This window comes from Mustela putorius, unplaced genomic scaffold, assembly GCF_011764305.1.
Source record: "Mustela putorius furo isolate JIRA1106 unplaced genomic scaffold, ASM1176430v1.1 tig00000731_pilon_pilon_pilon, whole genome shotgun sequence".
Taxonomy (NCBI): domain Eukaryota; kingdom Metazoa; phylum Chordata; class Mammalia; order Carnivora; family Mustelidae; genus Mustela; species Mustela putorius.
Window position 1 is genome coordinate 648,006 of NW_025421461.1, and position 142,843 is coordinate 790,848.

Below are 142,843 nucleotides of genomic sequence, written 5' to 3' on the forward strand. Positions count from 1 at the left end.
CATTTCAAGTTTTAAGAAATGATTCAAGAGGCTCACTTAGGTAGAACAGAGGTTTAATACAAGTTGCAGTAGGAAAAAGCTTGAGAGAGAAGCCTTGATTTATTTTATGACAAGAGTATTGAATTACGAATATTATCTTTACAGGTGTGAAAGTAATGAATTTATTATACAAACATGCAAACAAGAAAGTAAAAGCACACTCTTGTTCCGATTTCCCTTCTGAAAAATAAGACTTTATAATCATTATGACTATTTAATAAATTTACCTTAGTTTATTTAATCATAAATATGAAGGAGAAATCATATTGAAGAGAATCCTATCAGAGGCAAAATGGACATATCATTGACAAATATCAAAATCTCAAATTCTCTAAAGTAAACAAGCCTGATTATTACTTTAAAAAAATTTTATTTATTTGACAGAGAGAGATACACTGAAAGAGAACAGAAGCAGGGGGAGTGGGAGAGAGAGAAGCAGGTTTCCCACCAATGCAGGGCTCGATCCCAGGGCCCTGGTATCATGACCCTAGCTGAAGGCAGAGGCCTAATGATTGAGCTACCCAGGTTCCCAAGAAACCTGATTATTATGATATAGATATAGAAATATATGAAGACATAGGCTTTGAAGACATGAAAATAACTATTCAATACAAAGGCTGGTTTGGAGGAATGAAAATTAAACTAAAAGAAAAATTTATGCATGCATCTTTGGGACTTTCCTTAATAGGAAATGTATGGCATAATAGTACTGTTTTCAACAAAAATGGATTTTCAGAAAGAATGAAGCTCATGCCTTGTGGTTTACCACACCCAGAATGAAGGAGTATAAAAGTCCAAGCACAGGTGGTGATACTCATTCTCAAGAAACTCATTTCAACACCAAACCAAATCCTGAAGCCCTGACACCATGAGCTACTACTACAGCAACTACTATGGTGGCCTTGGCTACAGCCTTGGTGGCTTTAGTGGTCTGAGCTGGGGTTATGGTTCCATCTGTGGCCTTGGAGGCTATGGTGGTTATGGCTGCAGTTACTTTTGTCCCACTTTCTATAGGACATACTGGTCTTCTGGATTTTTCTAGTAGTTTTTTATTACCCACTTATCTTTTTTTAATAATTTTTAATGAATTAGTTATTTTGTTTCCTTGAAAATCAGCAGTGAAATTGTTGAGTAAACAATGAAGAAGATACTGCAATGAAGACTGATATCTTGAGTGGGTGGAGACATATGTTCCTGAACGGGATCTTCATCAGTCAAGCTGGGCATTCTCAATCCTATGACATTATTGACATGTAACCTCTTTCTGTAACTATTCTGTGGTAATTTGGCAGCCTAGTGTCTAATAAACATTTTCCAAAAACATAAAAATGGGATCACTTATTTTCATTCATTCCAACACAATTGATTTCCAAATTTTTCAGTATCTTAATGTTCATATGCAAATCATCCTGATATCGGAAAATTATTTCTAAATTAAAGTCATATCTTTTGTGGCAGTACTCTGGGTGAAGCCACAGAATTTCTATAAATGACAGGAAATGTGTAAATGTCTTCATTAATCTGGAAATACCATACTTCTCAATCTTCAATCTTTTTTGCAGAAGTTTTCTGTCCTGTCTACATTCACACCTTGCTTAGTATTTCCCCTAAGTATTTGTTAAAACCAGTGCATTTAATAGAGTCTCCTCTCTTCTCTGTTAAAGTTTTACAAATTTCTTCTTCTCTGTTAAAGTTTTACAAATTGTGATACAGCCTAATCTAAGCCTTCCCTAGAACGGACTTTGCAGGACACCTCAGCCTACTCTAGCTTTGCTTTCTCAAAACAAACAAAAAACTTCTCAAGGAATTTTAACTTCCTCTAATTTTGTACTTCCATATATTTAGCTTTGCATCTGCACATGCAACACATATACATGTAGAAATACACACACACACACACACACACACACACACACATCCCTCTTGTGACTATAATGAAAAATGAAAGCATCACTTTAACGGACTGTGAAGTGGTCGTTTTTTTCTTTCTCATCACCGTGTATGAAAGTTTGGCAAATTAGCTTTCATATAATAAGGATTCAGTTAGTAGTGTGGAAAGAGTTAGAGTAGTTCGGTAGATGACTATGGCCTGAAATCTTTGAAAGAAACAAAGGAGAATACATTTCACAGGTGTAGGAAATATAAGAACACTCAGTAGAAAGGTGTGAGAATAATCTTAGAATGTAGATACAAATTTTAAAGAAATTGGATGATCTTTCTGATTAGAGTAGACGTTTCATGGAAGCTAGTAATGGGAAGTAAGTTGGGTGTGTTGGAACAGGGTTTGAATATAAGCTAACAGAATTGGGCAATACAATTTGCAGGAGGTTAAAATGTTTCACAGAATAGGTGAATGAATGAAGGTCAAATATTTGTTGTTTTCTCTAAATAAATTCTGTCTTGTGCTTCAGAATTATATGATCATTCATGACAATTTTATAATTTGTATGCTAGTTCACTGAATTTTAAAAAGAAAGAAAACATGATATCTGGCACAAATTGAACCTTATAGCAGCCAAAGTAAGGAACCATCATTTGACAAACCCAAATTTTCAACCAGTGCCAGGAAGCAGCTGCCTGATGCAAGGGATTGGGATTGTAACATTTAAATATAGAAATATGTATAGTCACATTAGCTTTAAACATAAAGCTTATTTTTCCATATAAAGACTGATTCTCTAATTCTTAAACATGGCAAATTCAGATGAAAACTTGGCTTCAGGGATGTTTGGAACTACCCTTAAATAATAAAGATATGGTCTAATGGTATTTTTTTTTAACCACAGATTTATTTTCAAAAAGAATGAAGTTCATGGGTTATGGTTTGCCTCATCTTTCACTGCGAATATAAAAATGTACTAGTTTCTTTGCAATCTTCTTTCCTGGAGCATTCATTTTACTATCAAATTGAATCTTCAATACATGACAGATGAATTATTATGGCAACTACTACAGCGTCCTTAGATTTAATCTTAGTGTCCTGTGTATGTCTCTGGTTCCAGCTATGCCTTTGGAGGCTGTGGCTTCTACCTTCTCTCCCTCAATGGAAGATTCTGTGCCTTGAGGCTCTACTTTTTTTTTTTTTTTTTTTTTTTTTTTTTTTTTTTTTTTTGTAGGACTTGCTGAACTCCTAGGACCTCATGGCCATGGTTTGACTCAATGGGTATGTTCTTCTGCATGACAAGTGTCATATTGTATTTATCTTCTTTGGCTTGTAGCTAGTTATTTGGGATCCAGGGTCAAAGAAAAATAGAGATGGACAGTGGTTAGAGACTTTACTCAGTATACTTCAGTAGGGGAATGAGACTTCACAAAACTGAGCTCAATCTCATTCTGTGCAGAGGTGACGGGGTGGTGCAGAGGGAGAATGAGAGAGGGAGTAGGGACGGTGAGTGAGCAGGGGCTTAAATAGTGCCAGAGCTGCGGAAAATTACCAAAAGGCAGGAAGGGGTGGTTAGGTAATGGGATTAGGCCATCTGGGTTTGCTCATTAGAGCTTTTCCAGAGAATAAACAAACTTTTCATATTTCAGGACAGAAGGTAATTTTGCAGATTGGAGCAAGACACCCAGTGAAGGTAGGCCCTTACCCTCCCACAGGGACTGGAGGCAACACAGAACTTTGGGAGTCTGTATTTAGAAGAAATGGCTCCCAGATCCTTAAGGTTGTAGAAGGTACATCTCAAAGGGGCAGAGGAGGGATTTACAGTTGCAATTTCTTTAAGTAAATGCTTCTAAGAAAAGTGAGGTTAGAGCCCCAGAGTCAGGTTTGGGATGGAACAAGCAATAAATTTTCCTGGCATTTCGAGCCTCCTCAGGCAGTCATTTAAGCGGCAGGGCTGAGAGCTGTGGTTTTTGCAGCCAAGGCTGAGGTCTGTTTGCAAGAGAGCTCAGAGAAGCCTCAATAAAGTTTGGTCAAGGAAGAAATCTGTCACAAGCAAGTCTAATGATGAAGAATGTGTGTTCTCGAATGAGTGCCAGTGCAGAGACTGTCTTAGCAGGAACTTAACCTCAGCCATCTTCATTGATTGCACTGTCAGGAAAATGCTCTGCTATGCCCACATTGCCAAAAGGCTCTTAAACACAGGTATCCAATGTGTAGCTTCTGCTCAGTAATAAATAAAAGTCTTTAGTTCATAAAGAAAAAAAAAGTTTTATTTTTATTCCTTCTTCTAGGTGAAGTTCTTACTGATACTGGGTTTTGAATACAATACCATTTTAAAAACATTTTTATAAGTTTTATTTTCCTGCATTATATCATTTTTTATCACTCTTCTATGGATGTGCTAAGTCTAAAGATTAAGGTTAAAATACAGTGGGAAAAAATACATTCTTATCTCACATGCCTATTCCTTGAATGCCTCAGTACTTTTTCCTTACTTCATTTTTTCCCCTTAAATAAATTTTCTTTTTTCCAGTGTCTACTGATCTCTTATACATCTCAAAACATAGGTCAATTTCTGATTCCTCAATTACCTCTATTTTCTTTGTTATAAGTGGCACCTTCCTCTAGACGTGGGTATATTTTTATTTATACTTTTATCAATAAACATACACATGCTGCCATCTATTAAAATAAATTTTATACTCTACTTTTAATCTCCTCATTCAGAATGAAATGTGTTGAGACTGGATCATCTGTCAGTCATTTTTGTACTCTGTTCAATTTAGTAAACATATTACTTTTTTCTACAACATTCTAGAGACAATTATAACCACTGGAACTATGAAGACAAACAACCTAAAATCCATTTTTTTTTCTTAACATATAATGTATTATTTGCCCCAGGGGTACAGGTCTGTGAATCATCAGGCTTACACCCTAAAATCCATTTCTTTAAGGAGGATTAAATATTATGTCATTTTTGAGAGAAAATACATAGCAGAACTATCAGTTTCAGCATACTAATTTTTAAACTCAACATTGGCTAAAAACTTTTCAGAGAAGATGTGAGGCCTCAGTTAAGTATTGAATGACGTACTTTATCCTTGGCAAATAAGAAGTTTGAAAAAAAAAAAAGATATGCTTATAGGCATGAGAAATGATGTCCAGGCATGAATAATGCAAATTACAGTATAAAGTTGTATTCTTCTAAGGAGTCAGATGACCCTCAAGAAAGCTTATTAGAAAATGTCTTTAGCACAAATTAAGGGTGATATATAGGACTTCTTGTTTCAGCTCTGGCATGTAAAAAGCTTGGAAATCTTCACTATGGTCCTTACAGCAAGAGAAGTCTGGCTGGGCAAAACAAAAATCAATACATTCTTTTGGATATGTGAGAGAACTAATGTCACTAGCAGACTCCCATCCCCAAACTAGAAAGACCCATGCATTGAAAATGCAGAGCTTCAAAAATTTGCTTATATGAAGCAGAAGCTGCTTGAATCATAAACTGGTAGGGATATTCAATGCTCATTTTTCCCCCTAAGTTTTTAAAGGCTAAATATAGGTGAGCATAGGAATGAGAAACTGCCAGGGAAACACTGTGAGGCTGTTCCCATACTTCAGTGGGCTGATTTTCCCTGTGAATAACCAAAAAATATGTCCACTTGATTCTGGAAGTAAGAGGGGAAGAGTAACTGCTGTGAGATATGCCCACAGTCTTTTGGATAAAAGACCTAATCTCTAGGAGAAAACACAATGCTCTCCCTCATCCCCCCCAAAAAAAAACCCCAAAACAAACAAAAAAACCCCAAAACCCCCGAAAAGCCACATTCCCAGAGTGTAATTCTGAAACCATACCCGAGCTGAGGAAAGAGAAATTCTCACCATCCAGCCCCTTCCAGTCTTCTTGTCTCACCTAATATGGGAGAGGTGTACTGACCACAGAAGACAGGGATCCGAGGAAATCCATGAATATTGCTGCAGCCAAGAGATAGAGAAAAGGTGGAAAAAGTTTGTGAAGAATTAATATAAGCGACCATCACTAACATGGTCTTAGGAAGCTAGAGAGAGAGTCTGATAAGGAAAACTTACCATTCTATGTAAAATATAGCAATATTTAGAGTTAGAGATCCCTAACCAAAGAATCTCAACAGGAAAGTATCATCAGGTACATGTCCCAAAGGGACAGATATACATTGAATTTTCTACAAGATATCAGCCACCCCCACTTCAACTCTGTGAATGAAAAACCCTCATCACCTGAGGGGAACTCTTGTTTTTCTCAATGGAAAGTTGTTCAAATCAACCCCTCCCAACTGCCCCCTTCTTCTCCATAAAATAATGTTCTTCTCCTTTGTGTGCTGTACTTGCCGATGGTTTTGTCATAGCTTATTTGACCCAGATATCAATTCTCCATTATGCCCAAATAAACCCATTTTTGCTGGTAAAATAACTGGCAGTTTTATTTTAAGGTTAATGAACTGTATAACTGGAGAAAAACTTATGAAGTTCACAGTACTAACATGCTCCCCCCAAAATAAAACCTGACATTATATATATATATATATATATATATATATATATATATCCAATATTTAATAAGAAGATTATAGAATAGTCCCTTTCCTCAGATCTTGTCTTCAAACCAATAGAGCTTCAATATAATAAATTCAAGTGAATTCAAACAAGAGGGACTATAAGACACAGACTGACTCTGAGGGGGTGATACAGAGAAACCAAAGTTCAGAGAAAACAACAAAAACAAAGGGGACACTAGAGGAATTTGAAGACTTTGGCATTTCTTGTACAGTAAATATTTTAAAAAGCCAAAGCCCTAACCAGTTTAACACAAATCCTTACACTGAAATCCTCTTTCCTTCAATTCAGTTTTTATTAACCAATACATCATGTCCAACTTTCAACAAAAAATTGCAAGGCATGCTCAAGGCAAGAAAAATCAGATTCTGAAAGAAGCAATGATCTAAACCAGACCCAAAGATGGCATAGCTGGAATTAATAGACAGGAAATTTAAAATAACAGTGGTTAATATGTGAAGAGCTCTACTGGTGAAATAAGTGCCTTACAAAAATTGTTACATTGAGGGAAGCAGAGAGATGGATACTTTAAGACAGTATCTAAAAAAAAAAAAAAATGCTAGAAATAGGAAAGGTAGCCTCAGAAATGAGGGGTTCATCAGTGGACTCACCACAACTCAGGAAGGAATCAATGAGCTTCAAGATAGATCAAAATAAACTGACAAAAATGAAGAGTAAACATGGAAAAAGAAAAACAGTAACACACCCAAGAAACTGTGGGGCAATATTAAAATGTGTATTATACATGTAACTGTAATGTCAAATGAGAAGAGAGAATAAAGTGGAGAAAAAAAGAAATATTTGAAGCAATAATGGCTGAAACATGCAACATTATTAATATGGTAAATCATAGCTCTAGATTGTTCTAAGAATATCCACCTGAATAAAACAAAATAAATAAAACAAAATAAAGAAAATAAAGAAATCTGTCAAACACCCATACCTAGACATATTACATTCAAACTAGAGAAAATCTAAGACAGGCAGAAATTTCATAGGAGGAAAAGAACCTAAATTCTCAAGGAACAATGGTAAGTATTATGTGGATTTCTTATATAAAATTATGCATGCAAGAAGAGGGTAAGATGGAATACTAGTGTATTGTCAGAAAAGCCCACAAACCTAGATTTCTACACCAAAAATCTACCTTTGAAGAAGGATAATCAATTTCTTTCTTTCTTTCCTTCTTTTTAAAATTTTATTTAGGTACTTGATGGGGAGAGAGAGAGAGATCACAAGCTGGCACAGTAGTAGGGAGAGGGAGAGGGAGAAGCAAGCTTCCTGTTGAGCAAGGAGTCTGACATGGGGCTTGATCCTAGGACCCTGGAATCATGACCTGAGCTGAAGGCAGTTGCTTAACCAACTGAGTCACTAATTAAGGGAATCCATCACCAGCAACCTGCTCTGTAAAGAAATATAAAATGAATTTTTTAAATTAATTAATTAATTAATTAATTAATTTTATTCTCAGCATAACAGTATTGATTATTTTTGCACCCCACCCAGTGCTCCATGCAATCTGTGCCCTCTATAATACCCATCAGGTGATGGGTACTATAAAAGAAATTTTTTAAGCATGAAGATGATAAAGAAATTTGGATCTACATAAAGAAAATGTGAGACATTTCCAAAAATAAAGTAAGCATTGCTAAGAGTCACTCAGAACCATCACAAAGTTATTGAGGAAATAGGGTTTACGTGGGTCTCCTGCTTCAATTAACAAAACCCCAAGAACTTCCAATTTTTGTCAATTTCAGCTTCACCTAAAACACATCTTCCTATTTGGGACTGAAATAGGTAATGAAACACCCATTAGCTAAATACCCAATCACATAGAGTCAGCTTAAAATCTGCCAGCAACAATCATAATTCTTACAATACAAACTTATGTAGCCTTGTGGGATTCTTTTGCCTTTATAAGCCTGCACTTTCTGCTTGCAACTTGGAGCACACTTTTGATTTCAGATGACTGTCTCCTGGTGTGCAATCCCTATAGGCCCAAATAAACACTTTCAGTTGTTTTATAGCCTCATTGTCTTCTTGGAGACAGAATGGAATGGAGAAAGAATCAAACAGGGTGAGGTAGAATCTTTTTTTATCCTTAACTGATCTAAGATGTAACTGTTTACTTAAGGTAATAACAGTAACAATGTATTTGGTAAAATAGCATAGGGATATGCACTAATGGGTATTTACCCCAAAGATACAGATGTAGTGAAAAGAAGGACCATCTGTACCCCAATGTTTATAGCTGCAATGGCCACAGTCACCAAACTGTGGAAAGAAACAAGATGCCCTTCAACAGACGAATGGATAAGGAAGATGTGGTCCATATAGAATATGGAGTATTATGCCTCCATCAGAAAGGACGAATACCCAACTTTTGTAGCAACATGGACGGGACTGGAAGAGAATATGCTGAGTGAAATAAGTCAAGCAGAGAGAGTCAATTATCATATGGTTTCACTTATTTGTGGAGCATAACAAATATCATGGAGGACAAGGGGTGTTAGAGAGGAGAAGGGAGTTGGGGGAAATTGGAAGGGGAGGTGAATCATGAAAGACTATGGACTCTGAAAAACAATCTGAGGGGTTTGAAGTGGCAGGGGGGTGGGAGGATGGGGTACCAGGTGGTGGGTATTATAAAGGGCACGGATTGCATGGAGCACTGGTGAAAAAATAATGAATACTGTTTTTCTGAAAATAAATTAATTTAAAAAAAGAAATCAATAATGAAAACATAATTAGAAAATTACAAATGTTTCAAAAAATAAATAGCATACTCCTAAATGACATATGAATTAAAAATATGTCTCAAGAGAAATTGAAAGGATACTTTAAACTACATGAAAAAAAAATAAAACAGTGAAATACGTAGGATTCTGCAAAAACAGTACCGAGAGGGAAATTTATAGCATTAAATGTCTACATCAGAAAAGAAACAAAGTGCTCTAAAATTTATAAACTTTCTTCTACCTTAGGAAACTAGGGGGGAAAATGTTAAGCCCAAAGGAAGAAAGGAAGCAAAAGCCAAATATAGAATAACACTAGAGAAGAGACCAATCAGCTTAAAAACAGAAAAATAGGGGAAATCAACAAACCCAAAAGCTAATACTTTGAAAAGATGCAATAACTGATAGATTTCTATCATGTCTAGCCCTGGAAAAAAAGAAGAGAGGCACATTACTCAGATTAGAAATTAAATAGAGGTCAAGACCACTGATTTCATGGGCCTGAAAAGATAATAAGAAATGTACAAAAGGTTCCACACCCATAATTTGATGGTGAACAAATGAACAAATACTTTTAAGATATAACCAAAACTCATGTGTGGATAAGTAGATCATCTAAAAAGGCCTATTTCTATTAAATTAATTTTAAAACCAAAATAAAAACCTTCCAAAAGAGAAATCACCTGAACCAGAACATTTCCAATTTCACTTGGGACTTTTACCAAACATTTAAGGAAAACATATGACTTCTCCATGATCACTTTTAGAAATAGAGGCTGAGGGAACACTTACTAACTCGTTCTAGTAGGTCATTATACTAATATCAAAATCAGATAAGAGCATTGGTAGAAAAGAAAATTAAAGAATAATGTCTCGGGGCGCCTGGGTGGCTCAGTGGGTTAAAGCCTCTGCCTTCAGCTCGGATCATGGTCCCAAGGTCCTGGGATCGAGCCCCAGAGCAGAGAGCCTGCTTCCTCCTCTCTCTCTGCCTGCCTCTCTGCCTACTTGTGATCTTAGTCTGTCAAATAAATAAATAAAATCTTTTAAAAATTAAAAAAAAGAATAATGTCTCTCATGAAATTTTTTGCAAAAATCTTCAACCAATTATTAGTAAATCTCATCTAACAATCTATAAAAAGAATTATATGATGAGGTAAGATTCATTCTAAATATAGAAAGCTGGGTTAACATTTACAAATCAAGTAATGTAATATACCTAAAAAAATCACATGATCATATCACTAGATGCAGGAAAAATCTTAAACACCCAACTCCCTATTATGTTAAAAACTCTCCTCCAACTAAAAGAGAACTTCCTAGCTTGGTAAAAAAACAACAACAAAAAACAAACAAACAAACAAATAACAACAACAACAACAAAATGAGCAAAGCAACAAACCAGGCACCAAACAGGTAAGAAAAATCTATTGTTATTCATGAGAAACTAGATTTTTTACCCTGTGATTGGGTTGTTTTATACGGGTTAACTCAGCTGTTTTCTCTTTGGGGATAAAATGTTTCCCCACACTGGGTTTGTATATACACATGTCTTTTTTCCAGAGAAGTTAACTTAGAAAAAACTTTTGATTGTCTTTTTTCAAATTAACTTCCTTCATTCTTGATTCTAAGTGATAGACTTGTGTTACATTATTAAAGTACTTCTTTTTCCCGTAGGCTTAAACAAGGAAACATTGTTAGACTTCTTCTAATATCTCAAACAGACTTATTTCTCCGATTCTCCACCAACTCTCATCTCACTTTTGCACATTTCAAAGGAGTATGGAATAAGTTTAAAAATGGGATGGTGGTTTAGATGGGATAAGTTACTGCTAGGATGGCTCTCAGTCAAAAGATAAGACAACTAACTAATCCATGTGCTGCTTAAATATCTTGTTAGGTCAATAACCTCCTGAAGTATGAGCACCATCTTTGCTAAAATAAAAGGACTGAATAAGATCATTCACATCCCTCCGCTTGCTGGATACCTCTGTGGGCTTTCCCACACCTACAGTAAGAGTCAATGGCAAATAATAAACATTTAAGGTTTTCTGACCAATTCTTCTCTAGTGCAACTACTCAATTCTGTTGTAGTAGTAGGGAAACAGTCACAGACAATACATAAATAAAGAGTGTGCTTGTTCAATAAAACTTTATTTACAATCACAAGTACTGGCAGGATTTGACCCCAGGGGCTGCAGTTTGCTGACCTCAGAACTGGAAGATAAACTAAAAACACTTTAATGGGCATATAAGGTTTTTAGAACCTTTTTAGAAGTGTGGACTTCTTTTTGCCTCATTTTACACTACTCCCCTCCTTGCTTTTTTTTTTTTTTAAGGGTTATTTAACTCTATTCTATGTATATGCTACATACAATGCCACTTAAAATTCCTTCAGAATAAGAGGTTATTTCCCCCTTTCTCCCAACCTATTAGGTTTTTATTCACATTTCTGAAAGATTCATGTCTATAGAAAGTTTTCCAGTTTGACCCTCTTAGATAGGAATTGGATAGGTGACCAACCATCATAGCTTACTCATGACTGAGAGTTTTCCTAGTACCTGCACATTAATACCCAAACTGACACAGTCCAGGAAAACCAGGCCAGTTGGCCACTCTGCCATTGTACCTTTGGATCTCTTAAATATTTAAATTTAATATTCCAGGTTTTACAATTTTAGGTTTTACCACAACTATGATAATATCAAATTATAACACATATGCTATTTTCTATATATTTTCTATAATAAATTCTATAAAAGTAAGTTATTATGTTTTATTATCCTTAAAGACTATATAGTTTCTAAATGTTGAGGGAAAATATGTATATACATATATGACTATATATATATAGATAATACATATATATAGCATTAGGATGCAGTTAAGAGCAAGAGTGGAACGCATAAAGGAAGGAGGGAGAAAGAAAGGAAGGGATATCTCATACAATTTCCATTTTAATAAGTAAGATTTATAGTAAAAAAATATAAAATTGTTTGACCTTGTAAAATGTAAAGACAGACTCTGGTAGAAATACTAATTATTTCTTATTACTTTTTGCTATAAGGAATTAAAGTAATATTGACAGAACAATATGAAGATATGTTATTTCTTGCTATTATTGGAACACAAATTATAAATATTAAATAGTGGTCTCATCGACTGCCTACTAAAATGCCAAGCTCAGAATCTTCACCTCTCAAATACTCTTCTGTTACCCAAAGATTAAAACATGATCAAGAAATAAATGCTAAAATGTAACACGAGAGTGTTTACAAAACTTAAACGGGAAAAAGTTTTAAAAATACTTATTTGTTGCTAAGCGGTTGTCCTCTTGTCATATTCAATTAATTCCAATTTTATATAGTAGTATAACTTCACTCAGCAATAGATCTAACAGGTGTCTTAACAGAGAATAGATAGAAATAATGTATACAATTAAATCTGGTGAGAAATAAGTAGCCAAGGAAATGGACTGAATAAGGAGACACTATTCCAGGTGACATCATCAGAGGGCTGCCTGAGGCCTCCAAGCCTGGCTTGTAGTTGTCTTCTTGGAGGATTAAGTCATGGTTGGCTTTGTAAGGCCCATGGACTCTTTTAATTATGGGCAATAGGGTTTTTAGAAAGCAAATTAGGCAGGAAAATCTAATTCAAAATTTAAGCTTCCTTAATTGGGTTTTCTTTTTTCTTTTCTTTTCTTTTTTCTTTTCTTTTTCACTCCACAGACGCTCAGGGGGTTCCCACCTGACCCCCACACAGATCGAGGAAGGCGGGGCACACGCATGGCCCAACGGGGCCGCCGGGCAGCCCCTCCCAACGGCCTGGCAAAGACCGTGGCGTGGCGCAGCAACCACGGCCCCGGGGGTGCGGGGGGCGGTGGAGTCTGGGGGAGAAGGGAACCCTCCTCCCCACGGGCCCGACCGCCCCGACCCTAGGCGGACGGGCGACCCCAAAGGGTCTTTAAACCTCGGCGCCCGGACGCGCTAGGTACCGGGACAGGGGTTGGGGGAACAGGGGAAGCAGAAGGGGGGACACGAGGCCACAGGCCACCGCCTCCTCAAAGCCGATTGCGTCCTTGGCTAACCCGCGGGGAGCGGAAAGCCCGATGCTGCCGGCCCCTGACGAGGGAAGCTGCCCCAGTCCCGCCAGGTGCCGCCACTTGCCCCCGAGGCCAACAACCGACACCGCCCTCTCCCCATTCCTTCCCCCCCGCCAGAGCCACCGGGGGAGGACCGGACCCCTCTCCCTTCCCAAGCACCCCAAAGCTCGCTTTTACCCACAAACGCATCCCTCCCCGCACCCGCGAACCCAGGCCCCTCTCGCCACAGAAGGCGAGGGGCTGCAGTGGGAAGCGGGGCGCGGGCAGGCAGGGCGCGCGAAGCGGGGGGCGAGAGCAGGGGCGGGGCGGGCGAGGAGCCCAACCCGGGCCCGAGGCCTGGGCGGGGGGGCCCGGAGGGGAGAGACACGGAGCGGGGAACGGCAGGGTCAGAGCAGACGCCCGACGGGAACCGAGAGAGAACCGTCCAGGGCGGGCGGCGGGAGGTGGCGGCCGGCGGGCGCCCCGCGTGAGCCGAGGCTCTGAGGCCCCCGGGGGTGGGGGGCGAGCCCGAACCACCCCCGGAAGGCGCACGGGGGCCGGCCGCCGCGCCGCGCGTCCCGAGATGCGCCGAGGGCACCGTGCGGGCGCGGCGACCGGGAAGAACCAGGGATGAGGGCGAAGACAGCGGCGCGCGCGTGCACCCTCCGCAAGCCCTCGACCCGCCCTCGGCGAGGAAGGCGGGGCTGGGAAGGCTGATACCAGGGACAAGGCAGGCGCCAGCCCGGTACGGAGAAGACGGGCCGGGGAGCCCAGAGGGGACACGGGGGGCGGGAAAGGCGCTGCGCCATCCGCCCCCCCCTTCATCCGGGCGACCCGTCGCTGTTCTCCACTCGCTTCCGGGCTCCACTGGCATCTGGGCGCCTCCTTTCCCCTGACTTTTGGAGGATTAAGTCATGGTTGCCTTTGTAAGGCCCATGGACTCTTTTAATTATGGGCAATAGGGTTTTTTGAAAGCAAATTAGGCAGGAAAATCAAATTAAAAATTTAAGCTTCCATAATTGGGTTTTCTTTTTTTTTTTTCACTCCACTATGAAAGAGCATATAAGTGAATATTTACATAATTTTGAAGGAGAGGTCTTTCTACATGAAATTAAAGACAGAAATTCTACAAATTTCTAACAAAATTCATACATTTAACCTCATAAATATCAACAGTATCTGTGTAACAAAAAAGCTATGGGGTCAAAAATACAAATATGAAGTTTTGAGAAATATATGAGAATATATTTGCGAATGGGTAGCCAACAAAGTTAATATACTTAAATATATGAACAGTTCTTCCTGGTTAGTAAGAAAAAGACAAGTGTTGCAAGAATATAGTGGGCAGAGAATGTGAATAAACAGCTCATAAAGGAAACTGGCAAATATATAGTTAAAAAATTCATTCTTTGAGTCAAATGCACATTAACACAATGAAAATAATTTTTTATATCAGAGCATATGGGTAATAGTTCTTTTTTTTTCAATATTATAATATCCAGATTGGCAAGGGTGTGTTTCTTCCCTTTTATAAACTGCTGCTGGGAGGGTAAATCAGGAAACATTTCTTAGGGGACATTTAGCAATATCTGCAATACTTTGCATATAGTAAATTTATCAGAAGCCTTAAAATGTATTACCTTTGACTTGACAATTCTGCCACAAGAAATCTGTGCTAAGGAAACAATTGGACAAGCAGGCATATGCATAGAAATGTTGATCACAGGTTTGCTTATGAGGATAGAACTATTGGGGAAAATCTAAATATTCAACACTAGGGCACTGACTAAACAACCATACATCTGCTTAATGGAATAGCCATTAAAATGACGTTGAAGGTATTATGGGTTTGTCAACATGCAAAGACATTCTTGATATATTCATAAATGAATACAATAACCTATAAACCTATAAAGTGTGTGCATGTGTGTGTGTACAAAAATGTGGAAGAATACACAACAAAATGTAAGCAGTTTAACACGGGTTATTTGTCTGGGTATGAGTTTCAATTATGTTATTCAATTTTAATTTTAATTTTCTAATTTTCTAACAGTAATCCTGCTTTTCTTGTATAACAGCTACAATAAAGAGGATGGCATAAAAGGACAGAGGATGTAATTGGAAAAACAATTTTTGGAAATGGAAACAATGAGAGATCTTTTACTCTCCTGGCTGTTCTTAGTGTTTCTGGAAGTGTGGTCTGAGTCTCAGAGCCACCAGGAGGCCTTGTTAGATGCAGATTCTAGAGCCCTCCTTGGACCTATTCAATCTGGATCTCCGGGACAGGGCCCAGAAATCTACGAATGTAACACACTCCGGAAATGTTGTTTTTTTATGTATTATAAGGACTGAAAACCATGACTGTAGAAATCACCTGGATTCTTTAAATCTCAGAGTTACCGAGTAACAGCCAGTCATGGTCAATGATTAAATGTCACATGCCAAGTAGCTTTGAGTAGCTTCCTTATCAGTGTAGTGACTGCTGGGTGTTCATTGAGACAGCTGAAGGAGGCAGTTCAGGGCATCCTAGGTGCAAGGGGAAAGCCCTTGCTCTAGTTGGCTCTCTTCATTTCTCTCCTCAGGCCTTCCCATTCCATGATCTGTAAGCCATAGAACTCACCCTGGCCTCTGTCTCTTCGCATATAGTGAATGTCTGAGGGAACTTTCAACCAGCAACAAAGTAGACATTATTCTTTGGGAATGAGCTCCAAGAGCTGGAGAGAAAGAGCCCACTTAGGGACCTGCCAAAGAGGCGATGTTGGAGTAGAGTGAAAAGAGAGGCGTTCAGAGAACCGAAGCTTTCCCAAGGCTGAGATATGGCTGGAGGGGCTTGAGGGAAAGAGGAGAAAGGGTTCTTTTCAAAATGAGCCAGTTTTCCAGGGGCACGAGATGCCAAAACTAAGTTTTCCGTAAGTTCAAGCACAGGCAATGCTTCTGTCTGTCCTTCAGACTCTGATGATAATATGATATCCAAGGAGTGTGGTTGTTCCCAAATGCCACAGTGAGTGTCAGTCCACGTCTGGCATTTAATTGCTTTCCTAAATTACCAGCAGGTGGTGCAAGAGATTCCAAGTTCATGAACTTCCCTTTCACATGGCTTCTACTCTGGGGAGTCTGTCAATAGCTTACTCCTCCTTGCTGTGAATTCCTCTCACAATCCTTACATGGCTCCTCTGTACTTGAATAATCACAAGGGAACAAGAAGCATCTTTAAAACGCATTTTTTATCTTTTAAAATGTGTTAAATATAAATGTAGAATCAAAGAAACATGCATTAATTATAGAACTGTGTTAAGGAAAAGGGGAAAAAAAAATCCCATTACTAGCAAACCCAGAAGAAACAAAGCTTCCTCCTGTTGGCAAAGAGGAATGGAGAAATTTAGAAGAAACCTTTAGGATTTAATGCCCTTTACCTCCCACTCAGGAGACTGTGAATATGGATTTGGGAAGGGAGCTTGGTGTGGAGGAGGGGATTAAATTAGTCCAACTAGAAAAATCTAAAGGAATGAAATCGATAAAATTGGCGCTGTCTGAATTGTACTGGTAGCTTCACGGTTCTATAAAAAGTGAGGAAGAATCTCAGATTGGGATTCCCAGAAGTGATGTTTTGGAATATTTCAGGCCAAGGAGGAGTTGGGAAAGATTGTTTTAAGAAGGCACCAGGCAGTTAGAGGAAAGTTCAGCCAGGGTCCTGTGCTAAGGAAGAGCTGGAAGCAAAGGGGACTAAAGCTGGGGTGGAAAACCACATTCTGTAACTGAGAGTGCAAGTTCGGCCAGGTCTCAAGTCACTGGTGCTGTGGGGCTCCTGAGTCTCAGGCAACCACAACAGAGGGCAGAATTAGGGAGTGGTAGTGAATTTGGGACTTCGTTCACACATTACATGCAAAAATTCAAATGCGGAGATAGTTTGCATCATCTCTCTATTGCAATTCATGGAATTAAATGGGGAATCAGGTAAATATTGGATTAAGGCATTGGTGAGTATTTGCCTGTCTCTGATGAAAGCTGGAAAATGACACTACAATCTTGGACAAACAGAGCTCCAAAGAAGAATGGTAGAATTTGTCTCCTGAAACAGAAAGTAGTTTAGGCAGAATGAATCTGGTTTGTTTGTTTTTTTCTAAAAATCTCCCCCCTTTTAGGGACCCTTCACAGACCCTTTTCAGGGCTGTCTTATTGTTTCTGAAATTGCCAACTACTCTAGAAAACAAACCTACGAAGACCATGAGTAAGACGTCGATATGTTGGGTGGCTTCAGGTGAGCTATTCAAACTCTAGGTGCCATTATGTTTGAGGCCACAAATGCGGAGTTCCCTACCCATAGCGAAAACCTGGGTATTACTCTGAAAGCAATGGTTGAAAGGAATATACCATCTACAAATATGGAAAGGGGGATTGTGGACATGAAATTAACCCCTATTACACTTAATTATACTCACAGAAACCATATTACATACATAAACTTGTTCTCAAACACAATGGAAACATGGTTTCCTCCTTGAAATAGGGCTTTTTGTGACAATTAAGGCTACATTGATTGTCACTAAAAAATGACATAAAGAAGTAAAATGTGATAGTTGATAGGTAGGTGCAGGTGACGTATGACAGCTAATGAATGTGTATTTGGAAAAGGCACCAATTTGGTTACTGTGAATTAAATCACCATTCATAATAAAGGGGCCAATAGTTAGTCCTCCAATATGTGTTAATTCCTGCATACGTCTAGTAGGGAAGTAGGGGCCCCGCAAAGTCTTGACAAATATATGCTAAGAGAAGTATGAAGCAAAAGCAGAGATAAAAGGCCACTTTCCTGTGCAAAATGACTCAACTGTCCTCAACCACTTCTTTTTAGGAGTGTCCCTCTAGGTTCATCTGACATTTTTACTTTTTTTCTTTTTTTTTTCTTGGAGGGAGAGGCATTTTTCCTCCTCAAAAGGTTGAGCATCACTTGGGAATATTTCTCCTCTGCAGCACACATCAGCATCTAAAAAATTACATATTCCACTTTTTTATTTCCTGGATATTTTCACTAGAATGTAAATCACGAGAAGCAGAGATCTTTGCCTCTTTCTTGAACTGCTGTATCTCTGGCACTGAAAACAATGTCAGACGCATAGTAGGTGCTTGATAAACAGTTGTTATATCGCACCACTACTTCTTTACATCTGTAGACCTCCCTTCCTCCTAATGATAAGCTTTGGAATTTGTGCCACAAAAGTAAGAATTTTCTCTCAAAGTTCATGTTCTAAGTCCTCCTTTTGCCATTTTTCCTACCAGACACCCCAAATAAGTAGTTTGCCTTTGACCAGCCTCCCTATTCTCACCATCTAAAGCTATGTGTTATCCATTGCACTCTACTCAAAGAGCTTTCTCAAACCTGACTTCCAAGTTCAAGAGGACTTTTTATGGCCAATACTCTCTGCAATCTTTACCATGAGTAGTGGATTGATTACATGCCCTGTTGATTACTCTCTTCCTCTTGAAGTTTTCTTTTTATCTTGTCTTCAACAACTCTGCATCATCTTGTTTCTTTTCCTATGTCTTCATAGGATCTATACCCATCTCTCCTTCCCTCCACTATAAGCCAAAATTTTTAAAAAATATTTTATTTATTTATTTATTTGTCAGAGATCACAAGTAGGCAGAGAGGCAGGCAGAGAGAGGAGGAGGGGAAGCAGGCTCCCTGCTGAGCAAAAAGCCCAATGTGGTGCTCCATCCCAGGACCCTGCGATCATGACCTGAGCCGAAGGCAGCCGCTTAACCAACTGACCCACCCAGGTGTCCCTAGACATCATTTTTAAAAAGCAATTAGTTGAGGACTCTGAAAAGTTTTCAATAGCAGACAAATTAGAGAGGGAGCAAAGCTTGAAGAATGACCATAACCAGGATGATTTTCTAAACTTTTTCCCAACTTTGACCTAAACGTGAGATAGTGAAACCTCTGAAGGGAAAATCCTCCCTAAACACTAATATGTGTAGGAAAAATCTTAAAGACAGAGCTGGAAAAGATAAATCCTTCCTCTGTATAGGAACTGACACAAGTCATGGGCTTACCTCCATAAGGAAAGAAGGGATTCTAAAATAATGACACAAACCAGCTCTGCAAAGGTCTTTAGAACTGAACTGTAATATAAATCAACACCAAGTCCCAGACTAACTGCTGCACACATAGAACATATCTAAAGCAACATAGCAAAAGCTGTGACATCTTACTCATGTTGGAACCATCACCCACAGAAGGCAAGAAAGGCTTTATCATCTGAACCTACTAAAATTAAAAAAAAAGAGTCAACATTCACCACCAATTTTAATGACACCTGGAGTCTCAGAACACAAAATCACAAAATTACTGGAAAAACAAAAACCAGAAAAATATGATGAATTCACAGAGAGATAGAAGAAATAGGAGTAAAAGAAGGAGCAACAGTCAAGTCCACAATTATAGTTGGAGACTCCATACTCCACTTCCAATCAATAGAACAAATAGACAAAAAATTAACAGAGATACAGAAGACCCGAACAATAATATTAACTGATTTGATATAGTTGCTAATTTATTAACATTACACCTAAAAACAGCCGAATACACACATTCTTGTTAAATGTACATTAAAAAAAAAAGACACCTAGGCCAACTGTATTATGGACCATATAAAAAACCATAACATATTTAAAAGAAAGAAAAACTGCACAAAATATATTCTTTGATCATAAGGAAATAAAAAACCAAAAAATTCTGAAAAGTGTGGAAATAAAAAATATTTTGAACTTAATGTGAATGTGAGGATGAAGCTAATTTTTTTTAGGATGAAGCTAAAACAGTGCCTAGAGCATAATTTATAGCATTAAATGCTTATGTGAGTATGAAGAAAGGCCTTAAATCAACCATCTAAGCTTCACCTTAGGAAGCCAGAAACAAAAGAACAAATTACAGAGTAAGCAAAAGATAGAAAATTATAAACATAAGGACAGAAATCAACAAAACTGAAAACAGATAAAAACAATAGAGACAAACAAGTCAATAATACCAAAAGCTGGTTTGCTGAAAAGAAACAGAAATGACAAATCTAAGTCAGACAGAAAAGATAAGATACCAATTTTCAATATCAGAAACAAAAGAGAAGATACTAATTTACAATATCAGGAATAAAAATAAATATCACTTACAGACCATCAGATGATAAGGAAAGAAGGGATTCTAAAATAATGAGAGAATGCTAAAAAATATTCTATGTCTAAACATTTGACCATTTAGATAAAATGGGCCAATTACTTGAAAGATGAATACAAAAACTCACTCAAGAAGAAACTATATAGCTAGAATATCCCTGTGTCAATTAACGAAAATTCTTCGTTATTAAGAACTTTCCAGCAAAGAGAAGTCTGGTACCAAATGGCTCTGCTGATAAAGCATACCAAATATTTCAGAAAAAAATAATACAAATTTTGTAGAGTCTTCCACAATTTCACAAAAAATGCATGAGAAGGGAACATTTTCCAACTCATTTTGTGAGGCAGTACCCCCATATAAAAAGCTAGACAAAAATAATACAAGAAATAAAAAAAACTGTCAACCAATGTATTACACAGAGGTATTCAACAAAATATTAGCATAAAAACAAAAAAAGAAAGAAAATTTCAGCAAGCCATAAAAGAATAATAATACATCATGACCTTGTGAGGTTTAATTCATGAGTGTAAGGCTCGTTCAACATTCAAAAGTCAATCCATGTGATTCACAATGAACTAAAAAAGAAAATACGATTATTTCAATCGATTAAGAAAAACAATTTGGCAAAATTCAGAATCCAATTTCCTGATGACAATGATATTGAGGATTATTTCATATATTTATTTGCAATCTGTGTAATTTCTTTGGTGAGATGAGTATTCAGATCTTTTAACTGGGTCATTTTCTTATTATTGATTTGTAAGCGTTCTTTGTATAATTTGGATACAATTCCTTTATTAGGAATATGCATTTTGCAAATATTTTCTCCTGGTCATTGCATTCTCTTGATGTGGTCTTTGGCGGAGCAGACAATTTTAATTCTAACAAGGTAAAATTTATGCTTTCAGTGGCATATCTAAAACCTGATCACACATAAATTGTCTCTAATTTTTTTCCCTAGGAATTGTACAGTATTGCGTTTTATATTTAGTCCTATGGCCCATTTTGAGTTAATTTTTGTAAAAGTGTAAGGTCTGTTTCTAGATTTATTTGCTTGAATTTAGGAAATTCATGAATTCAACTTTTTTGCATATGGACATCCAATTTTTAGATTCCACATATAAGTGAGATCATGTAGTGTTTTATTTTGTTTTCTTTCTTTCTGTGTCTGGCTTATTTCACTGTGTCTGGCATAACACATTCCAGGTTCATCCATGTTGTTGCATATGAATAATAATCTGTTGTGTATATACATATATATCCATCCCATATTTTCTTTATTAGTCAGCAACAGAAGTAATTTCCTTATCTTGGCTATGGTGAATAATGCTTGATGAACATAGGAGTGCAGATATATCTTTGAGATCTTGATTTCAATTCTTTTGGATATATACCTAAAAGTGGAATTGCTGAATCATATTGTAGTTATATTTTTAGTTTTTTGAGGAATTTCCATGCTGTTTTCTATAGTGGCCATACCAATTCACATGCCCACTCACAGTGTCCAAGAGTTATCCTTTCTCCACTTCCTAACACTTGCTATCTTTCAAATAATAGACATCCCAACAGGTATAAAGTGATAACTTATGGTTCTGATTTACATTTCTCTTATGATCAGTGATGGAAAGCAAGCTTTTTTTTTTTTTTAAAGATCTTATTTATTTGACACAGAGGGTTGCAGGAGAGAGCAAGCAAGCAGGGGGAGCAGCAGGCAGGGTTGAGAAGAGGGCTCCCTGCTGAGCAAGGACCCAAAGTGGGGCTCGATCCCAGAACCCTGGGACCATGACCTGAGCTGAAGGTACCTAATTAACACCGACTGAGCCATCCAGGCACCCTGCAAGCTTTTTTTTTTTTTTTCTTAAATATGTATTTATTTATTTGAGAGAGGGCACATGCATTTGGGCAGATGGGCAGAGGGAGAAAATCTTCAAGCAGACCCCTCACTGAGTGAGGAGAGCCTGACACCGGGCTCCACAAGGAGCTCCATCTCATGACCCATGATATCATGACCTGAACCAAAACCAAGAGCAGGATGCGTAACCAACTGAGCCACCCAGGTGTCCCAGGAATGCTTTATACCTCTTGGTCATATGCATGTCTACTTTGGAAGAACGTCTATTCAGATCCTTTCGCCAATTTTTTTTAATCAGGTTGTTTGTTTGGTTTGTTTTTTCCCCCAATTGACTTGTATGAGTTCCTTATATATTTTGGACATTAATTATTAGGTATATAGTTTGCAAATATTTTCTCTCAATTCATAGGTTGCCTTTTTTATTTTGTTGATCTTTTCTTTTTCTGTACAGAAACTTTTTAGTTTAATGTAGTCCTACTTTATTTTTGCTTCTTGTTTTTTGTTGCCTGAGCTTCTGGTATATCTAAGATATCTAAGAAATCACTGGGAGACCAGTGTCAAGGAGCTTTCTTCATATGTTTTCTTCTAGGAGTTTTACAGTTTCAGGTGTTATATTTGTCTTTAACCCATTTTGGGTTGATTAGTGTACTTGGTTTAAGGTATGGATCCAGTTTTATTCTTCTGTATATAGATGTCCAGTTTTCCCAATTCCATTTACTGAAAAGATTATCATTGGCCCATTGTGTATTCTTAATGCCCATATTGAAAATTAGTTGATTGTATATGCTTTGGTTTATTTTGGGGCTCTCTATTTTGTCGTCCTATTGGTCTATGTGTCTATGCCAGTACCATACTGTTTGATTACTATACTTTATAATATAATTTGAATTCAAGAAATGTGACACTTCCACCTCTATTCTTTCTTAAGGTTGGTTTGGCTATTGGGGCTCTTTTGTGGTTCCATAATAATTTCAAAATTGCTTTTTCCACTTCTTCAAAAATGCTATCAGAATTTTAACAGGGATTGTATTGACTCTGCATATCAGTTTGCTAGCATTTTATTAAGTATTTTTGTATCTTTGTTCATCAGAGATGTTGGCCTGTAGTTTTCTTTTCGGTGGTGTCTTTGTTTGGTTTAGGTATCAGGGTGAGGCTAGCTTCATAAAATTAGTTTAAGAGTATTCCCTCTACTTCCGTTCTCCGGAAGCATTTGAGAGAATTAGATCAATTTTTCTTTGAATGTTTGGTAGAATTCATCCATGAAGCCATCTGGTTCTGAGCTTTTCTTTTTTGCGGAGGTTTTTATTACTTCAATCTTATTTATGAGTGGTGTATTTGGGGTTTTCTCATTCTTCTAGATTCAGTGTTGGTTACTTGTATGCTTCTAGAAGTTTGTCCACTTCTTCTAGGTTATCCAATTTGTTTGCAAATCATTACTCTAACAGTCCTTTGTAATCTTTTTTGATTTCTGAGACATCCGTTGTAATGTCTCCTTTTTCATTTCTGATATAATTTATCCTAATCTTCTCTTTTTTTTCTTAGTCTAACTAAACGTTTGCTGATTTTGTTTATTTTAAAAAAAGTTTTGTTGGTTTGTTTTTTTCTATTGTGTTTTCATTCTCTGCTTTATTTTATCTCTGATATTTATTGTTTCCTTCCTTCAGTTGACTTTGGGTTTAGTTTGTTGTTCTTTTTCTAGTTCCTGAGGTATTAAGTTAGGTTGAGATCTTTCTTCCTTTTAATGCAGGCTTTATTGAAAGGTAGCATATCAAAATATGACACAGCAGGAACATAATCTATTGTTCCTTCCCCTTGTAGTAAGAAGGAAAGTATGAAACATGATTTGACAATCCTTTGTTTAGAAGAGTGCAATTAATGGCTTTAAGTATGCAAAACCTAGAAATAGGGATTGGGTGCCCAAAAGGTCTTTTGAAGCTAGACAGTTTATCAGGATAGGCCTTCAAAATGGGGGTCAGAGATAAAAAGAATTTTGATGCAAATCCTCAATATCAAAGCAAGGAGTACCTGAGGTTGATTATTCAATGGCCACAAATACCTCCAATTTCAGTATGTACAACTCTTTGTGGTGTAGCATTGACAAATCTCCCAACCAGTGGCAGAATCTCCTTCTTGACCTCTTTGAATATGAACTGGCCTTGTGGCCTATTTTGCCCAATAAAATGGGGCAGACATGACTTTGTGTAAGTTCTGGAGCTTTGTCCTTAACAAGGCCATATAGTTTCCATGGTCACCTTACTGCCATAGAAGGAAATCCATCTTGCCTACTGGAGGGGAAGAGACCACATGAAGAAGAATCAAGAGGCTCCAGACAAAGTTCTTAGAGTTTTCAACCCAGCCAACACTCCAGCTAAATGCAATTGTGGGAGTGGATCTAGGCTAACCCAGCGGGGAAACCGTCCAGCTAACCCACTGACTATGAGAAACAACTGATGTTCCAAAATACTATGTTTTAAGGTTATTTGTTATACAACAAAAGACAACCAATAGAACACAGTAAAACAGAAATATTTATGTTTTGAGGTTTAACAAACAATGCGTGAGCCCACTATGAGCTCTGAAATCCTGTTTCCTAAGCCCTGAGGGCTTAGAAATTGGATAATTGAATACAATTTGGTTAGGTGAACAGAAGAAAGGAAGGTGTTGCAGGCAGGTAGAACAGCATGTGCACAGGCAAGAGACAGGACAGGGCACATAAAGCTCCTTCTTTTGTGCATTTTTCTTCTCAGAAGTAGTTCTGTGTTCCTCTCCAAATCTTCCAAGATTTTCTTCTATAGGAGATATATTTAGTGTGTTCATTTCAGAAAGTAGAATTAGACTGTAAGTTCTTAGGGGCAGAGAAATAAAAAGGAACCCAACAGTCGGTGAGTGTTTCTATGTATTAGGAATTTGATATTGATTAATCTCATTTAATCATCAAAACATCCCTGTGCCACAGGTTTTTTTCCCCTATCTCACAGTAGAAGAAACTAAAGCTCAAAGAGATTAAGTAACTTACCGAAGTTCACTGCATTAGTAAGTGGAATCATTTTGTTTGTTTCTATTCCAAAAATCATACAATTTCCATAACCATTACCTCCCAGACTCTGTAAGCAATGTTTGTTTATTTCCTAGAGCAATCCAGGCACTCCAAAATGTCTCTAAGATGGAATTCAGAGTAGGGTCTCATATATGACAGGACTTTCATTGATCTTTTACTCTAGTGATATTAATAGTTTCTTGTGCACAGCCCACTTCCGTTATGTGTTCATTAATTCACAACTCGGCCATTCATTAATTCATTTAACAAACAGGTATTGAGCACTTCATAAGTACCAGTTTTCTAGGCACTAGGAACACTGGGGTGAGGGGAAACACATACACACTCATATGCACTCTCACTCACAAAGTCTCTGACTCCTGAATGGTAAATCTTGGTCATTTCTTTGTCTTCACCAGAGATATCATGGGTAGTAGCATACACCCCTTTATCACTAAATTGGCTTCTCACTCAATTGTTTCTATCTTTGCTTGGCCTCCGGACAAAACAATGCGGGTAAATAACATATTTCAGTCTCTTTGTTTCTCCTCAATGAATAATGGAGTACCCCTTCCTAAAAGGGGAAGCAGACTTTACTAAAAATTCCTCATTTATTTTTAGGGATTACAGTGACTAGAACATATATTTGTTACCTGTAAAACACTTACACGGAGGCTGATAATGATTTAAACTCATCTTAAAAATTCAGTTATTCTATAACATATATCAAAGCCCTTGGAACTGAAACTTAACTGAAATGTGCATCTAAGTCAGACCACAGTCTCCTGAAGTTTTCTATGGCAAGTTTGTCAAAAGTTGGAGAGTGTCATTTATTCCCAGCTATTTCTAAGGTTCCCAACTTCCACCCCCCATACGTAGTCTGAGATTCTTGGCTGAGAGAGCTGTTTGTTTCCTTATTTAGCAAAAACTTGCACAGCTCTACTTAGCAGACGGACAAGCTGGAATTTGCAAGTCTCTGAGATATCACCCAGGCAATTGCCAAGTTGTCACAGGTGTACACGACAAGAGCAGTGGGAAGAGTGAGCGGCGGACTGGTGTGGACCTGGATGCTGGGGCCCCATCCAAAACGTTCCACACTTGTTCCCTCATGTGTTAGAGAAAAGCTGCCTTCAGTGACGGGCAGAGATGGGGTTGGGTGGGGGGTGCGGGTCCTACTTGCAGTTTACAAGACATTTTGAGTCAGCAATTATAAGCAGAACTGTTGACAGAGAGTTGCTCGATTATCAAGCCACAAAGAAAAGAATGACAAGAGCAACTCGAAAAAGAAATAAATCCAAACCGGTGAGTTTTCTGAAAAGCAGAGAATAAAACTGCGAGATTAGTTTTATTTTTAAAAGCTGCTGAGTTGGTCTCACTTCTTTGCTAACTTAGTCTCTTGATTTTTTCCCCCTCAAGACTTGAATACCTGATCTGAACCGAAGGGGAAATGCAGAGGCTCATCTTACCTGCAGGTGGACAGGTGGCCGAACAGGTATGGCATTTCTGTTTCAGGTCAGCTTCATATGGGACTTAATTGAATAATATCACCTCTCAATTTTTTTCTCTTCCCCCTCATTGATCAAGCTGCTTTTGAGAAAAGTGATACTTTGCATATCTGGCTAAGTGCTGTTAACAGCCTCTGCCTGCGGTTTGTTAAAATTAAAAAAAAAAAAAAGGGTGATCTTGCCGGAGAAGTAATTTGCTTCTCTCCAACCAATGATGGCTTGTACTTTATGCAAATTGGTATCTAGGGACACAAATCCCATTTCATACATATGCATAGTTCATAAAAGAAAACGACCTGAGAGAAAGAGGAAAAAAGATAAAGCAACGAGTCAGCAAAAGAACAGGTTCCAAGGAAATTTATTGTCCCAAATTGGACATTTGTAACAGATGATGTGAACAAGTGTTAACTTTGTTTTCAGCGCTCTTCACGCACATTCACTAGACATCACACAGATTATGTTTTAAGGATCTGAACTGTAATTAAAAAAAAAGTGTCTATGGGCTTTAGAGTGTTGTGTTCCATATGGTTAGGGAAGTATGGAGTTACTGCGACAAGCATCTTGTGAAGCTCATTAGGCGCGGTGGTGTTAGATGCGAATTGCCTAGCATAGCTATAGGGTACGTACATGACATCCCACAGTCAGCAGATAGCAACTGGAAATGAAAGATATGAAGGCACAGAGTACAGCTTCAGGGAACATGTTAGACAAAACATCTGCTGGTATCAGAACACTGCATTATCAGATCATTGTGGCCATGAATTTTTTATAAAGACACTTTTTTTTTTCTCCCCAAACCGCAACTTTGAAAGTGACATTTTGTGCAAAAAGTTTTTGATTGAAGTGTGATGTCAGGAGGAAGTCCAAGAAAGTCTTCCCGCAAACACGATGGCGGCACACTGGCCTTTAGTACCACTCAGTTTGTGGAGCGGTCCATATTCTAGACCTCCACTTAACACTCTCTTTTCTCCTGTGGACAGTGTCAGTCACCAGCTTCCATTAAGCAAGGAGGCCATATTCCAAAAACTCACCTCTTGTGCTCTGCTTGTTAATGGCAGCCATTAACGAGCCTTTTCGTGTCTCCAGAAATCTTGCCATTTCTGCCCAAGAGGGCTCTTGCAAGGCGTTCCTTCATTGCAGGAAACATGCATGGATGAAAAACCAGTCAAGCTCTGATCTTTGGGAGTGTGTGGTGTGTACATTAGTGCTCCACAGTCCTTAGGAGAGGTTAAGATGCCGGCTTGAAGAGAGGGAAGGAGTGAGGAGATGGTGCTCACCTTGAGAAAGGTCACAGGTCCTGATATTTAGGTCCCATTACAGGATGTCACATAATTCATCTTGGGAGATAATGAAGTGCTTCTAAAAGCATGGTGACTTATGGAAGAACCAGACTATCCACAGCCATGTTTCTATTAATGTGGCTCTGAGACATGGAATGATTTCACTGATTCAGACCAGCCAGGCCAGAGGGTGAAGGGATAAACATATTTCTCTTGAAAGATCTAATGCAAAAGAGCAGTTAGAGAAAAAAGCGTTCAAAGACAAGTAGCAGGGCCCTGAAATGGATTCTAGAGAACTCAGAGGAAGTATTTTCCTCTACTGGTCGATCTTCAGTTTAACCTTCTCTTCAGTAAACCTCGAGATTCCTCCTTCAGCCCATTGGAGTACTTGCATGCGGGATGAGATCAGAACGTGAGGTTGGGAAACCCTTGAGAGTCAGAATACATTCATTTATGGCCATAGATGTGCAGGAACATCTGTACAAGAATTGGCAATAGTTCCAGATATGAAAGAGAAATGTAAAAGATCCTCATGAATGAATGAACCCTAACTAGAGAAGCCTACGATTCACAGTTCCGCCACCAAGCATTCCATGCATTCCCTCCTCTCCTCCATTTTCTCTTCCTTATTCCCTTCTTTCTTTCTGGTTCTCTCTTAGCAAAGGCAAGATGGGAAAGAGGGTTTCTTTTTCCTTCATAATTCTTGTTCTGTGCTGCCCTGTAGAAAAGATATTGATACAGAGAAATATTCTCTAGGAAAGGGATCTGGTTCTCTACCATTCCCTGTGACAGCTTGGAGGAACCATCAATCTAACATAGGAGGACCTGAGAAATCATTCATTCATCTCTTCAATAAGTATTTCTTGAGCACCAGTTACTGTGAGTGACTTTTGCGAAAAGAACTAAATTATTGATGTCTACATTAATTTTGTAAAAATTAGTAAAAACTTAATAATACTCAGAACAAAAGAGGAACAAAGAAAGTAGCCCCAATTCTGTCTTTATCTTGAGAACATGTGCTGTTCTGAGTATATTTGGTGGTTGGTTTTTTTGATGTTTAAGGATATGGGGAAGACAAAGTCCCAGGGGTCACCATAAGTGCAAAATATAATATAAGGCACTTCTGCATACAACTCCAAAGTATACATACCCAGTGTAATATAAAGCCCAAGTAAACTATCCCAATGACCAGGCCATCAACAGTCCACAATCCTTGCCAAAGGAAGACAAATAAAACTGCCTATCTGTAGACTCTGCATGGGATACTGGAGGGTATCTTCTCTTAAAATTAATAACCATGAGCCAGTTATGACATGGTTATGTCAATCAAAACTCATACTACATGGGGTGTCAAACACATATACACACACGTATGCACACATGCACTCATGCATGTGAAGAATTTGGTAAAATTTGGTAAAAATCCCAGGCTGGTGGCAGAAATGGGACAGTATTTTTTCTAGTGAAACCCATATTTAATATAGGCCTTCAGAAATCCCTACAAATAAAGCTTCAAGAAATATGTACGAAATGCACAAGACAAGATAATGTGAGTGAGAATCATTAAGATTGTGGGCAACATAATCAGATAAAGAATTCAGTAAATAATCAGAAATCAAATATAAAACAAAAATGTGTCATCAAATTCTAAGAAAGCAAAGAAAGACTGAAATTATTTTTAAAAATGTAAAGATTATAAAATGTGAAAGTGTATTTATTAATCCTCCAAGAAGTCAGAAGGAAGGAGGCGCCCAGATGCCAGTGGTGCCCCGCCCATAGGCCAGTGGAGCCCGGAAGCGAGTGGAGAACAGGGATGGGTCGCCAGGATGAAAGGGGGGGGGATGGCACAGAGCCTTTCCCGACCCCCCCCCGTTTCCCCTCTGGGCTCCCCTGCCCGACTTCTGGCACCGGGGCTGGCACCGTGCCCTCCCCCCCGCCGCGCCCCTCTGGCTCGCCTGCCTTGTCCCTGCTCTCAGCCCTCCCGCGCCCTGTCTTCCACGCGGAGGGCGGGTCAAGGGCTTGCGGAGGGGTGCGCGCTGGCGCGGCTGCCTTCAGCCTAGGCGCCGGCCTTCGCGGTCACTGCGTCCGCACAATGCCCTCAACGCGCCCGCCCGCCGCCACCTCTTGCCGCCCCTCCTGGATGGTTCTCTCACAGTCCGTCGGGCCTCTGCTCTGACCCTGCTGTTCCCTGCTCCATATCTCTCCACTCTGGCCCCCCGCCCAGGCCTCGTGCCCGGGTTCGGCTCCTCGCCTTCCCTGCCCCTACTCTCGCCCCCCGCTTCGCGTGCCCTGCCTCCCATGCCCCGCTTCCCGCTGCAGCCCCCTGTCTTCTGTGGCGAGAGGGGCCTGGGTTGGCGGGTGCGGGGAGAAACGCGGTTGTGTGTAAAAGCGAGCTCCGGGGTGCTTGGGAATGGAGCGGGGTCCGGTCCGCCCGCGGTGGCTCTGGGGGGGGGGGGATGGGGAGAGGGCGGTGTCGGGTGTCGGCCTCCAGGGCCAGTGGCGGGGCCCGGCAGGCCTGCGGGGGCCTCCGCCGTCACGGGCCGGCAGCGTCGGGGTTTCAGCTCCCCGCGCGTTGTCCAAGGACGCAATCGGCGTCGAGGCGGGGTGGCCTATGGCCTCGTGTCCCCCACCCACTGTCCAGGTACCTAGCGCGACCCGGCGCAGAGGTTTAAAGACCCTTTAGGGGTGGCTCGTCCGCCTAGGGTCGGGGTTCGTCGGGCCTGTGGGGAGGAGGGTTCCCTTCTCCCCCAGACTCCGACGCCCACCGCACCGGCGGGGCCGTGGTTGCTGCGCCACGCCATGGTCTTTACAGGCTGTTGGGAGGGGGCTACCCAGCGGCCGTGTCGGGCCGTTCAGGTGCCCCGTGTTCCTCGATGTGTGTGTTTGGGGGGGGTGAGGCAGGTGGGAAGCCCCTGGGCCCTGTGGAGTGAAAAAAAAATAAAAAGTAAAGAAAACCCAATAAAGGAAGCTTAAAATTTTAATTTGATTTTCCTGCCTAATTTGCTTTCTGAAAACCCTATTGCCCATAATTAAGAGTCCATGGGCCTTACAAAGCCAACCATGACTTAATCCTCCAAGAAGTCAGGGGGAAGGAGGCGCCCAGATGCCAGTGGAGCCCCGCCCATAGGCGAGTGGAGACCGGAAGAGAGTGGAGAACAGCGACTGTCGCCCGGATGAATGTGGGGGTGGATGGCGCAGCGCCTTTCCCCCCCCCCCCCCCCGTGTCCCCTCTGGGCTCCCCTGCCCGTCTTCTCCGTCCGGGGCTGGCGCCGCGTCCCCCCCACCCCCGCCGCGCCACTTTGGCGCGCCTGCCTTGTCCCTGGTCTCAGCCCTCCCGTGCCCCACCTTCCCCGCGGAGGGCGGGTCAAGGGCTTGCGGAGGGGTGCGCGCTCCCGCGGCTGCCTTCGCCCTCGCGCGGGTCTTTCCCGGGACCGCGGCGCGGCGGCCGACCCTCATGGCGCCTTCCGGGTGTGGTTCGGGCCCGCCCCCCAACCCCGGGGGCCTCAGAGCCTTGGCTCTTGAGGGCCACCGGCCCTGCCACCTCCCTCCGCCCGCTCTGGATGGTTCTCTCTCGTTCCGTCGGGCGTGTGCTCTGACCCTGCCATTCCCCGCTCAGTGTCTCTCCCCTCCGGCCCCCCCGCCCAGGCCTCGGGCCCCAGTTCCGCTCCTCGCCTTCCCTGCCCCTGCTCTTGCTCCCCGCTTCGCGTGCCCTGCCTGCCCGGGCCTCGCTTCCTGCTGCAGCCCCCTCGCCGCCTTTGGCGTGAGGGGCCTGGGTTGGCGGGTACGGGGAGGTACACGGTTGTGGGTAACAGCGAGCTTTGGGGTGCTTGAGAAGGGAGGAAGGGTCCGGTCCTCCCCTGGTGGCTCTGGCGGGGATGGGAAGGGATGGGGAGAGGGCGGTGTCGGGTGTAGGCCTCGGGGCCAGTGGCGGCGCCGGGCGGGACTGCGGCGGCCTCCCCAATCACGGGCCCGCAGCGTCCGGGTTTCCGCTCTCTGCGGGTTGGCCGCAGACGCAATCTGCGTCGAGGCGGGGTGGCCTGTGGCCTCGTGTCCCCCCTCCTGCTTCCCCTATTCCCCCACCCCCTGTCCAGGTACTTAGCGCGTCTGGGCGCGGACATTTAAAGACCATTTGGGGATCGCTTGTCCGCCTAGAGTCGGGGCGGTCGGGCCCGTGGGGAGGAGGGTTCCCTTCTCCCCCAGACTCCGCCGCCCACCGCACCCCCGGGGCCATGGTTGCTGCGCCAAGCCAGGGTCTTTGCGCGACCGACGGGAGGGGGCTACCCGGAGGCCCCATGGCGCAGTGCGTGTGCCTCGCGTTCCTTGATGTGTTGGGGGTGGGAGGTGCTAACCCCCTGGGCGCCTGTGGAGTGGAAAAAAAAAAAAAAAAGACAAGACCAAATTAAGGAAGCTTAAATTTTTAATTTGATTTTCCTGCCTAATTTGCCTTCTAAAACCCTATTGCCCATAATTAAAACAGTCCATGTACCTTACAAAGGCAACCATGACTTAATCCTCCAAGAAGTCAGGGGTAAGGAGGAGCCCAGATGCCAGTGGAGCCCCGCCCATAGGCGAATGGAGCCTGGAAGCAAGTAGAGTACAGCGACCTGTCGCCTGGATGAAAGGGGGGGGGGTGATGGCGCAGCGCCTTTCCCGCCCCCCCCCGTGTCCCCTCTGGGCTCCCCTGCCCCTCTTCTCCATCTAGGGCTGGCGCCGCGTCACCCCCTGCCGCGCCCCTTTGGCGCGCCTGCCTTGTCCCTGGTCTCAGCCCTTCCGCGCCCCGCCTTCCCCTCGGAGGGCGGGTCAAGGGCTTGCGGAGGGTGCACGCCCGCGCCGCTGTCTTCGCCCTCGCGCGGGTCCTTCCGGGTCGCTGCGCCAGCACGGTGCCCTCGGCGCGTTTCGGGACGCGCGGTGCGGCGGCCGGCCCCCATGCGCCTTCCGGGGGTGGTTCGGGCCCGCCCCCCACCCCCGGGGGCCTCAGAGCCTCGGCTCACGCGGGGCGCCCGCCGGCCGCCACCTCCCTCCGCCCGCCCTGGATGGTTCTCTCTCGGTCCGTCGGACGTCTGCTCCGACCCTGCCATTCCCAGCTCCGTGTCTCTCCCCTCCGGCCCCCCGCCGAGGCCTCGTGCCGGGTTCGGCTCCTCGCCTTCCCTGCCCGTGCTCTAGGGCCCTGCTTCGCGCGCCCTGCCTGCCTGTGCACCACTTCCAGCTGCAGCCCCCTCGCCTTCTGTGGCGAGAGGGGCCTGGGTTCCCGGGTGCGGGGAGGGATGCGTCTGTGGGTAAAAGCGAGCTTTGGGGTGCTTGGGAAGGGAGAGGGGTCCTGTCCGCCCCCGGTCGCTCTAGCGGGGTGGGGGGGAAATGGGGAGAGGGCGGTGTCGGGTGTCGGCCTCTGGGGGCCAGTGGCGGCTCCCAGCGGGACTGGTGGGACCTCCCCCGTCACAGGCTGTCAGCGTCAGGGTTTCCCCTCTCCGCGGTTTGGCCGGGGACGCAATAGGCGTCGAGGCGGGGTGGCCTGTGGCCTCGTGTCCCCCCTCCTGCTTCGCCTGTTCCCCCACCCCCTGTCCAGGTACCTAGCGCGTCCTGGCGCGGAGGTTTAAAGACCCTTTGGGGGTCGCCCTTCTGCCTAGGGTCGGGGCGGTCTGGCCTTGGGGAGGAGGGGGAACCCCCTGGGCGCCTGTGGAGTGAAAAAAAGAAAAGAAAAGAAAAGAAAGTACCCCATTAAGGAAGCATAAATTAAACCTGTCAGCCTAAGCACTGCCATCAGCTCACAATAAGGAAAAGGATCATCTCTGGCTCCCAGTGATTCAATCATTGTTATCATAAAATTTTTATTATTTAATACTTTGTTAATGTATTACTTTATTATGTTTTAATTTAGTTTATCAATTGTTATATTTATTATAAGTGTGTATAATTACATACATGCCATAAGCGTGATATATAGATTATATAATTTCATACATATTAATATTTATACATGAATGATATGTAGATGATTATAATTATTATTGATCATTATTGTAATTATGTACAGTACTGATCATAGTTGTTATGAAATACAGTTTCTCTATCCATAGAAGGTGTTCAGTTGTCTGAAGAGAGCTTAAGAGAGGGATTCCAGTCTAGGGAACTTTCTAAATCTGACAAGGAACCAGGCAGGACTGGACCCACAAGCTCTGCAGAGGCCCTCCTGGAAAGCCAAGCCACATCTCCGCAGTGATTGGCCCCAGATAGCTTTTCTTGTTCTTGCTCCCAACTTTGCACACACACCCCCGAACTTTAGACCAAGAGGGGAAATAGATATGCTCTTCAGATATGGTCTATGACATAGAACGGCCCTCTTCTGTCAGCTCCTGTCCTGCTCCTCCACCCCAACTTTCCAGCTCCGCTGCCTGCCTTTGACTTGAGTCTCTGCCAAATGCAGGGGGGTGGAGGTGCCCCTCTGACTCACTATCCTGTTGTCAGGAAGTAGTTCCTGTCCTGTCCTGAGTGATTGTTCATTATCTCGGGACTCTCTCTCCCTCCCCCCCCCCCTGCACCTTCCTCTGTTCTTCCCACAAGAGCTAGCACATGCAGTCTCTCTCAAATAAATAAAGCCAGGACCCCTGGGTGGCTCAGTCAGTTAAGCATGTGCCTTCCCCTCAGGTCATGATCCTGGGGTCCTGGGGTCAGATAGAGTCCCACAACAGCTTCCCTGCTCAGCAGAAGAGTCTGCTTTTCCCTCTCCCTCTGCCTGCTGCTCCCACTGCATATGCTCTCTCTCTCTTAAATAAATACATAAAGAAAGTCTTTAAGAAATATAAAAATTCACATAAAAATTCCAAATTGTACTGTGGTTCTAAATCAGGACCCTAGGTCAGAAAGTAGCCAACTGAAAAGAGTTATTGGCACTTATTGTGACTTAGGAGAGAACAGTTCTCCCTATGGAGGCCAACCCAGAGCCATGCATGCCTCCTGGAGTCCCTGCTTCAAACAGCCATGAAAACAGAATATCAGGCCCTGCAAGCGGCCTGTAAGAGAATTAACCGAGTGCTCTCGGGAAGATGCAGCACAGGTATAGACATGACACAACAGGTGGACAACTATTTGCAAAACAGCAATATGTCAAAGCTGCATTAGAATTGTGTTATCTCAAAGTACTGTCTAGAAACCAACGTTATCCAATAATACATCCTGTAAGTGTGCAAATGCAGAGACCATGAATGTGGCTAAGAATCCAGAGTCTGTCATTGGTTCCACATAAAGAAAGACTTGTGGATTCAGAAATCTCTGCCCTCCAGCAAAAACAAGGGGAAAGATTGATTTGTCATGGCATTATGAGGAGGCTGTTTCTGAGAGATCATAACAACAACAACAACAAAAATGCAAGGGTTTGGTAAATGTGGGATGGAGTGCTGTCTTTCCACGAAGGAGAGAGGAAGCAAGGGTGAGAAAAGGTACATGGGTCTCGTCCAGGCATCGTGGCAAAGCTGTCTCTTGAGATGGCATCCACTTCAGTGCTGGGAAATCTGTACTTTTAGGTCACCGCATGGTGTGCAGGTCCCACAGAATCTGGAGATTTCCTCCAATGTGCCACGTGAGTCCAAGAGCCTATTCCCTGGAGTTTGGCAGCACAGGGTTGGTTAGCAAGACCTGATATGGGCCTTTCCAAAGGACTCGAAGAGGGTTTTTTTCTGGAATTCTTTTCCAGTAGACAAGATCTCCAGGTTGCAAGATGTGATGCTTAAGGTCATCTCCTTAAATGCACTGGGAAACCACTCCTCTCCCAAAGCATGGTTATTTTTAACATGAACAATTAAGCCCTGACATATTAATTTCCTTTCATTTTATTTATAAATTACCTTTATTAATTTTCACAGCCTGAAATTCACTGGATGGAAAAATCCAAGTCAAAATGTGAGGTTACTACATCTACTCGCATTGGAGGTACCTAGAGGAATACGTATAAAATTTACTCTACAGGAATGTGCTTTAAAGCCAGGCATTAATATATTCTTATTGAAAAACTTTTGAGGAAATAATCAGAACCCACACAGCAGGAAGAATGTGAATCAAAGAAGAAGGTGGAGGAGGAGGAGGAGGAGGAGGGGACAGGGGCAGGGAGGGGAGGGAAGGGGAGGGGCAGGAGAAGGAGAAGAAAAGCTTGCAAAGACCACATACAGCAAATGACAGACTCTGTATATTTTCAAAAGAACGTATTGACATCAAGATGAAAGATTACCAAAAATATCCAGACATTTGAAAGGAACCCAGGAGAAACTTCTAGAATTGACAAATGAAATAACTAAAATTATAAACTCAGCTAGAGGGCTAAGCAAATACAGAGGAATTAATTAACTAGAAGCCAGATTTGAAGGTACTCTCAACAATGCCACAAGGATTAGAACATGGAAAATGTGGATAAAGCTCTCCATGAAATTTTAAAGCACTTAAAAGGTCTTCAAATGTACTGGCACAGCCTCCTACATGGGAATCTCTCTTTTCTTCCTCCGTGACCTCATTTGGTATCATTTCCCCATGACCCAGAAGCTTCATTCACTCTTGTGGAATATGCTGCGATGGTTCATTTTTTGTGTTGGCTTCGCTGGACCACAGGGTGCCCAATTGGGTGAAACTTTGCTCTGGGCCTATGAGATTGTTTCTGGATGAGACTAACATTGGAATCGGTTACTAAGTAAAACAGATTGCCACCCCAATGCTGCCGGGCCTCATCCTACTGGTTGAGCCAGAACAAAAAGGCTGAGTAAGGGAGAAGCCCCTCTTTCTAACCCTCTGTCTTTGAGCTGGGACATTGGTCTTCTCCTGCCTGGATCATAACCATGTGAGCCAGTTTCTAATAAATCCCTCTAGAGGGAGATGACATGGAGATGTAGGTGTAAATAGTTAGTTGTTTCTCTGGAGAATGCAGACTAATACACATTCAATTCCTCCTCCTGACTTAGTTCCATTGATTTAACCCCTTCCTTTCTTTGGGAAATGAGGATCCCAGTTAGATGCCCTTTCTGACCTAAGCACTTTAGACCACACAGATCCGCAATTCCTGCCCCAGTGAATGGAAACACCACTCTGTGGTCCAGATCATGGATCTGCATTGTCACAGCTCCGTCCTAGGGGGGCTTTGGGTAGTTTGCCATGTTCCCCCAGGGCCACGAGAAGCCCTTATTATTTGCCAAGTGGACTGATAAGAGGCCACATCCTGTGTCAGCTACAGGAGAAACAGAGCAGAACAACAAGTGGATGAACCCAAAGAGCAGACCACTTGCAAATGAAAAATGAAATGAAATGAAAAATTGAATGAGAAATGAAATGAAAAAATGCTTGTTCAATCAATTCTCATTGAAATTAGGAAATATGGGTTGCAATTCAGATAAAAATTAGCAACTTAATAAGGCAGGTGGGTATTTTAAAATTTTTCTTATGAAGACAGGAAACCTGCACTGGGGAGAGTTAAAATCCTTTTTAACTGATGATTAAACAAAAAATTCAAATGATTTATTTGACCAAGAAACAGTGGATCTCAATCTAAAGACATCTCAAGGGAAAAAAAAAATAGGACTGATAGAATGAGAGTGCAGATTTAGACATTAACTAAATTGAGAAGAGAATATATGAAAATGATGGATATAGAAATATCATGGAAACCCACAGACTTGCCACATTCCTTATATCTAAATGTCACAGTAAAGTACTTCTACTTATGCTCAAGTTCCAGGCCATGCTGTACTATGTGATACATCCCAGACCCATATTAGTAGTCATGATGGTGGTAATTTAACTGTGGATATTAAACACCTTCAAGATACTATTCAGGGCATTCCCTGTGATCCTTACAATCAGTTCCAAGTATGAGTTTCACTCAAAGGATTAATAATATTCTATCTGATGTAAACCCCTTTGCTTGGATCAAAACACTGGTGCCGGCATTATAGGTGGAATGATGACACTTTTTATTGCTATAATCATTTTATGCTTAGTCCTCAGATGCTCACGGAAATCTTTCTGACGACTTAATGGTTCGAGAACTTGCAAAATGGATTTTGCTGCTTCTGCATTAACAAAAAGGGGGAAATGTAACCGTCCCTCAGAATGATAGGCTGCTTAAAATATCACTAATGAGAAATGGTAGTGGTCAGGCAAGCATGCTTGACGATGACCTTGAGAAAACCTGAACTAGCAGCAGGCCACTGGTGGAGAGGAGGATACATGTCCTTGAAGCCCAGCTGCTCAGGGTGGAACATGACCTGTTTCCCTTTTCCATTGTCTCCCCTGCCTCATGAAAGCCTGCTGTTAGAATAATCCCTTTATGTGCCCTTGCTCAGCCAAAAATTCCAAGCACAGCCTACTCTGTTTACCTACAAGACTATGGTCGATGTAGGACTCCCATTCCTTCTGGTTGACCTACAAGACTCATGACTAATGTATAACCTCCTCATTTGTTGGTTGTGATCTTATTCTAATAAATACGGGACTGAGGAGTTTTGGGGGGTGACAGTCCTTTCAGCGTGGTCCCTGCTCCCTCCCTCTCCCAGGTGACTTGTTTGTTCCTCATTCTTCTCCCCAGTGCCCTCAGGAAGGGGCCCCCAAATGCCTGGCAGAGGGAAGAGATGCACGGAGGGAGGCCTGGTGCTTGTGGGAAGTGGGATGTCACTCAGCGCTCAGGGAGCTGTCACACCCTCAAGGCAAAGCTGTCCTCCTGTGCCCTGAGCCACAACCTTTGATGCCAGACCTATACTCTAGGCCAAGAGTGTCTTTACATCACCCTAGGGCTGTGAAGCAAAAAGATTCCGTGGGGTCCCCAGTGGGAGAGCAGCAGCGCTTCCAATAGACAAGGGTGAGTCTCCCCACTTTGCCCTCCCCGGGCCAGTGTTCTCCCAGGCCCATGCCCGAAATGGAAAACCTACTCTCACTCTTCAAGGGTCCGTCCTTCTTGCCCTACCCGCTCTGCTGGGCCACAGGAACCTGGAAACGATGGCGTCGGGCTTCCCATGCCAGCACCCATTCGGCCCCCAACTTTTGCCCACTTGACCCACAGAAGAGACTCAGGAGAGTTATGCAGAAAAACTAGAACAGGCTTTAATTAACGAAATTAACACTACCTAAAGGTTCTGCGAAGAACATGGGGAGAGGGGAGGGGAAGCCTGTGGACAGTGGCAGGAGTCCCAGGAGCTGTGGGACTGGAGGCCAAAGGGACACGGATCTCCATGTACTGTCCCAAGGCCCATGCCCCCTGGGATCACAGACGAGGCCTCAAGCCCCCACCTTCCTTCAAACTGCTGGTTCAGGGATTGGGAAGTTTTCCCAACGTTGGCTGGCAGGCTGGGAGCCAGGTTTTGCTCCAGGACCGGGCTTGATTTGTGTCTCCCATTCCACACTAGTCTTGCACCGGTGTCATCTAGAAGGAAGTGCAACACCGGCTACTTTTCCAGGAAGCTATTGGCTCAGCCGAGCCTCTGCCTCTTGGAAGCGGGCTGTGATTTGGAGGAAAACGGCTTGTTGCCCGGTGCAGATCTTTTGCGTCCTCTCCGGTGCTGGGCAGGGAATGAGGGGTTCTTTGTGGCAAGGCTGCTCGTTGGGGCCCTGCTCGTTCCTGCTGTAATGCTCAGAGCCCCAAACCTGGAGCACAGATCTGCAACTACATCTCCTCTCCCCAAACCTGGGGGTGCTGCGGTAAGCCCCATGCTGATGGGGGCCAGCATTGTGTTGCCAGCTTGGGGGCCGGGCTGCTGGCTGTTGGGCCCAGCATGGGACATGGCGCCCGGCACCTGGGGGGCAGTTGCCAAGCCAGAGGCAGAGGCAGTGGGCTGTGATGTGGATGAAAATGCTTTGTTGCAGGGTGCAGCTCTTTTGCACCTAATGAATCGCTGGGCAGGGAAGGAGGGGGTCTTGGTGGCAAGGCTGGTCTGGGCTGTGCTGACCAGAGAGGTGGGGCCACTAGGAGGAGAGGCCAGGATGCCCCCATCCCCGCAGGCAGCCTTGCTGGCAGAGCTAATGCCATCTGACCTGGACCTCTTCCTGCTCTGGTGCCTGGGGATGTGACTGAAGCTAGGGGCACTCGGGGCTCCCGACACAGGCTGGTTCGTCGTGCCGGCTCCAGCGGTCCCGGACAGGGTGCTCTGGCGTGGGTGGCCCCCTGTGTTTGGGCCCAGGCTTGCCCTGGAGCCCTGTGGGCCGCTTGGGGCCCTGCTCGTTCCTGCTGTAATGCTCAGAGCCCCAAACCTGGAGCACAGATCTGGGACATCACCACCTCTCCCAAAACCTGGGGGTGCTGCGGGAAACCCCATGCTGATGAGGACCAGCATTGTGCTGCCCCCTGGGGGGCGGGGCTGCTGGCTAATGCGCCCAGCATGGGACACAGCGCCAGACACCTGGGGGGCTGCTGTCAAGCCAGGGGCTGCGGCTGCGCCAGGGGCGAGTACAGCAGGGGAGGTAGCCGAACCTGGCTGGGCACTGGCACGGGTGCCCCGGGAGGCAGATGCGGGTAAGGGAACCACATAAACTGCCTGAGTGCCACTGCCCAAGGACAGCTGGACTACCGTTGTGCTCAGGGCCTGGAGTGGGACTGGAGCCTGAGCTGCCGGCTGTCCATGGAGGGGAGAGCTGTGAAGGGGGCTGGCTCCGGGCCACTGCCCACCAACAGCCCCGAATGGGGCCTGGGCAGTGGATCCCGGGTAGCCACTCCCCCCAGGCAGCGCAGGCAGCCCTGTGGGGACTGTGACTGAGACCATGTTGTCCCCGGGCTGCATCAAGAGGGCCTGGGTAGATGCAACGTTGCTCCCACTGCAGCCAGGGTGAGACCCCAAGAGGAGAGGCTGGGAAGAACCTGAGGAAGAACCGGAGGTGACCTGGGAGTCAGAGGCCGGCAGGGGAGCAGCCACTGCAGCAGGCAGGGCCAAGGCACTGGGTGGGCTAGTTGGGCCACAGCTGCAGGTGGCCTCTGTGTCCCCTCGAAGAGCATCTTGAATGCGGTGGAGAGCAGCTGTCTTTTCCCGGTCAAGGTCCTCAGCAGTCACTCGAAACCCCGGCTGAGGGGGTGACGGCAGCCTCAGAGGCTCCCCTCGCCTGTGTGGCAGCAGACAAACCTTGCGTTTTCCGGACCTGGAACAGTCAGCTGGGGATGAGCAGTTCCTCTGCGTTGTTTTCTGCCTGGTGGTGGTATCGGCATCCTTTTCCGGCTGGTTCTTCTGGCGAAGTGCAGGCACTCCGGCAGGACACAAGGGGCTCTTTTGGCTGACTTTTTTGGGGGACCTCGGGGGCCACGCGGCCTGACTTGTGGCCAGACCCCTCCTCCTCTGCACCGGGTAGCAGCCCATGGTGGAACTGTAGGAACTGGTAATGGCATTTCGAGTGGGGCAGGAGCTCCTAAGGGAGCTGGGGGACTTCTTACTGTATGGGTCTTCTGAGCTCTCTTCCTGGGGGACGGCTCCCAGCAGAGGCCCAGGCCTGGGCACAAAGGAAGAGAGGCCTCCATGGACCCCCAGGGGACTAAATGCCCTCTGTGGGGTCCCAGTGCCTTGAGGGTCCTTTCTGTGAGGACCCTGGGCCTGGGCCAACCCTTTGCCGCTCCGACTGGGGCCTCTGCCCACCCGCTCCGCTGTGGAGACATCATGGACATTCCTGGGTGCCGAGGGCTGCAGCCCGGTGACGAACCGCTTCTGCAGCACACAGGGGGTGACCGTGTCCATGATGGACTCGCAGTTGCAGCGGCAGGACACCTGCGATCCAGGAGCTGACAGCATCGCCTTCAGCCGGCAGCCCCACCTGCAGAAGGTGGTGAGGAGTCCCAGAAAAAGAAGGCGCAGGGTCTCCAGGATCCCGGAGAAAGCTGCTAGGAGTGAGCATGGTTGCCAACTCGTGGAGGACCGCCTGCGAATGGACCCCGGGGCGTGGACCGCTGGTCGAGCCCTGGGCGCCAAGAGTTGTCTGCGGCCACAGGGCGTCAGGTGGGGGCCCCGCAGAGCCCGGGGATGGGGGGAGGGGCACGGCCTGCTCAAGGAGGTGCCCATAGAGCAGTAAGGTAAGGCTAGACGCTGAGGATAGCGACCTAGGCTCGCAGTGCTCTCCTTCAGCTGCCAAGTCGCAGCCGAAGGCCTAGAGCACAATGCGGGACCTGTTGCCAGGACACAGCTCTAGAACCTGGAGCCTGAGGAGTGAGCGCGCGTGCAGGAACCCCTGTGCACTCACACAGCTTCTGTTGGGTCATCACCCGGGTCATGAGTCAGGCCTGCAGAGGTGCTGTGGAGGGGTCCACTCCCTCGTTCCCCACACTTGGGGGGTTCACAGATCTCTTGGGCTTGAAGGCTGAACTGAGGAAGAGAAATGGGGGCACAGTGGGTGCCAGCCATCTCCCCTGGCTACTTCTGGGTGGGAACAAGGGAGACTTTACTTTTCATTGTACATCCTCTAGACCATATTTTGTTTTTAAGATTTAATTTTAAAATTAAATTTTAATTTTAAATTAAAATTTAAATGTGGGTCTCCATTGTCCCATCAAAGCATTTCTCAAGGCATTGAGCCCAATGTGGGGCTCAGACTTACAACTCTGAGACCCAGTCACAGGTTCCTCTGCCGAGCCAGCCAGGCGCCCCAGAAGATAAACTTTCATGAGGGAAACATTTTTTTGAAAAGACTCTTTCCTCCTATCTTGTCTCCCAGCTACCCTGATCGCAAGAGGCCCCATGGAGCCCAGCAGCACAATAAGAAATGTTGTATCACGTTGTATCAGACCTCAAAGCTAACTATGCAGTCATTCCTTCCATCATTTCCCAAAAGTTCCATTCATTTCTGTGCAAACTTGGAATTCTCCTGAAGATAGGCAAGTATTCTCCTAGAGCAGTAGATGTATGGCTCTTGCGTTTCAGAAATCCCCCAGTGTCCCTGCCTTCCATCTAGGGCTTCAGGTTGCCATGAGCCCACCCACCCAAGGCAGGGGGTGTCCTTTCACGGACTCCTCAGCTGAGGCCGGTCACAGCAGGACGGGGCCCGCCCGCTGCTGAGGTCCACCTGTGGCAGCTGTGCGCTTGGCCTGAGGCCCCTCTGCGGGCCACATACTGTCCATGCCTAGAGCGGTCCTGTGGGAGGACTGGAAACTTGTTCACCATCTGTGGATACTTGGTAAGGTCCTTGCAAAGTGATAGCTCAGCTCCCTTGTGAGAGCAGGGGAATCTACAGTTCCCGGTATTGAAATCTAGGATTTTCCTTACCAATATTTCAGTACTTCTGAAATCTCACAGAAGTGGAAAAGGCAGGATCTAAAGTTTAAACATACACAACATGCCTCCTATGATACAGACCAACACAGATTACTGCTCATGTCCGCTGAAAGTTGTGCAAGTAGTTAAAAGCTAGCAAAGGCAGACACAAAGCAATTTTATATCAGTACTAGAGGACATGTGAATCATTTGATATATTAGACAGCACAGTGCAGAGGAATGAGGAAATGAGCTATTGCTACATTTCACTAGCATGACCTTGAGTGAACAAGCCGGAAATAAAAAAGGACCTAACGTGTTTTTGCATCACTGTTGTAGCTTTGATTCCTCCTGTTTGTTTCCTAACTTTGCATTCATCTACATTCTGGCACAATAGCAAATAACATTCGTGGAAACAGACGTTATTGCCCCTTAGCTAATTTTAAAGGAAACACTTTTTTGTAATTACTCCGTTTAAAGAGACACGGGCTCCTGGGTGGCTCAGTCTTTTAAACACCTGACTTGGGCTCAGGTCAGGATCTCAGTGTCTTGGGCTAGAGCCCCAGTCATAAGGCTCCCTGCCTGACATGGAGTATGCCTCTCTGTCTCCCTGTACACCTCCCCCCTTCTCATGCATGCTCTCTCAGTCTTTCTCTCTCAAATAAATAAAAAAAAAAAAAAAAAAAAAAAAAAAAAAAAAAAAAGTAGAAAAGAAACATGAATGACCTTTTTCCTATGGGTCAGTCTATTCCTTCCTATTCAGGAATCTTAAAATGTTTAAGATGTGTTCATAACTACCTCACATTACATTTGAGAGAACAGCTCTATTTTTGCACATTAAATGCTAATTAGTAAATGTCCAGTTGTTGCCTGCAGTTGGGTGAAGAAGCCATATTCCTGGTGGCAATTGTCAATTGTGATGACTAGTTGAGACACATTTTGATCACTTCCCTTTCAAATATCATTCTGTCTGAACACTACATGTATTTTTGTGAACGCAGAATTTAGTAAATAATGCAATATACATGGAGAAAATAAGCTTAAAATTGGGAATTTCAGTAAGATATTCTTTATTCTTATTTATAGGATTCAATTAATTATATGATTCAATCTTATTTATATGATTCAATTCACTGGATCTTTAGTAAAATTAATTTTGAGTGGGTTTTTGGTTATTTTTTCCACCCTGGTTTGAATAACTTAGCCATGTTCTGATATCTCATTGCTGAGAAATATCGTGGTAAAAACAAAAGGCTTGGTGTGTTCCTTAAAGATGTGTGGACCTGCTGCAGGTCCTGGAGTTACATTAATCCAGCAAATGCACAAGAACCAAAGAGGCAAGAAAGCCTGCAGCTGCTTTCCAGTCCCACATCAAGGGACACAGTCTAGTGCCTAGTGTTTTGCTGCCCTCTTCTGGTTCACGTTGGAAGCCCTTGTTTAGACATATTCCAAGAACGCAGCTTTAGGATACAACTTTTGTCAAAATCTCCCAACCCACAAAATGAGCAAAAATAAAATAAATAAAAATATGAAACGTTTGATGTATATGCACTTCGTCAAATATTCAGAAAGTATTCTGATCCCATAGAAGATTTCAGATCTACACTGTTCTGCTCTTCATGCCATTTGAACTTGATCAAAACTCTGCAACAGTTCATCCAGGATGTAAGATTCCCAATTAATAGCGGAGTTCAGTAGTGACTCCTCTTGGGGGAGCAGCTTCCCCTGGCCATTTGCTGAACAGATTGCCTCAGTGGCAAGCCCTCCTGGTCGCAAAGGCAGAGAGCATGCAACATGGGGTGCGTCCAAACACAATTCAAGCTGACAAAGCCTTCATACTCCAAATGCTTGTTACATGATCTTGTCTGTGTAGGTGCAGAGATTTTCAGCACCGGAACCAGAGAATATCCACCTAGTTCAAGCAAAAGCACACACACAGAGGGGACACACACAAGAACACACAAATAGAAACACAGCCAGGATGACACAGAAGCTGCTAGACCAGGCAGGCCACACTGTCCCAGAACACACGCATGGCCCGAATAGTTACTTGTTTCCACCTGAATGATCAAAAGTGGCATTGACTCTGTGTTGCCTTCTCTATCTCTCTCTATCTCTCTCTCAATCTCAGCAGGATATTCTCCTGCACTGGGCATTTCCCCATTGGTTGAGGGTGACTCTATGTAGATGTGAGGACCCAGAGCGCGCCCTCATTGTCCAGGCACCACCCAAGCAGAGAGTGGAGAGAACAGAGTGGATACAGAGCTGCTGAGAAACGCCCAGGCCTATGACCCATGATCTGTTATTTAAACACACATTCTCCCATGCCCTCTCCTCCCCCCACAGAAAAAAATAAAAAATAAAAAAATAAACGCACATTCTTACTTCCCATCTGTAAGAGTGCGCCCAACTCTTTTCTGGTCCATCTCCCCAAAGCCCACCAGTACAGACATAGAGATTATCACCCTTGAGCCATTTCAGCCAAGAGCCAATCAACAGCTTCTAGAACTTGTTGAGAGGACCAGGAGGGGAGTCATTACTATGACAAGGTCACTTTCTCTAACTCAAGGTTAAAGTTTAAGAAGCAGAAATCAAAATGTCCTTTAAGTCAGAAGTCCTGCCAGTTAAATTTTTCAATAATTGTGCACTTTAATGGAAACACAGTCAATAGAAATCTTAATTCATAATCCATGCACATTTTCTTCCTTCTATGAGGCTTGAAGTGCGTGCTTTTCCTGTCATCACCCGCTCTGCTGACTTGTAGCCCCCCCCCCCCAGCACTCCAGATGGTGATGCCAGATGGGATTTCCAGAGTCCCTCCCGGTTTTTCTTGTCTGTATCCACAGCCACCTCGAAGGCCCCTTCTTCAGCTCAGGGAAAGGGGCTCAAGGTTCTTTGCCCTTGGGTGGTAGGGCCCGGCCCGGGGCACGTGGCCCACCGGCCTACCCTGCCGCCCGGACCCAGTCCAGGAGAGAGTTCAACAGAAAGGCCATCAGAAGCTGCGGGAGCAAGTCCGGGTGAGTTCGGAGCAGGCCGTGAATGGGAGGGATACTCTGCGGCGTCCCCTGGGCCTCTCTAGAGCAGACAAGCCCATCCAAGGAGGGGCCGGGACAGATCCGGGATCCTGAGGAGGCTGGAGAGCAAGTCCCGAGGTGCTTCTGTGCATCCTGCCTGCCTCCATGTCGGCCTGATGACCTGTCTGTCTTGCTCTCTGTTTGTCTGCCTTTCGATCTTTAGGTCTTTCTGTCCATCTGCCATTGCTCAGTTAGTTTCTGTTTGTCTCTCTGTCTGCCTTTTTGTCTGCATATCTGTCAATAGATCATTCTCTCTCTCTCAGAATTTCTCTGTCTGCCTGCCTTTCTGTCCTTCGGATCATTTCTTTGCCGATCTTTCTGTGTTGCTGGTTGTCTCTTTGCCGGTCTTTCTGTCAGCTTGTCGATTTGTCCATCTTTCTGCCTCTCTGTCTGCCTGTACAATATCCATTGTCTGTCTTTCCATTGATCTATCTCCGTTGTATATCCATTTGTCTCTCTACCAGCCTTTCCGTCTTTCTGTCTGTGTTCTTCTGTATCTATATGTACATCTGCCTATCTGTCCTACCTCTCTGTGTGTCCGTCTGTGTAACTACTTATCTTTATAGATATTTTTATGTCTATTTGCATGTCTGTCTTCCTTCCTATCTCTTCATCAGTACATCCATTTAACTGTATGTCTGTGGATCTGTCTGTTCCTCTGTCTGTATGCCTGCCTACTTATTTCTGTAGAGAGGACTGTCCATTTTCTGTCAGTCTATTTCTTTCTGTCTGTGTCTACCCACCCGTCTGTAGATGTGTCTTTCTGTCTGTCTCACTCTATGCCTATCTGCTGATCTTTCTATATGGATTTGTCCGTATGTCCACCATTCAATCTCTCTCTATTTGTCTACATGTTGTCCATCTGTCCCCCTCTCAGCCCATTTCTCTACCTGTCCATTTGTCTATCTGTCCATCTTTCTATCTGTCTCTGTCCATCCATCCATCCATCCATCCATCTGCCTGCTTCTCTATTTTTCACGCTGTCTGTCTTTCCGTCTGTATTTCTGACTTCATCCTCATCTGCCCACCTACCAATCTGTCCTTCTGTGCATCTGTCTCTTCCCATAACTCTATCCACCACTGCCTACCTGCCTAGCTGTTTGACTCCCAGACTGTCTTTCCATCTGTCCATCTGTCTCTTTGTCTGCATGTGTACTTGTCTTTCCATCTGTATATGTATATGTCTGGCCGTCTTCCTCCCTCAGTCCGTAGAGAGATGACAGACAGAGGATGGATAGACAAACATCTATCTCTTCGAATGGCTGGGCCTCTCTTTTCTTTGTCTGTCTGATGCTACGTACATGTCTGTATTGGCATGTCTACCTACCTATTTTGTGTGTCTGTCTCTACAGTTGTCTGTCTACATACACCTCCCTACTCACGTTCCTGTTTATGTACTGTCCATCTGTCTGTCTGTTAACATGTCTGTCTTTCTGATTATATCTACCTGTCCACCTACCAGGCTATGTCGTAGGTCCATCTGTCACTTTATCTTATCTCTTTGTCTGTTTTTCTGTCTGTCTCTCTGTCTATATTTTTTGCTCCATATATCTCTGTGTATACATACGCATAAAATCTGTTTGTTTTTCTGTCTCTGACTGAGTATCTCTCCATCTGTCTTACGTATATGTATGTATCTGTCTCTCTGCTGGTTTCCCTGTGTACCACTTTAATGCCGTGTCTGTGCTGAGCTGTGTTTTGTGATGTGTTTGCCCGAGACATGATGTTTGCTGGAGTCAGTGCGTGTGTGAGGCACAGTGAGGCAGAGCTGAGCCGCTGCTGTGTGGTGAGCTGTGCTCAGGAACACGCCTGGGGCACCATGTTTGGCGGTGCAGTGGGGAGACGGTTCACAGAGAGAGTTTCTGAGATGCCATGTGTGAGTGAGCACCTCACCCGGATGTGTGGCCTGGGGGGGGCGGCACCGGGAGAAAGCCTTCCTGTACAAACCTCAAGCCTGTGGAGGTCTCTGAGCTCTCTGATCCAGTTATTTGTAATCATAGCTCCTTCCCTTTGTAAAAGCGTCTGGACTTGGGCAATAAATTATGGGTCACCCTTGACTTTCAGTAGCTTTCTAAATGTCCTGGGGGACCTTAGGCTGGAGTGGAGCCCCTGATCCTTGGCCTCTCTTCCCAGAAGGCCAGGCATCCTCGAGGGTCCTGGTGCTGGCAGAGGTGACTGGGACACATTTTGCTCTTGAAACCTTACCTCGGAGACCCCGCTGTGCACTGGAGGCCCCGGTCATGCTCAGCGCCTCCCTCCCTTCCAGCCCGTCCTGTGCATCGTCCGTGTCTCTGCCATCTCATGGTCACTCGGTCCCGTCCACACGCCAGCAAGTCCCCAGGCTTGACCTCCTGACCTGATCTCTTATCCAAAATCTGACATGTTGATGTCTCTGTGCACAAGTGGGGTTGGCAACTGCTTTTCCTTCCCCTTTATTTATTTTTTTTAATAAGGTATAGCTGACCTATATTTACTCCTCATTGTGTGGAGTCCCGCAGGTCTTGAGTAATTGCGCACATCTGTGGCCATCGTGACAATCGCGACATACAGCATTTCGTCACCCCTCAAAATTGTCTCCCATCCCACTGGAGCCCTGCCTCCTGGACTTGGTCCCCCACCCCCATGGCCCTGGAAACCACTGATGTTTCTTCTGTGCCTGTAGTTGGGGCTTTTCCAGAACGCCAGACACACAGGATCCTTCTGAGTCTGACTTCCGTCTCTCAGCAGCACGTGCTTGGGAAGCCTCAGGTCACACCAGGGAACAATAGCTGTTCCTTCTCGCTGTTTGGGATGGTTCCACCACGGGGACAGGCCACGGTGTGGTCACTCACGTGCAGGTGAGAGAGGCATCCAGGTGTCTTCCTGGTTTGCGCAATCACGAATAAAGCTCTTATAATCGTCCCCTTACAGGCTTTTGTGTGAAAATGAGTCTTCATGTCTCTCGGGCTGCGTGTATAAGAGGAATGGCTCAATCTTATACTAAATAGAGGTTTAGCTCTATAAGAAAGTGCCAAACTGCCTTCCAAAGTCCCTGTGCCCTTTGTTGGCATTTCAAAATATCCAGAGATGCCATCCCTCCCACCAAGCCTGCCCCTCCCCACCCAGCTTGAGGCTCACACCAAAACCCACAGGGTCAGCCAATGCCTCAATGTTCCCACGGGTCCCCTCAGCCCAACTGCTGTGCAGCCTCCTAAGCCTGGCCCAAGTCCCCTCCTTGCTCCTCCCAGAGGCCACCACCCTGGCCTCTCTGTGCCACTTCCTCCTCAGCAGGTGGAGTGACCTTCTGGAGAAGAAGCCATTTCACGGGCCTTCTTGCTCCCACCATACCTGGACCCCGTCAGCGGACCCCACCCCAGCCCATCCCTCCTCCTGGTCAAACTCTGTCCCTGGGGCTAACGGTTGCAGCCACCCTTGCCTTCCTTCTTCTCCTCTAGCCCAGGAGCACCAGCCCCAGGCCGCTCCCACCGTGGGTGCTCGACACCAGATAAAGGCGATGAGAGAGAGAGAGCGCCTAGACTTATGTGGCCCCTCTGCGTGCTGCTGGTTCTTACTTATTTCATCCTCATACAACTTTGTGATTATCAGCCCCATTTTACAGAGGAGAAAAACTGAGGCACAGAGAAATGAGCTCCTGGGCTGGGGACACCGAGTGAGAGAGGGGTAAAGCCAGGTTCACACCCCGGGAGTTGGACTCCAGAGCTGGTTCACACTCCCTAGCAGCTTTCAGGGCTGGTGTGAGGGTCACCTCTCCTAGGGCCAAGGGTGCTGTCAGCTGCACTTCACCTCTGCCACCCACTTGGTTTCTAGCCTCCTTTTGGCATTTATCACCGCGTAGGCCAGGCGCAGAAGGAGCCCGATCCGCTGAATGAACAAAATCCACACTGACAGTCCCCGCCTCTGAACGGGTCCTGGTTCAAGCCACCTGAACTTTCTCATGCTCCATGGGGCCTCCTGGCTGGGCAGACACGGGGACGGGGTAACAGGAGGTTCAAGAAATGACCCCAGCCCAGTTCAACCTCTATGGTTGGCACTGCATGGGCTGGGGCCTCGTGGCCATTTAGGGCACTTGTCTCAGAACTGGGACCCGGGTCCTCTCCCTGGGAGGAATTGGGCTCACTGACCGCCACCCCCCCCACCCCAAACAAGACTCTTTAGTAAAGTTCACTGAATCACCTTTCATCACCTGTCCATCAGGCCCCAGCAGCTGAGCCCAGCTATTCTTCCATGGGGACAGGGCAAGTGGGCCTGGTTTTGAGGGGTTGGGGTGGGGACGGGGGCACCTGTCTGTGTTAAGTCATTCCTGGGAGGGCCAGAGCCCATGGCAAGCAGTCTGTCCGTGTCTCTGAACAGTGAGGGTCTTGAGTGTCACGTGTCCCTTCTCTCACACCTGCCTCAGTGAGGGGCTCACCACACCAGGTCACTCCAGACTCACCCTTCTGACCACCGGCTCCCCGTCCTCCACCGGCAGCCAGCACAGCCCCAGCCCAGCCACCAGCCTCCCGGCCTCTCTCTGCCTGCCCCTTGCAGCCTCGGCCCACAGGATGACAGCTGCCAGCAGTGGCCAGCAACAAGTGCAGACAATGTGACCTTTGGCAAATCATTCACCCCAAATTTTAACTGTGAAACCCACCCTCAGCTGAACAGGACACATGGACACAGAACCTCCCCTAGTCAGACCCTTTCTCCCGATGCAGGAACTGCCTGTCCTCCAAGTCCAGCTCCAGCCACCTGCTTCAACTGGAAAGTCAGTCGGTGGTCCACCTGCTCCCGCAGGCGACCAGGATCCTAATGTCTAGCACCACAGATTAATGCCTAGTCTAGAATTTCATATGGATGGACTTCAACAACATGTGTCCTTTTGCGTCTGGATCCTTTCATTTGACATTGTAACTGAGCTTGCCTGTGCTGTTCCATGCATCAGGAGGCCATTCTTGTTCGTGGCTGTGTAATATTCCATTTGCAGTTATATGCGTGTGTGTGTGTGTGCCTAGTGTGTGCACACATCTGTGTGCCTGTGTTGGTAGGAGGTTGTACCACCTTTCAAACATGTTCTAGCTCATGAATGAGTTCACAAGATGTTGGCACCTGCAGAATCAGCCTCCATTGGGTCCCCCGTTCCCCCCCATCATTCCCCCCCATCCTATACTGCTTGGTCTACTTGTACTGCGGATCTCACCCCATAGAGTCCGTGGGAAGCTCCCTCCGGAGCCCCAAGGCAGCGAGGAGAGGCCACAGGCCTCAGAGACTGCACGGGTGTCTCGGTTGTGAGCGGCAGCGCTGGGTTTGTGTTGTGTACCACTTGTGCAACTGCATTGTTGCAGAAGCTGTCCTGGGGGCTGGCCCCAGCCCAGAGCTGCCCTCTGGGAGTTCAAGCTCAACCTCAGTATCAAGCCTCAGCTGGGAGTGAGAATGGCCCCAGGCCTTAGCAATGATCTCAGCATTGGTCCAGGAAGGCAAAGAAAGAGCTCTCCAGCCCCTTGGCTGGCCCAAATCTCTGCGGCATAAGAAAGCATCACTGCTTGAAGTCAGATTGCAGACAGGGCCCAAGGAGTGGCTGCAGCTCGCAGCGTCTGGGAGGATGGAACCAGGCGCCAGGTCACTGTCTGCTCCTTTTTGTCCAGCCAAACTCTCCGCCTGCCGGAACCTCCTACGGACATGCCTAAGGGGACGCATGGGGGTCAGGGACTCCGGTGCCCCTGACCCAGAGCCGGGGGACTCGAAAACCTTACCCAGGCGAAGAAGAGCAGGAGGGGCCTGGGGGCCAGAGCGGAGACCAGCAGTCATCCAAGAAGCACCGATGGAGGCCTGGAGCAGGCAGCAGCAGTGGGACGGAGAAACAGATTCGTGCTAAACAAGTTGTAGAGATTAAAAATGTCAGTATGTGATGCTAGAGCAGGGAGTGAGGTGAGAGAAAGGGGCATCAAAAATCTGGCTTGCCCACAAGACAGGCTGCTGGCTCACTCCCCTGCTCCTTGAACTCATTTCCTCATCTGTACCACATTTCCGGGGGGCTGTCTCAGTGTCCTTTTGAGCTCCTCATCCCTGACTTCCCCGTGTGTGTCTGACACACGGGTTAATAAACTCCTGTCTGCTTTGCTCACTGTACTCGTCTCTTGTCCGTCTCATCTGCAGAGCAGCAGGTAGAGAGCATCGGAGGACAGAAGCAAGAAGACGTCTCCTCTCCTGCATCACCAACGGGCATCTCCGTAGGGAAACCCAGGCCTGCAAATCCCCACCTGGAAGGGGGATGACAGCCCAGGGTAGGGGTTTCACTCCCAGATCTCTGGGGCTCCATCTCCCTGGCACTCCAGGTATCTCCCTGGATAAGGAAGAACCATTCTCAGAGTGGGGTCCCCACAGCAACAGAGCCCCATCTGGGAACTTGTTGGAGATGTTGCCAGCCTGTCGCAGGCCTGCCACGGCAGAAGGTGAGGCTTCTGACGCACCGGCCGCTCGGAGCCCATTGCCTGCCTTTGGCGGGCCCTCCAGCTGAGACTCGTTGCTGCATTTCTTAACGACAGGGGAAGGAATCGAAAGAGGAGTTGTATTTCATGTCATGGGAAAATACTATGAAATTCAGATGTCAGTGTCCATAAATGAGGTTTTATTGGAACACACTCCCTAATAGCTAATGGATTTTATTGGAAGCCATTAGTGTATATGCCGTCTCCAGCGGCTTTTGTCCCACAGCCACAGGGCCAGCAGCTTCGACAGAGACCTCACAGTCTGCGCATTTCTGAAATATTTACTCGCACATCCTTTGCAGGCAGAGTTTGCCTTCCCTGCCTCCCCGCAGCAAGCAGGTCCCCAAACGGAAACTACAGGGCCCTGAGCCGGGCCCTCCATGCCCTCAAGGCCCGTGAATTAAATGAAGGCTGCCTGCACTTGGATGTGAAGACTTGACATTTCCACGTCACTTGACCTCCAGGAGAAAGTTAGCCTTCCCTTCCTTTTATGATGGAGGCAACCAAGGGCGGTCCTTGCACCACCCGCGGAATGGGGGGCATCGCCCTGCCCCTCAGTGCTGCTGGGAGCTCAGCCCCCAGGGAAGATGGCAGCAGGGAAACCCCCTGGGCATGGATGGGCATGCTCTCAGTCAGGGGCGGTTGGGGAGGAAACAGCTGCTAGCAGACCATGTATGTATTCACCCCTACGGTGATGATTGTGTGTCAACAAAACAGGTTTCCCATGTAACCTTATGTGTTTTATCTTGTGCATTTCAAAATTTTACTTGAATTTGTTTTTATAGCACAGAAGACTGTAAAAGCCTGTGTGCGGCAGGTCCCTACACCCCAAGGCTGGAGATCTGCTGGTGCAGGGATACGGTTGACAGCAGCCCTGCTGACCACTGACCTTTCACAGCTGCGGGAGACTCGACTGACTGAGCACTTACTGGGTGCCGGGTCTCAACGTTCTGGGCACTAGGCACAGCCGTGAACCAGGGAGAACAACGGTGCTTACTCTCCAGAGGCTGACATTCCAGGAGGCAGATGCAGTGAGGCTGCGACACAGCCTGAGAGCCGCTGAGTGCCAGGAAAGGGGGCTGGGCCCCGCTCTAGTCTTCCCTGCCCCTCCCCACACCCCACCCCCAGCAAGCTATTTCCTTTTCCTTCTTGTGCTCTCTCCCAGCCCAGGGCCTTGGCTTGTGTCAGCCCCTTTCCCTGGGAACTCCTCACATACTTGGAAAAGTCTGACTCACCCCTTAGATCTCAGAAGAAATGTCACTTCCTTGGGGGACCCACCTTGGTTCCCCTAATCAGGCCTCCCCTGCTTTTCCTCCCGTGGCACCCTGCATGTGTCCCTTTACCACTCAGGGATCACTCCATACTGCCATTGCTTGGCACAGTCGGCTCTGCCCAAGCTGGGTCAGTGGGACGAAGTGAGGGCTGTAGGTTGGTGAGACCCACAGACCCCTCTGCGGAGGAGGCCCACTGGACCTGTACTCCATCCTCCCAAGCATCCATGAGGCAAATACACATGAAGCACATAGCACAGCCTGCCCTGGAGATCCAGCAGCGAGTGAAAGAGATGACAATCCCTGCCTTCACGGATTACCTTATCCTGGGACAGGGAAGGCTTAGGCTGGAACAAGGAGGAGGTAGATCTGAAGGGGACGTGCTCTGGGCAGAGGAATAACATGTGCAAAAGTCCTGGGGTGAAGAGGAAAATGTAGTGTTCTCAAAGCACTATAAGGAGGTGAGGTGCCTAGAGCAGAGCGGCAGGGGGAAGAGGATTAGCTGGGTGAGGTCAGGCCAAGATGGAACAGGACTTCAGAGGCTGGAAAGCAGTTGGGTTTACTTTCAGTGGAGCAGAAAGCCAGGGAGGGCTGCAGGCAGTGGCGTTACAGGGCCTGATTCTGACTTTAAGACCACCCTCATGCTGGGTGGATGGTGGGCTGTAGTATGATGGGGTATACCCTTTGAAGACCCCCACTATTCCTGGGCTGCAGACAGCTCTGATCTTGGCGCCTCCACACTGAGGGGAAACCCAGATTCCCTTCCGAGTCATCAAAGCCCTCCACTGCAGGAGATGAACTTTTGAAAGGATAAACTGAGTCCGGGGCAGGCTGTCTGGCAGGGCTATCCTCCCTCCACTGGCTGAGAAGCTAAGCCCAACACTGGCCGCTGGGGGGCAGAAGAGGGCCCAGAGCAGTTCAGTGCCTGTGAGAGTAGTGGCATCTGGGTCAAATGAAGGAGCTCTTGGGGACCCCGGCCTGGATCGGATCCCAGATATGATCACTCACCTCCCTGGAAAGTCCCTTAGTGTCCCTGGACTGATTTCCTCTAAAACAGGAGCACCCGGTCCTTCGGGGACCTCCCACGTGAACTCAGGGAGTGCTCGACAAACGCTCATCACTGAATTCTCCACCCCTACCCCCTTTCCACCTTTTTAAATGTAGTTTCCTAGTTGGACTCATCTCATCCTCAGGGAGGCAGGAAGTGCAGGGTAAGCTATGGGCTCACTGCACCCACACTGGTGTTGCAACCAGGAGCCGCCTTCATGGTCACCCACCCCACCTCTAGGGATCCAGCCCAGTATGTGCTAGGTGGCTGCTGAGTCCCTTCTTGCTCCTTCTCGTTCTTTCCACAAGGGTGCGAGCTAGCATATCTTATGAATACCCCCCCCCCTTTTTTTATAGACAGGGAGACTGAGAGCACAGGGGAAAAGGAACCCAGTACAGGTCACCAAGCAAGAGAGTGACCTGGGGTCTGACTGAGGGTCACAGGCAGGACAACAGGTACCTCAAGACTGCTGAACTCCAGTGCCGCCTGATTGGAGTCATAGACATTTATCCTGTGCTGACTGGGGCCCCACACCTGTCTACAGGAACTAGTGCTCGGGGGACTGGGGAGGCCATAGCTCATTGGCCCCAGCTGGCTTAGACTCCAGTATTGGGGTATCTAGGAGGGCTCTGGGACTAGGAGCCAGGATCCCCACCCCCACCCCTAGATCAAGCCAACCACCTTCAGGGCCTTCCTGTCTCCAGGTTCAGCCCAGACGAACAACCTCCAAGAAGCCTTTGTGACCTGCCCCCCGGCCCCTCCCGACCTCCTGTCCTTCATCCCTGCGTGGCACCTCTGCCTGAGCTGCTTATCCTGAATCATCCCCTGAATCCTACAGAATGAAGCATCCCTGGGGTCCTTCTCTGATGCAGAGAAGTTCTCCAGTGAGGGAATGAGCTGGGGCAAAGGAAAGAATTTTCTCCCTGTGGGCCTCGGCCAGAAGGCCACTGACACCCCAGAGACTGAGCGCTTGGTACAGATAAAATTCTCCTTTCCCCTAGATGTGCCTCGCATGTCTTCCTTCCTGCGTGTCCTCTTGTCCCTATCGGCGGCCCCTGTCTGCCCTGTGGCTTCCTCACCCCGGCCTCGCCAGGGAGAGCACCACTCCGATTCCTCCCTGTCACTGTGCAAGGCTGGAGTAGGGGTCCGCAGGCCCTCTGCCTGCCCGCCGCGGCTTTCTGTCCTGTCACCGTGGTGAGAACCAGGGCTGCTGGCGGGGGTCTCCCGCAATGGCGTCCTCGGAAAGAGCGGCCGCCCTCCCACACACAGCACACAGCCACATGCGGACGCGTGCCCTGAATCTCAGCAGAAGGAAGTAAAAGGGGGACGTGTGGGCCCAGGGAGGACACGGAAGTGGCCAAGGTCACACAGCTGGGAAAGTATCACATCCAGCATGAGGAGGTGGGAGGGCGCACTTCAGGGCCCGTGCGGGAGAGGGTGTGCGGTCACAGGGGCCCGCAGGGGCGTGTCCCAGCTGGAAGAACTTGCTGGGGTCTGCAAGCGGGTGGGGCTCTGTCCTCTGTCCCAGGGCTCCCACCGGACCCACCCCCACCATGGCCCCCCAGGCTCTGGGTCACAGTGGGCTGACCGAGCCCAAGAACGCCAGGCAGGGATTTTCAAACACACATCTCCACACGGTGGCACTCAAAGAGATCAAAATGCATTTAATGTGGTCTAGTCTCATGGCCTATGTCTTTAGATACTGCTATGTATTGAAAATAACATGAAAATTCTCCAGTTTCACCATTTAAAATAGATTTGACATTCTATGACCTCACGCAGGGCAGACACCCCTGTGCAGGGGCCTCCTTCCCATCAGGCCCCCGCGCCCGGCCCCCAGACCCCACCAGGACCCTCAGGCAGGCAGGGACCGGGGGGCACAGCACCAGCAGGTCACAGGGGGCGGCCACCATGTCCCAAGCAGCAAGCGCAGGCGTGCACGCGGACACACCACTTCCACAGACGTTCGTGTGCACACACTCCTGGGACTCGCATGTGCTCCCATGCGCCCATGCATACAGCCCCCAGTAGGCAGGCACCAGCCCTGTGCACCAAATGTACCATGTGCACCTGCGTGTTCACGGGGACACACACACATGCAGACACCGTCTGTATGCAGAACTCAACCACACACGCAGATAGGACCTTGTGTCCACGTGCACAAAAGCCTCATGGCGGCACACACATTCCACACATTCCCGTGTGGACATAATAAGGGCACAGGGCCAGCGGGACTGCTGGGTTCAGCCATGCCCATGGTCACAGCCGGTGTCCGTCCTGCGCCCTGTGTGCCTGGCCCCATAGCCTGGAGAACAGTACACCAAACCCGCATATAAAACACACAATCACACACACGCACCTTTGGACAAATACACAGAGAGCTATGCATGTGTGTACCTATACATACATACATACTGCATATATGTCATCAGCCCAGACTCACACACACACAGGGAGATCCTCATGGGCACACACCTGCACAGCACTCCCACAAACTGTGGGTCCACACGCTCGTGCACTCAGGAAAAGCTATAATTGCACACATACACTTGTACAGAGATGAGATGATGGCACATGTGATGCCACACGCTTGGTGCTCACATACACACACATACACACACACACACACACACACACCGCCAGCACAGCCCCTTTCCCACGTAAGCAGCTCAGGGTGTCAGGGAGGAGGGCACCAGCGGCCATGTTCTTGGCCCACTCCAACCTCCACACCTCCTGGAGCTGGCTGTCGAGAAACTTCTTGGAAATCCCAGTGCCTGGGTGGGCGAGGGAGGGAGTATATGGCTAGACACGCCTGCACAGCACACAGACCAGACATCATGTACACTCACACGCACACCCAACACACACACCCAGGTGCACAAATGCTCCCCACTCACCTGTGCTCAGCACACGCACCACACATAGCATGTGGAATACTCAGAGGGTTGGTGCTCTACACACACACACATGCATGCACACACACACACACACTCACACATACAAAGACACACACACCCCCTCCAGCACACACTCCTCAGAAACAACGGAATCCTTGCTCTGCACACACACGGCTCCTCCCATCCACCCTCCCGTTTCAAGTGCACTAAAGAGGGAGACTATTTTGGTCTTTAGCACAAGCAATAAATAAATAAATAAATACAGGGAAGGGGAAAAAAAAAGAGGGCAGAAGAGTTTGAAAACGCAGCATCTGCCTTTGGCGAGAGATGAAAGGCAGCTCAGGGCTGCTCTCCCGCAGGGTCTGGGGCTGAACCATCCAGTGTGGGCCTGGGAGGGTGACAGGCCTGAGAGGAGGTGCACCAAGCCACTGAGGTGGCAGGGGCCTCGGGAGACCCAGAGGCTCTGGGCTCTGCTCCAGATGGTAGCAGTGGAAGCCTGCCCCACCCTGCCCTGTAAGGCTCTCCTGCGGCCAGGCAGAGCAGAACACAGGCCCCTGTGCCGGCCCCAAGTGACTGGGGCCATCTCATCCCTCCCCAGTTCAGCCTGACAGTCTGAGAGGGGGCGGGCAGGTGAGCCCTCCCATATCAACTCTACCCTTGCCCCCCAGAGCTGAAATGGAGAAAGCCAGCCAGGCTCAGGGCTGGAAGCCAGGCCCTGGGCTGGGAAGGAGCTGAGACCCCTCCAGCAGATCCTGAGAGGAAAGAGCTACCTCCGCGGCCTGAAGCACCCCAGCGGGAAATGAGGCTGGGGCCTAAGGCTAGGGCAGGACGCTGGGAGTCAGGCATCCCTCAGGGCACGGACCCGGGGTGTCTATGGGTGGGAACCAATAGCTCATGCCCAGACCCTCCAAGGCCTCCGACCTCAGGCCAGGTCTCCAGCTGCCCTGGGGATGGGTAGAAGAGGAGGGGAGAGGCAAGAGCCCTCACCCCAGGCCCCTGGCCTCCCCCGGACTCCCAAGACCCACCCACCGACTTCGTGACCTTGCGGTCTGCCTCAGTTTCCCCACTTGGGCCAGGGTCCTGGGTGCCTAGCTGTCTTGGAGGGCACGGCTTGGGGTGGCCGAGGCTGGCAGGCCGGGGAGACACAAACGGGCTTTCTAATTAAGGACTTCCTTACAGGCCTGGTCATTCGAGAGGACAAAATTCTTAGCTGTCCTGGGAAGGGCCTGGCCGGCTTCATCCCCGCCAGCTGTGTCCTCTACCAAGAGCAAGCCCACGCTGGGCAGCCCGTGGCCCAGGGGCCTGCTTCTGGGCCAGCAGAGCCAATAGCTGCAAACTTCTTCCTGATGAGGCTGCCAGGATGCAAGCGCCACTCCCGGTCATCTTGGCTGACAACTGCACACCTCTTCTAAGATCATTCCTCCGCCCTTCAGCGGACAGCCTGGCTGGGACGCCCCCGCACTCACCTAGGCTGCCCCAGGTGCAGAGAGCGGGCCAAGACAGCCCGCCTCTGTAGACACACAGGCTGGTGCGGACTTCGTGGTGGAATCGGGGGCCGCTGGGAGGACCCGCAAGTCTGAGAAAAACAGAAACAACTGGGGCTGGCCCACCTGGGGTCTCTAAGGCACGACTCACACTGGGGTCCCGTGGGAATAGGGCCAATCTGCTTCCTGGGCGTCTGGGAACACGCCCTCCCTTCCCACGGAGCATCTACTCCAACATTTTCCAAGCGTCCCTCACTGCGGAAAGGGTGGAGGCTATCGGGCAGAAAAGGAGAGGAGTAAAACGGGAAAATCCGGTGGGGGTGGGGAGAGCGGACCCTCCATGGAAGGCAGGTCCCATACCCAGCCCTGAGACGCACCTCTAAGGTACAAAAGTCAAACTCAAAAAGCTCAAACTAGTTTTCTTCCCAGCCCCTACCCCCATCTCTGTGACTCTGGAAAGCTTTTATTATGATCATTAACATGGTCTTGATTTTTCCATCACAAACATCATCTAATCCGCCCATGAGCAGAAGGAACTACAGATGAGCCCCGCGCTTGCACGTGCGGACGTCGCCGCCCGGCACACTCGGCCTTCATGGAGGAGAGGCCTGTCCAGCCTTGGGGAACCTCGTGGAGCCCCCATCGAATGCCTGCATCTCGGCAGACCAATGGAATTCTCACTGTCCATTTTTATAATCCCCAGAAATTAATTTTTTTTTGTCAATCACGTGTTAATTTTTTTTTTTTTTTTGTAAACAGTCTTACTCAAGCTACGGTTGAGAAAGCCAAAACCAGTGTTTCTCCCCAAGTTAAAAACCAGCGAGGTGCCCTGCAGCCTGCCAGCCTTCACCCACAGAGGCTGGATGGCCACTGAGCCACCACCAGGCAGGCCGCAGTTCTAGCCTCAGACAGAAGCCCCTGGTTCCTGGCCCGGACCCCAAGAGGCTACCTCCCTGCACCTGCTCCGGCCTCTGAGGCCTGCGGCGGCCCACTTCGGTCGCCCATTCTCCCGCCAACCTTCCCAGGCCACTGCGAAGAAACATAAAACATCTAAAACGCTACTGAGTCTGCAACCGGGGCACCTGGCCCGTTCTGCTCAAACCCAGGGCCCTGGAGGGACACCGGGCCTTTCCCTGGCGGGGCGGATGCTGCACCTTGGCCCATGGTGGCTCAGATCTCTGACTCCCGTCTGTAAGGCCGCTGCTCGAGGCCGCCACCACCGGCCTGAGGTCTGTCAAAGTCATGCCGGGCCTGGGGGCTGCGGCCATCCTGGTCTCCATCTGCTTCGTCTTCCTCATCGCGGCTCAGGAAAGCCAGCTCGTTCTCGTAACAGAAGGAGTTGGCACTGGGCAGCAGGAATTTGTTCTCCACCAGGTCCTTGGCGCTGCAGCGGGGTGTGGAGGGCACCTCGTAGGTCTTATGGAAGTGGGAGTAGTCGATCTTGTACTGGTTCTTCTCCTCGAAGAGGACAGGCTCGAAACGGTGGCCCCACAGGATCTCGTTGGCCAGGTAGGAGCTGCGGGCCTGCGTGGTCATGGCCGTGGCCTCCACCATGCCCTCCAGGATGACCACGATTTCGAAGTCATCCGTCTCCAAGTCCTGCCGGCTGATGCCAAACAGCGGGCTGGCCTCGTCAATCTCATGCAGGATGGTGATGGGAGACACGAGGAAGATGCGATCGAGGCCCTTGTCGAAGCCAACGTCGATGTCGATCTGGTCCAGCGGGATGTACTCGCCCTCCTCGGTGACCCGCGGCTTGATGAGCTGGGCCCGCACATGCGCCTCCACGATGTGGCTCTTGCGCAGGTTGCCCACGCGCCACATGAGGCAGAGCTTGCCGTCGCGCAGGGCCACCACCGCATTGTGGCTGAACAGCAGCGTCTGCGCCCGCTTCTTGGGCCGAGCCATCTTGGCCATGATGGCGCCGATCATGAAGGAGTCGATGATGCAGCCCACGATGGACTGCGCCACCACCATGAACACGGCCACTGGGCACTCCTCCGTCACACAGCGCAGCCCGTAGCCGATGGTGGTCTGCGTCTCGATGGAGAAGAGGAAGGCTGCCATGAAGCCGTGCACCTGCATCACGCAGGGCGTGCGGCCACGGCCCTCGGCCGGCTCCAGGTCGCCGTGCGCCACGGCGATGACCCAAAAGATGACGCCGAACAGGAGCCAGGAGGCGAGGAAGGCCAGCGAGAAGATGAGCAGCATGTAGCGCCAGCGGATGTCCACGCAGGTGGTGAACATGTCAGCGAGGTAGCGCTGCGACTTCTCATCCATGTTGGCGAACTCGATGTTGCACTGGCCGTTCTTCTTGACGAAGCGGTTCCGGCACCGGCGCCTCGTGTGCACCTTGCCGTTGCCGAAGCCGTTGGCCCCTGACATGGTGACCAGGTGCAGCCCGTCCTCCTCTGATGACACGATACTGTAGGGGTTGGCCCTGCCAGCCGAGGTCATCCCGGGGATGGGGGGGCCCTGGCTCGCCCCCGGGCTGGCTCCACGGGGGGCGGCTCCTGCAACAGAGAAGACAGAGGGGCTGGCGGAACAGGCCAGCCCGGCGCAGGCTTATGCCCCTACCCGGGGCCCTTGGCCTTGGTGGGCGGCTGTCTGCGCCCTAACTCACCCCCCACCGAGCTCTCCATCTTCCCTCCTCAGCCAGCCCCTCACCCTCCTTCTCGGCTTGGAAAACAGACCTGGAGCCTCCCAGGAGCTCTGGGCAAAAGCCTTGGCTTCATCCTCAGCCCATGTGAGCGCCCCCCTACCAAAGGCTCCACTTCCAAAGTGTATTTATGATCCTACCTCTTCTCCCACCGCCGTGGCCTGAGTCGCCGTCATCACCCACCCGGACCAGCAGGGCAGCCGCCTCACCAGCCTTTGTGCTCCGGCCCCCACCCCAGTTCAGAGGCAGCGGGGGAGCCTGGCTGTCCTCTGCTCAAAGCCGGTCTCTGCTGGCACCTGCGAGGCCCGCGTGAATGGAGCTCGGGGCCCTCAGCTCTCAGGTCCAGGCTCCTCGCTCACTTGCTGCAGCTCCTAGCCTGTGCGCTGCTCCTCAGGACGGTCCCTCACACTCTCGGCCCGGACACCCTCCCGCTGCCTTAGCTCCCTCAGTCCCTGGCCTCCGTGCCCAGGAGCAGCTTCCTGAACCCATGGGAGACTGTAACCCCTCACCCAGGTCCTCACGGTAACCCCAAAGCACTGACCTCTGACCCTGTAACTGTAGTAACAGTAACCGGAAGGACAGGCCTGGGGTCTTACTCACCGATCCCACCGTGAGACCACTGGCCTCCCGAGCGTCGTGAGTTTGCTGTGGTTCACTGCTGTCTCACTCCCCAGGCCTTGAGTAGAGCCTGGCCCCAAGGATGCCCTCCTGATGCTCAAGTCCTGTGCCCCACGGCACCCACTCTCAGCGCCCATATACCACAGCCTCCATCCATAACTAGGAGGGGGTCCACGGGTCAGTGCCCAGAGGGGTCACTGACTGACCCCATCCCAGTGGCCTTTCCCATCACTGCCTTTCTTAGCTCTAAATGACAGCATGTAGGGAACACTCAGAGAATCACTGTCCTTGGCCCATTCAGGGGAGCACTTGGTGGGCTTGTCGCACGCATACGCACACCAAGCTGTCTCAGGCATGTCCCGCGGCATGACCCCTGCAGCCGGACACACGGCTCTCAGGCCCACAGCCCACGTTCAGCCTCCAGACGGGCCGGCAGTGGCCCCTCCCCCAGGGCCCTGCAGCCTTCGGGCTAGCCTATTGGTGCCAGGCCGAGGCACCTGCAGGCCAGAGACCATGGTGCTGCCTGGCCCTGTGGGCACTGAGGCCATCTAGCCCTTAGTGTCAGGGCTGCAGGTGCTCAGGCCCTCAGCCTGGCTCAGCAGGGCTGAGCTGGAAGGAGGGGGAGAACCCTGGCCGACTGGCCTGGCCAGGATGCTGACTCGGGCATACTCCCCTCCACCACTGGGGACCCCATCCACCCCAAATCCCCACCCGATCACACCAGGAGGCCACCGTTAGACAAGGCTGGGAGCCCTCAAGTGCCCAGAAGACAATGAGGCCCCAGATAAGAAGGTCCCAGGGAAGCCATTCCAGAAGCAGAGGCAGGTGGCTGAGCACCCACCAGAAACCCAGAAACAGGAAGCGACTCAGCCAGGGGGAGGCAACACTGGGATTTAGCCCCTGTCTGTGTGGCCAGGTGCAGCCAGGGCCTCGGAGGGAGCGCAACATCTGACCTCTGCTTCAAACACCTGGGAGACAGGTGAGGGAGAAGTGCACATGAGCAGCCAGGCTGCACATCCCTCCTAGGGTCTGTCTCCGTTGCCAGATGTTTCTGAATCTCCAGAGCGGGCTCGTATGTAACACTCACGGTCCTTACGGCCCACTCCTCACACTGCGGAGAAAGCAGGCCAGACACATTAGCAAATGGTCTTAGATTATCCTTGCAAAACCCCAAGAAGGTGGCTGCCATCATTGCTTCTGCCATGAATGGAGATTCAGAGAGGTTAACTGACTTCCCCAAAGCCACACAGCCAATAAGCAAGAGAGCCGAAATTCGAACCAATCTAGCTTATGTGAGGTCTCCTGCCGGCACGTCAGGCTCTGCGGGGGCCTCTTCTCACACTGCCACCGCCCCCCGCGGCTACTCCGCTGACCACCTCACCATAGGTCTGAGGAGCTGAGGCCTGGGACTGTGATGGTGGATGCTGCTTCTGCCTGGGCCAGGAGGCAGGGAGCCGGGGGTGGTGGGGACCCCGGGTACTGCGCCGAGAAGATGGCTCGACCCCAGATTCCTGGGCCCTCCAGGCTGAGGAGGCCAGGGCCCGGGCACTTAGATGCTGGCGGCAGGCCACTGGACCGCAGGGGGCAGGTTTATGTGGCCTGGATGCCGGGAGGGACGTCCAGCGGGTCATGGCTGCTCCAACAGGGGCTCTGAGCAGCTCGAGTCCTGCAAGGGACAGAATCAGAAGAATCAAAGGCCAGAGAGCCCAGCCTGACGCTCTGCTACCATCAGCTGGGGAGCCCCACACCTGGCCAGCTCCCAGGCCGGGATGCGAACTGCGGTGACTCCTGGTGTTTCTCCCTGGGCTGGGCACCTGGGACCCACCCAGACTGTGTCACGCAGGCTTGGGAAACCCCTCTTCTGTTGATGTTCCTTCTCAAACCACACAGAAAATCAACAGGTTCACGTTCACACTCGCTCCTTTGTTTCTCAGCTAACAACTGAGACTATGAGCAGAGTCACTGTCCAAAGTCACCAGAAACTAAGGTTTAGAGACAGAGTTGGAGCTCCAGGTATTGGTCCAGTCCTCAGCTTCCCATGGCCCCATCCTGCCATGTGTGTATATGTATGTGTGTGCGTGTGCGTGTGTGTGTGCATGTGACGCTAGGGGTGTGGGGAGTCCCTCCCAGGCTCTTGGTGAATGCAGCTCCACAAAGAAAGATCCGGAAGAGGACCCATGAGTAAAAACCCCAGCACCACAAACTTGACAATCGTCCCAAGGACACTCCACATAGACAAACACAGGTGTGGCAAGAAGGTCATGCAGCCTTGACATCTTTAAAGACTCTATTTAAGAAATGTGGGACAACATCCCCAACCAGGAATATGTAGGCTGGTTGCCTACACTCTTGCTCAGTGATGCATACAGTTAGATCAGAAAAGAAATGTTATTAGATTTGTTTTGCTACCAGAGGCCTCAGCAAGTAAGGAGACTGGCTTCCCATTTCATAGATTGAGAACTGAGGCTGAGACCTGTCCCAGTCACAGAGCAGTTTGTGGGCTTGGATGAGACAGTAAAAGCAAGGGTTAGGATCACTGTTGGTAGATGCCCAGGTCACCCAGTGGGGACCCGAGGTGTTCTCTGGAGGGAAGCGGGAGAGAGGCCCCGGGGTGAGCTACCTTAGCTAGACGAGATGACTTCGACACTGAAGGTGGGTAGCGAGGCAAGTCCAGCAGGCAGAGAAGGGGACGGTGCAGTGCGCAGACCCAGACACCTCTGGGAGACGGAGAAGCTGTCCCCAGCCCTGTTGTCTCTTGAGCCCACTTCTCTGCCGGCCACAGATCTGTGGACACAGACAGACTCCCAGCCACCGGGGCGTTTGGAGCACAACAGGGCCAGGGCTGGGAGCTTTTAGAGAGGCACATGACCCAAAGGTGGGGCCCCGAAGTCACTGGGAGGTGCCTCCGGATGGAGTAGGACACCCCATGCCTGTCCCCTGAGGCTCTGGGCACCTCAGGTTTCGGCAACATCCGGCAGAGAAAGAGGGCAAGGCGGGGGCCCCAGTCTCAGATGTCAAGAAAGCACTAGCTACAAGAGCAGGAGGAGCTGAAGCCCCCCCGCCCAAGCCTTTCATCTGGCCGGAGTGCTTCAGAGGCAGGAGTGCACTGACCAGTGCGCACTGACCATCTCCTTGGCCCCTTCCAGGCTCTCTGCGTGCCTGGCCTGGTTCGAGGAGCCCCAGTGACCTCACTTAATCCCTGCAACAACCTTATGACTATTATCCCCATTTTCCAGATGAAGAAACTGACGCTCAGACTGAGTCACTTGCCCAGGGTCACATGGCCCCTAAGAAGCAAGTTCCCAGTCTAGAAGGTGGAAGAGAAACCGACCCCCGTCGCCCCCAGGCCCCAGGGTCAGACCGTAAGCCTGACACTGAGTTCCCGTCTCAGTCCTTCAGGCCCCGAACCGTGTGCCGGTAAGACAGACAGACAGTCCCGAATCTCGGCACTGAAAGCAGAGGTGAGCCCCTGACAGGTGCCCCTGACCCAGGGCGCATGCTTGGAACATCATGGGATGTTCACTACCTTGTGATCAAAGCCTACAAAGAGACTGGGGCTCGACCAGGGCTCTGAGACTCTGTCACACAGGAAGTGAGAGCTGGGGCCAGGCGGGCGCAGGTAATGCACAGCCAGGGCCTAGTGCCTGCTGGTTGGGGTGGGGGGGCGGCACCAGGGAACGAGGGGGCTACCCAGGGGCCCTTGAGGAGGCGGAGGTTGGTGTGGAGCGGAGCCGGAGGGCTGGGAGCACCGTTTCATTCTCACACTGGGGAAGAAGACGACCATCTCCTTGGCCCCTTCCAGGCCAATTTCCCTTCCCCTCTCCAGAGCACAGACCGCCTTTGCCTGCAGTGCACACCACGGCCTACACACATTCAGAGTCTACTCAGTGCAGGTTTTCTGGGCCAAGCCCCACGCTGGGTGCAAGGAGAGAAATAGCCAGACTAGTAGGACAGTGGAGATGGTCACTGGTCCCCCTGCACGCCGGGCCCTCACCACCTCAGGGCCTGCCTGCTCCATTTCCAACCACTGACACTAGGCTTTTAGCCCGAAAGCTCTCTCCGGCCGCTGGCCTGCTCTCGGCTCCCACATCAGAAGGGCTAGGGAACGAGCGCTCCCAGAGCAGGCTTCCTGGAGGGGGCAGCTCCCTGCCCCCGACAAGCGTACTCTGGGTGCCTGGTCTACACTGCCTCCCCAGACCCAAGCCTCCTCTCCCAGAAGTCCCCCAGCACCACTGGCCAGTGGGGCTCCTCCTCCTCTCCCAAACCTCTGCCCTCCTCCTGTTGCCTCCTCCTCCCCCTCATTGTCCCCGTCCTGCCCCTCCCTGTCCTCTCCCCTCCCCCTCCTCCTGCCCCTTCTCATCCTTACGCTCCCCCTTTCTCCGGGTCCTCCCACCTCCTTCTCCCCCTTCTCCTGTCCCTCCTCCTAGGGTCATTTGGCAACCTGACCACTTCCCCGGTCGTCTGAGCCGAAAGCCTGGTCACCCCTCTCCTCCAGCCTCCGTCCCCACTCCCTCAGCAGGTCCTGATTGCTCAGAGCTGTCCGCCATCTAATCACCTACATCCCCCCTCCAGTCCAGGCCACGGCTGTCTGGACACACCAGCAGGCCTCTAATGGGCTAGGCTGTGGTGCCCCTCTGCCCCACGTTCTCCGACCCCCAGATCATCGCTAAAGGGAATCTTCAGACTCCTCCCTTCTGTCAGGGGTCAGAGGAACTGCAGAACCTTTCCAGATCCTCCGGCCCCAGGCTCTTGCTGTCACGGCCGGAAGCCACCTTCTACCTGGTGTGAGAGTTGCCCTGGCCCAGGCCGCGTCGCTGGCCAACCTCGGGGGCCTGGAGAGGCTGGAGCAGGCCTGGCTCAGAGGAAACACTCTCCGACCAGACGAAGGGAGGAGGGAACGCGCGGCGGAGAAGCAGATGGGTGAGGAACGCGATGGACCGTTGTATGAGGTGAAAGACAGGTGCACAGGTGGGCGGTCAGGGAGATGATGAAGACACGGGACTGATGGGTGGACGGGCGGATGGGTGGTAGCCAGGAAGATGGACGGGTTCGGCGGACAGAAAATAATTCAGTGACTTGGGTGGATGGCTTAGTGGCTGGATGAAGAGATGGACGGGTGGGCGGGCAGGCAGATGAGCAGACAGATGGACGGCCAGATGGATGGGTGGTGGATGGAAGGACACAGTGGTATTTGGGTGCACGGATGAGTGGCTGGGATGGTGGGTGACTGGCCGGGAAATGGGTGAATACGTAGAAGGAAAGACGGCTGGATGCGCTGGGTAGGTGAGTGCGCAGGTGGGCGGACGGCAGATGGGTGGGGGGTGTGCGGAGCTAGGCCGACAGCGGGTTACGGAGCGGCTGGAGGGGAGAGGGACAGGTAAGTAGACAGATGAGTGTCTGCTTGCCGGATGGCTAGATGGATCGATGCCCATCGGTGACCTCCATTTACCTCTTGATTCCTATCTTCTAAGTCACGGTGCTGAGCAGGCAAGCGGCTGTCTTCAAGGCTGTGTCAGCAGCAGCTGCCATTTCCCAGGCCCCAGCTGGAGAGGAATCAGTCGCTGCAGGACCCTAAAGTTAACAGAGCAAAGCCGAATTACTATAGATGGTGCTGCTCTCCTCACAATGGCTCCAAAGTCTGAGATTTCCACCTAAACCCACATTTCTGCTGCTTCCCTCGGGGTCCCATGGGAGGTGGGACCCACACCTCTGACACCCAAACCTTCGCAGCTTGCGAGTCTGTCTATGAAACCGTTCCGAACCAGTGGAGGGCAGAACTGGATGGGTCCCCGGGGAAAATTACAGCTGCTAATTACGGAGTGCCCACTGATTGCCAGACACTGTGGTAGGTGTCGCAGGGACTTTAGCTCATGTTATCCTCACAACAACGCCACAGGGCTGGAACCATCCCTGTTCTCATTCCAGAGAGGTGGGCCGTGCAGTAATTTCCCCAAGGTCACCGAGGAACTTCGGTCCCTAACCTATGCTCCTGGGCACCACCTGCAGAGCCTTCCCAGTGCCAACCACAGGGTTCAAGCACGGATGGACAGAAGGACAGATGGATGGATGGATCATGGATAGATGAATGGATGATGGGTAGGTAGGTGGGTGTGTCTATGGCTGGATTATGGACAGATGGGTGGGTGGGTGGATTATGGGTGCGTGTGTGGGTGTGTGGTGGATTACAGATGGACAGATGGGTGGGCGGGCGTGTGGATGGCGGATGCTAGACAGACGGATGAGTAGGTGGGGAGAGGAGCAGGTGAATGCATGCATGGGTGGATGGATGCAGTGGCGTGGTGAGCGGGACAGATGAATTTACAGATGAGTGCATGGGTGCATAAATGTCTCTACGGATCGGTGCATGTTGGTAACCTGTCAGACACTTTGCCTTGGGCATACACACACCCTATGTCGTCCCAGCAACCCAGAAGCCTCACTTTTCCCACTGTCAAAGGGGCCCCTGCTTTTCTCCCCACCGTGCTGTGTGGATGGGAGGGCAGTGTGGTGAGAGGGCCCTCCGTGAGCTTCCAGAGGCAGGCCCACTCACCTTCCCCCACCTCCCAGCCACCGAGGCCACAGAGCCCCACCCCTTCACAGCTGAGCTGGCTGCCGTCCACTGTCACACTGGCTTTTCTGGCTGGGATCAAGGGCACTGTGGTGAGTCACCCCCACATCATAAGCCTCCTGGGGCAGGTGACAGCGATGGGTTTAGAGGCGCACAGACCTGGGTTCAAGTCCTCTGCCGGTCACAAGCTGTGTGACCTTGGGTGGCTTACTTCTCCCTTCTGGGCCTCTGCTCACTCCATAAGGGAATGTCCTTCTGGTTCCTTTTCACCTTCCAGGCTCTTATCTCAAGACCCCCTGTCCTCAGCCCCTGCTGCCCCATCCCTCACCATTCCCTGAGCAGCAGCTGTGGGTCTGCAGGGTTCCTCTCTTAGCCCCGACACCCTGGAAGTGATGGGGAAACTGAGGCCCAGGAAGGCTCTATCATAGACCCACATCACACTGGGAATCTCCATGGCAAAGACTTGTGCCCAAATCCCTGATCTCTGCCCTTCCCCTAGAATGGGCCGACACTGTGCCTGGCCTGAGGGCCCACTCCTGTCTTCAGTTACTCCAACATTCCGTGTCACCTTGAGGGAGGGCTTCTTGTCCCGGCTGCACAGACAGGGAAATTGGGGCTCACAGAGGTTAAATCACTTGCCCTGAGTCCCCTGGAGCTGGAACTCTGAAAGAGGAACTGTCACAGGGCAATCTTTTAGGGGGAAAGATGCGAGACGGTCCATCCTGCCCCACTTTCTGTGGGCCTGTTTGGTCCTCTGGCCAGCCCCAGGCTCTCTCAGTCTTGTTTCTGATGCCCTAGTTCCCAAAAGGGCTTTCCCCAGACCCACAAACCCAATCACATGTTCTCACCTGTGAGGAGGGCAAATTAGTCCCATCCTCCAGGGAAACAGAGGCTCCGAGCAGAGAAGTGACTGGCCCAAGATCACAAAGCCACTGAGTGAGTGGCAGTTTGGAGATAGGAGCTCAGGTCTCTGGACACCCTCTCCAGTGCTCCACCTGCTGCCCTGAGAGGACCACAGCAGCCCATGATGTGAATTCAAATCTCCAAAGTTCATCCAATCTGGCACGGTCCCAGATTGGATCGGTTGGGGGGTGGGGTGCTTGCACATAACATGGGAGCAGCCCGAGCCCAGACTGGCCAGACTGGCCCTCAAACTGCCAGGCAGCGAGGGCAGGGCCTGGATGGACCCTGAAGCTTCCCCACTTCCCCCTGCCAGTGCCAGTCTGTCAGCCAAGACCAGGGCTGAAACTGCCTGGGGACAGGTCAAGGCATTTCCCCTCCCTAAAGCCCAGCTTCCTCCTCCACAAAATGGGCTGATGACACCGGCCCAGCGGATGTGCCCATGCAATTCAGTATGGTGAGGGAGGTGAGCTCTGGGCACAGGGCCTGGAACAGCAGGGCCCTGCAGGAGGCAGCTGTCACCACCCCTGATCTCAGTCCTCCCTGGGAGGGGGGGGAGGCGGAGGGTGTCAGTGAGCCCTGATTCCCTAAGCCAAGGCCTGGATGACCCCAGCTCAAGAAGGGCCCTTCTTGAACCTCAGCCTCCTCCGTTTGCAAAAGAGGTACAGCCCACCTACCTCTGGACAGTCAGGGGAGCAAAGGGAGGCCCTGTCCCGGTGCAGACCTGGGGTAAGGGCCAGCCCCTCCAGGGTTCTCTGGAAGGTTCTCTTGCAGGCTCTGAGAGCAGACATGGAGATTCCCGAGAGGATGGAAAGGTGGCATATGTATCCCTCGCCCTCCCATGCAGTCCCATGTGACCCTCTCGAGATGCACCCCAAGAGTCCGGGAAGCAGGAGAACCAGGAGCTGGCAGAGCCTGGAGCCTGGCCACCTCCCTCCTCTGTGCCCAGCAAACGCTGCTGCCACCACTGCAGGCAACCCTCAGGCCACTCCTGCTCCACGGCCTGGTGACAGGGCTACACACTCTGATCCAGGGACAAGCTGGGCCAAATGGCCAGCAGAAGTGGACATCTGCCTTCTGAGCCCCAAGGTGAAGCCAGGGCAGGAGCTTCTGGCCCCCAGGATGGACGACAGGTCATGCCAGACACTGGGGAATGTTTTGGAGGGTATTTTTATCTTGAGAACATCCTTCTACAGCAGGTGGGGACGGGAGGGAGACAGGGTGTCCTTGGCCCCAGGCCTCTGGGTGTAGCCGAGGACAGAGGCCCCTGGGAGCTCTCTGCTAAAGTGGCCATTAGAGACCTGTCCAGAATCTCCCATCCCAGGAGCATGTGGGACCTAAAGGGTCTCGGGGCCGGTGTCTGTCCCTCTCTGGGCCTCCCTCTTACAGTCAGCCCTTCCTGAGGGCCTGCTCAGGCTGGGCTCAGCTGGGCACCAGTGACTTGGATGGACTAGCAAATGCCTGTCCTCATGGGGTGTCCTGCCAAGCAAGGGAGATAGTGAGTAAACCGGCAGTCACAACAAGGCTGGCTCAGAGCCACAGTCAGAGCCCTCGGCGCCCAGGACAGAAGGCTATCCCAGTCGGGGTGCAGGGGGCTTCCTGGAGGGAGCAACAAGAGAAAGCCCAGCCCGAGACGGACCGCAGTGCTGTCAGTAGCACCTAGAATCCCATGGGCCATGGTGCACATGGGGCTCTGCTCCTCACACACTGGGCCTTGGGCAAGGCTCTCCCCACCTCTGAGCCTCCCTGTTCCTATCTACAACCCCAGGGGCTGGCCCTTCCAAGCCCAACATTCCAGCATCCTAAAGGATTTGGGGCTGAAGAAGGTGTAGAGAGACAGACAGGGGCGTCATCATCCTACTAACAGAGAAGTCCTGTGTGGGTAGGCGCTGGGGCCAAGGAGTGACACTGACAGATGAAGAAACTGAGGGCCTGAGAGGCGCCAGATACCATACTAATGACCTTGGACTTGATCCCAAGGGCAATGAAGTGTCAGAAGGAAACAAAAGTATGAGTTGGTGCAATAGCCTAGGTTCAAATCCTATCTCTGTCCCTTCCTGTGTGACCTTGGGCAAGTTATATACCCTCTCTGAGCCCATCTTCTGACTTGTAAAATGGGATTAATAGTGATATCATCTCATGGGGTTTCATCAAGTTAATGCACGGAGGTTGCCCAACTGGAAATTTCCTGGTTCCCCACTGCCTCCCATCACCACATACCTGAACCCCAACTCACTCTAGAGAGGGGGCATGGGCCGCTTGAGGGCCTGGGCTGGACCTCACTCCAGGCAGGAAGGAAGGAAGGAACAGATAGAAAGAATGGGAAGGAACCCCAGGGGGAGGTACACAGTGAGCAAAGGCACCGTGGCCTCTATTTTTCTTAAAGCTGTAATTTTTCAAGCTTCAACTTAATTGGAGTCTCAGGCATTTCCCAAGCACCCAGCATGTTCACAGGAGAGCAAAGACCTGAGATAAAGTGACAAGAACAGCCTGGCACAAGGAAGACCATGAAAGATAAGGCAGGAAAACTTACCAACATAAAAATATTGACGATGTTGTTTACCATCATCACCCATCATAAGCAAAAAAGGCAAATGAAAACATTTACTATAAAGAAGACTGGTGCACTGAATATACAAAGAAAAGGACATGATAGGAATGAACACAGTGCAAGAGGTAGGCTCTCCACTGAATATCGTATGACCCCCAGCAACTGATGACTCAAGAATGTCCATGCCTCAGAGCCTCAGCATGAGGGGGTCCCCCCCAGTGGAATGCCTTGAGCTGCCTTCCAGAACTCAGTGTAGCCTTTAAGCATGAAGGATACCTCCTCTATAAAGCCTTCCAAGATTTCTCCGGGTCCCCTGTTGCTCTTTGCCAAGACCTCCCATGTCTTGGGCCCTGGAACACAGTGCCCAGCTTTGGCTGAGTACCTGCCATTGCATCAGAGAATGTTCCACAGGCATTTCTGACAGGGGAGTAAATAGGGCACAGAGAGGAGCATGGTCATGTCCAGGGTTACCCATCTGTGAGCTGAGTCTCAGAGCCAGGTGTCTGTCTGCTCCAGCCACCACTTCCCCAATGGACCCTGCAGACCTGCCTTCCCCCATGAGGGAAAAGGCCCCACCTTGGGAGCTGCATTTCTTCATAACAGGCTGGGCACTACGCAGGGCCTGTCTAGATAAGGTTGGGCAGGATCAGAGCCTGAGCACTGGTCCCAGTCCCCCCGTGACTCCGACGCTCTGCTGGGGGACACAGAGACAGCTGTTCCTCTTCCCCTTTATTGCCTCCCCTCTTGGTAAATTCGTCTTATTTGGGGAACAGAAAATGCCCTGGGATGGCCTCACAGACCTCTGAGGGGCCTGGCATAGATGGGAGGCTGAGCTCTATGATCAGGAGTCCAGGAAAGCAGAGGGGGCTTTCTAGAAGGACCATCCCTTCACCCTAGCTCAGGCCTGGGAGCACTGCCAAGGCCCTGGGACTTCACCTCCTCACAAGAATCACACCTAACACTTACTCACTCAGCAGGCATCTACCGAGCCTCCACCGTGTGTGGACAGGGTCCATGGGGCTGAAACTCATGTGGAGCAAGACAGGCAAAAAACATGTTGCAGGGAGCAAGTGATTCCAGAGGCAAAGTGGGCACTATTCTACAGGTCTTCCAGGAAATTGTGACATTTGACTTGTGAGCGGCACGAGGAGAGATTGTAGGAACAGTGTTCCTGGAAGTGAGAACAGCAAGAAAGAAGGCCCTGAGGCTGGACTGTTGCTCCATGTGTTCAAGGAACTGGAGGGAGGTTGGGAGGGCTGGAGCTGAGTGTGTCAGAGAGAAGAGAGGAAGCGAGAGGGGACAGGACCAGCTCAGAAAGAGAGAGGACTTGGCTGGGGACACACAGATGGGGACACCCGGGCCTCTTCTTGCTCATCAGCCAGTGGCAGTAATAGCCCATGTCCCAGTAGTGGTGCTCAAAGGAAATGCTTCCCACCTCCTTGCCTTGCCACATGCCAGACCCCCTGCCCAGTGCCCTCTCTTCCTCATTCTCCCACAAACTCCTATGCATCCTTCAACACCCACTTCCAAGCCCCCACCCTTGTGCTTCCCTCTGTCCTTGATCAGACCATCCTGAGTGGCAGCTACCTGTCCCTCCCAGTCTTCCCCACCAGGCCAGGGGCCCCCTGAGGCCAGAGCCTGGGTCTGAGTGCCCTGAACATGGGGGCCAGGTTCTGGAAGAGACTAAGGAGGGCAATAGGGACAAAGACTCAAAAGGCCCCTCCCGAATAGGCCACTGTGACCCAGGAGGACCCTTAAGGCCCGCACCACAAGACTGCAGGCATGACGGCGGTCCACCCCAAGACCCCTTCAGTCTCAGTTCATCATGGGACCTTGCCCTGTCTGGGCCTCAGTTTCCCCATCGGCCCAATGAGAAGTTCTTCTGGGTCTTGTTCATCCTGTCTCAGGGAGAAGGCTGTGGCCTGAATGGGAGTCTCCCACCTCCTTCCCCTACTGACTGCTCACAGCAGCGCAGCCCCACAGGGAGAAGGGGGCCCGCAGGGAGCAGGGACCAGGCTGCCATCATCACAGCCCACTCTGAACTATGGCAAGCCCGTGGACCCGGAAACATCAGCTTTCTGCCCTGGCAGCAGGGAGGCCCCGGGACAAGCCTCAGGGTGTCGGGGGATCCTCCCACCTGCTGGGACACATCCCCACCCCGCCTCCCCAGAGCAGCCAGGCAGGTGGCACTGGGGGTGCAGCAAAGCCTGCTCCCCCACACCGTGGCCACGAAACAGAAGCAGAGACCACTGCGCAGGACACCGGGCTGGTTCCTAAGCCCTCAGGAGGGCTGCTCAGGGACACCTGAAGCCAAACAAAGGAGCCTGGCAGGGGGTAGCGGGGAGCCGAGGAGTCTGGTGGACACTGCGGTGTGGGAAGGGGGGTGCAGGGTTGTGTGGCTCCTGCCACACCGTAGCACGTTCCGGCAGGTCCTACCCTGGGAACCAAAAATGAAATCCAGGGTTCTCTGAACTTGATGGGGAAAACCCATAAACTTCCCCTTTTCTCTCTGCAAAATGTACGGCTCCCTCGGTGACAAGCGGAGGCAGTGAAGGCCGGCAGCATGGCGCCCATTGGGGTCAGTCCTGAGGCCCCTGCCAGCTCTCGCTGACGAAGGCGTCCCGAAGCCACGGCATGGGGATGACCGGGACACACGTGCTGATAAACAAGTCCCACGTCTGCTTCCCTTTGTGGTCCTCTGTGGGTTCCCTCATGAGTTCAGGAATATTATCCCAAGCAAGTGGACCTCAAAGCCGTCCCCAGCCAGTCGGCTCGGGCCTAGGGCCTCCTGTGTGACATAGTGACGTCACCTAGGCCATCACGCTCCCTCAAACATGCGTCTGTTCCCCAGGCCTGTCTACAGCGAGCACCACCTCCAGAGATGCCCTATACAGGGTGTCCTGTGAATGGGGTGAAAAGCCCCTGCCCCCTCCCGGGGTTCATAACAGACATTTCAGAAAAAAAGGAACAAATGACGATTCAGGCTGCACCAAGGCTGTCCAGCCGCTGGGGAATGTGCGGTCTGGCTGTGGGGAGAAAGCCAGGCCTCCACGGGGAACAGCAAACGCACAGGCCTGAGGCAAGAAGGAGCTACAGTCCGAGGGAGAAGGGTCAGCAAGGGGGAGCCAAGGTGAGACCTGAGACGGCCTGGGCGGGGCCTCAGCCTATGACCCAACTATGATGTCCCCGGTCAAACCCAGAGTTACCGGGGACTCCTTCTGGGGCCAAGCCCAGGAACACGCACCTGAGGAATTCTCTGAAACACAGAAAAGAGTACTGACAGCATCTTCTTCCATGCATTCCCTCGTCTAGTCCTGGGTGAGGTGCAGGCTCTTCTTGGGCCAGTGTCACAATGAGACTGAAGCTAGGGCTAGGAAGGGACCCAGAGCCACCCCCACAGCTGCCTTACCCCAGCTTCATCCTCACACACGCTTTTCCAGCCCCAGCACATAGGAAAGGCACCCCCACCGTGCATCAGGCAAGCCCAACACTGTGACCTAGGCTGCTTCAGTTCACGGTATCATGCCTCTTGATAGAGGCTGGAGATGAACTCAGAGAAGGTAAGCACCGTGCCCAGGGTCACATGGCTGGGGTCCACAGCAGAGGGCAGGAGAACCCAGGCCTTTCAGGGCTACAGGAACACAGACCCTGGACTTGACCACACGAGCCTGGCCCTAACGTCTCTAGGACAAACCTCAGTCTCTCCAGGTGCCTGGGGACCACCTCCTACAGTGAGCCTTCCCTGGCTGTGAGCCGCTGTCTGCCCCTCCCTCAGAGCCGACTGGTGTCTGAACCCTGTTTGCCTCCTGCTGTGTGACCCTGAGCCACTGGCCCTCTCCGAGCCTGCATCCAAGAGAATAAGGTAGGTTTGGGGGCATCTATCCTGGAACAGAGGGCATGCCCAGCTGGTCTCTGGCCTGAGAGAGAACCCCAGGAAAAGCTTTCCCATGCCTGAAGCTTTTAGGTAATACCCCATGTGTGTGCCTGTCTACACTGCCAGGAACCACTGCCCACATGTCCTACCTTAGAAGAAGAACCAGGGTCCGAGAGAGACCCCAGCACGGCAAAGCCACTGGCCAGTCAGCGCCAGAGGGCCACCTCCTCCTTGGGTGATGTATTCTGGAGAGGTCACGTGAGCCCAGGGGCCAGGCTGCGTGGCCCAGAGCTGGGAGGAGGAACAAGGCTGCTTCCTACTCCCGTTCTCAGATCAGCATCTGCCAGCCAGAGGGAGATGCTGGGGGCGGGGGCTGGAGATCCCCCCACACTGGTCATGGCCCTGTCTGCTCCAGCTTGCCCTGCCTCCGTCTGGAAGACATATGGTTGTGGGATTAATCCTTGCCTCCATTTCCACACCAATCAGACAGGCCTAATTCTACAGCCTGCCTGGCGCAGCTGCTGGGGACTTAACCAAGGTAGTGTGTGCCGAGTGCTCCGACCAGAGTCAGAAGGTGCTTGTGTGTGGGCACAGCCTTGCGTGGATATCAGGTTTGGGTGCATACTTTTCTAGAAATGTCAGTGATCTGTAGGCACCTGACCCCCAGAAACTGATCTTGAGGGAAGGATTTAGGAACAGGAAGTTTATTTAGGAGATGATCCTGGGTGCTCGGGAAAAGCAGGAGAAGGATGGCAGCAAGTCACAGGGGTGCTGCTGAGCGAGGCCCTCCTGGGACACTTAGGCTCCAGCCTGTTAGTGCCTAGAGCTCAAATCTTGGTTATCCCCCCAAAGGGCAAGCAAGTCCCCAAAGTGGTCTGTGGTGCTCCCTGGAGGCAGGGGCTGCAGTGGCCCGAGGCTCTCCACCCCGCCAAGGGGTACAGGGCCGGGGAGGTGCAGTTTAGGAGGTGTTCGTCCCCAGGAGTGCCCCTGCAGACAGCTCTGGGGACCGGAAGAGAGTTAGGCTGTGGGCAAAAGTGCGAGGGATGAAGTGGACAGCCCTGCCTGCTGGGGTCTCCTGCAGGGTTGGGCACCCCTGCTCCTTTGCGGGAAGACAGGGGTGCGTGTGAGGTCTACTGCATGTGCAGTGTGCGCACAGACATGGGCCTGTGCCTTTCCAAAGACGATGAGTGCCGATATTTGTGCAGGGGTTGGACACCATGGCCGTAGGTCTCTGCGTGTCTGCTCTTGCACATGTGTCATATACATGTTCAAGCTTTACAAGGCGTGGCACACACATGCATGTGTGCTCAGGGCAGGTGCACGTCCATGTACTACAGTCCCTCGCCCAGCACTGGTTGGCAGTGGCCATGGGATGGCAGCGATGGTCTGGTCACCTTGGCAACAGGGCAGGAGCTGGCTAAGCTGGGACAGCCTTCGTTCAAAGGGAGAAAAAAAAACCCCAAACCACTGAACACAAAGGGTGGGAAAAGAAAAGGAGCTGGGGGCGGGGAGGGGGCAAAGCGCAACCCCTCGAGCCCCCAGGTTCTGCTCACAGCTACCCTACCCAGCCCCTGAGGTAGCTAAGCGCTGCCAGGAGCCGAGACGCTGGTCCAAGGTCCCATATGTGGCCCAGCTTGCTGAGTATCCCCAGTGTAAGGCCCCTTCAGAAGCCTGGGACCCCCCCTCAGAGGACAGCAAGTAGGGATGAGGTAGGCGCCCGGGGCCCTGACCGCCCAGTATGGGGAGAGCCCACAGTCACAACCACTGAGCTCCAGCAGAGGGCGACCCAGACACCAGGCACTCTGCAAACCAGGGGACCCTGGGCCCTGCCCACGCAGAAGTCACCCTCTCCGGACAATTAGCACACTAATTGCACACGCTGCCCCACGGCCAGGCCATTAGCCCGGATCCTGCGATGATTTATTCACGAGCTCCTATCTCCTTCTCATCCCCACGGCCTGCTCATCAGCCACACGGCCTATGCTGGGAGGGAGGACCCACTGACGCTTCCCTAGCCTTGCTCAAAAACATGGCCTGCTATAAATATTTCATCAGACCGAGCACAAGGGATGAAACCGCTGGTGATCTGCTCCCCGCAGGCCGCCGGGAGCTGGACCCCCCACGGGGGTGGCCTCCAGGAAGTGACCTCCGGCCCTGTGGCTGGCGACATCTGACGTTCCCTTCCCTCTTCCAGGGTGGCCCAGGACTGAGAGCCTGCGGCAGGACCTCTGCTCACATCACAGGGCTTTACCCTGACTGCCTTACTGTGTCCTGACTGGGCCCTACGGGACAGAGTCTACTATTAGCCTCATTTGACAGAGGAGGAAACTGAGAGATGAAGGCACTTACCTAAGGCCACACGGCCTGTCAGAGACAGGGTGGGACCTACCCATGCTGGTCAGCCCCAGAGCCCCCGAATCTCGCCTCCCAGAGTCCCAGTGCAGCCCTGTGAAGTAGGCACTCTCGTGATCCCTGCTATACAGATACGGACACCAGGGCTCAGAGAAATAAAGTGACTTGCTCAGGGCCACATAGCTGGGGATGGAAGCCAGGTAGGTGACCTTGACCAATAATGTGCTCAAGTCCATGCCCTGGTTGACTGCACCAATGGGAAGGGCCCTCAGATCACAGTGCTACCCTCTTGTCATGCCCCTGTACAGCCAGACAGGCCAGGCCTCAACAAAATCAGGCTGGGGAATTTTGGAAAACCCGTGCCCACTCCCACGGCATCCCATAACCTCCGGCTTTCCCTGAGACCCCTGGGAACAGAACTGTCTAGAACCCTAAATCCTGACAAACAGACTGGCCACCTCTTTGGGCCTCGGTGTCCTCATTTGTAAGATGGACCCTGACAGTACCTCCAGGGCCTGGGGTGAGCATGTGAAGACTCGGTTGATAGCACGAGGCCCGTGAGGCGCCTCTGTGCATTGGTGTTACTTGCAAAGCCCGAGGTAGAGAACCTGCTTGAATCCAGACTGCACGAGCTTTGAAGTGGACCTGCTCTGGGTTCAGATTCCAGCTCTGTGACTCCCTAGCTGTGTGTCTTGGGCACCTGGCTGCCTGTCTCTGAGCCCTGGTTTCCCTACCTGTCTGCTGAGGATGTCACTCCTGCCCCATGGGACTGGGGGAACGAGGGCTGTCCAGGTGTTCCACGACTCATCTCTGACCTCAGCAAGCACTTGAGAGCCAACCAGCCCCTCACTTCCATTTCAACTCCAATATCAGGGTACCTCTGAGCAACCCCGGCCAGTATCTCCCTGCTGGGGACCCTGAGAGGCCACCACACCAGACCTGCCAGGGACCTAAGGACAGCAAGACTGTGGCCCAACTGGGGAGCAGCAGTCCCAGGCTGGCCGCAGAGGTCCAGGACCCGGAGAAGGCAGGCTTCGAGGGAGCCACACACAGGACAGTATGGGGTGCTGGACCAGCCCCAAGAGCCCGGCCCACACACCCTGCCTCACCTGAAGCCAGGCTGCCCTGCCCCCCTCTCCCTGGATCTGTCCACAGTCCCTGACTGAGCATCAGCCACGTTCAAACTGTAGCTCCAGCCCGCAGACATTTTGAGACTTGGGCAGCTAACTTTAGCACTCAGGACCTCAGTTTCTCCATCAAGGGTACTAAGAGGTGATTGCCATGATGATAAATGAGTTTGTGAACACTCAGAACCATGCCTGGCATAAAGAAATATTCTCATCACTACCACTATGATTCACAGCAGCAGCATTTCTGTGCTGGGCACTGGGGTACAGAGGGAAGAGACCCAGAGTCCAGCACCGACCACACTGTGTGTTCATGGGTTCTCTCCAGACCTGCTAGCTCCAGGGGTCCTCAAGCACTTTAAGGTACCCTTTTTCTGTGGCCCCAACAGGGCCAGGAAAGAGTTTCTGCAAAGAAAATGATGGGACATTTCCTGACAGTTTATCTCTGGCCACACTGAACTCCCAGCTGGTCCCATCTCCATATACCTTTGTCCCGGCTATACCCCTAACCCCCAGGTTGCCTACCACCTGGCTGACCTCTGGCTTCCCCTTCAGGCTCCCAGGCTGGGTTTGGGGTCTCCCCTGGGTTTCTCTCTGAGACAACTCTGACCATCCTCAGCCTCAAGCTGACCTTCTAGTCCCTGATCCATCTCCGGAACCACCCAGCATGGGGCCAGGAACAGAGGAATGGCTCAGGGTCTGCGTCCAGAACAACAAGGATCTATAATGCGAGTTTGTGTTTATTGAGCATATACTATACACCAGACTTTGGCCCCAAGGACAACATTCTTTCATTTAAGCCACCTGAGTATCTTATGACACAGGTACTATTATTTTACAGAGGAGAAACTGAGGCTTGGGGCGATGGCCTGAGAACCCTGGAGACTCTGTGAGCCACAGCCCAGATCCAGACTTCTGTGGCCTTCTGAGGGCTGCTCTGTCAGCCAGAGCCCGACTCCGGGACTGGGGCTCACCAGAGCACCTAGGGGCCCAGAAATTCCCTTCAACCTCCCTGAGCCTCATGTCCTCATCTGTAAATAGGGATGACCAAGGGAAGGCATCTTCCAGGATTATTGTGTGAGAGCGATGTGTCAGTACCCACAAAGCTCTGAGGCAGCAGAAGCTTCCAGTAAACCCCCTTTCCGGAGACCCAGGAGCCTGCACTTTCTCTCCACCTGGGGTGACAGGTGAGCCCAGAGAACCTGGGTGTTGGGGCGATGCAGGCACCACGGTACGGGGAGCAGTGGCAGAGGGATGATGGAGGTGATCAAAGACAGGTGACTCAAAACCCCATCCCTGGCCTGGGAGTGGTCTCAGCCCCTCACCAGAGAGTAGGGGGCTGGGCCAGAGGGGCAGCAGCTACTGAGGGTCAGAGCCTGGGCAAGTGGAGGCCCAGCCCAGATATGCTACCCACACCTGCCCACACTGCCCCCGATGCTGTCAGGTTATGCCCTCCTCACTGGTCACAGTGCACATCTCTTCTACCTGCATACAAAACTTGGCCGTGCACCCCCCCTCTCCAATGCCCACACGCACCTTCAGGCTTTCCAACCATCTCTGCAGTCCTTGTCTGTCTATTCTGCCCCCAAACTGGCCCCATCACCATGGGCCACAACCCATCGATACCGTCTGCCATTTGGACAGTCTGACCCTGTCTCCACGCCTGGTCCCAAGCCCCAGAGTCGGAACTCACTGGCCTGGGCTCCGCCTCCTGAAGTCCTTGGGTTGTAGGGAGGGAAAGCAGAGAGGAGGGGAGGGGTCCACAAAACCCCCACTCCCAGCAGTACCAGCATCCCAGGCCAAGGGGAGCCAGGTGGCTGGGACCCCCTCCAAATCCAGCCTCCAGGCACAGCCCTAGTAGGGGGTCCCTGCCGGATCCTCAGTGCTGACAGGCTGATTAGGGGGTGGGCGATCAGCTGGGCCTCTGCCTCCTGCCTCAGCAGCTGCAGCCCGGGGGGGGGGGGAGGCTGACGGAGGGGGCTCGTGTTGGGAGGTGGCCTCTCTCTCCCGCCAGCCTTCCCATTCCCACTCCCCTTCCCTGGGGAGCCCTGTCTGCCGGACGGGGCCGTGCTAAGCACACATGTCCATGACCCCCACGCGGACACAAGCGGAGTCTCAGGCGGGTGCCAGGCCCATGGGAACTCTTGGACACTAGACCCTGCTAGGACCTCTAGTGGGTAGCTTTTTATCCCCATTTTACACACAGGGAAACTGAGGTTCAGAAAAGCTCTGCAGCATGCCTGAAGTGCTTCCTGCAGAAGTTGCTGCAGCTCAGGAAAAGGGGATGGGAAGCGGCTTCGAGATGCCCCAGCACCCGCCACACGCCTGGCACTCCCCACAGATTGCCCTGGTTCACCTTAAGGACAGTCCGAGGAGGTGGAGACTGGGATGCAGGCACCTGCTGCTCAGTGAGGAGCCCAGAGAGTGCAGACTGAGCCCTGAAGCAGTCCTGCCAGAAGGCAGAGTCGTGGCTGGCTCTCCCACCTGCCAGCCACCACCAATCCCGCTAGGAGGCATGGGGGGCATCCGCAGCCTGGGGAGAGGCCAGGGAGGGGGCAGAGGGTCAGCAGAAGGCAGGAGTGCGTTTCTGGCCATGGAAGGTTGAAGGGGCCCATGGACAGGCAGGGGAAATGTGCCCGGGCAGGCAGGAGGCTGAGACGGGAAGGGGAAAGCAGGCCTGGACTAGAGACAAAACCAGGAGCTGGCTGAGGGGGTGGCTGAGGCCATGTGTGGGAGGAGAGGGCACCCCAGCAAGCACACTTCGAGGCACTGGGGCGGCTGTGGAGCCACACAGGCCTTCCTGTGGGGAGCAAGGGCCGTGGATCCAGACGGTGCTAATGGTGAGCAGGACAAACAATGGAGGTGACTGTGGGGGACACAGGTGACCTGGACCTGAGCTGTTTTCACTGCCATCATATAAGATCAGGGATGAAGCCCAAGAGGCGAAATTGGGGAAAGCAACTGGGGGGACATATCCCATGAGGAGTTCTGTGCTTGCAGAGAGCAGGGAAAGGAGCTTGGGGAGGGGGGCAGGGACAGTGTTTCCAATGTGGGAAGATAATATAACCTCAGAAGCTTAAACACAGGGTCGTCATCTGACCCAGCCCTTCTTCCCCTAGGTGTACACACAAGGGGACTGAAATCAGTGCTCGCACAAAACACCTGTTCACAGCAGCGCGACTCACGACAGCCACGGCAGAAACAGCCCGAACGCTCATCAGCGGCTAAAGGACACAGGGACTGTGGACGTTCATCAGTAGCACATCACTCAGCCATTAAATGAATCAGGTACCGACCCCACAACGACAGGGCTGAACCTCAGAAACACTTCGCTAAGTGGAAGAAGCCTGACATGAAGACTTGTGAAATCCCATGTTTACAAACATCCAGAGTCAATAAACAGAAAGGCAGAAAGTAGATGCAAGGCCTCCAGGCCCGTGGGGTGGAGAGTGGGGCTCGCAGAGTGCAGAATGACTCCTCAACGGGCATGGGGATTCCTCTCGCGATGGAAAAGTTTGGGAACAAGATGAGGGACTAGTTGCACAACACTGAGAATGTTCTAGATGCCACTGAACGGTTTGCTTTAAACAGTTCATTTTCTGGGGCACCTGGGTGGCTCATTGGGTTAAAGCCTCTGCCTTCAGCTCAGGTCATGATCCCAGGGTCCTGGGATCAAGCCCCACATCGGGCTCTCTGCTCAGCAGGGGGCCTGCTTCCTCCTCTCTCTCTGCCTGCCTCTCTGCCTGCTTGTGATCCGTGTCTGTTAAATAAATAAATAAAATCTTTAAAAAAAAAAGTTCATTTTCCCTCAAATAAAAAAAAAATGTTTTTTGAGAAGTCACATGAAAGAGATTTGAACCCAACTCTAGCCCGACAGATATACATCCAGGTGCTTGCATGCACTCCACGGGGTCACGGCCACAGACAGGGAGCGGGATGGAAAGAAACACACCACAACCCTGCACGGCCCCCAGGCCCCTCCTCACTCTCCATCCAGGTCCTTGAACCCAGTAAGCACCTGCTGCCTTTGGCCTCTCTCGGCGCCCCCTTCCCTCAGATCTCCTCCTGGCTCCTCCTGCCTCCAGGAAGCTCTCTGATCATAGGTCCCCTTCCCTCTCGTATGTTCCACGGTCCATGCTCAGCTGCCCATTGACATTGGAGGGCAGGGATTCGGCATCCCAGACTGTTTTCCAAGACTATTTTTTAGAGGTTTAGGTTTGGGACAGAATTGAGGGGAAGGAACAGAGATTTCCCGTCTACCCCCTGTACCCACCCATGCACGGCTTCCCTGTTATCAACATCACTCTCCAGGCTGGGACATTTGTTACAACAGACAGACTTAAACTGACAGCACAATCCTCCAAAGCACATGGCCTCCCTTTGGGCTGACTCTTGCTGCTGTGCTGTCTACGAGTTAGAACAGATGTATCATGACTGTGTCCAGCATTGTGGTAGCACACAGAACAGCTTCGCTGGCCTAGAAATCCCCTCTGCCCTGCCTATTCCTCTCCCCTTCCCTACCCCGGAGAAGGCAACCACTTGCCTCTTCCAGAATGTTCTATGATTGGGACCATACAGCATGTGGCTTTTTCCAACTGGCTTCTTCCACTCAGTCACTGGCACTTAAAGATTCTCTATGTCTTTCCATGGCTTAAGAGCTTGTTTCTTTTTATTGCTGAATAATATCCCATTGTCCGGATGGGCCAGAGTTTAATTATCTATTCACCTACTGAAGCACAATCTCAGTTGCTTCCAAGTTTTGGCAATCACGAATACCGCTGCCACGGATATCCGCACATAGGTTTCTGTGTGGATGTAAGCCTTCCATTTTGGTGGGTAAAGACCAAGAAGTATGGTAATAGCATGTCTTGTTTTTAAGAAACCAGCAATCTCTTCCAAAGAGGCTGTGCAGTTTTGTATTTGCCCCAGAAATGAACAATCCTGTTTCTCCTCTTCCTCACCTGCCTCTGCTGCGGTCAGTGCCCTGGAGCAGGGGCCAGTCTCACCGGCATGTGGTGGCATCTCATCGCTGTAGTTTGCATTTCCCTGATGACATAAGACGTGCAGTGTCTTCTCCTATGTTCATTTACCCTCCATATGGCTTCTTGACTGAAGTGTCCGTTCAGGTGTTTGGCCCATTTTTTAGTTAGGTTATTTGTTTACTATTGTTGAGTTCTAAAACTTCTTTGTCTATTTTGGATAAGAGCCCTTTATCAAATGTGTCTTTTGCAAATATATTTTCCCAATCAATGGCTTGTCTTCTAATTCTCTTGACCATCTTTCCCAGAGCACAAGTTTTACTTGGAATCAACTCCAGCTTGTCAATCATTTCTTTCATGGATCGCGTCATGGACAGTACATCCTAAAAGGTATCACCAGATCCAGGGTTATGTATGTTTTCTCTTTTGTTACCTGCCAGGATTTTAATAGTTTTGCATTTGCATTTAGATCTTTGGTCCAATTTGAGTGAATTTTTGTGAAGGCTGTAAGGTCTGTGTCTAGATTCATATTTTTTTGTTGTTTCTGGATGCCCAGTTGTCTCACCACCACTTACTAAAAAGATCATCTTTGCTCCATTGTATTGCTTTTGCTCCTTAGTCAGAGATAGGCTGACAATACTGATGGTGTGGGGTGGGGGTCTGTGTCTGGGTTCCCTATTCTGTTCCACTGACCCATTTGTCTACTCCTGAGTCAATACCACAGTCTCGATACTGTAGCTTTACAGCAAGTCCTAAAGCCACGCAGTGTCAGCCCTCCAACTGTTCTTCCATATTATGTTGCCCCATCCGGGTCTTTCACCTCTCCCGATAACTTTAGTGCATTTGTTGATATCTGTAAATTAACTGAGTGTTCTGATCGGGATGTCACTGATTCTATAGATCAGATGGGGGATAATCAGGATCCTGACAATATTGAGACATGGACTATCTCCCCATTTATTTTGTTCTTCTTTGGTTTCCTTCACCAGAGTGTGGTAGTGTCCCTCTTAAAATCCTGTATATCTCTTGTTAGGCTTACACCTATGCACTCCATTCTGGGGAGGACTAAAATAAATGGTATGGGGTGCAGTTGTTGTAGCTTTTTATTTTTTTCTTCTTAGGTAGGCTCCACACCCAGCATGGAGTCCAGTGTGGGGCTTGAACTCACAGCCCTGAGATCAAGACCTGAACTGAGATCAACTCAGTTAAGTGACTGAGTTTTGAGCCACCCAGGCACCCCAATGGTGTTGTTTTTAATCTCAAATTTCACTTGGTTATTGCTGGTATAGAAGAAAGCAATTGACTTTTGTATATTTACCTTGTATCCTACAACATTGTTAAAACTGCTTATTTCTTCTAGTTTTTTTTTCTATTCTTTCAGATTTTCCAATAGACAATCATGTCATCTATGAACAAACACAGTTTTATCTTTCTTTCCAATTTGTATATCTTTTATTTCCTTTTCTCACTGAATTGCATTTGCAAGGACTTCCAGTATGATGGTAACAAGGAATGGTAACAGGGGACATCCTTGCTTTGTACCCAATCTTAGTGGGAAAACACAGTTTCTCATTGTTAAGTATGATGTTAGCTAGAGTAGTAGCTAGTCTTTATCAAGTCAAGAAAGTTCCCCACTATTCCTAGTTTGCTGAGGGTTTTTCCCATGAATGGGTGTTGTCAGGGCTTTGTTTCATCCCCTGGAGTGTCCTGGTCCTTGGAGAAAGTGCCAGCCTATGGTGGGCGATTAATGACAGCCTTTGGAAGAAGCAGGTGCAGATTGTAGGAAAGTGTCTAGCGGAGAGAGGGAGACTCACGACGGTAATGATCCTTTGTAGATGAGAGGGGTGGGGGCCCAGTGGATGAGGCAGGCTCATGTTCCATCCACAGGAGAGAGAAGAGGGCTCGCTGAGAGTCACAGGGGCCAGGACATGAGTAGCCATGGCTGGGGACCGGGGAGCGGGTAGAAGTTCTCTTTTTTGATTTTCTCAGTGAAAGAGGAGGCCACGCTGTCAGCTAAGGCTCTGAGACCTCGGACTGGAAGGCAGGGACCCAGAACTGAGAAGAAGGGTTCTGGAACAAAGAGGGCGGGGATGGGTCTGGGCCCAGCAGCCCAAGCTCGGAAGCAGGATCTGGAGGGAGAGGGGCCCGTGAGGCTCATCGGCCGCCCAAGCAACAGTGGGCTGCGTTGGACTCAGGGCTTCCTGTCCTTGCAGTCTTTCTCCCTGTGTGTCTAGGTGGATTCACGTGTACCCAGGAGGCAGGTGGCACAAGACCTCTCTGCACTCGCCCCTGCCTAGGGCCCCAGGGATGGCTCCGAAGGCCTCTCTAAAGTCTCCACTGGCTGGAAACACTCCGTGGACGACGCTGGTGCCACCGCAGTTCCCTGTGGGGCCGGGGGCTAGAGACCCTTCCCGGAGGGTGCCTGCTCCACGCTGCCACCCCCAGCATGCCCACCCTCTGCTGAAACATCTACTCAGGCCACATGGATGAATTTCACTTTAAATTCACAGTTAAATGAGCGAATGAGTGACCCACAACAGCCTTCACCCGCACCAGGGGCAGAGCCACTGCCTTCACAGCCTGGGGCAGCAGACAACGTTCATGGAGGTCTGCAGACAGCCTGATGCATCCACTGTCCACATGTACAGATGCACAAAATGCAGCAATGGGCAGGGGGCAGGGGTTCCAGGGCTACGGGGCTGGTAAACAGATGTAAGTCCCTTCTCTACCTAGGAAACAGATAAAGGGGAAGAAGCCCCATCCTGAGAGCTTTAGGCAAAACCTTGACCTAAATCTTTCCTCTGCATTAACCTCCCAACACACAGTAGGTGCTCAAGCAATGGTCTTTCTATTCTACTCTTGTGGGGGCAAACAACAAGGGACCGGCCCCATGTCCTGTGGCTAAGGTCACAGGGGATGGAGAACAGCAGGTCATTCAGTGTGGGTGTGAGTTCTGCCAGTCCCTCTTCCTCCTGGGGCCTCGATTTCTCCACTTGCAAAATGGGCAGAACTCTGGGAACCCTCCATCATCTAGAACTCTATAGTAGTTCTAATACTTGGCACACACAATCACAGTTCAAACGGGGTAGACTTAGCCCCATTTCTCAGAATAAGGGACTGAGGCTCAGAGAGGTGAAGCTGCTTGCCACGAGACACACAGCTAGCAGAGGGGGCCAGCCCCGTTTGAATCCAGGCCAACCTGGCTCGTGGCCAACAGAGCATTTCCCAGATCCTTGGCCCAGGGCATCTCTGCCCCTCAGGGGAGAACCCAGGAGGGCCTGCGGGATCCCTAGAAGACTTCATGGCCTTGAAGAGAAACCGAGGCCCACTCATAGGACTACTTAGTCTGGGTTCAAATGCTGTTGGACCATTTATGTCCCTCAGTGGCTCATCTCTCAAGCCCTGCTCCCCCGGCCTGGCCAGAACATTTTGAGAATTAAATGAGATAATGTTCGGGAAAGCACTGAGCACAGCGCCTGGCACCAGAAGACACTGGGTAAACAGTCATTTCCATTATGATTTTTGGGTGCCAGGTCTCACCGAAAGGTTACGCCACTTCCAGAGAAATAAAGGCTCTGGGTGACTCCACGGGCTGCTGCTTTCACCAGCAGGCCTGGCGCTTACCTGAAGCCCCTCAAATTCCTGACGGCCACGAGAAGCCAAGGGAGGGGGCAGAGGACACCCAGGCTCTGGAGGCCATGTGGCATCGGGCCAGGCACTGCAGCGGTTCTTCGGGGCCCGGGCTATCTCCACAGGGATGCCACTTGGTGGCCTGGGGTGGAGATGGGGGGGCCAGGGCGGTACAAAGAAAATGCAGCCCCCTCCCTCCGGCCATCTCCAGCTCTCAGGGGGTGGGGACGCAGACTGGGTTGTCAGAGCCAGGCCTCTCTGAGCCTCAATTCTGGCCTCTGTGAAATGAGGCAGCCGCCTCCTGTCCCTGGGGTTTGCCCCAAAGAGCCGCAGGGACGAGAACAGGCTCCTGGCGCAGCGGGGGCACGCCACCTGACTCCCAGGGACTCAACCTGGGGGAATGAGGAAGGGCACGAATGTAACCTCTTTGCAGGAGACGACGGCACCCAGAAAAACTACAGGAAGGTGTGTTGACGTGAAAAGCTGCTCACCTGGCTCTAGAACAAGCCAAAGACAAATGAAGCCACTGAGGGAGAAGCACCACTCTTCACGGCCAGGACCGGCAGGGTCTAGGTGGCAGGTGACATTGGTGGCCGTGGGCGCTGTGGGGGGGGGGGAGCTGCACGCTTAACTCTGCTGACACCTGGGGGCCCTGGGATGACCAGCTGGAGGGCCCAGCAGTGACAGCTCTCTAAGTCACAAAGGCACAGGCCCTCAGACCCCACAGGGCCATTTCTGGAACTTTTGGACAACCCCAGGCATGAGGATCCAAGTACCTGGGTTTCGCTCTGGCAGTGACAGCGCCAGCGTTGGGCAGAGACCGATAGGCATCAGAAAGAGGCAGGAGAACTAAATGGAAAGTCACCTCACGTGGGAAATGCCAGTTGGATTCATAACCATTTCACTGATCGATGTAGTAACAAAAGGTGTCATCTATGCACCTGCCCCGTCCCAGTGCTGCGTGTTTCCTCTCACTGCTCCTGATGGCCTCAGGAGAGGAAGGACCATTAATATCCCCACTTTGCAGGTGAGCAAACTGAGATACAGAACAATCAAATAAAATCTGCCCAAGGACACACAGCTGGTGAGTGGCAGAGGCCAAGCATGTAACTCCAGTGCTCTAGGACTCCAAAATACACGACTAAAATAGAGTATTTTTCTGAAAAAGGAAAAAATCAAGATACAGGACGGTGTATCTTGGTTGACGAAGTAGACGATGTGTAGCAGGTTGAATGACAGCCCGCCACAAAGATATGTCCACCCAGAACCTGTGAACGTGACCTTCTTTAGACAATTTTTGCAAATAAAATTAAATTAAGGATCTGGGAATGAGACCATTCTAGATTAGGATGGGTTCTAAATCCAATGACAAGTGTCTTTAGAAGAGAAGACATGACAAGACCAGACCCAGACATGGATTGGAGGGATGTATATGTATAAGGCAAAGAACACCGAGGCTTGCTGGCAGCTACAGAAGCCAGGAGAGGCCTGGAAGAATTCTCCCTCAGAGCCTCGGGTAGGAAGCAACTCGGCCAACATCCTGATTTCAGACTTCCTGCCTCCAGAGTTGGGATATAATAAATCTGTGTCATTTTAAGCCACTCTGCTTGGAGTAATTTGCTACAGCAGCCACAGGATACCAACACAGGGTGCAATTTGCTCCTGCTGTCCCAGTGTCTGTCTTCTTCTCTGGACCTGGCCGATTGTCCCCCACCAGACCGCTGCCTTTGCACTCGTTCCACAACCCAGACACTACCTCAAGTGCATGGATTAATTCAACCCAGTTCCCCTAGTGTTCCCATTTCACAGATGAGGAAACTAAGACCATTGGCTTGGGTCACAGTTCCAGAGGACTCCAGCCACAGCCTGTCCTGCGACCACCAGGAAGGTTGCTGGGTCAGGATGGGGCCCAAAGCCTGGTCACCTGGCCCTGGAGCTTCAGGCCTAAAGCATCTGCTGCAGGATAAGGGCCAGGCCCCATGGGTGCCCGTGAGGTGGGGGCTGGCAGGGTCAGCAGGGGAAGGAAGAGGGTGGCCAGGGTCTCCTCACTACGCAGCCCCCAGGGAGAGGCAGGACCACACTGCAGCTTCCCCGCAGACTGCTGGGGGCACCCCCTCCAGTGTCCTGAAGGTTCCCGGGGCCCAGTAGGTGGCCTGGCCGCCCCAGCCAGGCAGGTGCTGCCGACAGCTTGAAGCTCAGCAGGCCAAGAAAATGGGCATGGCTGCGCCTCCGGCCCGAATGGCAGAAGGTGCGGGAGCAGAGAGAGGGAGGGAGCTGCCCTGCCTGCCTTGACCGCAGAGCCAAAGTCAAGAGGGGATGAGAAAGTGGATGCCCAGATGTGGGCACGGTATTCATGCCCATTCTGTAAATGGGGAAACTGAGGCTTGGGGTAGGAGAGCAGCAGGAGGGACTCACACCTCTCTCAGACTTAGGCTAGCAGGTCCTCCCCACCAGGGGCCCTCAGTGGAAGAAGGCTGGCGCTGTCTTTCAGATGCGGTTCAAACCAGGTTAGGGGAATGACGGGGCTGGCCAAGCAGGTGGTGGACACCTGAGACAGCAGCGCAAGAATGAATCAGGGGATCCCAATTCCCCGAACAGAGACCCTTCACCCCCCACACACCCCCTACTATGCAGACTGCAGCCAGCACCTTCCTTCCCCACACTGTTCAGACTGTGTCAAGTGACAGCTGGGTCAGCACAGTGGTCCCTAGGACCCCCAGCGGGGGGGACCTAGCCTGAATCCGGGAGCTTCCCTGCAGCCCAGTGACTTCCCGGCAGGGGAAGTGCCGGTGGGGAGGTCGGAAAGTTCAGATTCCCAGACTCCACCCCAGACCCTCCACATCAGAAATTCTGGCTGGAGCCGAGGAGATCTGGATTCCCCCAATGCTCCTAGAGAGTTCTGAGGAAGGAGGTACCCCATTGAGGATTCGGCACCTCTCCCAGGGCTAAGATGCACCAATTCTGCAATTCTAAGCTCTGTGTCTCAAAGAGGCTACAACTTCACAACTCAAAGAAGCTGTGACCCGTGCACTTGGGGGGCTCTGCGCATTCAAAGACTCCGCAGCTAAGACTCTATGATCTGGAGACTCTGTGACTCAGCCCTCAACCCAAGGCCCATCAAAGGAGAGAGGACGAAATCCCTGGGTCTGGAGCGCTGGGGCAGCAGCAGGGACAGCAGGTATGGAGTGATCCCATGGGGAAAAAAACCAGAAAGCAAGAAAGGAAGAAAGGAGAAAGGGAACTATAGATGTCGGCATGTTTATATAACTACCTTCACATGTTTGCGTAAGCACTCAGACAGTCCAGAAAGTTCTCTAATAATGGTCACTCAAGAACATAAAGCTTTGGGGTGGGGTGAGGTGGAGACAGGGTTCGAGAAGGAGAAATGTGCCTGCCACCCTTCCACTGGCTTCATACTTTACCGTGAGCATCGAACACTTGGGTAATGAAAAAGTATCATGATTAAGGAGAAAAGAGGACAAAGTCTACGCTGCCTTCTGTGTTCCTTCCCTTGTTTCTTTTATCCGCTTCCACCCACCCGCACCTCAGCCGCCATCTGGGGCACAGGGCCCAGAGCCCCAGACTCACGCCCCAGCAGGGGACTCAGAGCAGGAAGGACCCCCGAGACCCCCGCCCGGAGCCTGTGCACTCAGCCCCGACCAGAGGGACCCCTCGGAGAAAGGGAGGGAACCGACGCCAGGGGTGGGTCCTGAGGGTGGACTGGGTGGGGGATTCCCAGGCCCTGCCCACACCCCCCCTCCACAAGGCCATCGCCAAGGCCTCTGGGAAGTCCCACTCTGGAGCTCCCCACCTGCCCCCAGAGCCCTGCACCCTCAGGAGCCCCACGAGCACTTCCACCTCGGCCTTCCAGGGGACCCCGACAGCTCTTGGAGCCTTGCCAAACTCTAGGCCCATGCAGGGATGGGACCGGCTGCCCTCGGCCCTCTCCAGCGCTCGCCAGGCCCCCACAGGCCTGAGTGGAAGCCTGGCCTGGCCTTGGCCTGGAACCAGGAGCCCAGAGGCACAGGGTCGGGGGCAGGAGGGAGGCGGCTGCTACCACCCGGAACGCCAGCTGCTGGCAGTGATTTATTTTTGCTTTAAGTGCTGGAGAATTGCAGGGCTGGAGCCGCCAGCTCAGGGGGCTCAGGCTGCAGCTGGAAGGAGAGGGAGGTGGGCAGGAGGTGGGGGTTGCACAGCCCCTCCCAGACCCCTCTTGCCCTCAGCCTCTCAGCCTGTTTCTCCATCAGATGCGAGCACGCGTGCACACGCGTGCACACACACACACACACACACACACGGCTCGGTACCTCCCCATCTCAGACTCTCTCCTAAGTAAGTCTCCAAACAGCTGCAAGGAGGCTTTGGGGGACAGAGGGTCTGGACCACCCCCCCAACCTCGCTCCTAACGAGCTGTAGCACCTCTGGCTGGGGACTGTCCCTCTCTGGGCCTCAGCCTGCCTGCCCCCAAGGGACATCCCTATTCACCCTTTCCCTAGGTCACTCACTTGCAGGGCGGGGGCAGGTCAGAGGCTGGTGACAGTCACTCTGCTGCTCACTGGGACCTGATCCCTTTTCTGCCCCAGAGGGTGGGCGTCCGGGGACAGTGCCCCGCCCTGGGCACATCTGGCCCAACAGCCCAGTGGGTGCCTGGTGGAGCTAAACAGCGCTGGCAGAGGCCCAGCCCCTCGGAATCTGTCTGCTCACCCACAGAAGGGGTGTAAACCCGAGCTTGGCAGAGGCCTGGGACGATCCAGGGAAACGGGAGGGGTTGTGCTTTGCCAACTAGAACGCTTGTAGGTTCTTCTTACAACTGGGAAGCTGCTAAAGTTGATCGTGGCAAATCTTGAAACACACACACACACACACACACACATTTTAAACCTAGATGTCGTGCTCAAAAACAGAGCCGGGGCAAAGGAGGTAGGGCACGCCGACACAAGAAATGAATGGCCAACGGGCATGTGAAAATGCTTAATTGGGCAAGAAATGGAGACACCGTCCCCTCGGCTGCCCCCAGCCCCTGCAGGAGGCTGCCACATATCCTATGGAAGGAAGGCACAGAGAGGCACAAACGAGAAGAGAAGCGCTGGACCCCGTGGCCCTGACTCTCTGCACCTCAGTTTGCTGAACTCTGCAATGGGAATGGCTTCTGGCCCCCATGGAGTTGGGGTGGGAGCCCTCCTAAGCTGGAAGTGAGCCAGCAGCCTGGGACACGGCAAGGGTCAGAGCTCAAAGCAGGTAAGGTCAGACATAAAGAGCTCAATGCAGAGTCGGGGCCTGAAATACATGCCAACTGCCTCCCCCTCACATAGACAGATGGCAGGCCAAGGGCTCAGAGAGAAGGTCTGAAAGCTGACTCTGCTCGCCACGAGCCCCACAATTCTGGGCCAGTGATGTCACCTCCCCGAGGCTCGGTCTTCTTATCTGCAGAGTGGGACAATAACTGCAGCTACCGCTGCTGTGAGCACCCTCGGTGTATCAGGCACTGGGCATGGCTGAACGGACGCATTCACTCCACACATGTTTGCTGAGCTTCTCTTGCTCACTGAATGCTGCTGGAGGCACTGGGGACACGGTTGTCACAAACTGAACCCAAAACTTTGCACTTCAAGGGCTTGCCTCCCAGTAGGGGAGACAGGCAATAGGCAAGACAAGCAAGTGAAACATAATGGGGCAGGTCGCATTAAATCCTACAGAGGACAAAAGCAGGAGAGGGAAGGTGGGTAAAAGGAGGCCATGGTGTTGTCCAGGAGAGGCCTCATGGAGGAGGTGGCATTTGGACAAGGCCCGAAGGTGGTGAAGGGGGAGGCTGTGTGGAGATGTGGGGAAGAGTGTTTCCAACAGAGGGAGTGGCAAGTGCAAAGGCCCTGAGGCAGGAGCAGGCTTTGTGTGTTGGAGATGCAGCAAGGAGAAAGGCAGGGTAGCCTGAGGAGAGGAAGGCAGTGGTGGGAAGAGAGGGGAGTACAGAGAATCAGACGGTGCAGGGCCCTGGAGCCACAGCGAGGAGTGTGGCTTTCATTCTGAGCTGGGGTGGGGTGGGAAAGGACCACAGGAGGCTCCTGAGCCTGAGGAGGAAACCAAAGCCCCCAGAAGGTGTCAAGTTCACAACAGGTGTTCAGGCAGCCATAGCCACTCTGAAATCTTGATTTTGTCGTTCTCCAGCTCCTCTCGAAGCCTGAGTCCTCGAAAGAGCTCCAGACCACGGGTGAGGGAAGGAGAGGGAGCTGGTTGAGGGTGATGGGTCCCTGGCAGGAGCCAGGGGGCTGCATCCACGAACTCTAGGGCAGCATCCATGCTGGGCCAGGGTGGACTGGCTCCCCGGGATCTCGGAGGAAGGGGCTCCTGCTCCTATTTGGCTGGGCAAATGGTACTCTGTCTGGTGTTCCAGGGCTGAAGGCCAATGAGGGGGGCTGGCCTAGGGGTCCCCCAGGTCCCCTTGACCTCACACTGCCTCCACAGCTGCCACTTCAGCAGCTGGGCAGGAAGATCTGAGCTGTGGCCCATCAGTGGGGGAGGGAGGAGGGGTACCCTGCAGGAGCAGGAGTCCTGTGTCTGAGGCCCTCTCTTGCTGCAGCCCTCCCTGGGCCTCAGTGTCCCCACATGTCCAAGCAAAGGCTGCCCTGGAATGACAGATGCTGAAGGCTCTGGCACCACCATGTCCACATTCTCCCCCTTCGTGGAGTTCCCTTTCCACACCCGATTTCCGCTCAGATCCCCCTCTACCGTGAAGCTCCGTTTCTACTCTCCCCTCCCAGGTGTTCTCAGGAGCCTCCCCAGCTGAGGCTTTGATCCCACTTCACAGATGAGCAACCGCACGCTAAGAGAAGTGACTCAGCCACAGTCACACCACGGGCTTCACTCACCTTGGCTGTCTGCCCTGAAGCCTCCTCCCCAACAGTGAGTTTCTTGAGGGAAGGGGCCGGGTCTCTCTCTCTTTGGTTGGAGTATAGATGATCTCCACCAATTTATTAAGCACCTTCTGTATGCCACACTCTGCAGTGGGGTCCCAGCTGAGGCTGCCCGGGGCTCTAGCCCTAGAATCCACAGCATACCACAGGCCCTGGCACCACAGCCACAGCAAGGAGACAGTTCCCATGAAGGCCTCTACATCCAGAGAAAGCAGCCCAGACGCAGGCCCGTGAGCACTGCCTGAGCACCTACTGCAAGCCCAGGCCTTCACTAGGCCCCAGGGAGGTGGCGGGAGACATCCCAGGGCACCAGGCGGGTGTCTGTGGAGGGGAGAAGGCACAGCTCTGTCTTGGGGGTTGGGGCAGGGGGAACGCCGGGGCTCAGGATCTGAGGGATGCAGGTTCCAGTCCCTCCCGGTGCCTCCCTGGGCCTCACATCTCCCGTCTGTACAATGGAGCCAAGGACACCTCTGCACTGGCAGGCCATTAGGAAATTACATCAGGTGGCAGAGTGCTGGGCCCTGAGCCAGCGCCCATTGAGGGCTCCAGACCTGCCTGCGGCCCCAGCTCCTCTGGAAAATCCGCCTGCCTCGGCCCAGCCCCCCCACCCCACCCCCAAGGCTCCTCTGAAGCCTCCAACCTCCCTGCCCTGCCCGCGGCCCAGTTTCCAGCCGGCTATCTTGCTTTCATCTTCGGCCTTTGCTGTCTTCCTCTCACGCAGCCAATTCCCCTGGCACAGCTGGCCTCGGGGACGGAGCCCACACCCACCACACCTTCGAGTGGCTGGCCCGGCCTCCACCTCTCCTGCCACCCCTGAGCTGCCTCCCTCCCGGCCTCATCCAGCCTATGGTGGGTTTCTGGCTGCAGGCCCTAGGGGAGGGGCAGGTGTGCCCGTGTGTCACTCCCAGCGAAGCCCTGGCGGGCACCCAGCCACACACACCAGGTGCACCTGTCAGCAGGCCGCTCCGGCCCCGAGCCAGGCCTGGGAGCAGTGAGATGAACAGTGGGCATCAGGTGGGCTCTGAGGGGGCCCCAGCAGCCTGCAGCCTGGGGCCGGGCAAGGGCCACAGAGGCTGCCAGGAGTGACGACGCAGTTGCTTCTGCCCCAGACGTGCGCCAAGGCCTCCGGGTGCCATGCCTGGTGCTGCCAACTGTGGCCCAGGGCACCAGAGGGCTGGCTGGGCCTGAGGAGAGCACCCGCAGGCGGAGTCCGGCCCAGCACTGCAGAACTGCAGGGCACTGCTGTCGCTGCTACTGTTACTCCTCTCATCACTACTGTCCCCACTCTTTCCCTGCCGCAGGGCCACCGACCCTACCCTTTTCGGCCTTGGGCACACACCATGGCCCTGGGACAATAGGCCTGACAGGGGCAGCTGCCTGGCTTGGGAAGAGTAAGATGGAGGGTTCTGCTCAAACCCCTGACTAGCTGTGTGGCTTTGGGCAAGACCCTGTGCCTCTCTGGGCATATCTTTCTCCCAGCACAGCACAGCTCATGGAACAACCTTCCACCACGTGCTGACCCACACCACATCTCCCTCCTGAGCAATCTGGAAGCCCTAGGGCAGTCTGATGTGGCAGGTGGGCTTGATGGCAAGGGGCTCCAGGGACAGGCCAATCAAGTCAGAGTAGTGCCAACCCCTAGAATTTACAGAGTACCCCCTCTTTAGCGGTGCACCCACAGAGAACAGGGGTCTTTCCTCTTGTCTGGGCCACCGGAGCACCTGTGCTGGCCTCCGGCAGTTGCTCACGCAAGTACCTCCCCTTAGCACCCCACTCTCTCTAATGAGTCTTGACCCCACTGAAGGGAGCCCTTCCAAGGTCCCCTTCTCAGAGCTGCCAACATCCAGCCCCCCGGCTGGATGAAAGGGACCACCAGACAGCTGAGGGCAGACTTCCCTGAGGATTCTCCTTGGGGTCCCAGTGCAAGGAGGGAGGTGATTTTCTCTGAACAGAGGACAGTGCATTCCACATAAGAAAGACCATAAGCCTCCAGTGGGCCTAGGGCTGGGACCTCCTCCCTGGCCATCTCCGGCCCTCTGGCAGCTGCCCAGGGAGGAGGCCCCATGAGGGACCACAAAGGAGCAACCTAGCACAAAGTGAGCCTGGGCTCCCGGGGAGGTAGCAGGATGGACTTTTCTTTGGCATCTAAGGGAGGAGTAAGGGGTAGACTGGAGGCTAACGCCTTCTGGGTTCTACCTTCGAGGAGGCGGCTGCTGATTTCAGCGGCGGCGTGTGGGTGCCTCCACGATCCTGGGAGACAGAGCCTGTGAACCCGGGTTCCGGGAGGTGGATATGGGGGGCAGGAGGTCCCCAGCACTTTATCCCAGGGCTCCAGTCTGAGCACTGGGAGCAAAGGATAAAGTAGAAACGGTCACAGGCAGTGCAGCACTCCTAGATGGGCACAACCCCTAGGAAATGAGTAACATGGTGGCCCCGAGTCCCAGCAACTCCAGACTGTGAGGAGGCAAGAACCTCCCAGAACAGAAGACCACCTCCAAAGAAACACTTTTTCTGTGACCTCCCATTCCAAACACAGGTTTTAAAATATTCATATGACCAGGGCACACTTGCTCAGAACAGGCAGCACAGACATGCACTGGGGCCTCAACTCCCATGTGAAGCTTCACCACCCCCTTCCCAGCAGCTCCCTGCCCCAGGGGTCGCTCCACTGAGTCCCCACTTTTCCTATCCCGCTTCCCCATTGGGCATCCACAGCAGAGGTGAGCATGTAGGGGGGACTCCTGCCCTGAAACCCTGGGGGCTTCTCAGCTAAAGGGTCATCCCCTCTGCAATGGAGGCTGACTTCTAAAAGCAAAAAGGTGCGGCTTGAGTTGCCGTCTCGCTGGCTAGCGGAAAACACCATTTCCAGAATATTTTTACTCCATTAGAGCACAGGAGGTGGGAAAGAGAAATGACTCCAAGGACCCGGAGATCTGGGGTCTGGGGGCATTTTCGGGGCCACTGGTAGACTGAGTCCCCCTCTATGCCCCCCCCTCCAATCCCGGGGTCTCGGGGAAGGTCACGCATAGGACTGATGCCGCGCGCGAAAGTGCCTCCCCACGCTCCCTCCCGAGCCCCCATGTGCTAGACAGCCAGAGGGGTACCGAGGGTGCCTCAAAGTTTCCCGGAGCGCCCCCAGGACGAAGGTTAGCAAGGAGCAAAGTTCCCTGGTGGCAGTAGCCGGAGACATGGCAGGGGAAGAAAAGCTCGCAGTCAGCATTTCCTCCGATGGCTCACCAAGGGAGGAGGGAAAAAAAAAAAAAAAAAAAAAAAAAAAAAAAAAAAAAAAAAAAAAACAGAAAACGAGAGGAAGAAAAAATCCCTCCCGCCCCACCTTCCCTGTTGCAGCACCACCTCGTGCTCGCTCCGGGGCCTGGGAGAGGCCTTCGGGGAGCTGGAGTCGGGCCCCCGGGGGTCGGGTGCAGGGCGGCCGCGCACTTACCTCGGTCAGTGCCCCGGGCGCGGCGCGCTCAGCGTCCTCCGAGCTCCGGGCGGCCGTTCCTGGCCCCGGCCGCCACCGCGCTGGCTGCATCGCCGCCGCCGCCTCAGGGCAGCCCCCGGGGGCGCTCCATCCCGAGGGGCGCGTGGGTCTGGGGCGCCGATCTGCCCAGTTCAGCCACGGGTCGGGGGCGCGCGCCTGGACGGCGCCCCCGGCCGCGGGGCGCTCGCTCTGGCCGGCGCGGCTGGCGTCGGTCCCTCAGTCCGGCTGTGAGCGCCGCCGGCCCACCCCCTCCCCCGCCGGCTGTTATCTGATCCCGGGCAGGGCCGGGCGCGCTCCCCTCTACGCCCCGGCGCCCCGCGCCTCCCCGCCCGCTCCGGCCGCGCCAGCCCCTCGCCCCCGGCTACCGTTCCCAGGGAGGCGGCGGCAGCGGCAAGGCCCGGGGAAGGCGGGGAGAGAGGAATGGAGGGCGAGGAGGCGGCTGGAGGCAGAGGCTCGGCGCGCACCCAGCTCCGCGCCCCGCTGCCACCAGAACCCAGCTCGGCAACTCCTCTAACTCTCCGCCGAGAGCACGCCCGCCCCGCGCCGCGCCGCCGCTGCCCCCGCCCACCCCGGCCCGAGCCTGGCCCAGAGCGCCCCCAGCCCCGGGCCGCCCCCCGCACACACACCGCCAGCCACTTGCGCAATGGGGCGCGCGCGCGCACACACAGACACACACACAGAGGCATGTCCTCCAGGGACACGCGCACACACAGGTGCATGGCCAGCGCACACACAGGCAAGGGAATCTTGCACACACGCGTGCACACAGCCGGGTACACACGCTCAGGCGTCGGCATACAAGCAGGCAAGATGCACGCCCGGACAGGTATGACGGCTGCAGGTGCACAGGTGCACACACACTCATACGTGTGCGCACAGGGTGGTATTTGCACGTGTGCCTATGTGCACACAGATCCTGGCTTGTACATCATTCCCATGGCATCCTTTCTCTCTGTACACCAGGCATGCACACTCGTATACATACATCCTTTCCCCCTCTTTAATAGCATCTCTCTCCTCCCCATCTTGTGCTCTGTTTGGCTTCTCCCATCTCCTGCTTTCTCCTCGGTGCTCCTCCCCCCTACTCTCTCTCCCTCTCTCTCCCTCTCTCTCTCTTTCTCTCTGCTGACTTGACCCCCGTGTGACCCTCTTCTCTTGCCACCCCTGCAAGGCTCAGGCTTTCTTCCTAGCCTGTCCCCACTCGCCCTACCCTCCCAGCCTCCTGGGGCCTATTGTCTGGGCCTCAGATCTCTCAACCTCCCGCCAGGCCCGGGCCTTTCATCCTGGCAGACAGACCTGCCCGGTTGGGCCTTGGCCCAGGAAGACCCCATTTTATCACCAGTCTGACCCTTTGCTCAGCCTTGGGGCCACAGAATTGGGCCAAGGAGGCAGGTCTGTGCCCGGAGCACAGGCCTCAAAGGGCTCCCTGGCCCCCTTGGCTTCCAGCTTCCCCTTTAATGTGAAATATAATTATGTGTCTGCACAGCAGGGAGACTGGCTGCAGGGTTCTAACCGAGGAGGATGGCTCTCTGGCCACCGCCCAGATTGCTGGCTGCTCAGACAGGGCGGTCCACAGGCCCTACCAGCCCCAGGCGCATAGCCCCAGGCGCACAGCCCCAAGCTCCCAGTACCTGGCAGCTTGTAGGTGCCACCTGGCCTAAGCCACCCAGAGAACCCACTGACCTTAGGCTGTCCAGGCTTGTACTGAGAAGCTGTGGAAGCAGATCACTGCCCCCCACACACACCAGGCCTTCCTCCCTGGGTCATGTCGACAACTACGGGTAGTGGCAATGCCTTACCTTACGGAGCTACAGTGAGGGTTACACTCACTCAGTGCGGCTCCCGGCTGGGTTCGACAGCTGACATACCCTGCGAAGTCGAGCTGCATGAGGCTCCATGCTGAGGATCCAGCTTGAATGATTTCACTGTCACTACAAGAGGGAGTGCAGACACCCAATGGCCCTATTTTGCAGGTGAAGGAGCTGAGGCACAGAGAGGTCCCTTGTCTGTCACAGAGCTGTCGAAGGTGGAGCCAGGACTCAGAGCCACACTTATCCCCAGAACGAGAGCCGTTGTCCCCTCGCCTAGACAGCTGCTCTGGGCTGCAGCGGAGAGAAGGGCCATCCAGGAGATCCCAGCCCAGCGCCCCACTCGGCCTTCCCTTGGACACAGTGTCCTGGTTCTCGCGTCCTCCTCAGAGACCAGCCTCCCAGAGGACCAAAATCACTCAGGAAACTTCTCCTTCTCCCTTGAAATGACCCAGGAGGGAAGTGATTCAGCTCCCGCACTGTCCCCTGTTGAGTTTCTTAGAGGAGAGAGGCCACAGTTCCACCCCAGGAAGAACAGGCCCGAAGGCACTGCTCCCATGAGACTCTGCCGTGGGGCCCACAGAGGAGCCGGGATGCCCCTCAGCTGGGAGAAAGTTCCAGCAAAAGGTCTTGGCTAGGGAATGGACAGAAACACCTTGGGGCTCCTCCGTGTATAAGATTCTGACAGTTCCTGAGACAAGGGTTACCACCAGAGCACCCCTAGGCAGAGTCACCACTGAGTCACCAAGCGGGGGCTTGCCCCTGGACCCCAAGCCTCCCCCAGAGCCATTATTAGACCCATTGCACAGATACAGCAAGTGTCTTTTGCCCAGGCTCATCTAGGACAGAATGTCCGGCAAAGGCGAAAGCCTGACTCCCCAGGCCATTGCTTTTAGGGTCCATATCCCAACCCCCCTACCTGTCGGAATTCAAGTCAGTTCTAAATCATATTCTAGAAGCAGCTGGTACACACCCCAACACTCAGGCTTTTCCTGGGCCACGTGGGGCCCCAGCCTCCCTACCGTGCACACGACCATGACCAGAAGGAGGGACTGAGCCACAGAGGAACAGGGGCACATGGGGGGTGTCTCTCAGGCCAGCTCACACACCTGCCCCAGAGCTTCCTTGGCTGTGAGCAGAGCAGTTCCTGGCCCCACTAGTGCACTGCCCGTAGCTAGGGCAGTGTGTTTGGGGCGGGGGCCGGTGCGGATCACACTGTGCCTCCCTCTGGCATTAAAGGGGGCCCAGCAGGGCTGTGCACAGGCACCATGGACACCTCCCTTGCTGAGGTCTCTGTAAAATAACCCCCTTTCATGTGACCGTGAGAGAAGCCAATGAGGTGAATGGGAGATGGGCAGCCTGCACACAGTAGGAGTTCCAGGAACATGGGTAACACCCTTTGACCACGCCCCGCTTTGCCCTGATCTGAAATTCTCTCTTCCTGGCGGGTGGAGCAGTCCCTCCCAGCCCTGGACGTGCCACATAGTAATCGTTCCAGAAATATTTGCTCATCTGGGCATCCTAGGAGCCACAGGCCAGTGGGTCCTGGGACCTCTCACTGCAGTCCCTGAAAAGGGAGAGACCAAAAGAGCCCCTTGGCCCACCTGGAGTCACTCCCTCATTTGAGAAAAGCGAGGCCCACAGAGGCAAGGTTGAATCCAATGCCACAAAGCCACAGGAGGGGGTGGTGGGAACAGGAAGCAGCCCACCAGCTGGGGTTTACTGGTCCGAGGGGGCAGCAGGCTCAGAGCTGCCAGCTCTTGTAATAGTCACGTCCCAATCTAACAATGCCAATGCATTTGTGTCAGGCATAAATTGGTCATTGACTGAGATGTGAAAACCAGACTGTCCCTCACCAGTGCAGCTGCACCAGTGCTCCCCAGAATCCTCCTAGCATCTCTGCCTCCTGAGGGTTGCCTCTCCCCAGAAGCCTGCTGGCTTCCTTCTGCCCCACCTAGACCTTGGCCCAGCCCCACCCTCCAAATCAGGAGACCCTTGAAACATAACAGAACTCACTACATGCCCAACTGAACCTCCCCCAGCAGAGCAGATGTGAGGACCAAAGTCCCAGCGGCCCAGGACCTGGCACCACGCCTCACCCACACCCCTCAGCCTCCCTGTTCCCGACACACCTGCCAGCCATCCAAGCTCTGGCATGCCACCAGCTTGATTCTGGCGCTGGGCTCCCTCCCCAAACTGCTCTTCCTTTGGGAGCAGCTCAGGCAGCACCTCCTGGAGAGGTCCACCAGAGTTCCTCACCTCCTCTTTACCACCACCCTTCATTTTACCTTCTTCCTGTCTGGCCGCTCTCTGAGACATCTTATTTACTGCTGGTCTCCTCCGGGGTTTATCGGTTCATGAGGACAGGGACAATGTCTGCCTGGTTGTTCACAGCCCAGGGCCTGGCACAGAGTGGGTGTGCAGCAAATGTCGGCAAAATAAGAACGAATGGACACAGCATGGAGAGACCCAGATGAACACAGGATGGCTTTCAGCAGAAGGCTTGCCTCCTCCTCCAGGCAGGTGGCCAGGGTCCTGGGACCTCTCACTGCAACCCCTGAAAAGGGAGAGAGAATAGAGCCTAGCACATCCAGGATTTGCATTTCCTGTGGGATGCACAAGCCCGCCTCTCCTTCCCCCACTCATCCCCCCTCCACCACCACTCAGGCAGTAACAGCAGAGCAGAGCCAGGACCTGGGAGTCCTGCCTTCAGCCTAGGCTCTTCCCGCACTGCCATTTCCCCCTAAGACATCACCGTGATAATAACAATAATGGTGACAGTGGCTGCCCCCGTTTATACTCTTGGCCTGAGCCATGCTGTGGGTTAAATGCCCACATGCATGGACTTACTATGAAGGACCATGTCGTTATTACCCCATCAGTGGGCAGTTAGATGCCCCCACTCCCAGCTGATAGATGTAGAGATGATGCCCAGACAGGTCCCAGGAAGGGACTGCGTGGGGTGGTTGTGAGCTGCTAGGTGGAGGCCTGCTGGCCAAGGCTGGTGGCCCTTTGTCAGGGCCTGGGGAGGGGTGATGCTGCCTGCCGGAGAGGTCAAGGAAGTGACTCCCCTGCGCCCTCGCAGTCCCCAGGCATCCGCAGGCCCCAGGCTGACCCTGCAGCATTGATTGGAGGAAAGCAGAACTTCAGGAACGGATGGCGGCCCTGGAAACAGGACACTGAGTCCCTCCCGGCCGTCAGGAAGCAGGCATCGATCCACTCGGCCTGACTTATTCCCCTCCTGCCTGCACAGGCTCTGACACTCACCCTGGCCACCGGGTCCCTCCTCCGGGCCTCCCACGGAGCTGCGGCTGTCAGGAGGACGAGCTAATGAAGGCCAGGGGGGAGCGCCTGGGACTCTGGGCCACGCTCATCCCGCAACTTCCGGGCATCGGGCACTTTGCGTTCTGGAGACGAGACTCTAGAGACATCAGCGGTCCACGTCCTCCCACAGCTTGGGCCCCTCTTCTGGGAACCGTTCCCTTCGGGGACCTACCCACCCACCCATGCACCCACCCACGCACCCACCCACGCACCCACCCATGGCCCATACTCTCTGCCACGTGCTTCTCGGAAGCTGAGACCATCCCCACAGCCCAAGGTGAGCCAGTGACCCAGCCCTGGCTGGGAGCTTTACTGTGATTGGTTGAGGACAGACATGTGATCGAAGTCAACCAATGAGAACTGGCCCTAGGACTTTGGCTGGATCCGCTGGAGAAGGAGCTCTAGTTCCCAGGAGAGGAGACCCACCGGAGGAAGGCAGAGCCAAGACATCAAGAGAAAAGATTCCAGACATGCTTCTTTGGGGCCTTTAGATCCACCCCTGGACTTCTGAGTTCTCTGTTGTTCCTGAAATAATCCCTTTCCAACTTGAGAGATTTGTGAGATGGAATCTGATACTCTGCTCCGTGGCCTCAAGGGGTTGCTGGTGGAGGTGGTGGCTTGAAAGACCAGCAAGGTCTCCAAAGTGTCTCTCAAACCTTCCGATCCTCTTTCCTTCTCTCTAACGTGGGGTGCTTGAGAGCCACCCGGCAGAACCACGTCGGGGACAAGCACGCAGGTGCAGGCAGAGTATTTTCTCCCTCCCTTCCCGGTCACTTTCTCCCCTCCCCGAAAGGCACAGGAAGCCGGGCAAGGCCTGCAGGCCCCAGTATGACAAGAATAAAGGGCAATAAAAGGAGGGAGGAAAGTCACTTTAGCCTCTCAGAGTTAAAAATAGCTTCCCCCAAGGAGGCCTCCCTGCTGGGATAATCCGGCCAATTACCCAGCCCCATCCACCCTGATGGGCACTGCCTGCCTCTTCCCTGTGCCCCCCTCATTGCAGTCCCCATGTGGGGCCGTCACTCCCTGCCCCTATGACCAGCCCCTTTGCCCCCAGCAAGGGAGCAGAGCTTGAGCCCTGGGACTCAGTTTCGTCTTCTCCGTCTTCTCCGATTTGGGCCTGCCTTGGAAACTGAAAGATATCTGTAGGCCTGGCAGGGGAGCGCTCACTGGCCATGACACCCTGTCCCCCTTGCCACCCTGCTGCAGAAGGAATCGAGAGGCAGAAGAGGGTTTGCTACGTGATCCTAGGTATGTCAAGAAAATCTACAGATACTTTTGGATTTGCAAAGCAAAAATCTGGTGAAACTGCTGGTGGGGTGCCCTCCGGGGAGGGGGGCCTTGTTCCTCATTCACTTCCGTGTAGAGGCAAATGTCCATACCTGCTTCCTGAGCACTCCAGACTCAGGCCCACCTGGCGGGGTCCCTGCTCCTCAGCAGGCCCTCAGCCTCCATTCTGAGGCGAGAGACTCACTGGCACGTGTGTGACACGTGGGACCCTTAGACAGCATCAGGTCTGTTTCATTCAGACTGTGCAGAAAGCATTTATTGCTTCAACAATTTTTTTTTTTAGTTAAATTATCTCATCAATGTAATAAGTCTGACAACCCAGCCACAGGGTGGACAACCTTCCCGGTGTCTTGAGGTCCTTTCCCCGGAATCAGGGGAGCTGGCATTCTCCTATTTAAAGAGCACCCACAGCCTGGGCCATTCTCAGGGATGGGCGAGGGGGGAAGGGTGGTGAGACCGCATTCCTGGATCCTTAGCTCTTGCCTCCTCCCCCCACCCCGAGCCTCAGTTTCCTCAGCTGTAGAAAGGGCATGACACTCCCCTAGTTCCTTGCAGCACCTAGGAGGTCTCCCGGTTATTCATTGGATGAGTGATGGATATTGTAGATCTCTGGGGGTATGTCTCCTGGAAAGGGCCCAACACAGCAACAGACACACAGCAGGTGCTCAGTGAAAAGACCTCTCCCCAGGTGCCCCATGCTCTGCAGCCGGGTCCCACGCCTCCTCTAGGCACCCACAGCCTCCCTGGCTTCCCCATCTCACCTCTCCTGAACCCTTGTGCCTTACCAATCTGGCCTCTCCCTCAATCTGGGGGTCCTTGAGGGCACAGGGGGCTTCTCTCCTCTCCCTCCCCATGCATGTCCCACTTCTGGCTCCCAAGTCTCCCTCTCTATCTGCATCAGCACCACTGCCTTGTCGGCAAGCAAGACCCTGATGTTTCATCCACAATCCAGTGACAGCTGGCCTAGTTAAGAAGATACATCCCTTTATCCCAGGAATTCCACATCATGGAATTTATCCCACTGATCTGCTTACACAGGGTACCAAGAAGGACATCCAGTTCGCCAATTGCAGTAGGGACAGGCTGCATGGCATCACCAGGGAAGGAAAACCCAACACAGCACGAGTGTAGCAGGGCAGTGCACGTCTATGGGAGAGCAAGGACCCAGACCCTATGAGAACAGAGGTCTGGCCTGGTTGACCACAAGGCAGCAATTAGCTCCCGAAATATTTGTTGAATGAATCTAATGGGGGAAGTTCTGTAAGATGGAGTGGGAAAGCATGATGTGGAAGAGGGGATGGAGGTTATCACCAGGATTTTTTTTTTTTTGGTTGATACACACACACACACACACACACACACGTGTTTGGTAGAATGTTTTGGAAAGGGACATCAGAAACTGGCTATTAGGAGGAGACCTCAGGGTTGGGGGAGCAGGAAGGAGGCAAACTGTTCTCTGTAAGTCTGTTGTATCTTTATACCATGTTCAAGGATTCCAATGTGCCTCCCTAGAGTCATTAATTTTTAAAATAGCCCAAAGCTGAGGGTAAAGGGAGACTTCCTTCTCCTGGGGCTCGCCATGGCCCTGGGAGGCTGGTCCAGAAAGCTGTCCCAAATGACTCCCTTTCATTTTTCCATGCTGACCAGTTCCTTCTTGCTCCGGACTCCCCGTGGAGCTGCCCGACCCCGTCCTGTCTGTAGTGATTAATGAGCAATCCGTGATGACCTGAATCTCACAGCAACTCCTCAGAGACAGCCTCGCCTTGTGCCCATGCACCAGGAGGACTTGCTGGAATGAGAGGCCTGCCTGACTCCTCCCCAGGAGGCGTAGCAGGTCCTGCCACCGCGCTTTTGCCCACACCTTTTCCTTGGTCCTGAGCACCCTCCTTCCTCCCATTCTGGCCCATTTAAATCTTCACCATGGGTCTGGTGCTGTTCTGTGTCAAGGAATTTGGTTCTAGAGCTGGAGGAAACTCTCCCCCTGGGCAGGCATATCCACAGCACGGGGCAATTAGCATCGACTCCATTTAAAATCCATTAACCTGCCCAGCAGGCACGGGGATGATAAATAGTAAATCCAGAGAGCCCAGCCTGGCCCCAGGGAACGTCCCTCCTGATCAGAGGATTCAACAATGACCCTTCAAATGAGCCAAACATCTATGAACCCCCAAGAGTATGCCAGGCCTCCTGCGGGGTTAGGAGGTGGGTAGCCCAAGCTCTGGGGTCAGACTGACTTGGGTTCAAATCCTGATGCCAGCACTCACTCGCTGTATGACTTTGAGCAAACGACTTAACTTCCCTGTGCCTCAGTTTACTCCCTGCCGCATGGGGACCACATGAGTGGCTGCCTTACGGGGCTGTGGGAAGGATCAGTTGTGGGGCAAGTTCTCACCCAGTATCGAGCACAGCACCGGGCCTCGTGAAGAGCCCTGATGGTCACGTGTTCCCCCATTCACTGAATGCGGCATTATTGGGTGGCCACTGTGACACTCCCCGAGCGCAGGAGCAGATGAGATGAGGAGGAACTCCCTGTCCATGTATGGGAACAGGGGAAATATCACTATTTTTACCAACCTCCAGGTGAAATGTGGTGTTTCCTTCAACTACAGTGAGGCAGCAAACCTTGGTATCTGCGGTGGTCAAGAATTTTGCCCCCCCGAGGAAGATCACAGATGTGGTCAAATCCCTCTCCTGGGTTTGTAGGACATCACTAATGTTCGCTTTCTGAACATCACTAATGCTCATCTCTGGCCTGAAAGTATGGTTGGGATTAAAGGAGCCATTCAACTTTACCATCAGTGCGTTCCTGAAGAAGGACATATTAACCAAAGCGCAGAAGTGCATTTTAACTATTGTGACGACTTACTCCTTTGGGGTCCCGTGTGATATTGGATGCATGGAAGACCAGAATACGGAGGAAGGGTCCAAGACACAGAAAAGGGCCAGAGGCCCCCAGAGGAATGACGCCATCGTGGTGCAAGGCCCCTTCCTACAGACACTGCAGGACCCCAGGCCTGGACCTCTCAGCCTGCTGTGGGTCCGCACCCTTGCCCCTCCTCATTTGGGCTTTGCACATCCGTCTGCACAAGGTCCGGTGTCTTACAACACTTTGGGGGTTCAGACCAAGAAGGGGACATGTCAGCTCTGGGCCAGGGGTCTGAAAAAGGGTGTTGTAGTTGAGGGGGGTTTCACCTCGCTGTGCCCTGAGAGGCCGCGAACATTCACCCCTGGAGCCTTGATTTCCTCATCTGTCCGGAGGGTCCTGTCCTTGCCATCTGCAGGCCTCAGTCCCTGCCCAGAATCCTGGCTCAGCTTTCCACTGCCTCTGGTCCAGAGGCCCTTGCAGGCCGGCCACCTCTGATCTCTGAAACTGTCACTAAGAAGACAGGGAGGAGGTGACCAGAAAAGCTGGCCAGGAGGAGGCTGGAAGGGCAGGGCTGGGCAGGGCGAGGTTGTGCACAGCACAGGCTCTCACACTGGCAACGTAGGTCTTGTGGAGAAAGCAGCCATTCCTCACACTCCGAAGCTGGTTGCTCGGCTGAACACGGTGGCAGGAATCCCCAGGATCTTGGGGAGGACCAAAGACATCAGTGTGTTTCAGCTCATCCCCAGGACCGATGCACTGACATCTCCAGGCATCTTCTCTACCTATGTCTCCATACCCATTAGATTCTGTTTGGAAAACAGAATCTTTCTAGCAAAGCTGCAAGGTAGAGCATTTTTGGCATTTAATGGATGAAGGAAACTGAGTCACAGAACTCAATGTCATGCAGCCATGAACAGCCATGAAGTGGTTGACTCCGGGTTAAATGGTCATAATTGCCGTGCTGTGCTCCCTTCTGGGGGACAGTAGTTTATGGTTTCAAGTTCCGCCTAGATCTCTGGTGCCTGACAGCCCATAGTACAATAAGCATGGGGACATGGAGGGTGTGTAGGGCAGGGGGGAGCCATGAGGACAAAGGGCTCGTGGGAGGAAGCCAATCACAGCTGCCCTGAGAGGTAGAGAGCACCACATCACAAGAGGTGTCCAAGTACCAGAGGGCCTCTGTCTCTGGGTAACAGGCCTGGATGACAGGGCAGGGGCTCTGGTCAGCTTGTCCTGCGTGTGTGAGGTGGCTGGGGGGCAGGGGGTTGCCAGAGATCAGGCCCGTCCAGCCATTGCCCCGAGGTCAGAGCCCGGAGCTGGGGCACCATTGTCCCGGGATCCCTCCCGGGCCTTCGGCCTAGCCAGGGCTTAGGCGCAAAATGGGTGCAGTGAGGGAAGCAAGATGGGGAATTCAGGACTTCGTGTCAGCACATAGCTCTTGCTGGGTGAGGCAGTCGCCGCCCCTCCTGCTCAGGCCCCCCATCCCAGGGCTGGCCCCTCTCAGCCTCTCCCATCTCAGAAGGTTAGACACACTGCTACCCCCCAGCATTAGTGGGGAGGGCAGTGGGAGGTTGAGAAAGGATTTTTATCATTTTGCTTATGAAACAATTCCAGTTGATCCCAGGGTATACAGTGCACATCCTTAGGGCTTTCTGCCTTGGGAACAACTTGGACCGCACCCCGCTTCCGAGTGGAAATGATGAAATTTCTATACATGACGTTGGCCATGCAGTGGGCTCGGTGCGGCTGTGTAGCCGTTTCCGGGCACGTGCCTTTGTACGCATCCTCAGTGGCCCTCTGGCTTTGGAACTGGAAGCCCAGGTTTGGGGTGTCAGGTCCCAAGCTGGGTGCTGACGGGGGAGCTGTCTGCCAGCTTGCCCCCCACGTGCCCCTGGGCTCCTAAGGCCAGCTCTGGCCTGGGGCCTGGTGCAGGGAAGTCACCGGATCCCTGCAGTCTCCCCAGGGGCCACCGGGGCTGATATGGAGTGGGGTGGGGGAAGAGGGGGAGTAGGACTCAGCCACTAAAGGGCATAGGAGAGGGGCTGCTCCCCTGGGGAGAAACACAAATGTGCCCTTCTTCACACAGCAGTTTTGGAAGCAGTTAAAACCCTCTGCTCTAAACCTTCCCGGGCCTTCCCGCTGAGCCACAGCCTCAAGGCCCCCCATGACCCTTCATTTTACCTCCCATTCCTCTCCTCAGCCTCCTCGTTGTTCCACACACACACCAGGGCCTGTCCACCCCAGGCTGCTTCCCCTTCCTTCCCTCTCCCTTTGCCGGAATGCTCTTCCCAGATCTCGGCAAGTCTCACTTTTTCACTAACCTCGGGTCTTTGTTCCAAGAGCTCTTCTCAGGGTTACACTTTTCTGTACACTTATTTTAAATTATACCCCCTCTCCAGTCTATCCTTCCCCCAATTTACTTTTCTAACACTTATTCTCTCTCAATAGGGTCTGTAATTTATTTATTTGTTATGTTAATTGTCTCTCCCTGAAGACAGGAATGTTTGTCTGTTTCATGCACTGCTGAAACAGCGCGCAGAACGCTGGCGTGGAAAATAAATCTTTGTTTGAAAAACAGAATCTTTCTAGCAAAGCTGCGAGGTAGGCATCTGCTTCCCTGTTTCAAAGAGAAGGGAACTGGCGCGCCTGGGTGGCTAAGCCCGTTAGGTGTCTGACTCTCAATCTCAGCTCAGATCTTGATCTCAGCATTGTGAGTTCGCACCCCAGGTTGGGCTCTGCACGGGGCGTGAAGCCTACTTAAATAGAAGGGAACTGAGGCTCAGAGCAGTGACCTGCCCATGGTCCCCTGGAGGGACAGGGCAGCGCTGGTTGGAATCATTGTCAAAAGAAGCTCCCTACCGTCCCATGTGCCAAGGTCTTCACATTCATCATCTCACTGGGGATGAGGACACCCAATTTCCCTTATCAGGCACCAAGACCCAGAGCAGCAGGGCCTGAGTCCGCAGGGCTGGCTGGGCCTTAGGCCTGGGGTTCGTGCTGCTGGCTGGAATGGGCTCTCTTCGTCTACGATGAGTCATGCCAGCCCTCCTCCCACCCACACCCCCTGCCCCATAGCGGGGCTGCCGGGTGCCAGCAGCGTGTGGAAGACTGGGGGTGAGTTGCTCTTGTCCTCACTTCTCTGGGGACCAATATATCTCTCAACATCAGGTGGGACCCAACAGGTCTGCACAGACCTCCTTCTCCAGAGGCCAACTGGTGGGATCTCAGAGAGCCCCAGGTGGGTTGCCCGCTCCCCAACGGTACCCACTTATGTGGTAGGAACCTTGTCCTGAACAGTAAGGGTGCCCTGAATGCCAAGCTGATCTGGGGACAAATCTGGTTTCAACCTCTCCTCAGCAGGGAAGCCATAGCGAGTCATTTCACATCCCTTAAACTCAGTTTTTCCATCTGTGAAATGGGGACATAAATTCTCCCTTCATATGGTGGTGATGGGAATGAAATGAGATGGATTATGGGATGTGTGGGAGGAGCACTCCAGAAACACACAGGACATGCTTCTTGTTCCTCGGCAGCAGCAGCAGCTCCATCATGCTAGCCGTCCGCCCCCCCGCTGACTGAAGGGACCCATCTCTCCGTTCATCCACAGACACCCACCTCAAACTTACCTGGGTCTTTACCCTCAACACTGGACCCAGCAGAGTCCTTGGGGCTCGTGTGCTGGAAGAGGAGGACAGCTGCCCACGCTCACCCCTTCCCACTCCTCTCCAGCCAAACCTAGCCTGGCAACACTGGAGCAGCACCACGGGCACCGAGTCAATCACTCATTCATTCAGGTAGGATGCGTTGGGTCCCGCTGTGTGCCAGTCACTGCGCCAGCTGCCGGGACAGAGTAGTCAACAAAACAGACAGAATCTTTGCCCTTGGGCAGCTGGGACCCTAATGCAGGAGACAGAATAAACAAGCTAAGTGAGGGATTAGAATATTAGGTATTATGGAGAAAAATAAACCAGGGTCGGGGGGTGGACTGGTGGGGGTGCAACTTTTGGTTGGGCCACAAAAATTTTACTAAGAAAAGACCTGAGGCAGATAAAGAAGGAGCCATGAGGATATCTAGAGAAAAAGTGGTCCAAGCAGCAACAACAGCATGTGCAAAGGCCCTGAGGTAGGATATATCTAGTGAGTTCCAGGAGAAGCCCATTTAGTTGAGCAGAGAGAGCAAAGGCAAGAGCCATGGAGGGTTGTGTCAGGGGATCATGGGGAGACTTGAGGCCTTTGGAAGACTTTGTCTTTTTCTCCTAGAGAGGGGGAACCATGGGAAGGTTTTGACCAGGGGGGTCCCTGACCTCTCAGGCACCCACTGCCCACCCATACAATTGGAGGTGCCATCAACCCGGGGCTGCAGGCCATGGGGTGTTTCACTGCCTCAAGCTGTAGCCCTTGGCTTTCATGGGCCTCTGAGGACAGTACACCCTTCCTCTGCCAAGTCCTGTTCCTGCTCCTTTCCTGCTGCAGCAGCAGCTGCCTCCAGAATCCTGATCCTAGACCACGGGGGGATGCTGGGAAGAACTCCAGGGAGCCCACCCCTGCCTCTGACAAACTGTGCTGTACACACACACACACACACACCCATCTCCATTGGCCCGTCCAGCCACTCTCAGTAATGGGAACTCAGCTCCCTGGGGGCCTCACCTTGGCTCCAGGACCATGGAGGCAATTAACATGTCCATTTCAGAGATGGGGAAGTGGAGGCCCCTGGGGCCTGCTCTCGAGAGCTCTGAGCAATGATTTGGCCTCAGGTTTCCATTTCCCAGCCCCTGTTCTATCCCCAGACATACTTGTGAAGGCAAACTGTGTTTTTTAAAGTACTTGAAATTTTAAAGTTTTACTGTAAAATGGAAGCAACAGTATCTGCTTTCTGTCACTCGCCCTGACCACCTGCCCCGGCCAGGCCTTGCTGGAGGTGGCGCCCCGGCAGGTTAGCTAATCTCTGGCCAACTGCTTGGAAACCTTCTCTGGGCCTGTGGCTCGTCTCTGGGCACGGCAGACCCTGGCCCGCAGAGCTTAAGCCTTTTAGAATCCCCACGCTTCAGTCCGCCCCCCCCCCCACCCCACTGGCCACATGAGTTACCTGAGGCCCTGGCTGGGGCTGATTTACACAAGGATTCACTAGGCACTGCCTGCCAGCCAGGCAGACAAAACACACAGGATGGTCACCTAGGAGAAAACAGCTGAGGCACACCTCAAAAGAGGACAGAAGTTTTTCAGCTATAAACAAAAGGAGGGCGAGGATCCAGGCCGCAGAAATGACAAAGGCCAAGGCCTCGAGGCAGAAACCTCCCAGGCCCAGTTAGGTGAGAGGCGCTGATGGGTGCACCGGGAGGGCCCGTGAAGGTTCAGCAGGGCAAGTCTCAGAGGACCACCGAGGCCCGCGGAGCTGGGACTTTCTCGGAGATAGTGATGGGGAGCCATGGAGGGAGGCCCAGACAGACACAGACGTGGCCCTGTGCTTCCCAGGGCGTCTGTCTTTCCCTGGCCTCAGCTCCCCAAATCCCTGGAGTCCAACCCCCTTTTCCCCCTATTAGGGCCATGGTGGGAGGGCCTGTCAGCTCCTGGAGGCTCACCGAAACGTCCCCTGGGGCCTGTATTCCTCTTCGGTGGCCCATCACAGGAGTGAGTGGGGGGCAGGGGGACCTGGCACGCAGCCAGCTCCTCACAGCCAGGAGAGAGGACCTCGGTCCCTCCCGCCCCCCGCAGCAGCACCCCACACATCTTGCAGCTTTGCAAATGTTTGTGGCTCTCTCCTCACACTGGCGGGCTCATTATAAAATAATTGAGCACTTGTAACAGTTTTTCTCCTCGAGGATCCCAATTAAGACATCACTTTACGCTCTTCCTCCCTTGAAGACCGTCTTCGGCTCCCCTCCCCTCGCAGGCCAGGCAGGCAGCGGCTAAAAATACTGCGCCAGGCGCTGCTCTCTCTGCCTTCCCACCCCTCCTCTCCCGCCCTGCCTGCCCAGACTTGGACCCTGAGGGGATGCAGGTTGCCTCCCTAAGCCTCAGTTTCTTCATCCACAAAATGGGAAGAACAATGGCATGCATCTCCTCAGGTCCTCGTCAGAAGCAGAGTAATACCATGAAGTCCTTCCCACAGGACACTCTGGGTCACAGGGTCCCCCCCTGCTTCGAGGGACACTGGGTGATCCTGTCTTTTAGCAGCTGGCTGTTTGTATGGCCACCAAGACATCTGGGGCAGGGGATGGGTGGCAGGAGCAGGATCGCTTGGGGGACAGCTCAGCTCAGACTGTTGAAGCTGGAGCACAGGGAGACTGGGGTGAGGGGTGGGGTGGGGGGCTGCAGGGGGGGGCCCTGGGGGCTGAGGCTGCCCAAGAGGGATCAGGTCCCCGTGAGCTTCCTGCCAGCTTCGAATGCCAAGATTCTCTGAGGCTCCTAATTCTAGTTCTAATTAGGAGAGTCTAATTCTAAGATTCATGAGGCTTCTAATTCCTGGTGACTCAGACTGCAAGCAGATCCGCGTCCATCCCTCCGCTCAGTGTCCCCGCCCGCCCCATGCCTGTGCCGGCTGGAGCGCCGTCACAGCTCACCACAGCCATGGGACCCTCAGAAGCTGGGGCCAGATCACGTCCCTCCGTGCCCTGGATCCTCCAACAGCTGTCCTTTGCACAACAAGAGGAATCCATACTGCTGGGCTCCCCTTACGGCCTCCCCTTGGGATCCTACCTCTTTCCTCCAGCACCTCTGGCTTCTTCTTCCTCCCCACAGGAACTTTGCATGTGCTGCTCCTGCTGCCCAGAACATTCTTCCCCTTCCTCTCCGCTTCCCAGGCTACTTCTCGTCAACCAGGCCCCAGCCCCAAAGCCCCTTCCTCAAGGAGGCCCCCCAAATCCTCCGGCTACAGCAGCTACTCCAACCTTGTTTCATGTGACATCATGTTCTGTCTCCCCCGAGGCCCTTTCCTTCTGGGAACTTGTCCCATTTGTTCCTTCACGTGTTCCTTTTCCATCTCTTCCACTGGAATGTTGGTCTCTCTCGCTACTGTCTCAGGGCCTGGCGTACAGTGAATGCTCAATCAATATATGTTGGGGACTGAATGAATTCTGTAATTAGGAGAGGCTAAATCTTTGCCCTCCCGGCCAAGGTCTGATGTTTTGTAAGCTCAGTCGATGTTTGTTGATCGACTGACTGACCGGACACATCTCCTCGGTAAAAGTCGCTTCACATACGCCGGGAGGGAGAAAGCAGAACATGGCACACAGCTCCTATTGGGCAAGGGGCAGAGGGGATTTCCAGCCAAGGGTCGGGCCCGTGACCCACACCTCCCGCTGGCCATCACCACCTGCTCCATGTGTCCAGCCGCCAGCTCACCCCTGCCAGGGTCTCCCTTGCCATTGACCCCCACAGCTCTGCAAGGGTCAGCCACAACCTTGCACAGGCTGACCAGGCCTTCACCTTGAATGGGACCTCTGAGACCCATTCAAGGTCTCTGAGGTCCCAGAAGCTCTGCCAGGAAGCACCAGGAAGGTACTGAGGCCAGCGGTGGAGGGGGTTTGGGTGGGGGGAGATGGAGCTAATGGGCTGCTAATGGGCCTTACAGCTGGGACCTGGTGACCCCTGGTCCCCTAAGGGCTATCATAGTGGTAATGGGGCTGAGGGACTCCCTCCCGCAGCAGACCTCCCCTCCTGGTCCAAGGTCATCATGGCTGTTAAGTGTCTAAGAGGCAGGGAGGAAAGGTCAAAGCAAGCCCCCCTCCTCCACCCTGGCACTGGGGAAGCTTAGGGAGCCTAGAAACTGGATGCGAATATGGGGGAAGGGCGTCACAGGTGGGCAGACTGAGGCTCAGAACTCGAATCTGTTCCCATTCACGCCCCCATGATCAGCCCCTGATCACGGCTTGCCTCTCTCCTCCAGGCTACAGAACCCCTGTCACAGACCGTTAGAAATAGCTCCCAACCCAAGGCAGAGAGAGAGACGGCTGGACACAAGGCACCCACTGGGCATGGTAGGCACATTCCTAGAGTCCCCAAGCTTCCAGGATCAATGGAGGAAGCCATGAGTGGAGAGACAAAATAGGTTGGCAGAGCCTTGAAGCCCCGCTGAGTTTGAAGTTTGGTTTGGATCTGTCGTTTGTGCTGGGAATTGGAGTCAGATGCTAGAAAAGTCTCTGGAGACGAGATGAACGCAGAGACTGATGCAGTAAGTGATGAGAAAGAAAACAGATCGGCATATGGGCGGATGGACAGAAGACTGGCGGTCAGTCGGGAGCAGGTGGATTGGGGGGCTGGCTGGCTGGCTGGCTGGGCGGATGGGGTGGCGTTCATGGGTGGGTGGGCGGACGGGTCAGCAGAGAGGTGGGTAGGTGAGAGAGATGGACAGAGGCACAAGTGGGGAGTGGATAATGAACAGACTAATACTCATCTTTATACCAATGCCGTCAGAATACAATTTTTATGATTTTTCATGGAGGAAAGAGCTCATGGAGGCAAGGGTACCCTTGGTGCTTGACAGTCACCGCGTGTCCCTGGGGAAGGCCTGAGGACGTGCTAGGGGCCCTGTTTTCCCACTCTCCTCCTGCCAGCCTGGCTCAGCCTCTCGGAGGTCTCACGTCCCCCACCTCCAGGTCCAAGCTCAGGCTGTTTCTTCTGCCGGGGATACTCCAGAACCCACACTGTCCGCATCCTCCCCCCGGGGGGTCTTCAGGGCTGGCTTTGGGCCTCATCCGGGCTCCTACAGGCCTTTGGTCTTGTATTTGAGACAATCTTCACCCAGATGTGTGCCCTGTGTGTACTCATCTCTCCACAGGGACTGGAGCCCGAGGGAACTGGGGAAACCGCTCCAGTCACCCTGATGTTTCTCAGACCCTGACCACCTGCAGGTCCTCATAATGGTCTCTTATCATCCTGGGGAGGAAGACCCTGGCACTGTCCCCACTTTCCTGATGTGGAGACTGAGGCACAGCCAAGTGACCAGCCCCAGCTCAGTAAGTGGCTGGACCTTTATCCCATGTCTGGACCTCTGCTCAGAGGGAATGGGCCTGAGGTCCTGGGGAGCAGAGAAGCAGAGGGAAAAGGTTCTTGAAGACAGAGCCCAGGGCCAGTAATGAAAGAGTAACAGAAAGAAAAATGCTGCTTCTACAGTCACATCTGCTCTACCCTTCCTTCCTCTGTGACCTTGGAGAATTTGCTTAACTTCTCTGAGCCTCAGTTTTTTCACCTGGAAAATAATGCCCAGAGGACCAGAGGGATCATGATTCATGGGTGTCTGGGGGCTCATGGGGAACACTCATGATTGTGACCACCATATCCCCCAGGTCGGCTTCTTGGCTCCTCCCAAACCCCGGGCAGCAGTGTTGGTCGGACGATCCAAGGCTGAACCGACCCAATGTCAGTCTCGGCTGAAGCAGCCAGCGGCTATGTGGCCTAGGGCAGACGGAGGGACCTGACCGGGTAAGGGCCTGGAGGCAGGATCCGTTGCAGTGAGTGTGGGGAAAAGGGTGGGGAAGAGTTTCCCAGTGGGGACAGTGGAGGGATGGGCCAGCTGGGGCCATGGAAAGGCCTGGAATGTCATGCCAAATGGTATGGCCTCCATTCAGGGGGATGGGGAGTCACGACGGGGGCAGGCAGGGCAGGACACCAGCACTCCTCCACCAAATGCAGACCCAGTGGGGTTCAGCACGCAGCTCACTGGAGCTTGTCGGAGGAAGGGGAGGAAAGCAGGACAACCAGCATTCCTTCCTTCCTTCCGGCGTTGAGCACCTACTTTGTGCCAGGCCCTCTCCTGGGCCCTGGAGACAAAATGCCCTGGCCTCATGGACCTGATGCTCTAGTGCAGGAAACAGACAATAAAGATGGAAACGAGCAGACCTCAGGGCAATGCTTTCAGGCCGTGGTAGGGGCTGGGAAGAACCAGCCACTCATCTCCTTCCTACCTGGGACTCTGCCTGTCCTGTAAATTCCATATCAACGGAATCGTAGAACTCAAGAGCTTTTGTGTCTGGCTGGTTTTGCTTCGCATCAGGTCTCCTGGGCTATCGTGCAGCAGTGTGTCCCAGGACTTCATTCCTTTTCGTGGCTGAATAGTATTCCATCCTGTGGCTAGACCCAGCTTTTTTTTTTATCTCTGTCTCCGCTGATGGACACTGCAGTGGTTTCCACCTCCTGCTGACATTTAATGCTGCTGTGTGAACACATGGGCATCTGCACACCGAGGGTGGGCTCGCTGGGTCTGAGAGGAACTCCGTGTTTACCCACCACACTCTTTCCCACAGGAGCTCTGCAGGGATGGTCTGCTTCATGCTTTAAACGATCTCCCAGTTGCTGTGAGAGGAGGAGCTGAGCCGGGCCAGCATGGCCTGGAGTAGGGGGGATGGGGGCGCCCAGTGGGCAGATACTGCTCAGGCCCAGGGAGGCAGGACAGCAGCCATGGAAGCAAAGACGTTAAGCAGCTAGACCTGGAGCATTCACTGAGGGGCTGGGTGTGGGGCTGAGGAAACTGAGGAACTGCCCTTCCTGAACTGAAAATGCCAGGAATGGGCCACCTCAGGGCCTTTGCTCTGGCTGTTCTCTCTGCCACGAATGCTTTTCTCCAGGCAGGTTCTTGTTTAGTCCTTCACTTGAGGCAAGTCTGCTCAGCCACCAACTCCTCCCGGAGGCCTTCCGGGACCACTGGATTTAACACTGCAGTCCCTGCTCCACCACACCCCAACCCTGGCAGATGGGCCCTTCTCCCCTGCTTAGTTTTCCAAGGCACCATTGCCAACTGATATGTATCAATGCACAGACTGGAACGTCAACTCCACAGGGCAGAACCATCGTTTTGTCATCCCTGAGTCCCCTGTGTGGGGACTGGCACAGAGTAGGTGCCCTGTAGAAAAGACTGACAGGGGGTGAATTTGGGGGGGGCCACAAGTCAGGGAGTGGGAAACTGACAATCATTCATTCACCTGACAACGTTTATTAAGCACCTCCTGCATGCTGGGCACTGTGCTGGCCGCAGGGGGTGAACAGGTCAGGCAACGTTCCTTCTTCCCAGAGGTGACATTCTAACAGGGAAGCCCAGACATAAAGCTGCCAGTGCACCTGTGAAAACCGGGATGGCCCAGGCAGCGCTCAGGGCCCAGAGGAAAAGAAGCAGGAACACAGTGCCTGACACCAGGCACTGGACGGGCCCGGCACCATCTGTGAGAGATGGTGTGAGAGCGAGCTCCTTTCACAGATGGGGAGACGGACACTTCGAGAGGGGAAGCCCCTTGTCTACAGCCTCTCAGCTTTCTGGGGCAGAGCCTCAGCATCGGTACTGACCTCCTGCCCCCCAGCCTGGCCCCCATGATCTCTCCTTCTTTCCTGGTCATGGGAATGGTGGGAGACCATGACCTCTTCCCTCAGCTGCTCCCAGGCAACGGGGCCGATCAGCCATGTGCTGGAACTGTAGGCTCCTCTCTCCGGTGGACCCCCAGCTTTCTCAGCGGCCCCAGTGAGACCTCCAGTCCCTGCTGCCCCAAGCAGCCAGGCCTGCTTGCAGGAACACGGGGAGGATGATTCAGGCAGGAGGCATAGCACGGGTCCCAGGACTGCCAGGGAGGACCAGCAGCCCCTCCCCCAGCCTGGCCTCTTGTCGGTTTGGCCCTCTGGTCACCGCCTTGCTTTCCCAGTCGCGGCTTGCTCATCTATGAACGTGGTGATGCGGCTGAGTTGCAGAGGGTTGGGGTCATGGGACTGGACAGCCCCTGAAGGGCTCAGAGTAGACTCTGGAGTCTCCTGGTCCTGGGCCCAAGTACCCACTTGGAAGACTTTGGGCCAGGTGTCACCCTCCATGCTTACATCTGGCAAATGAGGGTAATAACTTGGGCTGTGTGGGGTTGCTGTGAACAGGGTGATAGACCGAGACCACAGTAAGGGCGTCTCCTGCGGGAGCAGGGACTCGTGACAGGTTGTGGTTAGGGGAGGGAGCCGGCGGAGGAGAGACCAGCTGTACACAAGGATCTAGAGACACTCCTCAGCTTTGGAGACCTCCCTGGAACAAGGCTACTTGTGACCAAAAGGCTTAGAACAGAGCTTGGCCCCGAAACGTGTGGCTGGTCTTCTTCGTGGCAGTGGGCTCCCCACTGGCAGAGGTGTGCGAGCAGGAACATGACAAAAGCCCACTAGGGTCCCCAAAGGGATCCAAGCATCCCACGCGGCAGGATCTGGCTCTTCCACACCTAGTCTTGGAGATGCGTCTAGGGGACCAGACAGTGCCTGCAAATCCAGGAGGATCTCCACAGAAGGCGGTGGGGTCCAGGCTGTTTTCAACCTGGGCCAGACACCAGGTCGCCAGCCAGGCCAGGTGGGCAGGAACCAGGAAGGGGAGGTGTGGTTCCAGCCAGGACAGGGCAAGAAATGCGAGCCTTGCCGCGCAGGGCAGGGCTCTGGCAGATGGGACCTGGCAGAGGGGCATGGGAGCCCTGCACGATCTTTCACGTTGCTCACTGCCCCAGCTTCACGTACAGAGGAAGACACACGTTTGGATGCTGCCCAGCAGCTACCAGGCAACAGAACCAAAACAGGGAGCCAGACCTGACTCCAGCTCTTACCTCTGGTTGGCGGGCTGCTTCGGAACCTTCTGGAGCAGGAGGTGGGCGGGAGGAGACAGAACTGCTCCTTTCTGCCAGCTCCTGCCCTTCCCTGGCCCCGAGGGCCAAGCCAGAGGCAGGGCAGCACCAGGACCCACGGTGGCACATGGAAATGAGCCAGGCCACAGGAAGCAGAGGCTGCTTTGGTGGGGGGCATGGAGGCAGGGACATCCCATAGGGTCCCCCCCTGATGCCCTTTAGGAAGACTTTTCATGGCTGGAGCAGAGAGGAAGCTACACCCCCATCATCCCATGCACACCCTGGCTCTCCTCCAAGGTTCTAGGACTGGAGGTAGGAAGGAGCCCACTGGGTATTGGCGTACCCCTCGGAATCTAGCATATTTGGTGCTACTCACCCAAATGAAACAGTGACCTATCCTCATAGAACAACTTCAGAGGTCACAGAGTCCAGCCCCCAGTCAGCTCCCACCAGCTCTAGGCCAGCAGGACTGCAGGGACCAGTGTTGGGCAGACCCTGCCTGCCCTCTGCCTGGGATCACACAGATGTGCAAGTGAGGGCCTGGCGACGAGACCCTCCCGATGTAGCACCAAGCAACCTCCCTACTGGGCATCCGCTCGACTCTGGCCACGCAGAACCCCTGGGGCACCCCAACGAGACCCAGGTCCCGGATCAAAAGCCATGTCGGAGATGCTGCCATCTCTCTAAGACTCAGTGGTAGAGAGCTCGCTGTGGAGCCCCAGAGACATGGGGATGGCATGCGCCCAGGCCCGGCACACAGTCAACAGCACCCCAGCCACCCTGGGAGACTGGGGAACCCTGCTTTGAGAAACCAACAGGCCCCAGCAATGCGGCAGCTCCAAGGCCTCGTGCTGCTCTGCCGCTCATTTCCCCTCGCAGCATCAGGCATCCACGGTGGGCTCCATGTGGCCCCATGGTGGTCTCCTGCTTTCTCCCCTCCCCCACCCTGAGGCTGGGCAGCTGGGGTGCCCTGGACTGGGGGAAGGAGCCCTTGGGGGGTTGCCTACTGCTTCAGCTCATCGCTGAGTCCCCGTGCAGCTATGCTGAGGACTAAGTGAGGTGCACAAGTCCAGCAGCCGACCACCATGGGCCCAGAGTAATACTAAGTACATGTTCCGTCCCTTTGCTCTCTCCTGTCCCAGCCGGTGCCATGCCGTGTGCCTCTGAGCAGCCTTCCCCTCTGAGCCGGGGCTTCCTACTGAGTCCTCTGAAGGAGCTCTGCCAGGATCCCCAAGGTTCTGGGATTGAGGGGCTCCTCTCCCTGCGGGGGGCCTGCATTGTGCTGGCTGTGGCGAGCGAGAGGGGCTGCTGTGCTTAGGCCCAGCATTGCCCTGGGGCTTCCCCCTGCCGTGGCCCTAGGGTCTGACACAGGCCTGGCACAGACAAGACCATCGGGGTGTTTATGGAGTGAATGGGGGGCAGCACTGGCATTGGGCTCCCTGGGGGACCAGAAGCCCCTTTCTCTGAAGCAGGTTGGTGGCTGCAAAGAACCTGGGACAAGTGATGACAGACGAAAACAGCTCCAGCTTCAGTTCCTCTCGACTCGACCCTACGTGGTGCCCACGGCCCTCCACTCCCCTTCTGTCAGATGGGAAGAATCATCTTCCCCGCATCCTCAGTGTAGGAGTCTGATAGCACCCTTGCCCTTCTCTGGACCTCAGTTTACCCAAATGCTCAGCAAAAATGGACCTGTGGCTTCTGGCCTTTCATTTGGAGCCTGGACAAGCGCCCCCCAGCCCAGGCGGAGAGAGGGGCCTGGATGATGGGGGAGGCGAGGCCAAGCCCAAGCCCAAAATAGCCCGGATTGGCAGGATGATGGAGGCAGTGCTGGGCTGGGTGGCAGGAACTGGTGATTGATGGTTCCGCGCCGGCCATGAATAAAACATCAGCCTCCGCTCCATTCCGGGTTCATTATTTGCTAAGGGGGACAGGCCTGGTTTGTTAGGGTCGCCCCTGCTCGTCTGCCCCCGGGGTCCTCCCTTCTCCCTCTCCTGACTTGGCTCCCTAGTGCCCAAGGGACAAACTAGGCTTGCGGAGAAGGCCTTTCGTTATCCCCGCAACCAGCCGCCCCGCCCCCGGACCGCGCCCTGGCGGCCACTCTCCCAGCCTGTGCTCCTTCACCGGCCTGGGCACCTTTCCCGGGCTTTCCCCCCCGAGGGAATCCTTCTCGCACTGCGAGGCCCTGCCACAGTAAATCTTTCAGGAAGTTTTGTCTGTCCCTGACACGTGCCCTGGACATGCAGGACCCTTACCCACCCTGACCGCAGACAGTGCTGTCCTACGTGTGGGAAATGCAAGCGACCCAGCAATGCCCTTTCGCCATCAGATTGGCAAAGACCCCCGCATGGCCTAGGGACGCGCGCACCAGATTCATCGCCGGCCAGATGGCTGCTGTGAAGGCCATGTAGGCAAATTTGCCGGAAACCACTGGCCCGGGGCCCACAGACACAGCTCACGGTGTCCTCCTACAAGTGGGAAGCGACAGTCACGCAAGGCTGCTTACAACAGCCTGTTTACACGAGCGCTGGGCCAGACCCCAGGAGGCCCAGCACGAGCCACGGATGGGACCAGCATCAGCAACATCAGACCACAGAATGCTATAGAGCCGAGAAGAAGCACAAGGTGGCTTGATTGTTCCTGACATGAAACGCTTCTAAGATACACCACACTAAAAGAAAAGCGAGGGACAGAGCAGCACTTACACGTGCTACATTTCCTGTTAAAAATAAGAACTGCCAGAAAGATTTCATCTCAATGCTGTGCATGTGTGGAAGCCTCCGGAAAGACACACAAGAAATCCAGTGGTTGCCTTGGGAGAGGGGAAGTGAGAGGCCGGGGGACAGAGAAGTGCAGGGGATGGCCACACTACACCCTCTGCTCCGTGCACCGTGTGTGTAGTACAAATTGCATATACATATGACACCTGTGCACCCGTTGACCGGGAAGCCTCAGCCATGCCCACAGCCTCAGGAACTCATCAGGACATGGGGCAGTTCTCAGGGGCACAGCAGCGGCATTGCTGTGATGCTGAGCGGTGGAAAGGGCCCGAGCCCAGCAGGAAGGGCTACTGTCCAACACACGGGGGGCAGACCTGCAGCGGCCAGGATGGTGGCCGCACGGAGGGCGCCCTGCACCTGGCAATCAGGAAGGCAAGCGGCAGGTGGCACAGAATAAGGACGCGTGGTTCATGCAAACAGAAGTATCCGGAGGGCAACATCCGGATATCAACAAGGCCTGTCCCAGGTTTTGGGGCTCTTCTTTTTGCTTTCTTCATGTTATTGAGACTGTATAATGCTGGCAGAGTAAAGAGGCTCTCTGTCCTGCCCAGGCTGAGGCAGGGACCCCATGGCATCCCTAAGCAGTCCTATGTGTGCCCCCCTGTGTGTGTCCTCCCTCCTGGCTCCCGCAGGACAAGGTCACACCTGATCATCACCGTCCCCACCACAGGACTGGGCATCAGACAAGGACCCAGCTCAGGCCAACTCCCAGCCCATCCTTCTGGCGGCCATCCCTAGAATCTGCCAGTCAACTCCCATCAGCTGCCCCCTTCCTGGGCACAGAGACTGGGCCCCACCTCCAGCCCCCACACAACTGAACTGGCTCCCTGACCCAGGGTGACAACGGCCCATCATGCTACCTCGTCTCACCGAGACCCACACTGAGAAATCCAGGAGGGGGAGAAGCCATACACAGGAGAAGCTTTGAATGGCCAGTCTCCCCCCCACACTGCACTGTACCCCCTCCTTCCACAGGCAGGGCCCCACACGGCTCCCTCTGAGAATTCGGCTCCGTGGAGCCAGCAGACCCTTGCTGGCTTGAAACCCCACCTGCTGCTGACTTACTGCTGTGTGACCTGAGATATGGGCTGCTGTGGCCACGGGCAGAACGGGCACTTCCCTTTGAGCCCTCTGGCCTGCCTTGGCTCCAAATCCGAGTTTCTAGGGAAGGAAGAGACACAGGAAGGAGGAAGGGCCGCGGAAGCATCTGGAAACTGTTCACAGTGAAGGCAGCTTCTCTGTGACCACAGGCAAGTGGCTCAGTTTCTCCAGGGGGCCTTTCTCCAGGTGTAAGGCAGACCTCACAAGCTCATATGCCAGGCCTTTTCAAGATCTCTGGAGCCTTTTCAAGATCTCTGAAAAGGCCCTGCCAGATTCCACCGTGGGCCCTGGGATGCAGAGTGGAAGCCATAGGACCAGCCTCTAGAGCATCCCTGAACACCCGGCGCCAAGAACAGACTGTGTAAGGAAAAAGTCATGCCTGATAGGCATGAGGGTTCTGAGTCTGTAAGAACAAGAATGAGAAGGAGTCCTAGGTCTGAGGCCCGGAGCCCCCTATGGGGGGCGGGGTGGGGGGACAGGAGGTCAAGGCAGACCCTGGTGTGTCGACCAGTCCTCCCTGGTCCCAACTCTGGAGGGCCAGAGGTCTCCCACCCAGACTCCTGTGTTGCTAGGGGAGCACACTCTCCTGTCCCAGACACTGGGCCCCGAGGAGATGTCTGCTGGGCCTGTGAAAAAGGAAGCTCCATCTTCTTAGGCAGGATGCGTTCTGCACACAAGATGTGCTACTCATCCCCCAGCACTCACGAGCGCCTGCTGTATGCCAGGGCCCCGGGGACAGGCACTGTGGTGAGCAAGGGGCCCTGTCCCTGCAGCTTGGCACTGATCGGGGGCGGGGGGTGTTGCAGGTGTGTGATCAGAACACCAACCAGAAAGCTCCTGAATGTGAGCGCCTAAAGCACCCTGGAGGACTGGGAGGGCCTCCCTGAGGAGGTGACATCTATCCTGAAACCCGAAGCCTGAGTCGGAGTTGGCAGAGGGGTGTTCCAAGCCTGGGAGAGAGTAAGGACTGCTGGAATGAACTTGGGCTGTTCAAGGAGGAGAGAAGGTCACGGTGCAGCAAGGCTGGAGGAGGCAGGCGCCAGCAGTCTGGGGAGAAGGACCCTTTACCACTGGGACAGCGACAAGCCCGCTCTAGCAGGTGGATGGAAAAGCGGTGGCACCTCAGGTCCTTGTCCCGGCCCTGCCACAGTCGTGCTACAGAACTTGCTTGTGTCCATGTCTTGTCCTCAGCTGCGGGGGTAGGGGCTGGAAGGAGGAGCTTGAGCCCATCTGGTCCCTGCTCGGTTCTGGCTGTCTCTGTTCCAAACCGAAGGCTCCGGCTGAATGTGGGCCACACAGGAGGCTCTGCCAGTGGACTGGGGGCCAGACGACAGTGGGCAAATCCCCAGCAGACGTGGGACGGAAACAGGCTCAGAGCCCTGCTTCTCTCGTTCATTCATTCGTTCACCCTCGAAGAAAGTCTGTGCCGGCACCTCCTCCAAACCCAGCTGTCACCATGTAGTAGCCGTGTGGCCCCTAGCACATGGTTTGGCCTCCTTGTGCCTCAGTTTACCTACCTATTAAAACACGGCGAGCACTTCTAGAGTGCCCGACACATGGGATGATGGCGAGTTGGAAATGAATAGGACACGTTAAGCATTGCTCCGTGTGATTTCTGGATGCTGCCAAGCCAGGAAGGAAGCGGGACACCCCCGTCCTCGGGGGGCTTCCAGTGCTGAACAAGAGGAAAAAGACTCGGAGCCAGACCGTTGTGCAGTGGGGACTTGGGCCAGGGGGAGCAGGCAGGATGAATCCAGGATACAGAAAGCCCTCCAGGTCTCCCGGACAGAGAGACTGCTTCTCGGGAACTGAATCTGCAGGTGGCAAAGGCTCCAAGAAGCTGAACAGGGCCCAGGACGATCACCAGCTATGTGCGAAGCAGGAAGCTGTCCACTCCAAGGCTGGAGACAAGAGGAGAGGAGGAGCTGCCAGACATGCCTGCAGAGAGCCAGGGCGGGAAGCATCCCTTTCCCACCCTCGAAGCACCAGTGGGCAAGGGCAGGGGGGCCACAGCAAGGCAGCGACCCCCAGGCCCCTGACATGTGACAGGTGCTCAAAGATATGGGCTGAACCATGAAGGGAAGATAAAGGCCAGGTAGGAAAGGAAGAAGGAAGGGGAGCAGATGTAACATGCTGGATCCCAAATCCTGGGGCCCTGAATGCCACGTTGGGTTTGGCTTCAACCCAAAGGCTAGAGTGTCCCCAAATCTTCTTTTTTGATCCTAAATTGAAAATGAGTAAGATTTTTAGCCCTAAAGCATCAAGATCCCTGCCTCCTCCCCCTTTCTGTCCTGAGCTAGATAGGTCCATGGTTGTTTACTCCCATTTTCCAAATAAGGAAACTGAGGCACAGACAAGGCAACCTGCCCAAGGTTTTAGGGTAGGGGCAGCACAGGCTCAGGAAAAGGCAAGTGGGGCCCCCTGCGACCTTTCCAGAGGCAGAAAAATTGCCCTGAACCGCTAGGAGCTGGAGACACCAACGGAAATGACATTGGGTAACCTTTCAGTCCTGCCTCGTTTGGTGACAACAGAGCTTCAACACTCCAGCTACCAATTTCCTGCCAGATGGATTATGGGGGCGCAAGCGAGACCTCTGAGGGTACCCAAGCATGTCCCCCAGAACATGCAAGGGACCCTTGCAGGGAGGTAGGGTTGGGGGCACAAATGCACATCCTGTGCACTCCAGTGGGCAGACGAAGCAGGGGATGGTCCAAGAGTCCAAGCTGGATGCACTAGGACCCAGATTTCCAAAACAAGGGCTCGGGCTTGTCAGAGCTTTCATTTCTTCAGAGAGGCTGGGAATCTGGAGTTTTGATGGGGAAAAGGAATCTCGGGCTTTAAAATGTTGGCCATTAAATCAAAATTTTAAAGTCATCACGAGAGCTAACTCTCCGAAGGCCAAATGGAATGTGTCTGCCGGCTAGACCAAGTCTGTAATCTCGGCAGTTCTTAGGCAACTTCCTCGAACATGCCCAGCACCTGCCAGCCTCTGGGCCTTTGCACGTACTAACTTCCCACTTTCCTACCTGGAAAGTTCTTCCTTCAGAAGAAGGAAGTCTTCTGGTGTCTCTGTTCAGATGTTATCTTCTCCAAGTGGTTTCTCCCGAGTTTTCCATCCATTTCTCTGCATTGTTTTTCTTCACAGCCCTTACCCCCACCTGGCATTTTAAGGTTTTCTCTTCCCCTGATGAGAACATCCGCTCCCTGCGGTCAGGACCCCTGTCTCAGGGGCACCGTGGATGGAAGGGTTAGCTAGCCCAGGGTTAACACTCAGTGAATGCTGGGCACATGGGTGGTTCATCTCCTTCCCAAAACCTGGAGGCACTCATGGGGGACTAACAGAGGAGCTGGTGCTCATGGCCGACAGGATGCCAGTGATCCAGGACTCAGGGACATAGCGGCACTGGGCCCACAGCCAACTCAAAGGAGCCCAACTAATGCCGGGGACAGAAGCCACATGAGCTGGTTCCCACATGAGCCCGTCCCACCCCACAGTCTTGGTAGGTACCTTGGGAAAGGCTGGACACCACTTGTGTCCTCAGTTTCCCGACATGCAGTGAGCGAGTGGCAAATACCAGAACATTGAGGGGCTCATGGAATTCCAAGATGGCCACCATTACCAGCTGCCTCGGCCAGGCCAGAGAGACAAATCCTTTCATCAGCTCAATATTTATGGAGTGTCCACAACTGCTCAGAAGGGACAGGAGGGGCAGGGAGGGCAGCCAGGGACCCTGGAGAAAGGAACATAAAGCCACTGTCCTAACTGGTGCCAAAGCCAGTGGTTGGAGGGCTGTGCTCGTGCACGGACGGGTCTCCTTCCTCGCCATCTTGGGCTTCAGAGAGTCTCGAGCGAGCCTAAGGCAGCCAGACAGGGGCTGGAGCTTGCCCTCTGTCTTTGGGAGAGGAAGGGGACGGCAAGTATGCCACCGAAATGCACACCGTGAGGAGGCCGTCTGAGAGTTTTGTTCCAACTTGAGCCGATGTACGGCTGAAGTGAGCACCGTCTGGCAGTTTCGATCACATCCCCAACACTGAGCACCCGGGGGTTGCAGGGGTGGGTCCCCAGCACGTGTCAGCCCATTCAAGATGGACATTTCTCAGACCCAGGGTGAAAAATCCAGGGCAGGTAGGCACTGTGCTGCCGAATCCAGCTGGGGCTTGTCTGTGCATGACAGTGTCCCATCCTGCCTCAGCTCTTCGAGCAAAGTGATGCCCCAAGAAGATGGCATGTGAGTGTCCTGTGGCTTCGTCGTCTCTAGGAGCCAAGTCCCCATTGCAGCGACACGCGGTAACAGGGAGAACCAGGACAGCGTGGGGGTGGGTGGGCAGGGGGCCTCCAGCTGGCCTGGGGTCAGATCCCAGCCCGTCTTGTTCTCCCTGGGCTAGACCCCTTTCCTCTGTGGGCCATGAATTTCCTGTCTGGGACCCGGTCCCTCAGAGCCCCCAGCGATCAGGGAGGGAAGGAGCAAAGCGCACACTCAGTGGGAGACGTAGCACGGCTCAGGCCCGCAGGGGCAGATGCACCCCGGTCAGCTCAGCAGGGGACTGGAGGAGTGACGACTGTGGAAGCCTCAGCCAGCAAGTCCAAGACGACGAGCCAGTCACTCCTGTCGGAGGTCTCCGCTCTGGAAAACTGAAGGCCGTGTTCACATGAAACTGGTACATGAATGTTGCTAACGGCACAATCCCCAGGGGCCACACGGTGGCAGTGACCCAAATGCCCAGCAACAGATGGACAGAGAAACAAAATGTGAACGGACTCTCCCTGCACTGGAACAGTACGTGGCCATAAGAAAGAATAAAGTTCTGACACCTGCCGCGACGCAGCTGGGCCCTGAGGACATTATGCCGAGCGGAGCAAGCCAGACCCACATCGTGTGATCCCGCTTGTACGAAATACCCAGATGAGGCAGAGTCACTGTGGCAGAAAGCAGGCTCAAGGTTGCCCTGCATGGGTGGAGGGGAGGGGGCTGGGGAGAACCTGCTAACGGGTACAAGGTGTTCTCTCAGGGTGAGGAAAATGTTCTGGAACTAAACACAGTGGACATGGATGCACAACACTGGAAATGCATTCTGTGCCCCTGAGCAGCACGTTTTAAGCTGGGTAGTTTGACGGAAGATTACTTTTATGGCAATAAAAGGGTGCGGGTGTGTGGGACCACTAGGGACATAGCGGGACCATGGCAGGACCAGCGGCTGACACTGGCTGCCCGCCGGCTGTGTGACCTTGGGTACATCTCTTGACCTCCCTGAACTCGTGTTTCTGGATCTGCAGGGCAGGCCTGAGAGCAGTGTCCATTCCGAGGCTGCTGGGAGGACTGAGAGGGTGACTGTGGGAGAGCAGCAGACGGGCCCTGCCCCAAGCTTCGTGCGTTATCCTTCCTGCCTTGAACACCCAGAGCTGCCACCAGTGGGGGCCACGATGTCAGCAAGGGGTCTAAGTGACAAGTCTGGCTGCCCAGGGTGGGTGAAGGCTCCGGGGTTGTGCCTGGCTGTGTCAGGGGCCACACACCCACTCCCAGTGGGCAGGAGCTGAGCCAGAGCAGGCCCCTGTCTGTGTCCGTGGTCAGCTCACGTCTCTTCCCTGGGCCTCGCCCACCGATCTGGGAGGGAGATAGGCTCCAGTGTTCTAGGAAGCTTCTAGCCCTAGAGTCTCCAGGGGAAAGCCATAACCAACTTGGAGAGAGACTGGAGGCTAAGGGGTGGCTGCTGGTCCCCCCTGCCCCGGGTTCAGGTTCCAGGCCCGTGGCTCTCCAGCTGTGGGACTCTGCCTCCCCTCAGATGGAGAGGGAGGCAGGCTCATGCGCTGGGTCCGAGGCAGTGATGAAGGGGCAGACGAGGGTTTGGATCCCCACTCCGCCACTTTGCAGCCCTCCACCCCTCAGGCCCTGGTTGTCTCAGCCAGCCAGCCTCTCTGTGCCTCAGTCTCCCCATCTATGAAATTCAAATAATCATCGCAACTCTTTTGTGGGGAGTTGTGACTAAATGAGTCCATTAGAGCAGTGCCTGGCCCTGCTGTGTCTGCTTCTTACAACAACCCATTCCTCAGGTGAGGAAACAGAAGGGCTGGCTGGAGTGTGGAAGGGGGCGGGGGTGGACAGCACAGACCAGACCACGGGCCAACTGTGCTCAGCCCGGGATCCCCCAGGAGTGGAAAGTCAGGCCAGCAAGGCCAGGAGGGATGGGGACTGAGGGAGTGAGCCGGGGAGGGAGCTGCCCTCCCACCACACAGGAAGACGGGAGAGGGGAGTGGGGAGGAGGGCAGGGGGGCCTGCGCCGAGCGCAGATTCAGCCTACCAGCCACACTTTATAAATTTTGCATCATCTGGGCTATGAATAGCTTCCTCCGCAGCAAGACAGACAGTTCAAAGGGAAAAGAAGGGCCTGAGGCAGGGTGGGGGAGGGGTAAGAAGCACCCCAAATCTGTAACTCCGGTTCCGGAGAATTGGTGGATAGGAAGGCCCGGACAAGGGTGTTAGCGGATGGGAAAAGTCTCCCACCACATCCCACAGGGGTCAGGTGAGTTTCCAAGTGCAGCAGCTGAGGCCACCCATAGGTACCCCCGAAGCCCTGGCAGCCCCTTGAAGGCTTCCAAGTCTGGGCCCAGGAGGATTCGGCAGGGGCAGGGAGGACGCCCAGAGCCTGGAGGGGTGCCTGAGTCCACCTCGAGATTTCCCCAGCCTCCTCTAGCCCTGCGAGGCTTCAAGGCCATTTCTCAGAAAGGTGCCCCGAGGCCTGGGGAGGTCACCCTCCACCAAAGGTGAATGCGTGAAGTGGTCAGCGGAACTGCGAGGGAGGGATAAGTAGACCAACTAGAGGAGCCTGGGCTGGGCCCCAGGAAGTGAGGGCCAGTGGGGTGCAGAGAGGGGACTTGGGGGAGACCATGGCGAGGCTGAGGGTGTCATGGTGACTTCAACAGCCTCTGTGGCCAGAGAGCCCAGGTTCACATGTCAGCGTCAGCCCTTCCTGGCTGGGTGGCCTTGTGTAAGATACACACCCGCCACACTGCTCTGTGCCTGCTTCCCCAACAATAAATGTGTAATAAGATAATAGAGGGGGCGCCTGGGTGGCTCAGATGATTGAGTGTCTGCCTTTGGCTCAAGTCTTGATCCCAGGGTCCTGGGATAGAGTCCCGCATCAGGCTTCATGCTCAGCAGGGAGCCTGCTTCTCCCTCTCCCTCTGCCTGCTGCTCCCTCTCTCTTTCTCCCTTTCAAGTGAATAAATAAAATCTTAAAAAAAAAAAAAATAGAAGAACCCACCTCATAGCCTAGGGGTTTAAGATGTGGCCTCTGAGACCCTCTGCATGAGTTCAAGGCCGAACCCTGCTGCTGACCAGCTGTGCAACTTTGTCTCCCAGGTCAGTTTTCCCATCTGCAGAATGGGCTGATGCCAGTCCCTTCCCTGTGCAGTTGGGAGAGCGCTGGGAGAGTGTACACAGCACTTAGAACAAGCCTGATACAGCCCAAGGGCCACGTGAGCCTTTATCCCCATTGTGAAGTTTCCAGTGAAACAGGGAAGACCCCTCACCCACAAAGAGAAAGTCACAACAGGGCAGCCTCCACTTGCCACCAGGGGGCACCCCAAAGTGTCCAAAGCAAGAGTGCAGTCCCCGCCAGGTTGCTAGGAAAGGACATTCCCCTGCTGGTACCGGCCCCAGTGGGTGAGCACCAGGCACTCAGGCTCGGCTGCCCCCTCTGACATGGGGAGGAAGGCTGACTAGATCACGTCCTCCTGGGGCTGGCCGGGCTGGGGGAGGGAGCTCAGGCCACCTCTTTAACCCTGTGCATGGGTGCTGGTCTGTGAACCGAAGAGAGTGAAGAGCCTAGCAGGCGTGTCTTTGGGCTGTAGCAAGAACGCATCCCTGACAGTTAACGACTGCCGCCGTGACAGCCAGCTTTACCAAGCACTGACCATGTGCTGGGCACATACTGTTCTAAATACTTGACCTGTGTTCACTCAGTCCTCAATGTCATCCTCGGAGGCAGGTGCGTCCCATTTTACAAACAGGAAAACTGAGGCCTGGGGAGGTGAAGGAACTTGCTCAGGATGTAGGGCCTTGTCTCTCCATCATCATCGGCACCTGGAGTTTTGGTACTGTCTCTTCCACTCGAGCGCCAAGAGACAAGGGTGAGACCTCGCTTCTCCTCAGGCCTCAGTTTCCCCAGCAATAATGGGCCTGAGGTCAAGAGAACAAGGTCCTCATGCGATCCCCAGCCAGCCCCTAGCTACCTGAGGAGGTGAGTCCTTGACACGCTCTGCCTCTGTTCTCTTGTCAGTAAAATGGGAGCGGAGACCGGTCGTGGCCTCCAGGCTCACGGAGACCCATGGCATCCGACTCTGCACAGCAGCGGGCACTTGGGATGTGCGTGGGACATGACCGGCATGCTATTAGTTTTGGGTCGTGGCTGTGACGAGGGATCTCTAAGACAACCTCCTTGCCTGGAGACCCCAGACAAGAGGACAGGGGGATTCCAGGCCGATGGGGCCCCTCGGAGTAGACAGGATGCTGTCTGTCGGCCTCCTGTCGGCCAGGACCCTACCTCATGCGAGCTTTTCTCTTCCCTACCACCAAGTCAGAGGGGGCCCCAGGGAAGCAAAAATTAAGGAGCGAATTTTCCCCCAAGGGAACGGTGGCCTCACCAGTCCCTTGGTGCTCTGCTCCCCAACAAGCAGCTGGCCCTGTGCCCTGAAGCCTGGGGCGCTCCTAGTGCGGGGCTCCTGTCCAGGACTCCGAGGGCCACCTGCCCCGGACTGATGCCTGGCTCTGCCACTTCACAGCTGTGTTACCTTGGGCCCGTCGCTGCCCCCATGTCAGAGCTGGCTTCGGAAGCCCAGGGCCGCGACACACACAGAGCCTCTGGCTGGGATCCCCTGGGCCCAACGTCCTGGCTCCTGCAGCCAGTCAGCTTCGTGGGAATAAGTCTGGGCCCTGGAGCTGGATATTCCCCAGTCCCCACCTTGGCTCACTCTGTGACCTTGGACAAGCCACTTCTCTCTGTGCCTGCTTTCCTCATCCGCAAAACACATTTCATGACACTTAACCGGAATGTTGTCAGGAGAACGAGATGAGGTCAGCCCAAGACAGCACTCAGCAGACAATGCTCGTGACTAATATTGCTGCCGCTGTCACCACCGTCCACTGCCCAGCAGACACCAGCAGCCCATCCAGTCCTCTCTCTGGGGTAGGCCCCAGCCTGAGCCACAGGCTCAGAGTTCTCCTCAGAGGGAAGCTTCCTTCCCAGGTAAAAAGGAGCAAGGCATCGCCGCCTATGCCCCTGGGCACGTGACAAACACATCAGAAAGGAAAGGAGGGTCGTGAGACAAGCAGAGAGCTTAGTCATAACATGGGGCAGAGCAGGGGTGAGGGAACAGGTAGTTCCCAAAGCAGGGCTTGCCTGGTGCCCCAGGGTATGACTCCTGGACGCTCTCTTTCTGTCCAGACTCTGTGTCCAAATCCCCAGCCTCCTGCCTCCAGCCATACCTGCATCCACACCAGCCTTGCCAGCTTACCTGGGAATGTCTCAGCCACCGAATCACTGGGTCAAACAAAGCCAGTTGGGCCGGGACACGTGCAAAAAGCCAGGCACACTTCGATTCCGATCCTAGACCAACCTTGGCCTATGTGACCTCACTTGCTGTGGACCTCAGCAGGAACACGTCAAACAACCCAGAAGTCCCCAGAGCAACCCTGGTAAATCAAGGCAAACCCAATGGCAGCTCTCGTCCCCACACCACATCCCACCTCCATGATCTCATTTCTGTGTTAGGCTAAACCTTCCACTGACTTCAAGCACCTTGGGTGCCCCCCCCACACACACACAATCTGACTACGTAGACTTCCGACAAACCAGAGGCAGCTGCAGAACAGAAACTGAGTCCGGTTTCTTTTTGTGGCTCCAGTGATACCCACCATAAGCTCCCATCTTAACTGACCGAATGCCTGACTCCTGCTCGCCGGTGTAAATTGCACACATGGCTCCAAATTATTTGCAGCCACTTCTGTGGAGAGAAAGAATCCATCTCCTGTCCCCTTGCATCATGGGAGCTGCAGTGCCAGTAAGGTAAGGCAGACTTGAGGCCAGACCTGGTCTTGGCCAAGATCTCGGGAGGCCCTGCAGCTTCCAAGCTGGATTGGAGACCCTTCCACCATGAGGGCGAGGCAGGGCTGGCCAGCTGGAGGCTGGGACTTTTTGGGGAGGGAGGCCTAGCTGTCCGAGGTGAGGTCGCATGCAGTGAGAAACCCAGCGGAGCACAATGGAGCCCAACCCGACCATCAATCCACAGAATTGTCAGCTAAATAAAATGATGGTTGTTTTGCACCTGTGAGTGTAAGAGGCATTTGTCAAGGTGTCCCAACGGGTGGCAACACTCCTCGGCCCTGCTTCATCGTGGTCTACTGGGCCACAGCCGCAGGCCTGCCCTCCGTCTGCAAGGGGACGCACTGCCCACTCTCCTCTGGAGAGAGAGTCAGGGAGGCAGCAGGGGTGGATGAGAAGGCACGCCCAGGGGACGGGCGGCCACGACCGCTCCTGCCAGCCGTTTGGGTTGCATCATTAAAAGCATTATTAATAAAGATGCATTGTGGAAGATCAAGCTCGTGCCTTCTCATTGCTCCTGACAATTTTGCACCGGCTGCTCATTGACTGAGTGGGTAGCGGCCCCCGCCAGAGAGAATGAAAGAGCTAGCATCAGCCTCCTCCCTATTGACTTGGGGGCCGCAAGGAGGGGGCTTGTCCTCTGGGAAGTCAGCTGTGCTCTGAATGGTGGCAGACAGGAGGAGAGGAGAAGGACCCGGGAACGGCGTGGCTCCCCGCGGGCTGGCAGGGACTGCCCCGCGTGCCGGCAGCCCGGGGACACGGTCCGCGGTGGCTACACCCAGCACATCTTTGCAACTGCCCTTCCTTCTGCCTGGCATGCTCTTTCCTCTTTCCTTGCTGGAACGTGGCAGACTCGTGTGCAGTCCTCAAGGCCCAGACACGTGCATTTCTGTCTGGGCCCTGCTTGCCAGCCTGTGGTTTCTGGTAGGATCCACCTCTCTGTGACCCCTTGGTCCCCAGCGCTGACCTAAAACCATCAGTTCAGCACCATCTCTCCTGCCACTGTGGGAGTCTCTGGAGGGCAGGACCCGTGTTCCTTGACCATAGCTAGATTTGCCTGCACCCAAATTAAAGTCGGTCACCAGGAAATCAAATTCAGGCACCACCTCTCATGGCACTCATCCCTGAAAACACGTTTCTGAGGCACAGTGTCTCTTCCTACCCTCTCAAACCCTGCTGTGGGTGGGAGTCTCTGGTTGAGTCCAGGGGGATGGGAGTCGTAAAAACTCCTGGACCGTGGGCCCCACCTCGGACCTCAAATCCACCTCCACTGGGATGGGGCTCTGGAATGTGTACTGTAACAAGCCTTGCCCTCTCCCCACGCCCATGACCCCCAAACATGGCCAGGGCTGGGACTGGCTGGGCTGGAGCAAGGGTGGCCTGTCTCACTCAGCCACACTTGTTTCTCTCTGGGCCTCCAGGAGACCCTGCTTGTACCTCACCTCCCCGCAGGCCGGTGCCCATGGCCCTGCCGGGATCATGGGCCCTGAGCTCGTCATGTGCCCCACTCCTTCTCATTCCTGAAGCTCGGACACAGTGTCGCCTCCTCTGAGAGACCTCCCGCACATCTCGGCCGCAGGCCAGAGAGCCGCCCCTACTCTCTTCCCACCCCATGTGCACGTCTGTAGGGCTGTGTCATGATGACTATTTATGTCTTCGATGTCTGTCCACTCCCCGGGACAGGCGGGGCTCAGTGCCGTGTCCACAGTCTGTTCTCAGCAGGGCCGGAGGAGATGCGCCGAAGAGGTTATTGAATCAGTGACTGGACGGCCGAACTGAGAAGCCCCCGAGATTGCAAGCAGAAGCGGAGGCTGAGACCAGTGAGTTTGGGGAGCGGGGGGGACACACTCAGCAGGAGCCAGGAGTCAGGAGCCAGGCCCGAGGGAAACAGCAGTGCCAGGAAAGTTGCTCCAGAACCAGCCTGACCTGAAGGGTCATGGTTAGGAGCTCAGGTCGTGATGCAAAACTGCCTGGGCTTGGATCTTTACCCCGTGCCATCCCGGCGTGGGAGGCGTTGGACCAGGGTCTCACCTCCTGACAGCGGTGGCCTGGGCTGTGGTTCTGGAACTGCAACCCGCTGTGGAGGGCGCTCAGCACACATCTGGCTGCACACAGGTCACAGTGGATGTGAGTGGCGGCCACACGCAGCGGCAAGCTTACCCCCCACCCCCACCCCCGGACATAGGGCTACGGCACCATTTTGGAGATGAGGAGACTGAGGCACCAAGAAGTAAAGTAACTGGTCAGGCTCCCATCGTGGGCCAGAGGTGGAGCCCGAGCACTTCTGCCCTGGGAGGCAGGAGGGCCCTGGAGTCTGGCGGATATTCAGCTCGCAGTCCGCCCCGCGCACACGCACTCCCACACATGCACCCTGGGATCTTGGCCATGTCATCACCTTCCAAGCCTCGATTTTCCATCATCAAGTCATGGCTCGCTGCCATGCACTGACTCCCTGGGAAGGCCTGGTCAGCCAGCGGCCTCTGCCACCACCTCGCCCATTTATCCTCCCTGATGTCATGGAGCAGCGCCGTCCTCTCCGCTCACAGCCAGCGAGGTTAAAAATACACCCAAACGATGCTTCCATCGACTTCCCTCTGAGCTATGGGCTGAGGCCTGTGGCTGCCTCTGGCTCTGACTCCAGAGGCCACAGAGGAGACTGTGCACAGCCTGAGTGAGCCCAACCAGCCCACAGGGACGACCTCACCTTTCCTACCTGTGAAATGGGCTAGCAATGCCCCTCCCCAAAGGCGGCTCACATCTGCGTGTCTCTGGATGACGCGTCTGCAGTTGGCTCCTCCAGTCCTGTCTGGTCCACAAGGCAAAGGCAAGTTACGAAGTGTGACTCAGGACAGGATAAAGGACATTAGGAATTCTGCCGCTGTGTCACTTCCTCAATATTCTTCAGGGCCTCAGCTGGAGAGACCCGAAGAGGAGTTGCAACATTTAGTAGAAGCAGTAAATCACAGCCGTAGGATCCTCAGAGACGCTGGAGAGGAAATTGTGCCTTCTATAGCGCTCGGGCGGGGCTGAAGTTCTTGGAAATGTGAGGCCAGCACGCCCGCCAACGCATGAGGTGGGGGTCCCCCTCACTCCCATCCTGAGAAAACAATCGGGAGTGTGTGAGGCCACACCAGCCTCCATAACGCCTCTACCCCGCCTCCCCCAACACACACACCCCCTCAGTGACTCTCTCATCAGCTGCCTCCCTCCTCCCCGGATAAACCAACCCAGACTTTTTCAGCCAAGGGCAAAGTGCCCAGACTCCAGGGCTCTGCTGTCCTAATATTACGATAGCCATTTACATTTCAATTAACTGAAATTGAATTTAATAAAAATGCAGTTCCTCAGTCTCCCTAGCTGCATGCAGTTCCAGTTTTGGGGAGCCACGCGTGCCTTGTGGCTCCTATCTTGGACGGCAGGGCTCTCTAGAGGATGATTTATGATTGGCCTGAACTGGCCACAGAATCCCACTCCCCATCTCCAGCGGTTGGGCTGTGGCTGTCACGTGACTTCTCAACAGTGAGGTGTGCGGGCAGCCTGGGCAGGATGGGCCTCTGGGTACAAAGGGAGAGACCCAGGAGGAGCAGGCTTTTCAGATGGTTGCCACCCGCTTGCTTCCAGACTTTGCAGGCTAGCGTGAAAGGCTGCAGTGGCCAAAGCCAAGGTGACCATCTTGCAGCTGGAAAGATATGGGGCTCCACTGAGCTCTGGAACCAGCTGCTTCCAAACTTCCCTTTATATGAACATTCGAGCCACTGTCATTGGGGATTCCTGTCACCTGCCACTAAACGCTTTCTGGGTGACAAAGTAGGAAATGATAGTTGCATTATATTTTCAGGCCTCTGGCTAAGTTGTTCCCTCTACACCTCTCTTCACATCCGTCATGAAGCTGGAAGTGACCATTCTCTCCTCTGATCCCACACTGGTCCCTATTTGCCAGCCCTTGGTACCAGGCACTGGCAGAGTGAGGGCAGTGTCTATAGCCGTCTTCATGGAGTGGTATCCCTGGGCCCTACAAGAGTTCCTGGCAAGTAGCAGGTACTTGATTCATACTTGATGAATAAAAGAACAGATGCTTTATTTTAGCATCCCTACATGGTAAAGTTTACACTAAAGCTTGCAAAATGAAGGAGTGCATTTCTCACAGTTCCCAGAACTCGAGAAATTCAGAGCAGGCTGCCTACCCCTACCTCACACCATACACACAAACATATTCCTAGTAAATGATAGTCAAATGCAGAAGCAAAGAGTTGACATTTGTATTTATTTCTTTAAAATTCTATGTGGAGTCCATTGACAGATGAATGGATAAATAAAATGTGGTGTATTCATACGATAGAATATTATTTCACCTTAGAAAGGAAGCAACTTCTGATGCAGCATCCTTCTGATGCTACAACATGGGTGAACTTTGAGGACTTATTATACTAAGTGGAATAAGCCAGTCACGAAAAGACAAATTATATGATTCCACTTATATAAAGCACCTAGAGTAGTCAAAGTCATAGAGACAGAAAATAGAATGGCTGTTGCCAGGGGCTGGGGGGAGGAGGGGGTGGGGAGTTGTCTAATGGGGACAGAGTTTCAGTTTTGCAGGATGAAAAGAGTTCTGGAGATCGATTGCACAACAGTGTGAATATACCTAACTCTACAGAACTGTATACTTAAACTTTTGGTAAATTGTGTCATGATTAAAAAGTGTTTAAATGACATGGAATATATATCCGAAAGGGTATATAAAATGACTGTGTCCAGTTTAAACCAGAATGCTAAGATGAACCAGTGGGAGCACCAGCCATCTGAAGAAACAGCACCTGAGACTTCTGATGCCCTGGGTGTCCCTACCTGGTGTCACCCCGCCCTCCCCTGTAGAAGAAATGGCCCTTTAGAACGCTGTTCATTTCCTTGCTTTCCCTTATTGTTTTGCTTAAACAATATAGAGCTCAGGTTTGCTCAATCTGAATGCTACATAAATGAAACAAAAAAGCAAATGCTGTATCTCTTCTGTCACTTCCTCTTCTCCCCGAATATTTTTGGGGTGAGGATTTTTACTGTTACGATTTGTTAAGCTTGCATATGTGTCACAGGCTCTTTGGTACGCCTCATAAATTTCACAGTTACAAAATACAAACACAAAGCGCTAAATGTAAAGATTGAAGTTCTTTAAAAAATAAAGAAATCTAGGTGACTATTTTTGTCATCTTCAGATGAGGAAGGCCTTTCCAAGCATAACACCAAAGACAGAAATCACAAAAGAATCAGTTGACATGTTGGATGACAAAACAGTTTAAAATGTCTGTGGATAAAAATGCCCTGAGCAGAGTTACAAAGGCAAAACACAAACTGTGAACACTTATTAACAAAACAGAAGACACAGAAAAGACCAATATCCTCATCATATGAAGGGGTCTTTCAGATTACATATGAAAGGGCTGAACATGCTCCCACACTGCTGGTCTGAATGGTGAGCGGGTTGGTGAGCGGGCGACATATGGCGGTATGTACCCAAAGACGAGTGTGTACCCTTTACCCTGGAGTAGCCGATGTAGGAGTTTCACCGGAGGGAACAGGCAGAGATGTACAGTACAATTCATGTACGAGATGTCCTTCACAATCATTTCTACAATCGGGGGAAAATGCAAGTGACCTAAATGTCAAACACCAGGGAATGGTTTGAACTATCAAAACCACTGAAGTCGTGTCTCGGAAAAATGTCTCCCTTCATCAGGGCGATACCAGTTGAGATAAAAAGCAGGTTTTTTACTCTGATAGACAGATGACTGGAACGCAAAATGGGACACCCAAGTGGGAACACGGTGGACGGTGTCTTCTATCCAACACAGAAATTATACTCTTAGACATTTACCCAAGAGAAATGTAAACATGACCACAAAAGCTTGGGTACACATGGTCATGAGTTTTATTTTCAACAGTCAAAAACTGGAACGAACCCAAATGTCCATCACGCGAGGCGCAGATAAACGCGGTGTACCCATACAATGGAGTACTGGTGCCCAGTAACGAGGAACAGACTTTTGGCTGAATCTCAGAGACATCATGTTAAGTGAATGCGTCGAGACACCAAAGGCTAGCTACAGTATAATTACATATCTACGGCAGACTGGGACAGGCACAACTACGGTGACAGAAGACGAATCGGCGTTTGTCAGCAGCTGGGGGTCAACATGGAGATCAATTGCAAATTAGTAAGAGCAGATTGGGGGGGATGAAGGAAGTGTCCTACGTCTTGATTGTGGTGGTGGTTACGCAGCTATCTGTGTTTATCAAACTCCTCAAAATGTCACTTAAAATTGGTGGATTTTATTGTCTATAAACTATTATATTTAGAGACAAATATTTTATTGTCTGTAAATTATACCTCAACAAAGCTGATGTTTACCAGTTTTTCTGAGTGTGTTGTTAATAACATGGTGGGTAGGGTTTCAGTGTTGTCTAAAAAAATAGGATGCTTCGAGTCTCAGGAGAGACTAAGATACACTGTGGTAAGAGCTCCCCACGATCGTAACCAAACTGAGGTTTGCCTCATTCTCCTGTCCCAGTGTCCCGTACATTGGAGGACTGTGCAAGGCGGGTCTCCTCCACATGGTGCACCCAGCATCCAGCCAGCCGCCATCTTGTGGCTCCATCATTGGGACACGTGACTTCCACAATTACCATCATCGGGGGAAAGAGGTCGAAAGAGAGTTGCAGTTCTTACCTGTGTCACCCTGAAATTAACCCAGGTCACATCTGCTAGTAGTCTGAGGCCAGAACAAGTCACATGATCCCACTGCAATGGCAAGGAAGACTGAAAACATGGATCTTCAGTGAGTGCTAGTTGTTTTTGCCCTAATATTCCAATTACCCCTTCCTCCCTCCTCCCTACACAGAACACGCACCCCTTCTTTAAGGGAAGACACCGATGTCCTGCCCCACCATTGCCTCCAGCCGACAGTGTAGGATCTGTGGGCAACACGTACTGGTCATCCTCTGTGTGGGGCTCCTCTTTGTCCAGAGCCTTTTGAACTAAAACCACAAGTCATATACTCCTTTCCACGTATACCCAATATCCTCCCAGGGCAATAGGGATCAGATAATCACAATAAGCATTCCCATTTGGAGTCCATCAAGACATTTCAAAATTCATCTAGAATTTCTAAGGAAAAAAACTTTGAGAATTTCAGAAAGCATGGCAACCTTGAGAACCTGCCAGGCACACTGTGTAGCCCCTACCTTGCGGGTGAGAAGATTCTCGACTGAAGCCCTGAGTCCTCTCTCTGACAAAATCTCCATGTCCAGGTTCCTCCACAGCCCCTCACTGTACCTTTTGGGGCTCTTTGTCCCCCCATCCCCCTAACTCTATTTTATCTTCCTTCTTGGCCATATCCGGAGTGAGCTTTCTCACTTTCTTGTCTGCTTCCTTTCTCCTAGAAGGGGTGAAAACTCAAACGTTATTTCATTCCATCTAAAGTGTCAGATCATCAAAGGCTTTTGTAGCCCAGGCCTGGGATTTCATTCCCTTTAAATTTAATTATACTAAATGTATATAAATTAAATTATAATTAATTAAATTTAATTATATTCCCTTTAAAGCCTAGTAGGTGGGGCACACCTGGGTGAGTGACTCAGTCAGTTAAGCATCTGAATCTTGATTTCGGCTCAGGTCATGATCCCAAGGTCCCGGGACCAAGACCACATTGGGATCCATGCTGGGCACGGAGCCTGCTTGAGATTCTCTCTCTTCCCCTCCCCTCCCTCGCTTGTGCATATGTGT

General features: G+C 52.3%; 1 protein-coding gene and 1 long non-coding RNA gene across 6 annotated transcripts; both read right to left on the bottom strand.

Annotated features, from left to right (window-relative positions):
• Positions 1-31,131: 31,131 nt before the first annotated feature.
• On the bottom strand, positions 31,132-33,247 carry LOC123393052. Its single transcript, XR_006607752.1, has 2 exons — positions 32,659-33,247; positions 31,132-32,532 (listed from the first exon to the last, which is right to left on the bottom strand). It is a non-coding gene; the product is annotated as an uncharacterized LOC123393052 (long non-coding RNA).
• Positions 33,248-56,863: 23,616 nt separating this feature from the next.
• On the bottom strand, positions 56,864-99,782 carry KCNJ12 (potassium inwardly rectifying channel subfamily J member 12). 5 transcript variants are annotated; one of them, XM_013047887.2, is made up of 5 exons: positions 99,204-99,782; positions 68,322-68,443; positions 65,493-65,656; positions 64,254-64,538; positions 56,864-62,108 (listed from the first exon to the last, which is right to left on the bottom strand). In XM_013047887.2, exons 4-5 carry the CDS (start codon positions 64,501-64,503, stop codon positions 60,766-60,768), a joined length of 1,593 nt encoding a protein of 530 aa, XP_012903341.1. In that variant the 5' UTR covers positions 64,504-64,538; positions 65,493-65,656; positions 68,322-68,443; positions 99,204-99,782; the 3' UTR covers positions 56,864-60,765. The 5 variants fall into 5 exon arrangements, with proteins under 5 accessions (XP_012903341.1, XP_004776522.1, XP_004776526.1 ...); XM_004776465.3 differs by lacking the exon at positions 65,493-65,656; XM_004776469.3 differs by lacking the exons at positions 64,254-64,538; positions 65,493-65,656.
• Between the last annotated feature and the right edge of the window lie 43,061 nt (positions 99,783-142,843).

Coding starts and splice junctions, on each gene's coding strand:
- KCNJ12 (XM_004776465.3), bottom strand. CDS start 64,503: ATGACCCGCTGGACGTCCCTCCCGGCATCCAGGCCACATAAACCTGCC. Junction 62,109..64,253: donor CTCAGCTCCTCAGACCTATG/GTGAGGTGGTCA, acceptor TCTCTGTTGCAG/GAGCCGCCCCCCGTGGAGCC.